The 138,112-nt window shown below is 42.0% G+C and overlaps 6 protein-coding genes across 10 annotated transcripts; 3 read left to right on the top strand and 3 right to left on the bottom strand.

Moving 5' to 3' along the window:
* The first annotated feature begins 16,585 nt into the window (after positions 1-16,585).
* LOC138978541 (uncharacterized) lies at positions 16,586-28,533 on the top strand. The gene is made up of 5 exons (XM_070351286.1): positions 16,586-16,925; positions 21,626-22,268; positions 23,573-23,751; positions 26,147-26,388; positions 27,969-28,533. Exons 1-5 carry the CDS (start codon positions 16,725-16,727, stop codon positions 28,195-28,197), a joined length of 1,494 nt encoding a protein of 497 aa, XP_070207387.1. The 5' UTR covers positions 16,586-16,724; the 3' UTR covers positions 28,198-28,533.
* A 3,167-nt stretch (positions 28,534-31,700) lies between these two features.
* Positions 31,701-41,638, bottom strand: LOC138978547 (YEATS domain-containing protein 4-like). The gene is made up of 7 exons (XM_070351294.1): positions 41,493-41,638; positions 40,866-40,985; positions 39,292-39,358; positions 37,174-37,268; positions 36,656-36,748; positions 35,762-35,849; positions 31,701-32,027 (listed from the first exon to the last, which is right to left on the bottom strand). The coding sequence occupies exons 1-7, from the start codon at positions 41,517-41,519 to the stop codon at positions 31,849-31,851; spliced, it is 669 nt and encodes a 222-aa protein (XP_070207395.1). The 5' UTR covers positions 41,520-41,638; the 3' UTR covers positions 31,701-31,848.
* Positions 41,639-41,825: 187 nt separating this feature from the next.
* LOC138978534 (exosome complex component 10-like) lies at positions 41,826-65,487 on the top strand. Of its 4 annotated transcripts, none has more exons than XM_070351277.1 (21): positions 41,826-41,959; positions 42,659-42,792; positions 43,189-43,312; positions 44,124-44,228; positions 44,915-45,071; positions 45,907-45,964; positions 49,122-49,308; positions 50,989-51,132; positions 51,646-51,836; positions 52,207-52,363; positions 52,911-53,059; positions 53,628-53,790; positions 54,171-54,297; positions 54,463-54,566; positions 54,761-54,829; positions 55,386-55,448; positions 56,227-56,323; positions 61,027-61,232; positions 61,902-62,211; positions 62,826-62,899; positions 63,363-65,487. In XM_070351277.1, the coding sequence occupies exons 1-21, from the start codon at positions 41,846-41,848 to the stop codon at positions 63,435-63,437; spliced, it is 2,808 nt and encodes a 935-aa protein (XP_070207378.1). In that variant the 5' UTR covers positions 41,826-41,845; the 3' UTR covers positions 63,438-65,487. The 4 variants fall into 4 exon arrangements, with proteins under 4 accessions (XP_070207378.1, XP_070207377.1, XP_070207380.1 ...); XM_070351276.1 differs by having other exon boundaries at positions 63,360-65,487; XM_070351279.1 differs by having other exon boundaries at positions 62,783-62,899.
* Positions 65,488-65,580: 93 nt separating this feature from the next.
* On the bottom strand, positions 65,581-84,705 carry LOC138978543 (putative oxidoreductase YteT). 2 transcript variants are annotated; one of them, XM_070351289.1, is made up of 13 exons: positions 84,560-84,705; positions 83,121-83,266; positions 82,328-82,412; positions 81,923-81,996; positions 80,832-80,891; positions 79,310-79,474; positions 76,613-76,798; positions 74,565-74,657; positions 73,882-74,010; positions 73,002-73,103; positions 72,119-72,188; positions 67,196-67,293; positions 65,581-66,998 (listed from the first exon to the last, which is right to left on the bottom strand). In XM_070351289.1, the coding sequence occupies exons 1-13, from the start codon at positions 84,579-84,581 to the stop codon at positions 66,870-66,872; spliced, it is 1,359 nt and encodes a 452-aa protein (XP_070207390.1). In that variant the 5' UTR covers positions 84,582-84,705; the 3' UTR covers positions 65,581-66,869. The 2 variants fall into 2 exon arrangements, with proteins under 2 accessions (XP_070207390.1, XP_070207389.1); XM_070351288.1 differs by lacking the exon at positions 76,613-76,798 and adding an exon at positions 76,269-76,457 and having other exon boundaries at positions 65,860-66,998.
* Positions 68,178-70,373, bottom strand: LOC138978545 (uncharacterized). The gene is made up of 2 exons (XM_070351290.1): positions 70,068-70,373; positions 68,178-69,472 (listed from the first exon to the last, which is right to left on the bottom strand). Exons 1-2 carry the CDS (start codon positions 70,234-70,236, stop codon positions 68,307-68,309), a joined length of 1,335 nt encoding a protein of 444 aa, XP_070207391.1. The 5' UTR covers positions 70,237-70,373; the 3' UTR covers positions 68,178-68,306.
* Positions 84,706-118,148: 33,443 nt separating the features above from the next.
* LOC138978539 (interferon regulatory factor 4-like) lies at positions 118,149-132,845 on the top strand. The gene is made up of 11 exons (XM_070351284.1): positions 118,149-118,766; positions 121,782-121,980; positions 122,484-122,670; positions 123,207-123,337; positions 125,080-125,149; positions 125,715-125,873; positions 126,275-126,391; positions 126,732-126,859; positions 128,988-129,154; positions 129,966-130,230; positions 130,958-132,845. The coding sequence occupies exons 1-11, from the start codon at positions 118,720-118,722 to the stop codon at positions 131,006-131,008; spliced, it is 1,521 nt and encodes a 506-aa protein (XP_070207385.1). The 5' UTR covers positions 118,149-118,719; the 3' UTR covers positions 131,009-132,845.
* The last annotated feature ends 5,267 nt before the right edge of the window (positions 132,846-138,112 follow it).

The raw sequence follows: 138,112 nt of genomic DNA, 5'->3' as shown, positions 1-138,112 counted from the left end.
CTCTTCAGACAACGAAATTGGCAAAGGGGGGCTGCCACCAAGAAAGAGACGCCGGGTGGAGTGTCCGCCTACACAGTCGGGTCAGGAGACGAGGGAGGAGGGGGAGAGGAGCGGGGGACGTGGCGGCCTAGCCAGCCAATCACGGACAGGGATGACGAGGACTTCCTGGTCACACCTAATAACCCCAGGATGAACTTCACTCCAGACCTGCCGGGTGTTGCCAATCACAGACGAGGATGATGAGGACTTCCTGGTCACGTGCAATTAACCCAAGGAAGATCAACTTTACTCAAGACCTGTAGGATCTGGCCAATCACAGACAAGGACGATGAAGACTTCTATGTCACGCCCATTTACCCCAGGAGGATGAGCTTCACTCCAGACCTGTCGGATCTGACCAATCACCGATGATGAAGACATCTAACCACAGGTTAAAGAGCTAACCGGACCTGTCCGATCTGGACGCCTACTGGCATACAAAGACTGCAGGAGAGCGGCAGGACAGCGCATGTCCCTCTTCGCCCGAGGATCCCTTAACAGATGGCCAGCACAGGCTGGTTGAGCCGGTAGCTCCAGTGCCAAGGAGGGTAAGGGGGATGAGGGACAGGCCGATGCCTTACAAAAGACTTGTAACTGTAACGTTGACATGACTGATCACCATAGAGCACTGTCTTGTGTGACTGTAACGTTGGCATGACTGATCACCATAGAGTACTGTCTTGTGACTGTAACGTTGGCATGACTCAGATCACCATAGAGCATGTCTTGTAACTGTAACGTTGGCATGACTCACAGATCACCATAGAGCACTGTCTTGTGACTGGGACGTTGACATGACTGATCACCATACAACACTGTCTTGTGACTGTGACATTGACATGACTGATCACCACAGAGCACTGTCTTGTGACTGTAACGTTGACATGACTGATCACCATACAACACTGTCTTGTGACTGTAACGTTGGCATGACTGATCACCATACAACACTGTCTTGTGACTGTAACGTTGGCATGACTGATCACCATACAACACTGTCTTGTGACTGTTACGTTGGCATGACTCAGATCACTACAGCTGTCTTGTGACTGTAACGTTGGCATAACTGATCACCATACAACACTGTCTTGTGACTGTAACATTGGCATGACTGATCACCATACAACACTGTCTTGTGACTGTGACGTTGACATGACTGATCACCATAGAGCACTGTCTTGTGAATGTAACGTTGACATGACTGATCACCATAGAGCACTGTCTTGTGACTGTGACGTTGACATGACTGATCACCATAGAGCACTGTCTTGTGACTGTAACGTTGGCATGACTGATCACCATACAACACTGTCTTGTGACTGTGACGTTGGCATGACTCAGATCACCATAGACTGGGTGGCCGAGTGGTAACGCACTTGCGCTCGGAATCGAGAGGTTGCGTGTTCAGGCCTGGGTCAGGCCGCAATTTTCTCCCCCCTTTCCTAACCTAGGTGGTGGGTTCAAGTGCTAGTCTTTCGGATGAGACGAAAAACCGAGGTCCCTTCGTGTACACTACATTGGGGTGTGCACGTTAAAGATCCCACGATTGACAAAAGGGTCTTTCCTGGCAAAATTGAAAAACCATAGCTAAAAATGTCCACCAAATACCCGTGTGACTTGGAATAAAAGGCCGTGAAAGGTGAATGCTCGCCCTAATAGGCTTGAGGTTTGCTGGCCGATGTGAATGCGTGATATATTGTGTAAAAAATTCCATCTCACACGGCAGAAATTAATATGTAAATCGCCGTGAGCTCTTGTGAGAAACGGCGATTAATAAATGTCCATCATTATTCATTATTATTATTAGAACAGTTCAGAGAGGGATCTACTGTGTACTGTTATCCATCTCTTTTTTCAACTGCTCTACCAGGAACCAATATGTCCTGGGAGTCTTTGGCACAACACTGTGGACACTTTGGCTGGACACATGGGACACTTTGGCTCAGAACTTAATTGGCCGATTGCAAGATTTTTTCCTTTCTCAGTTTGGTACACAGCAAGATAATATAATATTTATAGAACCCAGTGTTAACCTGTTGGTCATCTCAGGGTGACATGTTTTTGTGTGTTATTTTCTTCTTTAAATGAAGACCGCATCAAGCTGTTTTCTTTCAGTTTCAGTGTGGTACACAACAAGATGATATAATGTTTATTAGACCCTGTCAACCAATTGGTCATCTCAGGGTGACATTGTGTTCTTTTCTTTTTGTTATCAGTCCGTTTTCAGTGTGATGTGACCACGTGTGTAAAATCTGGAACAGTTGATAATGATGCCAAATTCACATCTCTCCTTTTGAGAGAAGACAGTCTCAGGACTGTCAGGCTATGTCACTGTCAGATGCAACACGGTCCAGCCCGCCCTCAAGCCCATCCAAACCAGCAGATATAATATTTATAACACCTTGTCAAGATGATATGGTATTTATAACACCCTGTCAAGATATATTTTTAACACCCAGTCAAGATGATAACATGTACAGTATTTATAACACCTTGCCAAGATGATATAATATCTACAACAGTCCCTGTCAAAATGATACAAGGGTGCATCTGAGTAAATATAGAGTGAAATCGATATTAAATGGAGCAGCAAGGCATTCTGTAAAAGCCCACTGTTAAAGTTTGGGAATCAATCATTAAAAGAAAATCATAAATGCCGATTTAAGTCACATCTGACAAGTTTGAAGTTTACTGCAAGTTTGGAACACCCACTTCCCCACGTTCTTGAAAACTGGTCCAAGATGAAATATATTTTAGTAATGTACATGCATACAAACTTGCTGAAAATCAAGTATTCTTCATTTATTTATTGATTATATTTTGATATATTGATAACACCCTGTCAACCTTCTGGTCATTTCAAGGTAACATTTTTCTTTTGCATTTTTTGTTTTTTTCCCCCTCTCAAAATGAAGACTTTATTAGTCTGTTTTCTCTCTGATGTGACCTGAAGTGCGTATCGTATGGGATTATCACTGTTCTTCATGCCCGGTGTGGTACTTTAAGCAAACAGTCAAGAAAGCTGTTGTTGACCTCCGTATGAGATAACGGGGTTGAAGTACGTATAAACATTTTTTAATTTCATTTCATAAGTAGGCGACTCATCATGTGTGGCATCAATAGTTGTTGCTTTATATTTTTCCCTTCCACATAAGATATGACATTGATGATTGTAGCATAGACCATGAGAATTACGACTGTATTACTTTTTGGTGATTATGAGGCCATTTTAAGCATTTCAGATCATTATGTATCATCTCTTTCAAATAAGTTCAATAACATCAAGGATTCCACCTGTAATATTCAAGTGTACTATGCTAGTGTTTTGTTTTGAAAGAATCCAATCCGCAAGTACTGTTTGGCCCATGCTATTTGCTTTGTGGTTTTCAACAGTGTACTAAAGTATTGAGAGAACACATGGGTACCGTTCAGCCCTTGGCGGTTTGCTTTGTGGTTTTAAACTGTAATAAAGTGTTCAGAAAACCCACCAGTACTGTTCAACCCATGGCTGTTTGCTTTTTCTGGTCATAGGAGGTTTGCTTTGTGGTTTTAAACTGTAATAAAGTGTTCAGAAAACCCACCAGTACTGTTCAACCCATGGCTGTTTGCTTTTTTTGGTCATAGGAGGTTTGCTTTGTGGTTTTAAACTGTAATAAAGTGTTCAGAAAACCCACCAGTACTGTTCAACCCATGGCTGTTTGCTTTTTTTGGTCATAGGAGGTTTACTTTGTGGTTTTAAACTGTAATAAAGTTTTCAGAAAACCCATAAGTACTGCATGTTCAGCCCATGGCTGTTTGCTTATTTCAGCCCTCAGCTGTTTGCTTTTCAACAGAATACTAAAGTTTTGAGAGAAACCACAAGAAGTGCTCAGCCCTTGGCTGTTTGCTTTTTAACAGAGTACTAAAGTTTTGAGAGAACCCACAAGTACTGTTCAGTCCTTACTGCTTTCTTTACGCATTTTAACAATGTACTTAAAAAAAAAGTTTAAAAAAAAGCCCATTACCATAATGTATCTAAAACGGTCCTGTAACCTATTACAATAAGTTCTAATGTAACACTACCTACCCCCCCTCCCCCTACACACACATATAGCTATCTTAAAAAAACTGTCTGAAAGATGACATACAAGAGACCTAAAAAACCCAAAAAATTAAACACAAAGATGACTTACAGGGTTTAGGGACAACAAATACAAACAAAAACAAAACAACCGGAACAACAAAAAAGAAAAACAAAAAAAACAATCACACAAAAAACAAGGTTTAGGGGATTCAATTTTGAGATGGGACCCAAGAAGAAAAACAAAAATTGGTTTACAGGAATCAGGGACCTTTAACAAACACAACAAAACCAACAAATTACACACATACAAATACAAAACGAGGTTTAGGGGATTCAACGCCAGGGACCTTAAACAGCAACAAGAAATAAAACAAAAATGGTTTACAGGAACCAGGGACCTTTAACAACAACACCACCAACAACACAACGCACACATACAAACACAAAACGAGGTTTACGGGATTCCACGCCACGCCAGGGACCTTAAACAGCAACAATAAACGAACAAAAAAACGGTTTACAGGGTTCAGGGACTTTTAACAAACACAACACACACATACACAAAAATCTACAAACACAAAACGAGGTTTACGGGATTCAACGCCACGCCAGGGACCTTAAACAGCAACAAGAAATAAAACAAAAAAACGGTTTACAGGAATCAAGGACCTTTAACAAACACAACAAAACCAACAAAGTACACACATACAAACACAAAACGAGGTTTACGGGATTCAATGCCACGCCAGGGACCTTAAACAGCAACAAGAAATAAAACAAAAAAACGGTTTACAGGAATCAAGGACCTTTAACAAACACAACAAAACCAACAAAGTACACACATACAAACACAAAACGAGGTTTACGGGATTCAATGCCACGCCAGGGACCTTAAACAGCAACAAGAAATAAAACAAAAAAACCGGTTTACAGGAATCAAGGACCTTTAACAAACACAACAAAACCAACAAAGTACACACATACAAACACAAAACAAGGTTTACGGGATTCAATGCCACGCCAGGGACCTTAAACAGCAACAAGAAATAAAACCAACAAAAAAACGGTTTACAGGAATCAAGGACTTTTAACAAACACAACAAAACCAACAAAGTACACACATACAAACACAAAACGAGGTTTACGGGATTCTTACTAATACAAACCATCTGTGGTTAGCCACTAAGTTTGTAGAGAATGCCAGATTGTTTGGTTTGTAATACTTGTGGTCGTCTCTTCAGCTGATATTGCTATTCGAGATCGATCCAATTGGTTGGTTTGTAATATGTTGATCATCTCTTCAGCTCATATTGCTATTCGAGACCGATTCAATGGGTTGGTTGGTTGGGTTGGTAATATTTGTGATTGTCTCTTCAGCTAATAATGTTATTGGAGACCGATCCAATGGGTTGGTTGGTTGGGTTGGTAATATTTGTGATTGTCTCTTCAGCTAATATTGTTATTCGAGACCGATCCAATGGGTTGGTTGGTAATATTTTTGATCGTCTCTTCAGCTAATATTGCAATTCGAGACCGATCCAATTGGTTGGTTTGTAATATGTTGATCATCTCTTCAGCTGATATTGCTATTCGAGATCGATCCAATGGGTTGGTTGGTTGGTTGGGTTGGTAATATTTGTGATTGTCTCTTCAGCTGATATTGCTATTCGAGACCGATCCGATTGGTTGATTTGTAATATGTTGATCATCTCTTCAGCTGATATTGCTATTCGAGATCGATCCAATGGGTTGGTTGGTTGGGTTGGTAATATTTGTGATTGTCTCTTCAGCTGATATTGCTATTCGAGATCGATCCAATGGGCTGGTTGGTAATATTTGTGATCATCTCTTTAGCTGATATTGCTATTCGAGACCGATCCAATGGGTTGGCTGGTAATATTTTTGATTCTTTCTTTCTTTATTTGGTGTTTAACGTCGTTTTCAACCACGAAGGTTATATCACGACGAGGAAAAGGTTGGTTGGTTGGTTTTTGGGGTTTAATGTCTCTTCAGCAGATGCTAGCTGACGAGGAAAAGGGGGGAGATGGGATAGGGGAAAGGGGGGAGATGGGATAGAGCCACTTGTTAAGTGTTTCTTACAGTCACAAGACAGTGTTTCTTTATTTGGTGTTTAACGTCGTTTTCAACCACGAAGGTTATATCACGACGAGGAAAAGGGGGGAGATGGGATAGGGGAAAGGGGGGAGATGGGATAGAGCCACTTGTTAAGTGTTTCTTGTTCACAAAAGCACAAATCAAAAAATTGCTCCAGGGGCCTGCAACGTAGCACAACTCATGACCCCACTGGGAGAATGCAAGTTTCCAGTACAAAGGACTAAACATTTCTTACATACTGCTTGACTAAAATCTTTACAAACATTAACTATATTCTATACAAGAACCACTTAACAAGGGTAAAAGGAGAAACAGAATCAGTTAGTCGCCTCGTACGACATGCGGGGTGCAGAGAAATAAGGATGTGGAAAAGAAGACTTTTGGTAAGTGAAATAAAGGTGATGGATCCAGTCAGGGAGAAATAAGACAACAAGAAAAGAATTGGAAAATTGCAGGGAATAGTGGGGAGAGTTTTCTTGGAAGGAAATATAGGTGAAAGGACTGGTAAGGCAGAAATAAGACAAAAGAAGAGAAGTAAAGGGGTGGGGTAGCTCTGTGGAAACACTCCCGCCGCGTGAAGGCGACCCCATGGGAGCAATATTTTTGATCGTCTCTTCAGCTCATATATTGCTATTCGAGACCGATGCAATTTGTTGTCTTTCTCAGTTCACGTGTCAAGCTCCAAACTTAAAATAACTTACAATCTAAGTATTCCAAAATCACATAAAACAGTCATTGGTGCTTTTCTGGCATCCTTTGAAACCTGAAAGGTCATTTAGGAGCAAGCAAGCTTTTTTCTGTATGTTTCATCTGTCTGTGTGTGTGTGTAACCCTCCACACACCAAGGCAAGTCAAAGTGATTTCAGAAGTTTGCATATCATCAGACGAACTTGAAAAGGCCCTGCAACTAAGCAGCAAGCAGCACCGAAACATGCCCAACTTGAGGTCGAGTTTCCCCATACTTCAAACTTTCCAGGTTGTCTCTCTCCACAGTTTTCACCACTTTTTAATGGAATGCTGACCTCCATGAGCCTTTGATGATTTGTTTCAGCCAAAGCAATGTTATCACCCATTAACTGTTCAGCATTCTTGAAAGTGCCTCAACAGCTTGAATGCATGAGCGTTTCTTTTCTTTTCAGGCAAGGCAAATTTAATAACCCTCAGATTGTTCACCATTTCAATGAGACTTTGATGATTTCGTTTTAGACAGAAGCCGAGACTCTTCAGACAACGAAATTGGCAAAGGGGGGCTGCCACCAAGAAAGAGACGCCGGGTGGAGTGTCCGCCTACACAGTCGGGTCAGGAGACGAGGGAGGAGGGGGAGAGGAGCGGGGGACGTGGCGGCCTAGCCAGCCAATCACGGACAGGGATGACGAGGACTTCCTGGTCACACCTATTAACCCCAGGATGAACTTCACTCCAGACCTGCCGGGTGTTGCCAATCACAGACGAGGATGATGAGGACTTCCTGGTCACGTGCAATTAACCCAAGGAAGATCAACTTTACTCAAGACCTGTAGGATCTGGCCAATCACAGACAAGGACGATGAAGACTTCTATGTCACGCCCATTTACCCCAGGAGGATGAGCTTCACTCCAGACCTGTCGGATCTGACCAATCACCGATGATGAAGACATCTAACCACAGGGTGAAGAGCTAACCGGACCTGTCCCATCTGGACGCCTACTGGCATACAAAGACTGCAGGAGAGCGGCAGGACAGCGCATGTCCCTCTTCGCCCGAGGATCCCTTAACAGATGGCCAGCACAGGCTGGTTGACCCGGTAGCTCCAGTGCCAAGGAGGGTAAGGGGGATGAGGGACAGGCCGATGCCTTACAAAAGACTTGTAACTGTAACGTTGACATGACTGATCACCATAGAGCACTGTCTTGTGACTGTAACGTTGGCATGACTCAGATCACCATAGAGCATGTCTTGTAACTGTAACGTTGGCATGACTCACAGATCACCATAGAGCACTGTCTTGTGACTGGGACGTTGACATGACTGATCACCATACAACACTGTCTTGTGACTGTGACATTGACATGACTGATCACCATAGAGCACTGTCTTGTGACTGTGACGTTGACATGACTGATCACCATAGAGCACTGTCTTGTGACTGTGACGTTGACATGACTGATCACCATAGAGCACTGTCTTGTGACTGTAACGTTGACATGACTGATCACCATACAACACTGTCTTGTGACTGTAACGTTGACATGACTGATCACCATACAACACTGTCTTGTGACTGTAACGTTGGCATGACTGATCACCATACAACACTGTCTTGTGACTGTAACGTTGGCATGACTGATCACCATACAACACTGTCTTGTGACTAACGTTGGCATGACTGATCACCATACAACACTGTCTTGTGACTGTGACGTTGGCATGACTCAGATCACCATACAACACTGTCTTGTGACTGTAACGTTGGCATGACTGATCACCATACAACACTGTCTTGTGACTGTAACATTGGCATGACTGATCACCATACAACACTGTCTTGTGACTGTGACGTTGACATGACTGATCACCATACAACACTGTCTTGTGACTGTAACGTTGGCATGACTGATCACCATACAACTCGGTCTTGTGACTGTAACATTGGCATGACTGATCACCATACAACACTGTCTTGTGACTGTAACGTTGGCATGACTGATCACCATACAACACTGTCTTGTGACTGTAACGTTGGCATGACTGATCACCATACAACACTGTCTTGTGACTGTGACGTTGGCATGACTCAGATCACCATACAACACTGTCTTGTGACTGTAACGTTGGCATGACTGATCACCATACAACACTGTCTTGTGACTGTAACATTGGCATGACTGATCACCATACAACACTGTCTTGTGACTGTAACGTTGGTATGACTGATCACCATACAACACTGTCTTGTATAAGGAGGAGGATAAGGAGGATAAGGATAAGGAGGATAAGATTTTATATAGTCCATGAGGGTAACCTCACAGAAATTCGGGCTGCTTTCTCCCTGGGGAAAGCGAGCTGCCATACAGTATACGGCGCTACCCATTTTTTTTCCTGCATGCGTGTATTCATGTTTCCAAGCCCTGAGACTTAATGCCGTGTGAGATGGAATTTTTTACACTTTATTCCGTGTCACACGGGTATTTGGTGGACATTTTTATCTATGCCTATACAATTTTGCCAGGAAAGACCCTTTTGTCAATCGTGGGATCTTTAACGTGCACACCCCAATGTAGTGTACACGAAGGGACCTCGGTTTTTCGTCTCATCCGAAAGACTAGCACTTGAACCCACCACCTAAGGTTAGGAAAGGGGGGAGAAAATTGCGGCCTGACCCAGGCCTGAACACGCAACCTCTCGCTTCCGAGCGCAAGTGCGTTACCACTCGGCCACCCAGTCCATTGTGACTGTAACGTTGGCATGACTGATCACCATACAACACTGTCTTGTGACTAACGTTGGCATGACTGATCACCATACAACACTGTCTTGTGACTGTAACGTTGGCATGACTGATCACCATACAACACTGTCTTGTGACTGTGACGTTGGCATGACTCAGATCGCCATAGAACAGTTCAGAGAGGGATCTACTGTGTACTGTTATCCATCTCTTTTTTCAACTGCTCTACCAGGAACCAATATGTCCTGGGAGTCTTTGGCACAACACTGTGGACACTTTGGCTGGACACATGGGGACACTTTGGCTCAGAACTTAATTGGCCGATTGCAAGATGTTTTCCTTTCTCAGTTTGGTACACAGCAAGATAATATAACATTTATAGGACCCAGTGTTAACCTGTTGGTCATCTCAGGGTGACATGTTTTTGTGTGTTATTTTCTTCTTTAAATGAAGACCGCATCAAGCTGTTTTCTTTCAGTTTCAGTGTGGTACACAACAAGATGATATAATGTTTATTAGACCCTGTCAACCAATTGGTCATCTCAGGGTGACATTGTGTTCTTTTCTTTTTGTTATCAGTCCGTTTTCAGTGTGATGTGACCACGTGTGTAAAATCTGGAACAGTTGATAATGATGCCAAATTCACATCTCTCCTTTTGAGAGAAGACAGTCTCAGGACTGTCAGGCTATGTCACTGTCAGATGCAACACGGTCCAGCCCGCCCTCAAGCCCATCCAAACCAGCAGATATAATATTTATAACACCTTGTCAAGATGATATGGTATTTATAACACCCTGTCAAGATAATATGATATTTTTAACACCCAGTCAAGATGATAACATGTACAGTATTTATAACACCTTGCCAAGATGATATAATATCTACAACAGTCCCTGTCAAAATGATACAAGGGTGCATCTGAGTAAATATAGAGTGAAATAGATATTAAATGGAGCAGCAAGGCATTCTGTAAAAGCCCACTGTTAAAGTTTGGGAATCAATCATTAAAAGAAAATCATAAATGCTGATTTAAGTCACATCTGACAAGTTTGAAGTTTACTGCAAGTTTGGAACACCCACTTCCCCACGTTCTTGAAAACTGGTCCAAGATGAAATATATTTTAGTAATGTACATGCATACAAACTTGCTGAAAATCAAGTATTCTTCATTTATTTATTTATTATATTTTGATATATTGATAACACCCTGTCAACCTTCTGGTCATTTCAAGGTAACATTTTTCTTTTGCATTTTTTGTTTTTTTCCCCTCTCAAAATGAAGACTTTATTAGTCTGTTTTCTCTCTGATGTGACATGAAGTGCGTATCGTATGGGATTATCACTGTTCTTCATGCCCGGTGTGGTACTTTAAGCAAACAGTCAAGAAAGCTGTTGTTGCATGACCTCGGTATGAGATAACAGGGTTGAAGTACGTATAAACATTTTTTAATTTCATTTCATAAGTAGGTGACTCATCATGTGTGGCATCAATAGTTGTTGCTTTATATTTTTCCCTTCCACATAAGTTATGACATTGATGATTGTAGCATAGACCATGACAATTACGACTGTATTACTTTTTGGTGATTATGAGGCCATTTTAAGCATTTCAGATCATTATGTATCATCTCTTTCAAATAAGTTCAATAATATCAAGGATTCCACCTGTAATATTCAAGTGTACTATGCTAGTGTTTTGTTTTGAAAGAATCCAATCCGCAAGTATACTGTTTGGCCCATGCTATTTGCTTTTCAACAGTGTACTAAAGTATTGAGAGAACACATGGGTACCGTTCAGCCCTTGGCGATTTGCTTTGTGGCAAATTTAATTACAGCGCGTCAAAAATTATGCAAACAGATTAATGTATACACCAGCAGGGGCGGACGAGGGGGGGGTTTCAGGGGTTTCCGGAAACCCCCCCCCAGCCAAAAAATTTTTTTTTAAATGGTGTTTTTTTGGGGTATTAATCAGTGACAAAATCTGCTGCCTGAAACTGGTAATGATCATCCTCAAAATGCACCAGATTGCACCATTTTGCATCCTTTTTTACAAAATTTTCCGGGGGGGCATGCCCCCGGACCCCCCTAGCAAGCTAGGCGCTTTGCGCCGTCGGCTCGGCGCTTCGCGCCTTCACACCCATATCTTCACAATATACTTTTGGAAACCCCCCCCCATAAAATGAACTGATCCGCCCCTGCACCAGTAATGCATTTACCAGTTAAGGGAGAGTAACGTTGCACACAAAAGAAAATATTAGCTGCCAAACATTGCCTCCACGCACAATGTAAGGCATGGACTTAGAACAATGGCCGCAAGAACCGAGGGAACCGTGTTTTTGACTCACTTCGGGAACCAAATCCTCTCAAATGCGTTCGTGTGCACACTATTGAAACTACAGAATATGAATCAAGTTTACTTATCACTGATATCTCTCGTCTGAAGCTGGATATATCCAAAGGCAAAGAAATATGACAGAAAAGCACTTCAAATCGGTGTCAGAGAGCAAGCGAACAACAACATAGTACGGGATGATGGCTGACAATTGCGTGAGGTCACGCTGACCAAGCGCGGTACCCCAAGAGTTCACGCGAGCGGCCTCGCTTCGCATCTCTTCAATGTATGTCTCTGTTAGCGCCTAGTATTGAGTAAACGCTGTTCCTTAACATTTAAATCAAAGTTATCAAAAAGATTTCTTAGAATTTGTTTGTTTGTTTGTGTTATTTTGTTGTTGTTGTACAGTTGTGCAACTTGTAGACATATCAAAGGGAATATTACTAGATATGCTGAGAGACAGCTAAAATGTTGCTTTCATACTCTAATTGCCACTGGAGTATCTGGATGGCCCAACCCAAAGAGAAATTTGGAAAGGTCTGCATTGCTTGACACCGAACGCCTTTCTTTTCCAGATTGCTTTGATCAGTAAATATGACTGGCTACAAGTACAATGACTTCTCACTTTGCGCTCTTTTAAGAATGTGTGTTCATTCACTCTCACTGCAATTATCGGCCGTTATAAAGGTTTAAAACAAAATTACATTCTGCAAAATGTAAATGTACTCAACTATGCAGCTCTTCGTGTAAATAGTTTTATACTTTTAACCATCTTCTCGGAGTTATTGGGTCACCCACCACCAGTAACCAATCACCCAGTACTCCGCCGCTGGACTACAGACGTTCTGATGAACCCAGTCCACATCAAGAAAGAAGAAGAAGAAGAAGAAATGAACCATAAAAATCAATCTAAAAATACAAGCGAAGGTTTTTTGTTTGTGATTAGTTTTTAAACTTTAGTTGATCTGACACTGAATCTTACACACGTAGGCTATGGAAACCCGATGTTTCATGTGGAATATGTTGAACTGAGAATATAATAAATGAGAATCCGTCAATTAATTTCACAACAAATGTTCTTTGTAATTACAGGGACCTGTATTAAAAATAAGTAAAGAATGGCACTGGATTCTGAGCTATGAATTTAATTTTTAACACACTAAAAGTTCAAGATTACCATGATTTCCTACCATGCAAGACGGTATAATTGATCTAGCCCACAGACAATGCATGGTGGTTAAAACTTAAACAGTTTTCATGCTGTGGCCACTCCGATGAATGATGGGACCATAACTCACAGTAGGATTCAAAAATCTGATGGCAGTCACTATAGCTGCCAGCATGTCTCTGCTGCCAGCGAGGAGTTAGCAATGAAAATATCTTTCTGAAGCCCGTTGGTGTACTGATAAATACTGTGCCTTACCTGTAATTGTTCCTTGAAGATTTTTCCTGTACTTACAGCCATCAATGTTTTTACACGTCTCGCACCCGCGGTCATTTCACACTGCAAATTGACGCTGTCCGCTTCAGCTGAGTGACTTTCGCTCTCTGAGCCATGGGCTAGATCGAAGTTGCCAGTGACATGCGCGAAACTGAGTCACGTGCGACAAGGCAGTTAGAACCGAGTCATGTGTGAGTTGTGGTTCGGTGTCAAAAACCACCAAAGTGTGAAGCCTCCCCCCCCCCCCCCCCCTCTTTCTCTTCTTTACATTTAGTCAAGTTTTGACTAAATGTTTTAACAATGATAGAGGGGGAATCGAGACGAAAATTGGTGTATGTGTATGTGTGTGTGTGTGTCGGTGCGTGTGTGACTGTGTGTGTGTAGAGCGATTCAGAGTAAACTACTGGACCGATGTTTATGAAATTTGACATGGGAGTTCCTGGGTATGATATCCCCAGACGTTTTTTTTTCATTTTTTCGATAAATGTCTTTTATGACGTCATAAAAGTTGAGGCGGCACTGTCACACCTTTATTTTTCAATCACTGTCACGGGCAAAGTCCCATCACGATCACAGAAAGGGAAATTTCGGCAATCACGGTCACAGAAAGGTCAAACAAGTCGCGTAAGGCGAAAATACAACATTTAGTCAAGTAGCTGTCGAACTCACAGAATGAAACTGAACGCAATGCGGCGCAGCAAGACCGTATACTCGTAGCATCGTCAGTCCACCGCGCACGGCAAAGGCAGTGAAATTGACAAGAAGAGCGGGGTATTCGTTGCGCTGAGAAGGATAGCACGCTTTTCTGTACCTCTCTTCGTTTTAACTTTCTGAGCGTGTTTTTAATCCAAACATATCATATCTATATGTTTTTGGAATCAAGAACCGACAAGGAATAAAATGAAGGTGTTTTTAAATTGATTTGGACAATTTAATTTTGATAATAATTTTTATATTTTTAATTTTCAGAGCTTGTTTTTAATCCAAATATAACATATTTATATATTTTTGGAATCAGAAAATGATAAAGAATAAGATGTACGTAAATTTGGATCGTTTTATAAAAAAAAATTTTTTTTTTACAATTTTCAGATTTTTAATGACCAAACTCACTCATGAGTTTTTAAGCCACCAAGCTGAAATGCAATACCAAACCCCGGCCTTCGTCGAAGATTACTTGACCAAAATTTCAACCAATTTGGTTGAATAATGAGAGCGTGACAGTGCCGCCTCAACTTTCACGAAACGCCGGATATGACGTCATCAAAGACATTTATCAAAAAAATGAAAAAAAAGTATGGGGATTTCATACCCAGGAACTCTCATGTCAAATTTCATAAAGATCGGTCCAGTAGTTTAGTCTGAATCGCTCTACACACACACACACAGACAGACACACACACACACACACATACACCACGACCCTCGTCTCGATTCCCCCCTCTACGTTAAAATATTTAGTCAAAACTTGACTAAATATAAAAACACCAATCACGATCACGATTTTAAACCCTCTGGGGCCCTCGTGTGTGTGTGTGTGTGTGTGTGTGTGTGTATGTGCCGCCGGTGTGTGTGTGTGTGTGTGTGTGTGTGCAAAGCATATCTCAAAAACTATTGGACGTTTTATTGGGGGTGAACATTGGTTTACACGTTTTTGAGAGCCACGTACATTTACTTGCGTGTCGTGTGTGTGTGTGTGCGTGTTGGGAAGGTGAGTATGAATCGGACGTGTCAGTCAGCTCGACTGTCATCGCTTCGCTGCTGATGTGTCATCTGGCTCAGTCAGCCTGGTTCCGTGCTTGACTGACTGCATAGTTAATCAGTCATGCTTCAGCGTTCTTGGTTCTGTTTTTATTATATTTAGTCAAGTTTAGACTAAATATTTTAACATCGAGGGGGAATCCAGACGAGGGTCGTGGTGTATGTGTGTCTGTCTGTCTGTGCGTGTGTGTGTGTGTGTGTGTGTGTGTGTGTGTGTGTGTGTGTGTAGAGCGATTCAGACTAAACTACTGGACCGATCTTTATGAAATTTGACATGAGAGTTCCTGGGTATGAAATCCCCGAACGTTTTTTTTTCATTTTTTTGATAAATGTCTTTGATGACGTCATATCCGGCTTTTCGTGAAAGTTGAGGCGGCACTGTCACGCCCTCATTTTTCAACCAAATTGCTTGAAATTTTGGTCAAGTAATCTTCGACAAAGCCCGGACTTCGGTATTGCATTTCAGCTTGGTGGCTTAAAAATTAATTAATGACTTTGGTCATTAAAAATCTGAAAATTGTAAAAAAAAAAAAAAAAATTTATAAAACGATCCAAATTTACGTTTATCTTATTCTCCATCATTTTCTGATTCCAAAAACATATAAATATGTTATATTCGGATTAAAAACAAGCTCTGAAAATTAAATATATAAAAATTATTATCAACATTTTTTTTTCGAAATCAATTTAAAAACACTTTCATCTTATTCCTTGTCGGTTCCTGATTCCAAAAATATATAGATATGATATGTTTGGATTAAAAACACGCTCAGAAAGTTAAAACGAAGAGAGGTACAGAAAAGCGTGCTATCCTTCTCAGCGCAACGAATACCCCGCTCTTCTTGTCAATTCCACGGGCACTGCCTTTGCCACGGGCGGTGGAGTGACGATGCAACGAGTATACGGGCTTGCTGCGTTGCGTTGCGTTCAGTTTCATTCTGTGAGTTCGACAGCTACTTGACTAAATATTGTATTTTCGCCTTACGCGACTTGTTGAAAACTAGGGCAAGTAATTTATGTTTCCTTATATTATTTTACTATTTTTGGCTCTTCAGTACAATGATCTCTCTACTCCAACCCCAGCCCCCCACCCCCGATCAGTTCAGTTGCCGGTTTGATTTATGCGCGCACGCCTATAGGATTACCATTTTCACGTGAAATTTAATAATTAACAGTGTTAATTACTAATTTTCATTTGGGCCTCGTTTTCGGTCACAGTAGTCGGACTCGATTCCGCACTTCACTTTCACGTGTTAATGACTAATTTTCAGTTTTGGCACTAGTGAGCCGTCATACATCTCCACACACGTTATCAGTTGAAGAAATCATGCTCTCTGAGGTCCTCCCACTTTTCGATTTGGTACGTGTCTTCTTTTCACGGCTACCAACCAAGAACAGCTAACGTAATGTGAAACCGCTTCAGAGTCGATTTGGCTGATGAGCGTTCACCATCGTTTCTTGTAAAAAGTGTCTACTTTTGGAGAAAAAAAATAGTGCATGCTTTCTAGATCTTCTGTAAATACTTACATGGTTGTTTGTCAAGATGCCAAGTTATAAGAGTCGTATCACGCAAGTTTTGATAGTTAGTTGTGGCAAGACGAGAGTGTTACTCTGTCTAACGGTTTTCAGTATTGTTTTCTTGATTCTTAGTTTCCAATTTAGTCTCGTCATATTGACAAGAAGGTGTTCAAATCGAGAGACAAGGGAAGACATGTATTTGCTACAGCAAACGGGATCATTTGAGGTAGGTGACCACCTGTGAATATAAATTTTATATTTATTTGTGGCGCCAGCGGAAGAAAAGTACATGTATTAGTATAATTATTGTGTGCCTTTTCTGTGTATTTTCTTTTCAATGTGTTCATTCTTTCTAGTTATTAACAACTCTTAGGACAGAACATTTGAAGCCGGGATACCACATAACATTATCAGGGATGAGACACTAGTATTCGGCATTCGTTCCTTGTGTATCTGACAGAGTCATAATCATTACGAATCACTGAGATTATAACGGTAGGACAAGGATAAAAAGGTAGGCCTACATGTATTTGACAAACAATTATAAAATGTTTATAAACTGTTGGGGTTTTGCTTCAACAAGTCCGACTGTGACAAACTGTTAAATCATTGCATTCCGTTGCGTATAATGAAGATGCATGGGTGGGACTGAACAATGTCATGAAACCTGAAGAACCAGACGAACCAACCTCAACCAAACTACACAACAACAAAAAGAGAGAAAAAAAAGAAAAAAAGGCCATAATCGATTCCGGATTTTCGGCATGTACCGGAAGAATCCCACCCATGTAGATGCATTCTCAAATGTGTGTAGTTTTCATGAATATACAGGCCTTACACTGACCGTATAGAATTTAACTTGGTTAAGGCCAGCTTCCAAGGTGAAAAACGACAAAAAACGTGTTCAAATCTTTCTGCCATAGCATTTCAGAAACACTGCTGATCTTTCCCATTTTTGGTTCATATATTCTTCAAGTGTGTCTGAGCGCTCAGACATAATTCAGTTAAGTGTAATAGAAAGTTTTGATGTCTAAAAAAAAAAATATATTAAATATAAAAAAACACCATGACGAAAATGTATGATAATCATTTCCCAAATAACTCTTAATGCAAGACAGATACAGACATGAAATTTTACACACTTACCACAAATTGGGCACTAAACAGTGTGCTATTTTTACAAGAGTGTATTTTGCAGAATTTAATTTTTTTTGATATTCTGAAATTATGACTTTTATGTGACTCTCATAGGGATGTTTACATGTGCTCTAATGTTCCAATAAAATAGCAAAATGTGCCTTTGTTATCAATCATGCAGCACACAAAATTTTATTTGATTTCATTAAATAGTTTTTGAGATGTGTGGGAAATAGTGACGGTATGTGTGTAAAACGCGTTTTAGAGAAAAACGAGTTTAAAGTTTAAGATAACTTTAATATGACTGTTGTGCATGAGTCAGATGAGAATGCCTATTTTTTTTTTGTTCCAATATACACTTTGGGGCAAAAGAAATGCTCATCTTATCTACTCATGGGCCCCAGCAAGGTAAAATTCCCCCCCCGATTCTCATTTTGTCCTACTGTCTCATATATGCGCGGATCTTCCTGGCAAACTTTGCGGCGTCAGATGCTTGAATCTGTGCTCCTCTGACACAATTTCTGTCAATTAGCTGGAAACACAGTCTTGCCCATTTGCCTACATCCAGTCCAAGTTTTTCAAACACAGCAAAGCGTCCACATTCTCCATCATTGAAAACAATGGGGGCATCATTTACAGCCAGTCAAATCCTCTTCTTGCCGACAAAGATAGTCTTGGGGCGGCACCGCTGCCATATCACATTGTGAAATGACTCATTTGTATTTTGTGAGCCACCATGTAGACACTTTCTAAGCAGAGAATCCTGTGACAGAGTTGTAGACACTTTCTAAGCAGAGAATCCTGTGACAGAGTTTCAAACACTGGCTGGATGGCATCAGTCACATAATCAGGAAGAGCATTCTTGTCTGGGTCTCCTTTGCCTGTTTCTTCAGTCGCCTGTGACGCCACACAGCCCAGATATCCTGCCTCATCTGGTTAATGTTTCCAACATTGTTCCTTATAGCAGCTCCATAGTGACCCTGCATGTTCATTAAAATTGCCTTTTTAGTCACCCCCCCCCCCCCCCCCCTTTTCACTGTTTTGCCATTGCCTGTTCTCATTTACAGTCTGGGCAGAGAAAAGAAAAAACAAACTGTACCAACAGTTTACAATCAATCAAACGAAATCCAGTCAGATCACTGTCACTGTCAAACTCCATTTCTTCTTCTTCTTCTTTCAATTTTGACTCGGACGCAGTCAACTTCGGCTTGCTTTCCTCAGCCGTAGGCTCAGACGAGGTGGACCGTGGAGGGGGTAGCGTGCACATCGCCACCTTCAGCTTCGCTGTCACTGCTTCTCGCTGCCGATGTGGGCTCAGTTTGCTGCTGATAAGTCCCTCTTCTGCCAGTCGGGTTCCCAGTCCGACTCTTCTTCTTGTAGGTCTTCCTTTTCTTCGTCATTCTGGTGTTTACAAATTGTTTTCCCTTCGAAACACGTGTTTTGTTTACAGTTGCTGTGAACGGAAGTGAAAAAACAAAACATGGCACAGCAGAAAGGCTTTGCCAAGCACGGTTTGAAAGCTGCTCTCTGATTGGCTGAAACCAGACCCCTCTGTTCTTTGGCATGCTTAACATCGACCAATGAAAATACGTCTTTCTAACGAGTTCGGCTGTCAAATCAAGCTTGTAGATTTGGTTTCGCTGAGCACAGTGGTCTTTGAATGAATCGTCTGCTACATTCCAAACCGAAGAAATGTACTTTCAAAGTTTATGAATATTTAATGAGCTGCCACAAGGCATTTTTTGACACACCCCTGATGCACATTTAATTAAAATAAAAATATTTAGGTTGTTTTTTGCCGCAAAATTATTGCATAGCGTGATAGTTGAGTGGTTTATGTACTTAACACAGCAAACAACCCAAATAACCAAAAATGTTAAAAAAATGTTATTTTCACCTTGGAAGCTGGCCTTAAGGTGCAATCGATGCGCAATCAACAAGATGTGCAAGGACAGCAATGGAACTGCTTGCTTCCGTGAGGGCCCCAAAGGGTTTAAAATCGTGATCGTGATTGGCGTTTTTTGACCTTTCTGTGACCGTGATTGCCGAAATTTCCATTTCTGTGATCGTGATGGGACTTTGCCCGTGATCCGTGATGACAAAAAAATCAAGTCTCGTGATCGTGATCGTCATTTGTGTTCGTGATCGTGATGGGCATTATTGCAAAGCATTTTATTTTCAACGTACATTTTTCACAGCTGTATCACTCTATGATCCTCTATTCGTCAGTCAAGGTGTTTGTGATCGTGAAAACAAAAATCAATGTAACTGTGATCGTGAAAGCTAAAATTGCCCTTCCCGTGATCGTGATGATAGGCCTACCCCCCCTTTGGGGCCCTCTACCGTGAGATTTACAACTTATAGTGTCCCTCTAAACTAGACGCGCGAAGACGCAAACGATCGAAAGTAACAAGTTAAGCCAGAACGGCTAATTAAAAAACGTGTTACCACAGATGGATTCCCTTATACACTTCAAAATCAATAATCTTATACTTGCTGTTTTGTACCTAGTGAATACTAAGAAGTGCATGTAACTACACGCTTATCATCTTGCTATTGAGATCAAAACCAAGATCCTGTTGCGGTTTGTGTTTCTACCAGCCACCTTCGAAAACATTCTGTCGGCTAGCTTATTATATATCTGTAATTTATTTGAGTTATTGCCTTGAATTAGAATTAGTTACCCTCAGCTGTTAAACTTTCGTGCGCTTAACAGATCTTCGAGGGGACGAATTTTGTTCATATATTAAAAGCGGTGTTAAAGCTGGGATGAAAGTTCCCATTCACAAATGCGGAATTCCTGATTTTGATAAAATTAAAATAAAAAGTTGTCAAGAGTTTTGACTTACGTACTTACTTATCAGCACAGTCTTTGTTAATGGACAATACTAGGCCGCCTGACGACTTTCCGAAGACGATAAACAGACTTAACGTTGAGGTTTTGTCAAATTTTATTGAAGCTAGAGCTATGAAACTATACACACGTCTAGGCTTCAACTATCTTCAGAGAAGACGCAGATGTGGTTGATATTAGTCGAATTTCAAGGTCACGGCGGAATCATGTTCGGGTCAACATATGGACAATTCTCAATTTCTTGAGAGTTTACACCTCAGTTTTTATGGTTTCATAAACTCCAGACATGATCCAAGTCTTGTTGACACAAGTCAAATTTTAAAGTCGCAACAGGGCAAGTGCGGGGCGAAATAAGGAACATTATCATTTTCTTCATCGTTTTGGAAGCAAGAGCTTTAAAACTTCACATACTCCCACGGTTTAATGTCCTCTAACATGTCCAAGTCTGGTTAACCTGCCTACAATTCAAAGGAAAGGTTTTTGTAAAAAAAAAAATAAAAAAAAAACGAATTTGTCTTCAACATTTTTCAAGGCTATTACCTTTGAAACTCTATACTCTTTCATGACTCGATTTGATGACTTCTGGACATGACTCAAGGCTGGATCATTGATCCTGGTCTTATTCCAAGGTAGATCGATCACAGTGGGGTTTACTTAATCTAAATCGACCAATGCTACTTAAATGGGCGTTCCCGCAATTGGTGTCCCCAATAAGTTCTCGTTTGACTATTTTACAAACTGGTAAATATACAATCTATTCTTGTTCTGAGCATGCACGTCTTACAGTTATTTTTGCAACTTCGGAACAGGGCAACGATAGTCTAGTGATAGTAGAACGCCTTTTTTAAGTTGTACGTTTAAAACAAACAAAAAATCATGGAGTAGATAAACACGTGTTGTGGCCAATTTATAATAATTAAAAAAAATTGTTGCAGAGAGAAAAGCCGCCCCTTCACATCGTCGGTCGAGGTGAGAACATCCGGGTAGGGGGCACAACCGAAGTGCACGTGATGAGCGCTATTGCAAGGGGAGACTATCCTGTACCGAACGCTTTCAACGTTGTTCTTATTACCTGGGCGGACAACAATGAAGATCAACATAGCTTCTTTTGCTGTTTTGCTTCTTCTCCTGAATTTAGAGACGTGCTTCAAATCCCGGCCCGAAAGCTTTTCTTTGATCAAAGGTATACAGTCTACTTGCGCTATGCCCTCTTCGCCTGTTCCGCAGAAACTCAACACCGTTATTCAAATACCACATCAGCAAATTCTGCGCTGCCCCAACTACGCTACGTAGCTTTCGCTGAAAAGTCCTGCTTGCTCAACATAACATCGTTCGCTCATGAAATCGCTGAAACTGAAAAGACGCGGGGTGGAAACTTTGCCGTCTGCCTCAAGACTGCATACGGGGAATTGGACGAGCGGAAATTGGTGGAGTGGTTTGAGTTTGCCAAGATTGTGGGAGTCTCGGTGGTCCAGGTGTTTTACCACATCGTCAACGAGAAGGCGATGACCGTGTTCCGCTACTACGAGAAAACTGGCTTCGTCGTTTTGTTACCTGTCACACCTGCTATCTTGAAAGGTAATTACATTTTAGTTTGTACTTACTGATGACCCTTTTGAAATGACAGGAACAAAAGCGTGAACGCTCTGGAACCAGTGAAAAGACAGGAGCTTTTTTTAGAACATACTACATTTTCACTGTGATAGACCTAAACAAAACTAGTTGAAAAAAAATAGTATTGAATATCACACTTTGGCCTCAATTGCCGACTCGAGAAGCAGAGAACATGAAGTGGATGTGAACCAGTTTCCCTCCATTTCAATGACAATGTATTCGATCAATTCAAAGTTCCTCTCTGGGCGAGGGATGGGTGAAAAAACAACAATTTCTGCTTATATATATATATATATATATATATATATATATATATATATATATATATATATATATACTATAACTCTGGCCTTTGTAGTATTAATTAAAGATCACTCTCTCTCTCTCTCTCTCTCTCTCTCTCTCTCTCTCTCTCTCTCTCTCTCTCTCTCTCTCTCTCTCTCTCTCTCCCTCCTCTCACTCCAAAGCTCTAGCGGGCGGGGACGTAGCTCAGTTGGTCGCTATCAGCGTGGGTTCGATCCCCACGTTCGGCGAGAGATTTATTTCTCGGTGTCAACTTTGTGCAGACTCTTTTTTGTCTCCGAACACCCCCGTGTGCACACATGCGCACGAAAAAGATCCCAAGTTCACAACGAAAATCCAGGGCTTGGAAAACACGAAGACACGCATGCATAATCTCTTGTTTCTGATTATCATGATCGTATTTCGATACTTTGACGAGACAAACCCAGTGAGTGCTGCTGTGTCGAAGAAGACAGCCACAGCGGGCTTGTTGGAGTCAAAGTATCACACCATATCTTCAGCGTACGTATTACCAATACCTGTCCCAATATAGGCCAACTGGTCTAAGAGGACGTTAAACCCAATTAGTCAGTCTCTCTAGCTGCGTCTGGAAAGAGAGAATGCTTTATGTCCTACAGGCTGAATATTTCGCCTCTTAAGGACAAGATATGGGTTATATGATTCGAGTTTTACGCCCTCGCGGCTTTTGAGGAGATACACAAGTGAATGCGTGTTTAGGTGGTATCAGCCATCTGCACTTATGGCAGAATGACCAAGATCTTTTACGTGCCACTGTGGTGACACGGGGGTGGGACATGGCTTCCGTCTTTGGGTCTGCACATAAAGTTGACCCGTGTCCGTCCCGGCCCGAATTCGAACCTGCGACCTTCCGATCACAAGTCCAGTGCTCTACCAACTGAGCTACCTGTGAAGCTGCGTCTGTGTGCGCGTATGTGATGAAATCCAAGCTGAGGTTTCCCTTGCAGGTAGCCCACCCCGTGGCTTTATGAGACCGCGTTGGGATGAGCAGGCCTGGATGGACGGTACGGTGATCTGTAACGACTGTCTTCACCGTCTGTCTCAGTATGAATTCGTGGCCATCATGGATTTTGACGAGCTCCTACTCCCCTCCCCTCCCTTCAACTCTCTGTCTGAGGTGATGCAGGTAAGTCTTTCGGTCAAGCGGGCAGGGTTCGGTATACTAGTGCGCCCATCACTATCAAAAATGTGAAAATGTCCCATTACATTTCGCTTCAGCGCATCAAAGTGCGCATAGAGATTACATACCACTGCATCAGTGTACACTTTACATCGGAGAACAGCTTTCGGAATTAAGCAAAACAAAGGCGCGCGCCAAGCCGAGTTCGTGTAATGTACTGTGATTGGCTGTTAAATACCAATCCGGTAAACTAAATTTTCTCGCTTGACACTTGAAACAAGCAGGACTCTTTTGACAATTTTTGAACTACCACATCAACAAATCCAAAAACAAAGAGACTGCCAACGTTCCAAAATTCAGAATAAAAAACGCAAGAAAGGTAGGTTGTTGGAACGTTTGTTCTTGACAAAACGATACATTCACAAATATATCGACCAGTGGCGGATTTAAAGGGGGGGGGGGCTAAAGGGGCCCGGGCCCCCCCTTCAGGGGAAAGAGAGAGAGAGAGAGAGAGAGAGAGAGAGAGAGAGAGAGAGAGAGAGAGAGAGAGAGAGAGAGAGAGAGAGAGAGAGAGAGAGAGAGATGATTAAATGACAGTTTCTGAGCTCAGGTGGCCCTAGATTGCAGCGTTTTACTTCCTTGAAAAAACTAAATTCCTGGGATCGGAATTTCCGTTCTCTGTTGCAGCTGCTTACCCATTTGGTACGTGTGCCCAATGTTGACAATTTTCTTTTCTCTGACATCAACACACACACACACACACACACACACACACACACACACCGATAACACAATAGAGCGGCTCATGCTCAGATGGTATCAAATTGCACCATTTTGCATCTTTGGACAAAAACATGCCTTATAAGCCGTCTTGGCGCTTCTTGACTTCGACTATGTCTCATGGGAATTTGGTTGAGGGGGAAAAATGTCCCATTGTCTTTTCCGCCAAGGCTGAACCCTAAAGCAGTCAGCTAGACAGTTAGTCGGCACATCGGTTGTTATAATCCGTGTGTCTGCCCCGTCTGTCTCAGTTTGAAATCGTGGTCGTCATGGACCTTGACGAGCTCACCCCCCCCACCCCCCCACCCCCCCTTCCTCCCTTGAACTCTGTCTGAGGTGATGCAGGTAAACTAGCCTCAGTCAGTCAGTACTTGAAGTTAGTCTGCACAATGGTTTGATGCGACTATTCTGCGTCGCCTGTCCCAGTATGACTTCGTGGTCATCATGGACTTAAACGAGTTACCCCACCGCCCCGCCCCCCCCCCCCTCCACTCAACTCTCTGTCTGAGATGATCATACAGGTAAATCAGTCAGTAAACACGTTGGTTTGTTACGACCTATCTAAATCGTCTGTCTCAGTATGACGTCATGGTCCTCATGGATTTGACAAGGTCCTCTTCCCCTTCCCTCGCCTCCCTTGAACAATCTGCATAAAAAGATGTACGGGGGTAGGTTACATTAATCAATCTTTCAGCACCTTTGTTTGTAACGACCTGTCAACACTGTTTTTGTCAGTTTGACTTCGTGGCGATCATGGACTTGACAAACTCCACCTCCTCTTCCTTAGGCTACATGATGCAGTAATACTCGTAACTTAGTCAGCCGAAACGAGGTTGGTGGTGGTGTGTGTGTGTCTGTGTGTGTGTGTGTGTGTGTGTGTGTGTGTGTGTGTGTGTTCTTTCTTTCTTTATTTGGTGTTTAACGTCGTTTTCAACCGTTCAAGGTTATATCGCGACGGGTAAAGGCGGGGGATGGGATAGAGCCACTTGTTAATTGTTTCTTGTTCACAAAAGCACTAATCAAAAAATTGCTCGAGGGGCTTGCAACGTGGTACAATATATGACCTTACTGGGAGAATGCAAGTTTCCAGTACAAAGGACTTAACATTTCTTACATACTGCTTGACTAAAATCTTTACAAACATTGACTATATTCTATACAAGAAACACTTAACAAGGGTAAAAGGAGAAACAGAATCCGTTAGTCGTCTCTTACGACATACTGGGGAGCATCGGGTAAATTCTTCCCCCTAACCCGCGGGGTGTGTGTGTGTATGTGGAGCGATTCTCAGAAAACGAATTGACAAATCTTCCAGATAGCAATTTTTCCAGATAATATCTCCACACGATTTTTCCCTTTATATTAACGACGATCTTTTCTTGGTCCACAGGACGCGGCTAAAAAGTTGCCAATGGCGGGTACTTTCTTCATTGACACATACATCGTTTTGCTGGTTCTTTTCTTGTTCCACAGGACGCAACTATTCTTCATTGACACATAGGCTACATCGTTTTGCTGGTTCTTTTCTTGTTCCACAGGACGCAGCTAAGAAGTTGCAATTGGCCGGTTCATTCTTCATTGACATATACATCGTTTTGCTGGTTCTTTTCTTGTTCCACAGGACGCAGCTAAGAAGTTGCCATTGGCGGGTTCTTTCTTCATTGACACGTACATCGTTTTGCTGGACTGGCCAGAAGCCGACCGCAAGTCTCCTATATTCTTCCTTCGCTACCTGGACAGATCTGTCAGTAGAAAGTTGGACAATTTTGGGCTGGGCAAGAGTTCGCCCAAAGTCATCGTCCGTCCACTGAGGATGGCGTTTGTGACCACGCATGATACCATTGTCAATAAGAGCTTTACCAAGTATGATATATATCAAGACAAAATATCTGTTCATATACTGACGTAAGAGACAAACAAGTTGTATTGAGCAGTGGAACCCCCTTTATAAGACCTACACAAATCTGAGAAAATTGGGTCTTAAAAAGGAGGGAGTCTTGAAATGGAGGTACACACGCACACACACACACGCTAGGGCCAGATTCAGGCTCTGTACGTTAAATTGCTTGTGTGTCTTTTTCATTCAGAGAATGTGCCATTGATTCAATCACATGTTTCCCCCACTATAAAGGGGGTTCCATTGTATCTAATGTTATAACGTTTGTTACTGAAGTATTCCTCCAACCCTTAATTCCTACACACACGTGCACGCACACACAGAGGCACACACACACACCCACACACCCACAGAGGCACACACACACACCCACCCACAGTGTTTCAAAAATATCCACACGGCACAGGCAGTAGGGAAGTGACTTAAGGGTAGATTCGACTCACACTTTGGTGGCTTAGAGAGCTCCCTGTGATGTCCCTCCGAATTGAAATCATTTACTCAAATTTCATGATTAGAAGCGTTGCCAGATGTACACATTCATCAGGATCAGAAGGAAAGAGCACGGTCGCAAGCTGCTACTGTATTAGCCAAATGAAATCAGGTTTCCTGTGTTGAGTCTTGAACACACACTTCATGGCAAATATAGATATGTTGAGCCTTCCTTGCATGGAATAAAGTTACTTCCTCTGAAGCTCTGGGTGACTTTGCAGTTGATGAAGCAACCATGGTGCATGTACCATTCTGTATATAAATAAACCTGTTTCCATAGAAACGTACAGTGGGACTCCCCCTTCTAAGACCCCCCCCCCCCCCCCCCCCCCCATTCCGGACTTTCGCCCTTTTAAGACCTTGCTTTTTCAGATTGTTTCTGTTCATAACCTCTGTAAAGTTACCTCAATTTCAAAAATCCCTCCATTTCAATAACTGATGTTTTAGAGGTCTTGAAAGAGTGTTAATTCCACTGCAGGGGCGGATCCAGGGGCCCCCCTAGCCTAAAAAAAAAAAAAAAATAGAAAGAGACCAAAAAAAGAAAGAGAAAACAAATTTTACATAAAGAAAGACTGATGGCTCAGATTGCTCCATTTTCCTTGTTTTGTATCAAAGTTTTCCGCGGGGGCATGCCCCCGAACCCCCTTAGGAGCCGGCCTTTGTCTTCTAAGTGACGGTTTTGGAAAGTAGTTGGGCAATTTGTTGGCTCAGGTTGCACCAGATCGGTCAATTGTCCTTGTTTAGATCTAAATTTGTCTTCTTAAATTTACTTTTTGGAAGGTGTATTACAGGACATTTCTTGGCTCAGATTGCACCAGATTGCTCCATTTTCCTTGTTTTTATCAACATTTTCCGGGAGGGGGGGGGGGGGGGGGGGGGCATGCCCTCGGAACCCTCTAGGAGGTTCGAACGTTTCGCGTCGAATTGTCCCTAAAAGAAATGTGGAAACCCCCCCTTAAAAATGATGTGATCCATCCCTGCACTGCAATTCTATTTTAAGCTCTGTGTAATGATCACCACATCCTTCTCAAACTGGTTGAATTTCTCTTTGTTCCAGGGCAAGATTACCCAAGAGAAGCTACACATTTCTACACTACCGACAGTGCAAAAAGAAATTGTGGGGCGTTTGTCCAGATATGGAAAAAGTCAGAGACAGAGCGGTTGTAAAGTTCCAATCGCAATGGGTTCAAGCTATCAACAGACTTCCCTTGCTTGAGTTAGGGTGTGGCAAAAAGTACACTGCAAGCATTGCTCAAGAGTCAAAAGAATATAGCATTGAGACATAGTAGAGGACAGCACGTTTCGCCCTGCAGTCCGGACTGACGATCTAACAGCGAACGACAAGAAGAATTTTTTTTGATGGAATGTTTTGATTTGCCTGTGTAAGTTATGAGTTTGTTAAGGGCCGGGGTGTCAACGTTTTGTCTGAGTGTGGAACCTTGAGTTTTGAAAAAAAATGGTGGAAATCTAGCGTGTGTGTGTGTGAGTTTGTGACACTTCTTAACCTCTTGAAATACCAGAAACAGTGTAATTGAAAATATCATAAGATACGTACCAAAACTATAAACCAAATTCTTAAAATAAAAATGACATTGAAAATGTATCCAGAGGTTGAGAGCAATCTACAGCTGTTGTTTCCCTTTCCACAGTATCGATTTTTGGTGTTGCTTTTAATATCTATCTGATGCATACCTCAAGGGATTATTCACCTTCACTTTCCATCCTGTGTCATGTTCCAGGACTCCCCATGGTCGCCCGTTCCAGAGGGTCCCGGGTCCCACTTTTAATGTTGAGAGGGTCCGTGGACCCCCTCTGTGGAGTTTTAGAGGGGCCCAAGACTCCATGGTCCCCAAACTCCCTGTGGTCATATAACGCATTGTTATCTCAAATAACTTTTATCATCAGAATATTTGAAGAGGACACTTCAACTTAACATTGTTAAATGGAACACACACACACTTTTCCATTTCGTTCCGGCGTGAAATCGGCATTTGTGTTTGCACTATACTTGACCGACGACCAACGTAGGAAAAGAGTACCTTCGATACGCACGATAGCGGAAATTTAGTGCGTCCCGGGACCCGCTCTTTTTATGTTTAGTGCGTCCCGGGACCCCCTCAATGAATTCCTAGTACGTGATTTTTGGCTTCTAGTGCGTATATATAGGACGCAGGGACGCGCACTAATGGGAGCCCTGTGTTCAAGACCCATAGCCTTGAAAAAGTATCTGTTTCTTCCGAATTGTTTGAGCAAAAATCGAACACAAGATATTAATCACAACCATGTTTTAGATGGTTAATTTGAAAATTTAAATAAACAACCCAAGGGACAATAACTTGGTCAGGCAAAGGTCTTGAATAAAGTAGATGTATACAGAAAAGACTGGTCATTCTGTTAAAGGCTATCCCAAACAAACAAAACAAAACTGTTATCCAGTTGCATACAGCATTTATTACAGATACAAATTATGTAAAAAATTGGCAGTATTAAAGATAAAAAAATTGTTCTCACGCACCCTGACCCTATGAAACATTCAACCACAATACAAATTAATGTATCAACAACTACAATCTCTCTCACGTGGTCATAATCACACACACATTCACAAGCACACACACACACACACAAAACCAACGCGTCTCTCACATGGTTGAGAACACACACACACACCTACACAGTTTTGCATTGCACATGCTTACAAACACATGAACAACCTCTCAGCATTGTCTCACACACACATTCACAATACAGCCAGTGTCTCTCCCACACACATCCACAATACACCCATTATATCTCCCACACACATTCACAATACACCCATCATCTCTCCCACACACATCCACAATACACCCATCGTCTCTCCCACACACATCCACAATACACCCATCGTCTCTCCCACACACATTCACAATACACCCATCGTCTCTCCCACATACATTCAAAATACACACATCGTCTCCCCCACACATTCACAATACACCAATCGTCTCTCCCACACACATTCACAATACACCCATCATCTCTCCCACACACATCCACAATACACCCATCGTCTCTCCCACACACATTCAAAATACACCCATCGTCTCTCCCACACACATTCACAATACACCCATCATCTCTCCCACACACATCCACAATACACCCATCATCTCTCCCACACACATTCACAATACACCCATCGTCTCTCCCACACACATCCACAATACACCCATCGTCTCTCCCACACACATTCACAATACACCCATCGTCTCTCCCACACACATTCACAATACACCCATCGTCTCTCCCACACACATTCACAATACACCCATTATATCTCCCACACACATTCCCAATACACCCATCTTCTCCCACACACATTCACAATACACCCATCGTCTCTCCCACACACATTCACATACACCCATCGTCTCTCCCACACACATTCACAATACACCCATCGTCTCTCCCACACACATTCACAATACACCCATCATCTCTCCCACACACATTCACAATACACCCATCGTCTCTCCCACACACATTCACAATACACCCATCGTCTCTCCCACACACATCCACAATACACCCATTTTCTCTCCCACACACATCCACAATACACCCATCATCTCTCCCACACACATCCACAAAACACCCATCGTCTCTCCCACACACATTCACATACACCCATCGTCTCTCCCACACACATTCACAATACACCCATCGTCTCTCCCACACACATTCACAATACACCCATCATCTCTCCCACACACATTCACAATACACCCATCGTCTCTCCCACACACATTCACAATACACCCATCGTCTCTCCCACACACATCCACAATACACCCATCGTCTCTCCCACACACATTCACAATACACCCATCGTCTCTCCTACACACATTCACAATACACCCATCATCTCTCCCACACACATCCACAATACACCCATCGTCTCTCCCACACACATTCACAATACACCCATCGTCTCTCCCACACACATTCACAATACACCCATCGTCTCTCCTACACACATTCACAATACACCCATCATCTCTCCCACACACATCCACAAAACACCCATCGTCTCTCCCACACACATTCACAATACACCAATCGTCTCTCCCACACACATTCACAATACACCCATCGTCTCTCCCACACACATTCACAATACACCCATCGTCTCTCCCATACACATTCACAATACACCCATCGTCTATCCCACACACATCCACAATACACCCATCGTCTCTCCCACACACATCCACAATACACCCATCGTCTCTCCCACACACATCCACAATACACCCATTATCTCTCCCACACACATTCACAATACACCCATTGTCTCTCCCACACACATTCACAATACACCCAACGTCTCCCACACACATTCACAATACACCCATCGTCTCTCCCACACACATTCACAATACACCCATCGTCTCTCCCACACACATTCACAATACACCCATCATCTCTCCCACACACATTCACAATACACCCATCGTCTCTCCCACACACATTCACAATACACCCATCGTCTCTCCCACACACATCCACAATACACCCATTTTCTCTCCCACACACATCCACAATACACCCATCATCTCTCCCACACACACAATACACCCATCATCTCTCCCACACATATTCACAATACACCCATCGTCTCTCCCACACACATCCACAATACACCCATCGTCTCTCCCACACACATTCAGAATACACCCAACGTCTCTGCCACACACATTCACAACACACCCATCTTCTCTCCCACACATTCACAATACACCCAACGTCTCTCCCACACACATTCACAATACACCCAACGTCTCTCCCACACACATTCACAATACACCCAACGTCTCTCCCACACACATTCACAATACACCCATCGTCTCTCCCACACACATTCACAATACACCCATCGTCTCTCACACACACATTCACAATACAATGTCAGCTTCAGCCCTTTCTTCAGCTTCCAGTTTAGCGATTTCAGCTTTCAACTTGGCATTTCCCTCCTTTGCCGCTTTCAAACGGTCGTTCAGCTCAGAAATTTCGTACCGGATTTTCTTCTGTGCTGCTTGTATATTGCCCAGTGTCTTCTCTTTCTTCTCTTCAACTGAAAGAGAAAGAAAGTGACATTTAGTCATGAGTGGAAAAAGATTTGACTGTGTGTGTGTGACTGGGTTTATGTGTGTTTGTGCGACCCAGAGAGAGTGAATGTGTTTGTGTGACATAGTGTGTTCTTGCTAGTGTGTGAGACTAGGAGTAATCAAACACACAAGAATATATGCGCATGGGTGGGACTGAAAAATGTCATGAATCCTGAACCGAACCAAAAAAACTAAAAAAAACTATATAAACAAGAGGCGAAGCCTTCAAGGCTCACGTAAGAAATCGACAAACAGTAAAGTAACACAAACTCAATCACTCCGTCACACATACACACACACACACACACACACACACACACACACACACACACACACACACAGAAAGAGCATAGGTGAAACTGTGCAAGAAAGCGAGACACTAGATCTAGATCTGTCTGTCTGCATGCAGCCTACTTACATGGACACGACTGCCAACTAGTCTCGGCCCGCTCAAAATAACAATCACCGAGACTTTCAGTAATTCCATCGCGTGACGTCTAACCCTCGTACGTCATAATGTGACGTCAATGTAATATGACGTCTTCAAATGTTAAAGTTTCTACCACAGACATACATACATACGCACGCACGCACAGACAGACAAAAGTTAGCATCGCATAGGCTACACTCACGTGAGCCAAAAAAACGAGAAAAAAACACACGCCATAATCGAATCCGGATTTCCAGCATATACCGTAAGAATCGCACCCATGTATGTGTCAATGACATTTGAATTTTGTCCTGTTGATTTCTGGGATTACAACATGTTAACAACCTGGTAAATCAGAAATCAAATGATCAATGACTGATAATTCCTCAAACATTATACATTCAAATGCACCCAAATAATTTGTCTAACTCGAGATCTATGCAAAACCAGCACAAACAAGAAACTTTCTTTGAGCCACTGGGGAAAGACTAAAGCAATGAGTAATTAAGAACCAAAGCAACAACATGTGTGTGACAAGACGATGCAGTAGCAGTCTCCCTGTCAAAGCAGCTGCTCTGTGGAGTTGTCTGCCGGCCTCGAGCATGAGCTACGATGTGTATTTGTAGCTCTACGTTTGATGTGTGTTGTTTAGAAAGGACATCTCAGAAAGTCTGATAAACCAAGGTCTTAAAAGGTCGGGAGTCTTAAATTGGGGGGGGTCTTAAAAGGGGGGTTCCACTCTTGCAAACCTTTGTGTTCGCATGTCAGATTTGTATAGGGCTATTTATTTAGCCTAAAGTATCACTCACTACCTTTGCCGCCAAATGTAACTCAAGTGTTTTGTACACTTGGCTACACATGCAACATATGTATGCCAAAATGAAAAACCCCACTTGAGACACTGGATCATGAATGGAGAAACTGGCAATAACTAATGAACAAATCAATAACATATGTGACCCTCCACCACGGAATGAGTCGCATGTCACCTATGCATCATTATAATATTTTCATATTTTCTTTAAAGGATTTTTTCTATTTAGTGATGAAACACGTTTTAGAAAAGAGCGATAACTTTTTGAGTTATAAGCCTGTGTTTGTGACTAAGGTGACCCTCACACTAATACCTGACACCCAGCGGACGTATATTAGGCCTAGCGCAGAACCGCCCGAGGTGACATCCGACTCATTCCGTGATGGAGGGTCACATATGTGGGAGTACTTAAATCTGCTACATACACATTTGAACCTGGCCTGACGACCACCTCTTCCTAACAACCACCTTCCTAGTACAACCACCTGCTCATTACAAGCACCCGACGAGACTTAGTGCAGAATTCATCTTTCTATAGTCCATAAACACTGTTGGTCTGTCCTTTGGCTGGTCATTATAGATAGGGTGAACTGTATTTAGCAGGCATGGGAATTGTCCACCGAAATGGTTTTTTGTTCCGCCGAAAATGCAAAAGTGTCCGCCGAAAAAATAAAGTGGGGAGGCACACAAAAAAAAGCACCGGTTACTTTGGCCTTTGCGCAAAAGCCCGCGAAAACTTTCCGTACTTTGTTCACGCACTGCTACCGCCCACCTCAGTTACTTGAGCTTTTATGTTTGAAAGTAAACCAGATTGCACAGATTGTGTTACAAGTTACATTTTTCTGTTTGTCTCAACAGATCAATTTTTTTTAACAAATTTAAACCATATAATACATGTATATATTTTTTTTCTTCAAAAAAGCAAAAATTGGTACATTTTTGTACTAAAAACTCTGATTCTAAAAACAGAATTTAATGGCAAACTTGGAGCTCAGATGACACCAGATTGCACCATCTGGGTTCTTTGGAGAAAATTTGTTCCCCCGGACCCCCCTAGTAAGGCTAGGCGCTTTGCGCCGTCGACTTGACGCTTCGCGTCTTCAGTTATACATTTTCAGCCTTTTTTAAAATTTTCAATTCCCATGCCTGATTTAGTCAATTGACTAATGTTCTGGTAAGAGTTGGTGGCCAAATATTTAAAATCAGAAGGTATGAACCAAGAAAGATGAACAATAATCCCCGGACATGAGAATTGAAAACAGTCAAAAAGGAGAAAAGCATGCAGTTTTGCCAAATCCAAAATAAGACCAAATTTAGAAGATTGCATCAGTTTTTCTTCACCATGATGTAAGAGAAAGAAGGAATCTGATTATCCTGTGATACTGGCAGCTCTGAAATTCTTTCAAATATAATTTTGTTCACCTTGTTCATTCATGAAAAAAGTACAGTCAAACCCCCCTATTAAGACATCCAGAAATGTGAGAAAATCAGGTCTTTTAAAGGAAGTAGTCTTAAAATAGAGGTAAATTTACAGAGGTTATGCAGAGAACATCTGAAACAAGAGGCGAAGCCTTCAAGGCTCACGTAAGAAATCGACAAACAGTAACACAAACTCAATCACTCCGTCACACACACACACACACACACACACACACACACACACACACACACACAGTAAGCATAGGTGACACGGTGCGAGACACTAGATCTTTCTTTCTTTCTTTATTTGGTGTTTAACGTCGTTTTCAACCATGAAGGTTATATCGCGACGGGGAAAGGGGGGAGATGGGAAGACACTAGATCTAGATCTGTCTGGCTGTAGCCTATTTACGGGGACACGACTGCCAGATGGCCAGATCGACACTGCGCTTTCGACAGCGCTTCCTCGCGCAGACACTGGAAACACGCTGTGCAGATTAACCTGTAGGAAATCTCCTTTGGTATCTTCTTTATCTATTTTTCTGGAGCTACGAAACCGAACAATGTTAAATCGTCTTCTTTGAATCGGCGAACTGCAGCTCGGTGATAACTGTATCTATACCACAATCCTTCACATGACCTGACCTAACCTTGACCCCTGACCTGGTCTACATACCACACACGACACAAACCAGTCACCTGTTTTTACCCCCCCAAACCCCCCACCACCCGTTTTCTTAGGATACACACTTTAACTACATACGTGCCGACGAAATGTTGATCATTGCTTCAATATTTTGAAGCTGTTGCTTGGATAATAACCAGGTAAAATTAGTATTTCGGTGTTTAGTCAAATGTTAAAGTTTCTATCACACACATACACACACACATACACACGCACAGACAGACAAAGTTTAGCATCGCATAGGCTACACTTACGTGAGCCAAAAATCAGGGGGGAAATCTTAAATTGTGGACTCTTTAAAGGGGGGTTCCACTGTAATACATGTAGTTATCAAGATAAAAGGAATACTTACAATCTGTCTCATGTTTGTAAGCCCCGACACAGATGGGTCTGACGTTCGATAGCATCTGCTGCATTGCACTGGTTGGGTCTTGGAACACCTGCAACAAAGACACATTTCATGTCAAGCCATTGTGAGCACATTCTAGTACAGTGGAACCCCCCTTTTAAGACCCACTAATTTAAGACTCCCTCCCTTTTAAGACCTTGGTTTATCAGACTTTCTGTTCAGAACCTCTGTAAATTTACCCCCATTTTAAGACCTGATTTCCTCAGATTTTTGGAGGTCTTAAAAAGGAGGTTCCACTGTAAAAGATGTCCTCTGAGGAACAACGTCAGCTCAAGAAAAATATAGTGATTCTAACATGTCAGAACAAAATAGAGTAGGTAGGTGGTTAACTTTTTTTTTATAAGCGCTCAAGTATAGTAAACATGTGGCCAGTTTGTTCTTTCTCCACGGTGTTTGTGTGTCCGTCAGTGATTTTTTCAGTCACATTTTTTTTTCACTTAAAAATGTAGGGTTGGCAGGAAAAAAATTAGAAGTCTCTTTACCGTAACCACACGTAAAATGACACAAGCAAATGCTTTCAAAAATGCGTCCAATAGTTTTTGAGATATGCTTTGCACACACACACAGACACACACATACCGTTACAACACAACAACTAACCAACCTGAAGAACAAACAACAAACAAACTAACATCCCACAGAATCAAAAAACAAGAACGGTAGGTAAAAAGAATGATTTTTTGCTTTTCGTAAATTTTGATTCTGAATTTTAGAATGTAAGTATTGTATCTGTTTTTGGATTTTTGCAACATCCCACAGCCTTAAACTTCTCAAGGGAACATGAGTGTTGAACGACAGTAATAAATGCAGCTTATTGAATACATGAAAAGGACTGACCAGTTCATCATAGTACTCAGCCACAAGGGACTTCTTCCCCAGCATGATGTCTGTCTCACTCTGGAACAGTTTCAGCAGGTGGTAGATGGTTACCTGCACAGGTAACAGACATAAGAATAAAAAATTGTCAAAAAAGAGGATATATATAAGGTTTGCCAAATCTGATTTAACACAAAATATAGACCAATTTCATTACTTTCCCTTAGCTGTTGTTTGTGTTGATGTTAGTGTTGCTGGTTGTTAATAATATGTGACCCTCCACCACAGAATGAGTCGCATTTAACCTTTGCATGATTTTTATATTTTTTTTACATTTTCTTAAAGAGTTTTTTTTATGCTCTATCCAGTGGTGAAAACCATTTTACAAAAGAGCAAAAACTTTTCGAGTTATAAGCATGTGACTAAGGTGATCCTCACACGGATACCTGACACTTATATCAGGCCTAGCACAAAACCCCGCGAGGTGACATCCGTTGTCAGTCTTAGTTTGAAAAGTTTTTTTGCATCACAGCACTCACAGGTCTTTCATTTGGGTCGTTGAAGTAGATCTTTATGATGACCTCAAATTCTCCCCAGCCTGTCTCTGTCACTTCATAAGGTGGTTTCATGATAACTGAAAAATAAGAGTCTCACTTTACATTTTGGGTAAACAAAGTCATACTCACACTGAACAGATGGGTGTGGTTTGTAAAACAAGGCCATAGTAATTGACTGAAGCAATACCCGTTATCAGGGCTCCCCAAACAGTGGCAGAAGGGATTAACATTCGACCATGAGTGGGTGCATTTCCTAAAGGTGCTTTTTCTGTATGCAGGGAATGCATTTAGGTGCAGTTTCTGGTGGAAAACAGATCATATTCAACCTCGTGTCTAACGCGAGACTGCCGTAAAATGCTGAGTTCAGATTCACTTCGATAACACTGAAGTACTGCTAAGCCGCTTTAATCAAAGGGACGTATTACCATGACTACCCAGCAGGAGGCTGAACAAGTGTTCAACAGCTGACAGCACAGTGATACCGTGGTGTGCTGGTCGAGTGGTCATATAGCATTGCCGCGTATTACGTTACACCATGTTGACAGCAAATCGGCCGCTTGTCGTTATAAGGGTTCATTCATTGTAACTTGCACTTGGTTTTGCATGTTTTTGTCCGACATTGGAACGTTTCTGGATCAACAAGCATTTAGAAAAAAAACGTTATTTTTCAGGGTGTAGCTAAGTATCGGATGACCTCCAACAAGATAAGATTAGAGAAAACCACCAGGCACAGCATGCCCTGTATACATGTAGGAAGTGCACGTTCAGGAAACTCACACTTTGAGTCGAATTAAAACATTTCTGCCAAACTGCGTCCCTGCGTAATGTATGCACTATGCGTCCCAGGACCTCCCTCAATTCATTTCTTGTATGGTTTTTTTGTTGAATACATTACGTATAGGACGCAGGGACACACAGTTTGCGGAGCCCTGCTCCAGACATAGCTCCCTGGAACACTGAGAAAAAACAAATGTTCTGAGATTGAATCAGTCTCACGACGAAGCTCACATGGACTGGAGCCTAATGTAGATAACTACCAATATATGGAAATATTCTGTGCAACAGAAGAAAAGGACTCAATACTCAGCCCAAGCAGTAAAAATAACTAAAATACATCAGCTCAACCCATATGCATAGCACCCGTGAACAGAATACTCAATTACCACTTGCTCCCTTTGAGTTTGACTTTGAGAATAAAATGGAAGCAACTCTTCCTCACACATTTGTTTAAAATCGTCGGCAAAGGTATTACCGTAAAATCCCTAGCATAAGCCCACCCCCCCTGTGCACAGATTTAGGGCAAAATTGGGGGGTGGGCGTTTGCTAGGGATAGACCCCTTTGCACAAAGTAAGTTTTGTGCTCAACCGTGTAATTGAGTGAATACAAACCCCGAAAGCATGTAAGTTAGGTCGTGTGAGTAGAAGTGTAGGAAAAAAGAAAAAAAAAGGGACTTTGAGGCAAAGAAGGCCAACGACAATCATGAGAGAGAGAGAGAGAGAGAGAGAGAGAGAGAGAGAGAGAGAGAGAGAGAGAGAGAGAGAGATAAGGGGGGGGGACCTGCTTCGTTATCCAGATACTGGAGGGCTTGCAATTTGAAAGACACAGTGTAAGACTGTCGCTTCGGCATTTTGCAAAAATGGCACAGAGAGATTCAAGAACCAACTTCAGGCCACCAGGAAGCTCGTCAAAGTACCGGTACGTCACTGACAGACAAAAGACGTCAGTGGAAAAGCATGACGTAATTTTAATTCACTTTGTCGGGGATGGGTGGGAGTGAGGAGAGGGGACAAAGAATAAGAAATCAAAACTTGACTAAATATAAAAAAGGAAAGAAACACGAAAAGGTAAAGAAGGGGAAAAAGATGACTTTTAGAACAGTCTGCACAAATCCTAGTGAAAGTGAGCCTATAGTCTCTTAAAAAGCAGGGTGGGCGTTTGCTAGGTAGTTACCCCTGAGTACAACTTTTGGCCAAAAGTGGGGGGTGGGCGTTTGCTAAATGGTGGGCTTATGCTAGGGATTTTACGGTAGTCACTTTCCTGTCGTGTGCAAACAAACAAACAAAATCATGGGTAAAACAAGTGTTCGCTCATTGACTAACCTCTGTTATGATTTGGGTAACTCTCATGGAGCTTAAGGTGAACTTTCTTTACGTAGGCAGACATGTCCTGGAATAAAGTAACAAAACATGTACAGAACAATTAATGCTTCTAGTTTATCTCTCTCTCTTAATTGCCCTGCAGTATATTACAGTAATGTACACAGACTGTGCTCACTGAGAAACTAGCTTCTGTATGTGTGTCAGTCTCTCTCTAGATGAGTGGACTAACAGCAACACACAAATACACACACCATGAACAATGTACACAGACTGTGCTCACTGAGAAACTAGCTTCTGTATGTGTGTCAGTCTCTCTCTAGATGAGTGGACTAACAGCAACACACAAATACACACACCATGAACAATGTGCAAACATACTGTCATCAAAGTTGCATCATACATGACTGCATGGTGAATTAATTCCTTTCTTGATACGAAAAGTAATACTACTATAGATCTAATTATAAAAAATGACACTATGACAGTTGACACTTAATTTATGACACACTTGTATAAGTTGTAGACACTAACGCTTGGCTTTATCAATACAAGCTAATATTAAGGCCAAAAAAAATAGGTGTGGTTAAGGTAACATAGCCAAAAAAAATAGGGTAGGCAATCACTTTTTTTTTAAACTTTTTTTTTCTAATGTGTACAAATTATGAACCTACTAGACAGGGAAATAAGTGTGCGACTCGAGCGCTGTCGCTTTCATTGCATTTTCTGCACTCGTTTTGTTTTTGGTTTTTTTGTTTGTTTGTTGACAAATGTAATAAAAAGTTATAGGGTCGGCCTCTAAAAATAGGGTAGGTCAGGTTACCGTAACCACACCTATTTTTTTTTTAGGCCTAATACACTAATGCTTGGCTATATTATATATATATATCTATATATATACGACTAGTGTCTGTCTGTCTGTCTGTTCGCGATGCACGGCCAAAGTTCTCGGTGGATCTTTATCAAATTTGGACACCGTATTCAGCTACACCCCGGACACAACCTCATCGATGAGATATTTCAACACGTGCTCTCAGCGCGCAGCGCTGTGCGCGCTGAACCGATTTTGTTTTTGTTTTTTGTTGTTGTTGTCGGGATCCACTACCAGTAACTCTTCCTTATCTTCTCCAGTGTTTTCAGCCGCGATTATCTCCCTTCCTCCGTGTGGCGTCAATCGATATTCCCGTTACTACGTTACTATTTTTAGAAGGTCACTGCACGTTACTATTTTTAGAAGGTCTCCAGTGTTTTGCGCGTTTATCTCCTTTACTTCGTGCAAAGCCGGGTCCCAGGCGCAGCCTGGTATTCGGCTCTACTTCTTCCCAGCGAAGCTGGTACCCGGCGAAGCGGGTAATCATTTAGTATATCATATATCAATGCAAGCTAGTAGTAATACAGTTGAACCCTCCTTTTAGTTTTAAGACCCCCCATTTAAGACTTCCTCGCTTTTAAGGCCCTGTTTTCTCAGACTTTTTGTTTCTAACCTCTATAAATTTATCCCCATTTTTCAAATTTAAGACTCCCTCCATTTCATGACCTGATTTTCTCAGATTTTAGAATGGGTGGTTCCACTGTACCTCATTGCGATACGGCTTCAGGTAGATAGTCCACTGATGTGTGTGTCCATCCTCCTCCCGTTTCTTGCCAAAGTAGCGTGCAACATTGCCGTACACAATAGGCTTGATGATTGTCAAACCCTGCAATCATAAATCATGTTGTCATCATGTGTAATTAAGCATGAAGTACATCAAATACTTATTAGTTTGTGGGATGCTGTTTGATGTCGGCAGTCAGCAAAATGGCTAAATAATAAAATAAAAGTAAATTGATGTCAGATCATAATTCCATTTTGAACAACTTCACTATAGTATAAGTATAATAAATAAACAATTAACGCATTGATAAGTATTATTTTGGCAGAGCTGCAACTGTTAGATTGTGGAGAAAGGTGATGCCAAGGACTGCCTTAAACTTCCGAAAATTGCTGAAACTTTTTGGGCCATTTCGGCCTGAGAAAAAACAACCAACAACCTTACAGTTAGACATCCTTAGGCTTAATAATAAATTAATAGTGTTGCTGCAACTACCGACTACTAGTACTAGTGCTACTGCTAGAAAACCAGCATCACCAAAATATCAACCACATACACATGTGCTGGCAAAACTAGTGGACATCAAAACAACTTGGAACAGTCAAAAATCACCTTTATTCTTTGTCCACCGTCGGCCATTTCTTCTTAAATATCTCGAATCGTTTCACAACTTGACGTTGCTGCTTCTTTTGGTTTGCGCACAACTCCACAGAATTCTCATTTGTACCTAATCTGTAAATTGTACGAATTTTTAGACGGAGTTCTGTAGTTTTAGTTTCGCACTATCCTTCATTTTCCCATGTATGCGTTTTAAAAACCCACAGGAGCAGAACATGACATATTTCATCACTTATTCTTTCCAAAATATGTCTGCATTTTGATATTTCATCATAATATCTGTCTCTTACTTTAGCTAACAATTTGTTTACGGAACTTTAGGAATTGACACTACTTCTTAGAGGAAGATGGCGTCGACTAGAGACGAAGATGTGGCCTCTTCTTCAACTGACAATGACAACAAAAACGAAAGTCCCGAGGAAATATTTCCGGGATGTTCTAGCATTACTGACTTTTCCCAGGTACGTGTCTATCGAGTGATCCGATCACATGCGCTATGACGAAACAAACATGTTTTAATCTGTGCCCAGTTCCAACTTGCACAAACCAAAACTAGCTATTATACTTATAGGCACGTGTTTCAGTCACGACGAAAAGAGAGAGAGAGAGAGAGAGAGAGAGAGAGAGAGAGAGAGAGAGAGAGAGAGAGAGAGAGAGAGAGAGGGTGGGGGACTGGGTGGGGTAGCTACAATATGTCAGATTTTTGAATTTGTGTTTCAATCACAAGAGATTCTCATTTCAGAGTATGTGTTTGGTCAGGCACAGCCCATCAGTGTTACTCCCAGTCCCAGAGGCAGAAAACAAATGGTCAGCTGGACCTGGATTGAAACTATGTACAGGTTCAAAATGCCTAAGTGTGACCAGTTTCGAAAACGAAGGCAACACAATTGATTGCTGATCAGCCATATCTATACATTTAATTTAGTTTAAATTTATAATTATACAAACCGATCACTTTGGTTTTGTGTAGGTGATGACATTCTGCGTTATTTGCATTCCCATCACTATCACCAAAGCTGTTTGGTTCTTCCTGATGAAAATGTGTGCACAATTTTGTGTTCTCTGACTCTGTCTAAAGAAAGTTGCTTAAATGTATGATACACAGAAAAGGACGTATTACTTTTAGCTGTAAAATTGTATTTCCTTTGTGCTTGTTGCAGCAAATGCTGCGAACAGTTGTGCAAGCAACCAAGACGTCCAACGATTTGCCAACAGGAGATGATTATGACTACTACTCAACCTACAACTCTGTTCGCAATGTCTTAGATCTCGAAGCTGGCAGGATCTTGCAGTTGTGAGTTACTGTATCATTGATGCTACCACTGTACCAGTTTTCCTTATTACAGAAAGCAATAGTTTTTGTGTGAGCAGCAAACAATTAAAAAAGGCCAAAATCACTTGCAAACACTAACATGTAATGTCCTAGTTAACATCTGGTTTATACAGTATAGACTCATCATAATATAGAATCATCTGTAACTGTAAGTTTTGATCAAGATGTTGACCAATTGTTAGTGTTTTCTCAGTATCAAAATGAAATGATAGAATTGGGATTTGAGTGGAAAGGAGGAAAGATCCTGGATAACAAAGACTATCAAGACCTGTTTTCCAGATTTTGTCTTAAAGAAGAGGGGAGTGGGATGGTGTCCACTGGTAAAGCTAATTTGTAAATTTGATGTTGACATTTCAGATTGCAGAATGTGATGCGTCACCAGAATGTGAAGGGAACGATCACAGGCACGGACCATGCTTTGGAGCTGGATGAGCAATTTGACGTCATCATTGATGCCAACGATCAGATCCTGGAGAGAGTGGTGAGACGACAGTATTTTTACCTTTTTCTTTTCTTTTAGTTTTACTGTTTACCACAAACTTGTTTGGCAAAAAAAGAAAAAACTTGGATTAAGATTAATGTGGTGCATGTATGTATTGTATAAACAAAAAGTAAGTCTGTAGGCAGGTTTATTTTTCTTTCGTTTTATTTGCTTATTCTCTCTCTTTTGTATAAAGCTTTTATTTATTGTGCAAACTTGATCTCCATGTGTACGGAGCACCAGGTACCCCATTAGCTGTGAACTTTTTAGGGTGGTAAAACAAAGTGTTATGGTCAGCAGAAAAAAATAGGGTTGATCGGGTTACACGAATCAACCTTGTATGTTTGCTTGCCATATGATAATGAAGATTGAACTTGTTGCTTTGTAAAGCACCAATGTTGAAAGACACCCTCGGGATAAGCCAAAACGTCTCCCTTCTCTGCATGTGGCTTTTCACGCTAGGGATAGTTTGGTAATGCTTAGATAAATGGACAACAGAACGAGTCTTATTTTAATGATTAACTAATAATAAAAATAAATCACTTTAGCGCAAATCCCGATTCCTAGCTCTAAGCGCTTTACAATTCCAATAAACACACATACACACACACACTTTATTTTTTATATTTTTGTGCTCAATCCCTCTATTTTTTTGTATTTGCTGACCTCTTTGTCTTACAGTCACTGTATGCCTTTTTGCAACATCGCCTTTTTTTCCTTTTTTTCTTTTAAATGGTGTTTGTGTGCATTTCACAGATTTTATGTTACTGATTTTATATTGTATGAAGTCTTTGTTTTCTTCTTGCGACAGGGAACATGGGTAGATGAAGCCACCGGGGTGAGGAAGAATGAGCACAAGCTGGTTGTGTCGGCCATGAATCGACCAAATCCTGCTGTGGCAAGCTGGAACAAAAAGGTATGTGCACAGACAACATAAATACTTGGATACTGGTGAAATAAAACCTCATTAGAAAATCTGAAAGACTGGTAATCTGTGTCTGATTTCTGCTAAATGAAATACAAAGCATTCATTTTAATAAATGTAAGTAAAAAGGTTTCATTTAGGACACAATTAGCCATTAGATATATATCTCTGCAATAATACAGTGGAACCCCCTTTTAAGACCTTGCTTTTTCACATTGTCTCTTCATAACCTCTGTCAGGGGGAAGAATTTACCCGATGCTCCCCAGCATGTCGTAAGAGGCGACTAACGGATTCTGTTTCTCCTTTTACCCTTGTTGAGTGTTTCTTGAATAGAATATAGTCAATGTTTGTAAAGATTTTAGTCAAGCAGTATGTAAGAAATGTTAAGTCCTTTGTACTGGAAACTTGCATTCTCCCAGTAAGGTCATATATTGTACTACGTTGCAAGCCCCTGGAGCAAATTTTTGATTAGTGCTTTTGTGAACAAGAAACAATTGACAAGTGGCTCTATCCCATCTCCCCCCTTTCCCCGTCGCGATATAACCTTCGTGGTTAAAAACGACGTTAAACACCAAATAAAGAAAGACAGAAAGACCTGATTGTCTCAGACTTGTTTGAGTCTGAAGAGAGGGTCCAACTGTACACACATTCAAAATGAGGTTTTCTTTCATTTCAGAAATCTGGCACAGGCAGTCCGTCTGCCCCGGTGCAGTTACTGACCGCCAGAAACATCCAGCGGCCACAGCTCAGCTTCAAGGATAAGATTGACAACAGCAACAAGCCTTTCGTGCCCATCATCACCAGTAAACCTCACGCTGTTCAGCCTCTGCAAGGTATAAACAGCACAAAAGCACAGTGCAGTTGGGGCCCGCGGGCGCCCAGGGCGTAGAGCACTGGACTTGTTTTCCCGGGGTCGCGGGTTCGAACTGGGCCGGGACGGACACGGGTCAATTATGCAGACCCAGAGATGGTATCCATGTCCCACCCCCGTGTCACCACAGTGGCACGTAAAAGACCTTGGTCATTTTGCAATAAGTACAGATGGCTGATACCACCTAAACACGCATACACTTGTGTATCTCATCTAAAGTTGGGATAAAACCCAGGAACATGCCCCTAATGGCTTTGACGTGAGGGCGTAAAACTTGAATTTCTCTCTCACGTCGCAATTTCTAGCATTGCATGCCGATTGCCATATTTACACTGAGTAGGTACCTCCCTTGTCCTGTGTAGTACACTGTTAGGCTGTCTGGTAGTTCTTTTCAGTCAATATTTCTGTGCTAATTAAGGAGTTTCTTGCCAGGATTGGCCACGGATATGCTCTAAAATGCAAAACATATCCGGGCCCTCTGGAAAGGGCACTGGTCCTTTGTGCCTGACAGTCAAGGCCTTCGCCACTTTACCAATCTTAGGCCCTCACAGTGTCAAGGCTTTTGGAATAAAGGCTATTGTGCCACTGTGCAGGGCCACTGGTTCTGGGGTTAACCCTCAGTCATGTCAGGAATAGATATCTATATATTTTTTATATTTAATATGGTGACGCTTGCTCCACCCAAGTGCTGTGTCACTGGTGAGGTAGAAAACAGTCGTACACATACCAATCATAGGCATTGTGAGTGAAAAGGGAGTTTCAGTAGTATATATCTGATTTATTTCGTGTTATTTCAGATAGCCTTCAGTTACCTGCCCACATCTCTTTGGAAGACACGGAGAGTCCAGATTTTGTGTAAGTTTTTAAAATTTGTTATTTGGGAAGTGATACCTATTCCTTAATGTGAGTTGATAGATTGTGTCTGTGTGCGTGCAGAAATATGTAAATACTTGCTGCTGTTCACAAGCATTTATTTGCAAAGATAATAAATTGCAAGTCTGGGTTAAAAAGTACACAGTAGAACCCCCCTTTTAAGACGTCCAAACATCCAAGAAAATCTCCGCCTGGCGTCTGGCATTATGGGGTTAGTGCTAGGACTGGTTGGTCCGGTGTCAGAATAATGTGACTGGGTGAGACATGAAGCCTGTGCTGCGACTTCTGTCTTGTGTGTGGCGCACGTTAAATGTCAAAGCAGCACCGCCCTGATATGGCCCTTCGTGGTCGGCTGGGCGTTAAGCAAACAGACAGACAAACAAACAGACAAACAAAATCTAAGAAAATGAGGTCTGTAAAGGGAGGGAGTCTTCAAGGTGGAGCTAACTCTACACATGTTATCAAGGTGGAGCTAACTCTACACATGTTATCAACGTGGAGCTAACTCTACACATGTTATCAAGGTGGAGCTAACTCTACACATGTTATCAAGGTGGAGCTAACTCTACACATGTTATCAAGGTGGAGCTAACTCTACACATGTTATCAAGGTGGAGCTAACTCTACACATGTTATCAAGGTGGAGCTAACTCTACACATGTTATCAAGGTGGAGCTAACTCTACACATGTTATCAAGGTGGAGCTAACTCTACACATGTTATCAAGGTGGAGCTAACGTTACACATGTTATCAACGTGGAGCTAACTCTACACATGTTATCAAGGTGGGGCTAACTCTACACATGTTATCAAGGTGGAGCTAACGTTACACATGTTATCAACGTGGAGCTAACTCTACACATGTTATCAAGGTGGAGCTAACTCTACACATGTTATCAACGTGGAGCTAACTCTACACATGTTATCAAGGTGGAGCTAACTCTACACATGTTATCAAGGTGGAGCTAACTCTACACATGTTATCAACGTGGAGCTAACGTTACACATGTTATCAACGTGGAGCTAACTCTACACATGTTATCAAGGTGGAGCTAACTCTACACATGTTATCAAGGTGGAGCTAACTCTACACATGTTATCAAGGTGGAGCTAACTCTACACATGTTATCAAGGTGGAGCTAACTCTACACATGTTATCAAGGTGGAGCTAACTCTACACATGTTATCAAGGTGGAGCTAACGTTACACATGTTATCAAGGTGGAGCTAACGTTACACATGTTATCAACGTGGAGCTAACGTTACACATGTTATCAACGTGGAGCTAACTCTACACATGTTATCAACGTGGAGCTAACTCTACACATGTTATCAAGGTGGAGCTAACGTTACACATGTTATCAAGGTGGAGCTAACTCTACACATGTTATCAAGGTGGAGCTAACTCTACACATGTTATCAAGGTGGAGCTAACTCTACACATGTTATCAAGGTGGAGCTAACTCTACACATGTTATCAAGGTGGAGCTAACTCTACACATGTTATCAAGGTGGAGCTAACTCTACACATGTTATCAAGGTGGAGCTAACTCTACACATGTTATCAAGGTGGAGCTAACTCTACACATGTTATCAACAGAACATCTAGAAAACAAAGGTCTTAAATAAGTTAAAAGGTGTTGGGCTCAAATTCAAAAGAGGGTTTTTACTTTTTTAGCAGTATGCTGAGGGTCAGTGTCAAACAGACCTGGGAACCCATACGATTACGCCGTACAACGAATCTCAAGGGAGATACATTTTAGTTTGTTATATCAGCAATTCGCTGTAGAGTTTTCAACCCTAAATGGCCTTAAGACAAGTTTTCCCACTCACCTTCAAATGATCGTTCCATCGATCTTTCCTTGGAGAGTAAAATCTCTGCATGTTTTCAACAGCTTCATAATATAATCTATAGAGAGAGGCATAGTTCAAATGTTCACTTTACTGTCACAATTTTAGAAGTAAAATTTAAAAAAGTCGTGTAAAAGCATGTACATGTAGTACATTCTGATCAATCTACGTGTCCGTCAAAAAAGACACTGCACACACTAACACTGCCGCGACACACGTACTAAGCTGTTTTGAAAAAGTCCAGAATGTTTGTCTGACGCTGCTCAGAACTGGCACACTTCTCCACTGTACACTCCAATTTGGAGATCATATCCAAGTCACAGACATCGCTGCACTTTGCCTGCAAGTAGCGACGTAGGGTATTGGCAGCAACACGTGCTTCTGTGGCAGTGGGCGCCATCTTTAGACGGTCACTTCAAAAACAGTGGAGCGAGATATTTCCCATAAACATTCTTTGAGGAAGAATTGAGTACACAACAAGCGAAAAGGCAAATCGTCAAAAAAGAGAAAAGCATGCCCAATCTTTTGTATGCAGTCATGTGTCCTAGAAATTGGATCTGAAGTCTTACCGACGGATTGGAATAGTGAAAACACAGCGGCGGTGGCTGTTTCGTGCACCTCCCGCTGTTTGTTCAGAGTTCGCTCATCACGCGATGTGCACTTGTGTTTGTGTATTTTTATCTTTGGAGACAATTATTGACATCAGTTCGTTGTAGCCTTGCGACTTTTAGAGACAAAACGGCTCTGGGGCAATGAAAACGTTTTGTTAAAAGAGGGGTTCGTTATGCAAATGAGTTCAAAAGGTTCGATGTAGCCGGAAAGTAACAAGTAAGAAATAGAAGGCTGTCTGCCGGGAAATCAATGGCAGTTTGTTAAAAGAGGGATTTCTTTATACCCAGGTTCGTTATAGCTGGATTCCACTGTATTTTGTATGCATGCTTGTCAAGTCTAGCAGTACGGTCAGTTGAAAATAATACCACGAGAACAAATCCTAATCTATTCTTTTTTACAAGCGCATCCCCAAACCAGTCCAGTATTTTGACACATGATCACAGTTTTTGTCGGTAAACATTGAAAGAAGAATTTGATTTAAATGAACTGGTAACTTAATTAACGGTGCGACGGACGCATGTGAAGCATGTTTGAATCATGGATGTTCAAATTCTGTGTGGAGTACGCTCATTTTTCTGAAAATACACCAAGTTTGTTTAAGAATACTCCAAGTGCAAAACAGGGGTTCCCATGTGTGGTTATAATTTGTCAACTGGCAAGGTTGGTTGTCCAATCAGGTACCCACACCCGTACAAAGAGGAGGTGGAGCAGTGGCAGCCATTGCCCCATCAGCTAGAAAGGGTCGAGCCGCAGGAGGTCAAGCCAGTTGACCTCACATCTGCCGAGTTCATTGACACCGCCCCTGACCTTGCTGAACTCTGTGACCTTTTGAAGAACGAGACAGAAATTGCAGTGGATCTGGAGGTTAGTGTTTGTTTTGAATTTGTGCTAGTGTTTGATTTTCGTTTGTTGACAATCTTTTTAAGAAATGGGCTTATGCTGTTGTATACTATTGCATGGACTTTGCAGAGCGTTTTTGTTGAGAAGATTCCAGAAGACTGGTTTGTAAGTTCACATGATGTGTTTTGGGGGGATTATTTTAATAAGTTGTCTGATGCCAAAGGTTAATCTAGTAATGGACCAATCTTAGCTGATGTACAATTAATTGCGTAAGTATGAGTTTGTTATTTGAGAAGCTTGGAGGGATTCTTAAAATGGGTTCAAATCCGGACCGGGATAGCCATGGACCAACTTTATGTGCAGAATCAGAGATGGTATCCGTGTCAGCGCTATGGCACGTAAGAGATCTCGGTCATTTTGTCAGGAGTGCAGATGGCTGATTACTCCTTCACATGCACACACCTGGGTGGTGCGACTTTCCACTGGGTGGTGCGACTTTCCACTGGGTGGTGCCACTTTCCACTGGGTGGTGCCACTTTCCACTGGGTGGTGCCACTTTCCACTGGGTGGTGCCACTTTCCACTGGGTGGAAGGGACCCCAATTTCACAGCTATGCAGACCTGTTTACCAGTACGATTTGGGCGTGTTTTGTACGCCAAATTATTATATGTACGCAAATACGCGACACACGCACAAAATACGCATAAGAACAATACTAGTCTAGAATACGTTTTCCGGTGTTGGTGTGCTGATTACGGGATGGTACAACTGATACCGGTTTCGGTCGAAGGGAGATAACCATGACAGCGAGTCTTCAGCTGTGGAAACCTTGTTCAGTTGTTGGCACAAGCGATCGTCAGGACAATCGTGGGAAAATGAAGCGGTAAAATGTGCCAGTTTCGGATGACTGTACCAAGTCTAAACAGCAGAAGCAGCAGATTTTCTTGGAGAAATATAAGAAAGAGCCAGGAATTGTGGAGTCTACTATGGGAAAAAGTCATGCACACTGCAAGTATTGTAAATCAGATTTCTCCGTTGCCCATGCTGGGAAATATGACATCGAACGACACCGCAGTTCCAAAACTCACATGGACAAGGTTGCTGCAAAGAAATCCGCTGAAAGCTGCCAAGGAATTATGAAGTTCATTCCCGCAAAGCAAATCCTGCCAGAAGAAAAGGCTGTAGTCCGTGCTGAAGCAATGTTTTCTGAGATGATTGTAAAAATGAACTTGCCACTGTCAACCGCAGATGTTATTTCACGAACTTCATCTTTTCATTATCAATCTGCTTGGAAGACACTGGTTATAATGTTATAAACTGACAGGTAAATAAAATTGTTTTATCCCTGTTGTATCGGAAGGAGTTAAATTCTGAAGGTGTTCACAAGACATGCTATTCTTACACAAACACGGTTGCACCCACGCGTACGTTTTCCCTAGCCCATATGGCTTTGCTTGCAAAGTACACCAACTTTTTGAAAAATACACTCAACTTTTTGAAAAAGTACTCTTGCCTCAGGTTTTGGGTAAACAGGTCTGGCTATGGGACAAAAAGTAATTAAAATGAAACAGGAAAGAAATGAAGCGGTTGTATTTTAAATCTATTACTTCATGATTATACACAGGGAAAGGAGTGACTATGTAATTATTCCAGATGATTTTGGTTGAATTCATGCATCAGTCATTTTTGTGTTTGTCTTTGCAGCACCATTCCTACCGGACATTCCAAGGGTTTGTGTGCCTGATGCAAGTATCAACACGCACGAGAGACTTCCTCATCGACACGCTGGCCTTGCGCTCCGACATGAGCATTCTTAATGAAGTCTTCACTGACCCCAAGATCACAAAGGTCAGTGCTCTTCTTCTTCGTCTTTGTTTACTGGCTGAAACTCCCATGTTCACTCATGTTTTTGCATGAGTATTTTTGTGTTTCTATAACCCACTGAACTCGGACATGGATTACAGGATCTTTTCCTTGCGCACTTGGTCTTGTTCTTGCGTGTACACACGTCAGCCCATGAACAAAAAGAAAATGTATGATTCAATGCTATGATGATGTTGAGCGCCACAGATCTGTCCTGGGTTTTACACCAAATGGGACCATTCTGCCACTTGAAAGCCCGCACCCCCCCAACAGATATACACAAAATAATCATCTCTAGATGGATTGCGTTTTATTGTGTTGTTGCTGTTCTCTTTACTCTACTTGACTACCTTTGAGGATGAAAGTCGCTTGTTAAGTTCAAAGCTTGTTATTCTCTCAGGTGCCAGGAGAATGGTTCCGTATAACTCTCACTTACACATGTTGTAGCATTTAGTGTGCTTACTTCCCTTTATCAGATCTGCCATTGTGTTTCAACAGGTGTTTCATGGCGCAGACTCGGACATAGATTGGCTGCAGAGAGACTTTGGCCTGTACGTGGTCAACATGTTCGACACGGGTCAAGCGGCCAGGGTTCTCAACCATGCCCGCTACTCGTTGGCTCACCTGCTGCAGGTGTACTGTCAGGTGGATGCCGACAAACAGTTCCAGCTCTCCGATTGGAGAATGAGGTGAGGGGAAGTTCAGAGCACCCCCCACCCCCCAACTCTCTTCAATGGTCTTGCTTTTTTTATTGTTTTTTTCTGTTCATAAGATTTATTTCAGATTTAAAAAGGGGTTTCTGTTGTAGTTGTACCTGATGAGAACACTTTTGTGTGTGCTCATTTCAATCTGATGTTGAGGGGGATGGGACTAGTATATTAACGATGAGGTTAGTTAGAAAATACTGATGCTTTTGTCCGATTGTAAGGGGGGGGGGGGGGAGAGAAGGAGAACTTATTTTGTTTGCTGCAAATTTGCTGAGAGAAAGTTAGCAGATGAAAATGTGCGTATGTAAACAGACTATAACGTTGTTGTTGATGAACTACAATTTCTGTTCAGGCCTCTGCATGAAAAAATGATCCGCTATGCCCAAGAGGACACCCACTACCTCCTCCACATCTACGATCGCATGCGCGGTGAGCTGATTGACCGTGGCAACGAACAGAAGAACCTGTTGCACTCCGTGTTCCAGCGCAGCAAGAACGTGTGCCTGAAGGTGAGAGATCACTGCAGTTCGGTTTACCTTGGTATTTTTGTCACAGAATTAGAATTATGATCAGAAGTGATAATATTCCAGTGATGTTTGTGTCTGTGATCTACTGTATTTAGAGACTACAAGGTTTTTCGATGTAAAAGGCGCCATCCCCACTTTCAAGGTTAAAATGAGAAAAATCTAGACAAAAGGCTCTTCCGGTGTTTTGGCTGCAAGTCAAAGGAAGTATACAGAGTGGAAATATGTTTTCTCCCCGATGTGTTGTGAGATTTCTTTCTTTATTTGGTGTGTAACGTCGTTTTCAACCACGAAGGTTATATCGCGACGGGGCGTTGCGAGATCAAAGAGTCTGCATTCTCAGAGCTGTTTAGCCTTGTGACCTCAGGTCAATGGCCAGATTTTTAGGTAGTTTTGCCCTAGTATACAGACACTAACCTTCTGAAAAAGTAAGGTCTTAAAAAGGAGGAGGTCTTAATTTGACTTTTTATGAGGGGGGGGCGACGACATTAGCAAAGAATTCAAATATTATTTTTTTCATACATTTATTGAGGTGTTCAAGAAGATGCGCTTCACACCTGACAGTCACCTGGACCTGTACATGAAGAGCAAGAAGGTGTTCAACTCTCAGCAACTACAGGCGCTGAAATCCATTTACAGCTGGAGGGACAGTGTGGCTCGGGATGAGGATGAAAGCGTGCAGTGAGTTCAGTCACTTGTTCCTAATAGATTTTGTTGGTAGCTTGATGCTAACTTTGAAGATTGATTCATTTGTGAAGGTCATTTGGGCAAAGTACTGCCTCAAATTTGTCTCTACAGAATTTTATATCAGACATCTTTCACAGTTTTAAAAGTGTGTTACAGCAGCCCCCAAATATGTATTCAATCAGGTGGATTTATGTTTTGCTGCTGATAAAAACAAATTCTCCATTTTTTTAGGAAAAATATCTATGAAAAGGCTTAGAGAACAAAAAAAATAAACAGTAGCATTACCATAATCAGTCTGATCCAAGTTCCCTGTTCTGCGATTTAGTGTAACAATAATTTCTATGTTAAAGTTGCCTGAACGGCTTCATGAGCTCATATGTACTTTCTAGTTGTAGGGTTATCGGGTTATTTTTTGACTTTGTGAAATGTACCGAGAATTCACAGGCTCTGTTTACCGTGTGTGTGACAAGTGACAGGCTAAAGTTCATCAGTGCTTAACATTCAGGTCAGAACACAGATTTTGAGCAAAACCTCTGAAAGGAACAATGATTTTTGTCTCCAGCTATGTTCTCCCAAACCACATGTTGCTCCAGATGGCCGAAATACTCCCCAGGGAGCGACAGGGAGTGTTGGCGTGTTGCAACCCCATCCCTCCCCTAGTGCGGCAGTGTCAGCATGAAGTACACAGCCTTATCATGGAGGCCAGAGAAACTACCTTGGCACCGGTGGAAATTTGCTTTTTACTTGATAGCTGACTAGAACATTTTTAGTCTTACTGCATAGTTTATCTGGGGAGCACAAGCAGTTGTGTGTACACAAAATATCAATGAGAAAGAAACCTGTTACAGTCAATTTTATCGGTGATGTTTTTCCTACGAGTTTTGCTATTTTTGCTATATAGATGTAACAGTTAATTTCATCAATAACTTTTATTCTCAAAGTTTTGCTATTTTTGTTTAAAATTTTGCTCTGCAAATAAAACAGTTAATTTCAACAGTAAGGTTTTCTCTCAAAGTTTTGCTATTTTTGTTCAAAGTTTTGCTCTGCAAATAAAACTGTTAATTTTGACAGTAAGGTTTTATCTCAAATTGTCCGTGCTGATCAGATTGAGGAGAAACGCAGCATGGAACCGTCTGCGGCACAGCATCCTCACTACCACACCTCCATCTCCACTTGCCGCCACGACCTCTCCAAGCAAACGTCACAATCCTTGGACCCTGGCGAGAGTTCAGGTATGGTGATGAGTTGTCTCTGTGGATGGAAGGGGGGCATTGCATTTTATTACCCAATCCAAGACTAATTTTGTACATGATTTGTTTTTGAAAGAATACGTTAACAGTGCCAGGGTCTGCCTGTTAATAATCAAGGCTGTGTATGACTATTTCATTTCCAAACAGATGGGATCCGCACAAAGTCCAACAGTTCTCTGTTCAGCACCCAGTCAGACATCATCCTGAAGAGAAAGCCCATCCTATCTGCGCTTTTTCCTGACAGTAGCGTGGTAAGTCTTCTCTTTCCTGTATGTGCAGCAGTTTGTTTCTACTGAGCAAAATATGTTGTTTACACTGTTTCCGATCTGCTTGCTGATGAGTTTCATGTTATGAAGTACGGAATATTTTTAGATCTGTTGAGGCTGTCTTGCTCGTATGTGTATGCCATTGCATGCTAATTACAAAAGGATGGACTTTGTTGCAGAATGCCAGAAACAAAGGGACAAGACTTGCATCCAAAATAAGAAGCCATTTCTGTGACCCATTTTCCAAGGTATTTTTCTTTTGAGATTTGAAGTTACTGTGTGTGCATGTGCAAGTTTGTATCAACTGGTTATAGGGTTGATGGTGTGTTGAATAGTGAAATGTGATGTACATCATAGGGTGCATACTCACGCAGAGTGTGTGGAGAAGTTCTTGTTAATGGCTAAATTCTTTACTCAGTTTACAGGCAGAAAACATCAGCCTAGTCTATCTTTTCTATGTTAATACTGCATAACTTCTTTTCTTTATGAAAGCTGATAAGAGTGTATCCCTAAAGGATTGGTTCACAGTTAAGCACTGAAGTACAGACTGTATCATGTTGCCGTTATATGGTAATACCAATGCTTATTTATTTTATTACTTCGTCGGCATCTTGCATGCGCAATTCATCCACTATTTTGAGATAAGTTAATCATTTGTACCATACGTCTTTGTCTATCTTCTTAAAAGACCACTGGGTCAACATACTGTAAATGTAACGTTATGTTTTGTCAATAATCAAACGTTCAAATAACCTGCAATTCTTCTTTTTCGTGGGGTTTTTTCAAATTGCTTTTGTGTTCCAGTTCCTTCCAGACGAAGCAAGAGCAGAAGGTAACAGTGTCGTGAAGCCGCCAGCAAGTGCCAAGGTTGGTGAAGACTTTGTTTTACCATTAATTATGTGCTTTGTTTTTCTTGTTATAATGGTTAAGGGTATATAAATGGAGGAGCATTTCTGAAAGTACATGTATGCACAAAAAAAGAAACCGGATGTTGTTACGTATTTGTAAATTCACTCTGACTAGAGATTCCAGCCGGTATGGTTATGGAATCAGAAAGTCAATAATCTGAGAGCAAATACAGTCAAACTCCCCTTTGTAAGACTCCCTGATTTATGACTTCCTACATTTTCTCTGAATAGCTTGTCGTTATTGTCTGTGAATTTACCACAGGCGCAAGACTCCCCAACTTGTGAGACCTGCTTTTCTCAGAGTTTTGGTGGTCTTAAGAGGGAAGTTCAAATGTAGAACATACCTGAGAAGATGATTGAATTGGCATCCTGTTTGAGCAACAACAACAAGCAGACTTTTGCCTTGCAAATATCAGTTAACTTGAATGCATAGCAAGAGAAAATGCTTAATAAGTTCTTCGTTTTGGAGATTATTGAATCAGACATGGGATTTTTACGTACACTTGAAAGCTCAATCTGAAAGGTTTTTGTTTGTGAAAATCTGCACTAAAAACTAGTTAATTTACAGCTTTTCTCAAAAGTGGTTATCCGTAAAATAATAAAAAAAATTAACTCTTTAACCAAAAATCTTCAAAACAAACAAAAAACCGAAGTTGAGAATGCTGTCTTTTGCTTTTCTACATTGAAAGTAAATCCAGTATGGCTGATAATGCAAGCACCTGATGTTCACCTAACAGGGGGAGATGTCATGGAGACTGAAGGCAAGTACAGGAATAGCACCCGGTACCAAACGCAAAAGTGACGTTGACCTCAACACATTTGCTCCGGAGTTTGGTGAGTGTGCTCTCTGTTATTTCTATCCCTAACACTTCTGTGGGTACGATGGTTCGGTGCTGAACGGGACCTCCGGATGGTACGGCACCGGACCGGACCACCCTACCGGACCGGATCGGCACCCCCGACCGGACCGGACCATTTCTTTTCTGATCAGACCCGATGGGTTCCTGTTCAGTCTATAAATGGCGGGGGTTCGTTGGCTGGGCTGACCCAACAGTCGCAGGGTTGTTGTTTTTCTCCCCCTTCGGCTGCTGGAGACGTTTCGTCTTTGGGGCAGGGGTCTTCGCGGCCTCTTGCTTCTGTGGGCGTTTCTTCACAGCCTGCTTCATCGCTTTCGGCTCTTCCCCCTCAAGCTCCCTACACTCCTGCTTTTGAGGAGTTGTCGGGAAGTGAAGAGGAGAGTGAGTCGGAGGACGATAGGGAGGAGGATCAGGGTCGCCCTGAGGTTAACACTGAAACTCTACCCTTGCCGGTTTCTGATGGAACTTCCGAAGCTATGCTTCGTACTTTCCAACAGTACATGACAGACATCACGCGGCGTCTTGACGTCACGGATGCCTCTCTTAAGCGTCTGTCGTCTAGTGTTGACACACAGGACGTGGACCCGGGGTCTGAGGACGAGAGGCAGGAGGCTCGTCCTCGCACAGCTAGAAGGACGTTTGAACAGTTTCAGGACGTCCTTCCCTGAGACGCCCTCTCGTCCTTTGAGTCCGCTTCGGCCCGGGCGCGGGAGGCTCACGCCGCGTCTGCCGGCGGCTCGTTTTATGAACGATCCGGCCGCCGGCAATTCGCGTTCCACCCTAGTCTAAGTGCCACGGTGGAAGCGGCAGCACATCGCCTGAGGAGTACAGATTCACGTGCAAACGCGACCTATGTTCCTCGGGAGGACGCGGGTTCAGTGCCATGCTTTCCTTCGGGAGGCGCACCTCCACTGTTTCCTCGTGTCCAATCTGTTTCGTCCCTCCCTTTTCCCTTTGACTCTCGAACTCTCCCTTTCCAGACTTCGAGTGTTTAGGGTGGGGCTGACGGTGATGTGTTCGTTGGGGAGGTGCCTTCGGTCAAGAAGGTGGAACTGAGCTCTGCTTCGTTCCACAATCTTGAGGCCACCGTTTCTTCCACAGTCGAGGCCCAATCACAGGCCTTGACATGGATGAGCACGCTGTCCACACTGTTGGACCCTCCCAATCGGGCAGAGTCCGATTCCACTCGGGTCCTTGACACGGTTCGAGTGGATCGGGCTTTGCATGCCGTGCGATCGTGCGTGACGTCTGCGGCAGAATTGGCCATTGGAACACTGGTCCACTTTATTGGCCCTGTTCCGTGATCATTTTCTGCCTACTTCTATAGTGCCTCCGGATATGAGGAAGAGTCTGAGGAACACGTTTCCTCAGCCTTCTTCCCTCTTTCATCCGGACACTGTTCGTTCTGTGGTGGAGTCCACACGCCAGAGGAACACTGATTCTCTGATGGTTGGCCTCGCTGCTTCGGCGACGGCGGCGGGGAGTAAGAGAAGTGCTACAGTCACCTCCAGCTCCCAGCCTCAGAAGAAGAAGAAGAAGCCAGTTTCACTGCCTCCTTCTTCCTCCTCTTAGGCGCCTGTTGCGTTCCCAAGCAAGACGAAGGGTGCTCAGACAGGTAAGGGGAAGCAGCACCACCAGGGGGGGTGGTCGCAAGCCTGCGCCTGCCCGCCAGCAGAATTTTCAGTGAGTCCCGGCCCTACGTTGACGCCCCCTCAAGTTGCCCCTCTTTCGTCCGGCGGTTCCCTTTTTTTCGGGCCCGCGGCATGTGGGGCAGACTGGTCTCCAACCAGTTTTTCTTGAGGGTGGTGTGGTCGGGGTTTTCTCTACCGCTGTCGTCACAACCTCCATTGTCCGCTCTACCTTGGACGTTCCCCCCTCCTCGAGAGCCTGCCAGATGGCAGGCTCTTCAGGACGAGGTGAACTCGTTGGTCGAGAAGAAGGCGGTCTACCCCCTTTCTCAGCCTTCTCTGGGGTTCTGCTCCCGCCTGTTCACCGTCCCCAAAAAGGACGGCCGGTTCAGGCCGGTGTTGGACCTCTCCACCTTGAACTTGTACCTTCACAGGTGCAAGTTCAAGATGGAAACCCCTTCGTCGGTCCGGTTGGCCATCCGGCCAAACGATTGGGCCATGTCTGGGACCTCCAGGATGCTTACTTCCACATCCTGGTGGCCCCGGGGTACCGACATCTGCTCCGGTTCGTTTGGGAGGGCACGGTGTTCGAGTTTCGGGCCCTCCCATTCGGCCTGTCCTTGGCCCCTCTGATTTTCAACGGGGACAACAACACCACATGCTTAGCTTACCTTCGCCACCAGGGGGGCACCAATTCTCGGTCCCTCTCCCTGTTGGCGGAGGAGATTCTGCTCTGGTGCCAGACCAATCAGGTCCGGATGTCAGTCCAGTTCGTTCCGGGGAAACTGAACGCCCTGGCCGACATTCTCAGTCGGGGCGATCAGGTTCTCTCCACAGAATGGACCATCGCTCACAACGTTCTACAGCGTCTGTGGGCAAGGTGGGACCGTCCTCTGATCGATCTGTTCGTAACTCGATTCAGCGCTCGGCTTCCCAGGTACGTCAGCCCCTTTCGAGACATGAATGCGTTCCACTTGGACGCATTCACTCTCTTGTGGAGGCTCCTCGATGCTTACGCCTATCCCCCGACATCTCTGATTCCGAGGGTGCTGGCAAAATATCTGCAGGAACGACCAAGACTGATTTTGGTCGCGCCTTACTGGCCAACAGCTCCGTGGTTTCCAGATCTTCGCGGTCTCACCCACGTAGACCCTCTACCTCTGGATCTGGACGGGGGAGGTCTGCTCCAGCCTCGATCATGCCTCCCTCATCCACGTCCAGAGAGTCTGTGCTTGACCGCATGGCTCTTGTGCGCTCCAAACTGCTTGCACTAGGATTGCACAAGAGTTCAGTAGAGTTTTCCTTGAACGCTAAGAGGCGATCAACTAATCAGCTCTACGACTTACGCTGGAGAGCTTGGGCCACCTTCGCCTTGTCCAAGGGGATAAAGCCGCTTTATCCCTCAACACAGGACTTGGCCAACTTCCTGGTGGAAGTGTATCAAAAGAAGAGTCTTTCTTCTAAGACTCTTCTTGGATACAGATCTGCCATCGCTTCCACGATTGCGGCCGCTACTGGTCGCAGAACTGAACACTTGATCAGGTCCTCCCTCATCGCTAATGTCCTTTCGGGTATTAGCAATGCAGCGGTGTCTAAACCTCGGGTTTCATTTCCCAAGGGGGATGTCTTTCTGGTCCTCAAACTCCTGCGTAGCAATGAGTTTGAACCCCTGGCAGGCATCAGTATCAAGTTGCTGATTTTTAAGACTAATTGTTCCTCATCGCTTTAGCCACTTGCCGTAGACTCAGTGGTAGTCAAGCTTTGAGTGGCCTGGACTTTGACATTGAGTTCACCACACAGCAGTGGTTGCTAGCATGGTCACGTCAGTCTAAGGTATGTTTCTTGGGTATATTTTCTTTTACGGTAGTACTGTTCGAAAATTGCCTGGGTATCTTAATCCTTGGATTTAAGTGATTTTGATTAAGGAGTTTAATACTCTACATATCACCCTCACACCACTCTGGTATTCTGTGCAAGAATAGTACTGTCGAGGTAAGTGTTATATTGACTGTAAGGCTTCTTTTTAAGCCTACTGTCTATATGATACTTACCGAGACAGTACTATTAGAGTTTCCCTCCCGCCTCCCCTCTTGATATGTTATGGGCTTTTTGAGGGTCTGCAGCTCATAAAGAAAGAGGACGCGCCACCTACATCCTGTAAGGGGGAAGCACTCGGACAGTGCTTGGGATCCACGGTGGCGCATGGTTATGGGAGATAATTGTACCCACTCAGCGTTTTGTCCAATTTTTTCGGCCTATAATAGATAATGTGCAAGAATAGTACTGTCTCGGTAAGTATCATATAGACAGTAGGCTTAAAAAGAAGCCTTACAGTTGCTCTACCTCTGTCTATCTCTCTATGCAGTGTAAGTAATCTGGTCGAGGACTTGATGGGAAAAAAGTTGGAAAAAAGCAAGCTGTGTGCTCATGCTGCTGCCCTTGTAAATTCTTCTTCTGCAGTCATTGGCTGCAACTCCCGCGTACATTCTTGTTTTGCACAAGTTGGGTTTACCTAAATGACCGTTTCTTCCCCCCTGCTGTTTCGGCACCCATGCTCTATTTTAGGGGGAACCCATGTAAAAAAGAAAACCCACCTGTGTTGTCCTTTCTTGCTCTCTCTTTTTCCTTTGATTCTTTCTGTCTTCTTTTATTCTTCCCATCTTCTCTTAACTTCTCTCTCTCTCTCTCACTCTCACTCACTCTCTCTCTCACTCTCTCTCTCTCTCACTCTCACTCACTCTCTCTCTCTCTTTCTTCTTCCTTGTATGATAACCCGGTCTTCCCTTCTTTAAGTGTTAAGGCCAGGTATGATTAACTGCACTGATCTCTATGTAACGGTATCAATGTTGCCAAGACAGACATGATATTTCACTAAATAGAAATGTTATCGGTTTCCGTTTTGGCACACTCCAATTTTTGTTCTTCTAGTTTGTTATTGTTGTTGTAAGGATGTGAGTCCCGCTTTCCGTAATGATAAGTTGAGGTCAGCATATCAGAAATATGCACTAAACATGTCATTTTATTGCATTATTTCTTCTTCATTCAACTACAGCACCACCTGCTAAATCCAAGCGTGCTGAGACAGTACCAGAGTCAGCTACCGCAACAAAGCCCTCCGCTTCTACAGAAACAGCAGCAACGACCACTCCGACCAGCAGCAGACAGAAAGTGAAAGGACTGAAGAAGAAGAAGAAGAAGGTGGTGGAGGTGGAGGTGGAGGATGAAGAGGAGGAGAATCCTTTGTCTATGCGACAGTTGGTCAGTGTGTGTGTGTTGAGTGTTTGTGTTTGTGTGTGTGTTGTTGTCGCAGTATGTGTGTGTGTGTTTTTCACAGTGTGTGTGTGTGTGTGTGTGTGTGTGTGTGTGTGTGTGTGTGTGTGTGTGTGTGTGTGTGTGTGTGTGTGTGTGTGTGTGTGTGTGTGTGTTTCACAGTGTGTGTGTGGTAGGGTGTGTGTTTGTGTGGATTTTCAGTGTGTGGGTGTGTGTGTGTTTCACAGTGTGTGTGTTTTTGTGTGTTTCACAGTGTGTGTGTGGTAGGGTGTGTGTTTGTGTGGATTTTCAGTGTGTGGGTGTGTGTGTGTGTGTGTGTGTGTGTGTTTCACAGTGTGTGTGTGGTAGGGTGTGTGTTTGTGTGGATTTTCAGTGTGTGGGTGTGTGTGTGTGTGTGTGTTTCACAGTGTGTGTGTGGTAGGGTGTGTGTTTGTGTGGATTTTCAGTGTGTGGGTGTGTGTGTGTGTGTGTGTGTGTTTCACAGTGTGTGTGTGGTAGGGTGTGTGTTTGTGTGGATTTTCAGTGTGTGTGTTTTTGTGTGTTTCACAGTGGGCATCTGTGTGTTTGTTTGTATGTCACTCTACATGTGTGTGATACTCTGGGAGCGGACGGGATTCAATAGACTGAACGTTTGTTATTCTACACTTGTGTTGTCAGATGAAGAAGAAGAAGAAAGAGAAGAAGGCAAAGAAGATTGCCTTGGCCTCAGATTCCCCACAGCCCAGTCCACAAACAGAAGTTTTGGAGCCATCACCAGACGTCACCCAGGAAAAGAAGAAGAAGAAAAAGAAGAAGGTTCAACTAATCACTGAATCACTGACAATTGAGCCAATGGAAGACGAAGATGATGACGATGCGGAAAAGAAAAAGAAGAAGAAGAAAAAGAAACAGAAAGTTGCGGAGGAAGGGGTGATGGAGAGCGTTACACCCTTTGACTACTCTACTGCAGATAAATCTGCATTCACAGGTGAGTTTGTATTTACAGTGGTGGTCAAACTAGAAATCGGACTATTGTTTCAATTATAAGGTCGTGGGTTCAAATCCCCGCCACGAAAGGTGGGTTAAGGGTGGAGATTTTTCCAATTTCCCAGGTCAACTTATGTTCAGACCTTGTGCCTTATCCCCCTTCATGTGTACACACAAGCACAAGACCAAGTGCTCACGGAAAAGATCCTGTAATCCATGTTCAGTGGGTTACAGAAACACGAAAATACCCCAAAAGCGGCATGTACCTGCCTGAATGGCGGGGTAAAAACGGTCATATACGTTAAAACCCACTCGTGCAAAAGCATGAGTGAACATGGGAGTTTCAGCCCATGAACGAAGAAGAAACTTGAAATCACACTCTTGTTTGTTGGCGTTTAATAGTGGCGTTCCTGCCTGCCCTGGTAAATTTAAAGGAAACTGAGTGAAAAGGGGGGAAGGGTACTTGTTTTTGAAATTGTTGTAGTTGTTAGGGCACAGAATGCAAGAGTGTTGTAGTTTTGTCTGTCAACATCCAAGCATTTGCTTGAGCATCTGTTGCTGTTTTCTTTCAGGCGAGAACGACACGTTGACAAATCTCTTCTTTCTTTTGACCAGGAAAAGGCTCACAGAAGCAGTATCCAGGTGTCTACAATCCACACTTCCGTGGGGGGGATAAGAAGCAAAACAAGGTAAGTATCCACTGGTATGAATTGCTTAGTTTCTATGCAGAGTCGCTTGAGTGAAAAGCATACATTCATACTTGCATTACATAACGGGTTTCGGCTGTTTCTGCACTGTCATGGTGCCTCTGCTTGAAATTGTTTTGTTCTTCTGATTTAACATGGTGTTATATCTCCCACAATTCTGAGAGGAATTGGATCACGTGAGAGCGAACGCGGAAAATTGTCATTGACAGTGTGGTTTTTGTCACGTTCAGATGTGTCTGGTGCTCTTTTTTTATGAACTGTCCTTTCAAATCTTTAATTCTCTTCAGTAACTAGCATGCTAAATTACGGAGGGATAGCCTAGCACTGATTTGACTATTAACATCTTCACAAGGGAAGAAAAATAATTTTGCCAAGTTTTATCGTAATTTTATGACATCAAGTTTCCCCTCTTAATGTTTGTGGTTTTTTCCTTTTATATTAGCAGGGGAAAAAGAAGCGCGTTGGACAGAAGCACAAAAAGAGCATGAGCTTCAAACCCGGGGCAGGTGGAAAGAAATGAGAAGAGGCTTCATCTGTGTACCTGGATAGCAGCAGTTTGACCTTCTGCATGTGAAAAGAGGCTACATTTGTGTACCTGGATAGCAGCTGTTTGACTTCTTCTGCACACGAAAAGAGGCTACATCGGTGTACCTGGATAGCAGCAGTTGACCTCTTCTGCACATGAAAATAGGCTACATCGGTGTACCTGGATAGCAGCAGTTGACCTCTTCTGCACATGAAAATAGGCTGCATCTGTGTACCTGGATAGCAGCAGTTTGTACCTCAAGATCAACTGATACAGTGGAACCCTTCTTTTAAGACCTGCCAAATATCTGAGAAAATCGCGTCTTAAACAGGAGGGAGTCTTATAATGGGGGTAATTGTACAGAGGTTATGAACAGAAAGTCAGAGAAAACAAGGTCTTAAACAGGAGGGAGTCTTATAATGGGGGTAATTATACAGAGGTTATGAACAGAAAGTCTAAGAAAACAAGGTCTTAAACAGGAGGGAGTCTTAAAATGGGGGTAATTATACAGAGGTTATGAACAGAAAGTCTGAGAAAACAAGGTCTTAAACAGGAGGGAGTCTTAAAATGGGGGTCATTATACAGAGGTTAAGAACAGAAAGCCTGAGAAAACAAGGTCTTAAACAGGAGGGAGTCTTACAATGGGTGTAATTGTACAGAGGTTAAGAACAGAAAGTCAGAGAAAACAAGGTCTTAAACAGGAGGGAGTCTTACAATGGGTGTAATTGTACAGAGGTTAAGAACAGAAAGCCTGAGAAAACAAGGTCTTAAACAGGAGGGAGTCTTACAATGGGTGTAATTGTACAGAGGTTAAGAACAGAAAGTCAGAGAAAACAAGGTCTTAAACAGGAGGGAGTCTTACAATGGGTGTAATTGTACAGAGGTTAAGAACAGAAAGTCTGAGAAAACAAGGTCTTAAACAGGAGGGAGTCTTACAATGGGTGTAATTGTACAGAGGTTAAGAACAGAAAGTCAGAGAAAACAAGGTCTTAAACAGGAGGGAGTCTTACAATGGGTGTAATTGTACAGAGGTTAAGAACAGAAAGTCAGAGAAAACAAGGTCTTAAACAGGAGGGAGTCTTACAATGGGTGTAATTGTACAGAGGTTAAGAACAGAAAGTCAGAGAAAACAAGGTCTTAAACAGGAGGGGGTCTTACAATGGGGGTAATTGTACAGAGGTAAAGAACAGAAAGTCAGAGAAAACAAGGTCTTAAACAGGAGGGAGTCTTAAAAGGGGGTTCCAATCCACTGTACAAGAATAAGAGTTTTGTGTGCTCATCTGCCGCTGATTTCACCAGTTTTTCATCTCTGTGGTTGAAATACAAGACAGTAAGTATGGGGATGGCATGGACTTCATTAATACGAAATAATAAAAGGAATACAGTGGTACCTGTGATGTGAGGCCCCTCTGATGAGTGGACACCTCCCATGATAGGACACCTTCTGGAGTCCCTTTGTCTATTATCTTGACCAAAATATACCTGTCATGACAGGCCACCTGCAGTGTGGGGACACTTTTACCTGGTCCCAAGGGCGTCCTTTAATCTTGCAGGTACATGTACCACTGTACAAGAAAGAAAGAGGAAACATGTATGGAAATATTCTTTGAAGTACACAACTTGAGCTCTGTAGATTGCTAGACTAGATTGACTGGCTGGCCTTTCTCATCTGAATGCGGTGTATGTTGTTATGGGCAGTGCGTAATTATATACAGTTGTTATTTTTTCCCCCAATTTTTGGATAGGTATGTGTGACAGTATGTGTGTGTGTATGTGAAATGGGTTGTTGAATAAAGTGAAAGGTTTTGAATGGGAAGAAACATGGTTTATTTTTGTACAGATGTGTGTGGTGCTTGCTTGTGAATATTGCACGAAAGATTACCGCCTTGAAATAGAACAATTAAATGATATTTCATGCGGTTGATTGTTTATAACATTGTACTGAATTGTTGGTGACTGATATATATGTGTTTGCTCACATTTACTTGTAAATGTTGTGTAAAGGATAACCATGACCTTAATTGTCTGGTGACTTTATGGTTTTCGTAATATCTCAATAAAATTGAAAAGAATTTTTGGTGACAGATGTTTTATTGCTCACATTTAGTGTATGTAAAAGAAAGAGAGGAAGAGTAAATGATTAGGTAATTATCTTTATTTTGGATATCAAGTCATCAAATTTACATCAATTTGCAAAGAATTGCAATGAAGCGACTGCCTTTTAAGTGGGACTGGGAAACGAACTGTAAAATTAAAGCAAAATTTGTCAGTATGAAAGAAAAACGGCACATACATACACACGCACACACACACAAAAAGCCTGCAGTTAGAGTTTTTTTGTTTAGACTGTTAACTTAAAAGCACAAATTGGGGTTACAGAAGTGTACAAATTTAACAGCTGCTTAGAGAAAGTGAAACGAATTTCTGCAAATGTTTTTATTTTCACTGTACATACATGTATTATAGGCTTCATTTTCTGCTTTGCAACATTTTCCACATCAGTTACTGGACAGTAATGGTGAAATTAAGCTGCACTTAGTCTTAGAATTTACACATTTTTTCAACAGCTAAGTGAACAAGAAGACAATCACTGAACAGCTCCAAAAAAGAAAATGGCCCAGCCTTCTTTGATCAATCAATCAATCAATCAATCAATCAATCAATCAATCAGTCACGCAGTTAATTGACAGATCCAATCAATCAGTTGCCAGTGAATTATATTATCAATCAAAAACATCCATTTCATCCATCTATCCATCAAATCATTGTTTATCAGTTTAGTTGTATCCCTATGTGTGTGCGTGCATGTTTGCGTCTCTCTCTCGATCTCTCGCTCTTGAAAATCATGCCAAAATTGTGTGTACATATGAGGCATAACATCTTTTCATCACCCTAAACAAATTATGATGCAAAATATTGTTTTACATCAGAGCTAAAGATCCTGTTAACAAATAATTTGCAATCAAGTTTGATTCATAAGGGACAATAAAAATGAAATGCTACCTGTCTTGACCATGAAGTTTTATCATGATCATTTTGTTCCTCCCATATTCAAAAGCTTTATCTTACAAAAGTAATCCGGGATTAGTCACATACACATTCATATAATTTTGAAAGTACAGGGTCAACTTTCTATCACAGGTCAGTGTGTTTTTTTTTTCACAGGGACAAATCCATTACTGAGGCAGGCACATTTGAAAGATAAATTACAAAGACAACAAAACATCTGGAGTCTTATAAGGGGGTTCTACTGTACTACCCTGGTTACCAGGCAGCCATTGGGGGATGTTCAGTGTTATGTAACTCAGAAGGTACCATCAGGGCAGCCATATTCCGTCACTGGAGGATGTTCAGTGTTATGTAACTCAGAAGGTACCATCAAGGCAGCCATATTCTGCCATTGGAGGATGTTTAGTGTTATGTGACTCAGAAGGTACCATCGGGCTTGATATGCACCACGCAGTCATCTTTCCTTGCTTTCTCCGCAGCGAACACCAGCAGATGACTGGCTAGCGTGTCGTCTGCTCCCGTCAGGACCAGGTTTTCTTTGCCAGTCTGCCACAAGCAAGCATTATATTTATAAGTTAGGTCTTGTTTACACACATTTATAACATTTGGAACATGATCAGCATTCCAAAGTTATGCAATTATCTGTTGAAGTTTATTTGTCAAAACGAAAAGTGACGTTGGTGTCACACCAGATGACTCAAACAATGATACTAAAAAAAATAATAGCCGAGGTCACCACTCACCCTGAGGGCCTGAACGAAAGAGTCGATAAGGAGATAGTCACCACCTCCATGACCTGAAAGACGTCCCATAGCTCCCTGCGACCGGCACTCCACTTCCCCTGAACACAATTCAACACCCTTTTAAGCTGGATCTTAATTGGGCAAAGTGATCGACTTGCCTACAATGCTGCATGAAGCCTTGCCACTGAATTTTCAGTAAAAAGACTTTGCAAAGGTTACTGCGGGCTCATCTAAAGACAGCTAGCCTTTACAGTACAATAATACTAGATTACATATCTCATCTTGGGAAGTTACATTGTGGTTGACAAAGACACGTGCAGTCCTTCCCTTGGGAACTCAGTTTGACTCCCCATCTCAGATCTGTGCAGTCCTTCCCTTGGGAACTCAGTTTGACTCCCCATCTCAGATCTGTGCAGTCCTTCCCTTGGGAACTCAGTTTGACTCCCCATCTCAGATCTGTGCAGGCTTTCACTTGAGATAAGACTATCCCCCCACGTGGACACATACAGAAAGTCATCGGTCTATAGCTGATTTCTGTGCGGGTCGGGAAAAGTTTGATGATTTAAATGCTTAAACAATAAAAGTCATTTATACTATCAATTTGCAAATCAATTTATAAAAAAAAATTCCAACTTTACCTAGGAAGGAGTCGAATTGTTCTCTCTTTTTTGGGGGGGGGGGGAAAGGGGGGGGGGAGGGGGAGGGGGTTGTATGCGTCTAAGTGGAGGGGTGGTCTTATTCCATGTAGATAACCTGGCCACATCTGAGATGGTGAACTGAATAGTTTACACTGGAAAGACTGTTCGTTTAATTCAATAATTTCTAGCTAGGCCCGCAGGTCTGCCTACCCTCCAAGTGAAGCTTCAGGGACAAAAGTCGAGGTTGCGCGAAGCGCAAGCGAGCCGGCTAGGGGGGTCCGGGGGCATGCCCCCCCGGAACAAATTTTTGGCCAAAAGGACACAATTGGTGCAATCTGGTGTCATTTTACCCTAACATTGCCTTCAAATCATCTTGCCAAACTTGAACATTGTCACTGTAAATGTCACTGAAAAAATGAAATTCAAACTTACAATATTTACATTTTGTACAAGGTTTGGTGGTGTCACTGCATTCATTTGGAGCTGGCCTGAAGGGACCTGTAATAGGCACTCTTCATGTCTTTGAGCTCCTTGTTGGTGTAAACTCTATCCAGAGCTTCACCGGGTCTCGACTTGGCGACAACAAGTGCTTCGAGAGTGTCTTTTGCCATGCTGCCTCTAAAATCTGTCTTGTTCTTGCGGACCACCGAGAAAATTCTCTCGCAGTGTGCTGAAGAGTGTGGAATGGTGAGGATTGACAGCATGACCATTGGCAAGTGTTGGAACATTGGCTGTCCATCTTCCTGCAGCTTGCTAACTGCACACCATGTGGCATCAACTCTGTCTGTGTCTGCGATGCACTGCCGGATGTCTGTATCTTGATACTTGGAAAATTCAAGCTGCATGTCAGTCGTCGTCACACAAGGAGCCACAAGTTTTGGGAACCGCTTGAGAAAGTAGTCCAAGGACTCAAAACTGCAGTCAACTTGTTTTGCAGGATCAACAACTTGAGCATGCTTCAGGAGCACATCAGTGAGAGGCAGTTTCTTCTTAATGTATTCGCAACTCCCTTGGAAACACTTCACCACAGTTGCATAGAACTCTGCAATTCTTGACGTTCTCAGACGGCTCTCCACTGGGCTGCTCACAAAGATCCGAGCCTGGTCGCCAATGATGAGGTCGGTGTTCTTCTTGATGTTGAGGGTAGACTTGAAGTCCACATCAAGAACATGCTTATAAAGCATGGCAGAAGGTTTCACAAACCTTCTGAGCAAGTCTCTCAACAGTCGTTCCAGTCGAGTTTTCAAGATGTGGACCTTTGGCTTGTCCGACTGCAGCTCTGTGTTGATGTCCTCAAACACGCGTATGAAATCAACAAGGAACATGCAGTACAGCTTGTTGGTTGGAGAAGTAAAGAGCTTTTTGAGATCCCCCGTCTTTTTCTTGTTTTCCGTTCCAGTCGAATTTGCTTCTTCCTCTTTGAAAAAATCATGCAAAGCATTCCACGATGTGATAACGCGTGGGAGACATTTTCCGATGCTCAGCCATCGGGTAGACACATGTTTAATGATTTTGGACTCCTCCAGTTCGTGCAGGACCTGATGGCACTTGAGAGAAGCTTGGCGCTTGCTACTTTTCTCCAGATAGTAGTAGACATCAATCATCAGCTTGCTGGGGCTGAAGGGCAGGCAACTTGCACCTGTCAACAACAACAAAAAGAGATTTAACAAGAGACAAATACATTCAGAAAACTTACAATTTACAACTGTTTACAATTGAAAGCAGTCTGCACCTGAAACAGACACAAAACAAAGAAACTTGCACCAGTCAAAAAAATAATATGACAGTAAACAAGAGACAAATAAATTCTTTGAGATGACAGTCAACAGTTGTAAGCAGGCTGCCCCTGAAACAAAACAAAAACAACAATAAAGCAGCTTGCACCTGTCAACAAAATAAAATGACACTGTGTTTGTCTTTTTATTAATTCTGTGATATGACTGTTACGAAAATTTTATAAGCAGGCTGCCCCTGAAACAAAACAAAAACAACGCCCGTCCCAAAAAAATAGTAAGAAATAAGACATTAAGTCTAAAAAGAGACAGATACATTTCTTCAAGATGAACAAGCAGGAAGGACAGGAAAAAAGTGAGAAAACAATTAACAAGTCAAATCTTCCTATAAATGTAACAAAGTTATCACACTACACATGGAGAGAGAGAGAGAGAGAGAGAGAGAGAGAGAGAGAGCGAGAGGGGGAGAGAGAGAAAGAGAGAGAAAGAGAGAGAGATTACCTTTCTCGGCAGCTATGTGAATGAGGTGACACACACACCCAGAGAGGAACAACTTTGGATGTTTTTTCAGCATGCACCCGTACACTCCAGTGTCATGCCCCACCATGACGTTTGCGTTGTCACATCCCAGGGCAATGCAGTTTTCCCATGGAACCTTGTTGGCTTTCATCTCGTCCTTGATCAGGCTGAAGATTTTCACACCTGGATTCAAACACAATATTTTCTTTTAATTTTTTGAATCTTTTTATAGCCACATTTAATTTCCATGCGCATAGACGGCCTTACCAGCACATTGCACACACGCATGTATGATGTATTGTACACACACTCATGTATGATACACTGTACACACACACATACTGTCACACTGACAGAAAGAGAGAGAGAGAGAGAGAGAGAGAGAGGGAGGGAGGGAGGGATGGAGGGAGGGAGGGAGGGAGGGAGAGAGAGAGTTGAAAGAGAGAGAGAGAGAGAGAGAGATATGACCCGCCCCTACCAAATTAAACACTTGAAAATGATTGGGCGTAAAATGCTTCACGGTCTAAAACCCAAGGGTGCCCCACTGTATCATTTATATCATTAGTATTAGTAAGAACAGAAAGGATTGGTGAAGTTGGTATGCATTAAACTAAAATATTAAAATGAGAAAGTTTATATTTTATTAACAAAAAATATAATAATGAACCTACCGGTTGCAGAGCCCTCTATTGAAGGAACCGAGAGAGCATCGGATCGAACCTCCATTGTGTCAGGGTGAACTGTCCGCACAATCAAAGGAAACAGCTTTGCACCACCTTTTTCATTACTGCCATCAGTGGAGATAGTGAATGGTAGTTGTCTCATTCTTTCCTTTAGAGATTCGGACGTTTTCTCTGCCATTTCTTTTGCAATCGCGGTCCCTTTGCTTCGCGCACATTGAAAGCTCTTCGCAATTTTTGAGTCTGGAAACATAAGTTTGACGCCTTTGCTCATTTTGTCTAATGTCGCCATCGGCAAATTCAGTTCCAGCACGAGGTCCACCATTTTAGTTTCGGCTCTTATCACGTCCATATCGTGGTTCGAAACATCACTAGCAGTTGGTCCTCTTTGGAAAAATCCAGTGATTTTACTATTGGTGTTTGTCTTTTCACGTGTTTCTTTATTCTTGATGTGATTCGGGCCTTCCACATGTCGTCGAATGTCATCAATGCCGCCAGATTTACAGCCGAATTCACTAACACAAATCGTGCACATAACCTTCGTTTCGACACTTCCTGGCTTGATACACGGGTATGTCTCCGTATATTTCTCGATGTATTTCTGCGGACGCTTCATTTTTTTCGCAGGGTCATTATCGGTTTCACACACAGCGAGATTTTCTTTCCTTTTTGACGCCATCTTTTCTTCGACCTTTTCTTCTTGCTTGCAAGAAGTTGACGCGCATGCGTATTAGCCACAAAAAGCTGCTCGGCAATAGTCGGAACCCGCCTACGTCATTTCTCAGCTGTGCCTTCGGCAATTTTCGGAAGTCATTCACCAGGCAATCTCTCTCGCTCACACTGTTGTGAGCGTGTTTGGAATTTTTTTGAGTTTCCGGGACGCATTTCGAACATCCGTATTTTCCGGAACACTTGATAAAATTTATTGATTTTCGGGACAAATACGGAAATTCCGTAACGGTAGGCAGACCTGCTAGGGGGAAGTGTCTAAAATGAGTAATTCACAATAAAGAACCCTCCATTTTATGACCGATTTTTCTCGACATTTTCATTTTTGAAGGTCGCAACTGGGAGGTTTCACTCTAACTCTAAATGTTTGTTTCAGACCTGTGGCTGATTGGTACACATACTACACAGTAAAGAGACATAGAGCTTGCTTGCTGCCGTGCGAGCCCGAGAAAAATGGCCCTTTTTCTCTTTGATGCGCTGCCTGCAAAACCCCTCCGCGCGGAGGTGTTCCCCGACACCTCGTACGTAGGGTGTACACACAGACGGCAAACTAGGTGAAGAACATTACATGCATATGTACTTGAAACTGAAGAACTAAAAATAATGTCCTTCAACTAGACTTACTTTTTCTTTGTGTCAGGAAGTCAAACACTTCAACCTTTGGAAAGTGTGAGGCATCACATGTTATTTCACCCTGAAATGTCAAACAAAGCAATATTGTACAGAGCAGTTGGAAATTAAAATACAGAACAACTTCTTCATACACCAAATGCATACATGTAAGTTTCATTTTTTTTTCTTCGTTCATGGGCTTAGAGTTAGACTCCCACGTTTACTCATGTTTTTAGCACGAATGGATTTTTATGTGTATCAATCAATCAATGAGGCTTATATCGCGCATATTCCGTGGGTACAGTTCTAGGCGCTCTGCAGTGATGCCGTGTGAGATGAAATTTTATACGGCCAGTAATTGCAGCCATTTCGGCGCATATTTACCTTTCACGGCCCGTTTTTACCCCGCCATTTAGGCAGCTTACGCCGATTTCGGGGAAGTTTCATTATTCAAACCATTTAATATTAAGGGGACTTGAACCCAACTATCTATTATCAAAACTCTAACCACATAAAAAAGGAAATAAAATGACATGTGTCAAGGTAGAGTACTCTGACTGACATTACTCCAAACATATACAGTATACATTGTACTTTCATCTGCTGAAAATAAAGCACTTTATTTGTACCCAAAAGTCATAAAATGTCAACTTCAAATTTTAGAACCACAGAAGATAATACAAAACACCATTAGATGGAGCTGTTTATTTTAAAATTCTAAGACTGAAAGGTTTTACTGGAAGTCATGAAATGTCGACTTCAAATTTTAGAACCCCAGAAGAAAATTAAAAACACAATTAAATGGACCTGATTATTTAAAAAATCTAAGACTGAACTGAGTGAAAGGTTTTCCAATAAAACTGACAAATTAAAAAAAAAAAAAAATGAAACTGACCTTAGTGCCGTATACTTTGACTTCCCTGGCACAGAGACGACTTGAAAAAGCTACCATGGTCAAGCTGGCAGTTGCACCGTTTTCAAACTGGAATGTGCTCACCTGAATAATTATACACAATATTGTGAGATGCATAGAATGAAAGAAAAAATACAGTGGAACCTTCCGTTTAAAAACACCCCTCCTGGTTTGCTACTGCTAAAATACTGTTGCAGTCCCGCGTTACGACCCCAACACATCAGGTCTTAAAAAGGAAGACTGTTTTTAATGGGGGTATTATAGAGGTTAGGCAACAAAAAAAAAATAGGCGTGGTTACGGTAACATAGCCAAAAAAAATAGGGTAGGAAGGTAGGCAATCACGTTTTTGTTTTTTACTTTTTTTTTCTAATGTGTACAAATTAAACCTACTTGACAGGAAAATAAGTGTGCGACTCGGGCGATTTCGCTTTCATTGCGTTTTCTGCTTTCGGGTTTTTTTGTTTTGTTTTGACAAATGTAATAAAAAGTTATAGGGTCGGCCCCTAAAAATAGGGTAGGTCGGGTTACCGTAACCACACCTATTTTTTTTTTTAGGCCTTATGAACAGAAAGAGAGGGAATCTTGAATTGGGTGTTCCATTGTGCTTTCTTTGGGGGTCTTCAACATTATTGGTCCCTTTTTGTCAAAGCTTTTCATTTCTCTGATCAGGTAGTAAAAACACCTTGCCTGCCAAAAATGCAAGTGCCTATCACAGGTATTGCAGATAAGACCAAAGCACTGTGACAAGGGAGGCAACAGCTGTAAATTACCTCCCTTAACTAGCAACACCTAAAATCCTCAAATTTTCTTATATTTTGGCTTGTATAACTTTTAAGATTTTTTTAAAGTCTGATTTCTCACCTGCTGTGACATGACATCGTTGTCACACTCATACACACAGCGACCGTAGGGCCCGCTTTTCAAAGCCTCCGTGACGCTCTCGATGTCGGGAACTTCTGTGATGACGCTCACTGGCCAGCTAGTGTGACCCTGAAAATTAAAACCTATCATGAGAAACAAATTGCTGTGCTTCTGATAAAATACTAAAGTATGTTTTTTTGATGAAGGCTAGATGCCCCATTCTGGAGAATCTGAGAAAAACCATGTGGCAAGCTGCAGTCTCTCTCCACTGCCAGCTGTACGGCAGAAAGGAAGACCTGGAGAAGACGGCATCATTCGTCTAGATGTCCTGGCTGACAATAAAAGAAGTGTCATCGACAAGAAAAAGAAGAAGAAGAAGATGAGGGCTTTCTGATTCAAGCAACATTTTTTTAAATCACATGAACATATGACATGTGCTGCGATTGTTTTCACTGCATTACTTCGCATTTTGTACTCACCAGGAGAAGCTGGGTATTGAATCTGGCCTAACAAAAAGCCCTCTACACAAAACAAATGTATGAATCTTCGTCTTCTTCTTCTTCACTCATGTATTTGCATGAGTGGATTTTTACGTGTATGACTGTTTTTACCCCGCCATTCAGGCAGCCATACGCCGTGTTCGGGGGGGAGTATGAATCGATACTATGGATATTATGGATTACCTGTTTGACCCTGTCCAGGTAGATTTTCTTTGCGGAGTAAGGGCACTGTGACTCGATGCTGCAATCCAGGCATCTGTCTCCAGCTCCCTGAGGCTGCAGCAACAGTATGAGATAATATTAAACATGTCCATTAAATAAAGAATTAAATATTACTTAGTGTCAGCTATTACAGTGGAACAGTTAAATATTACTCAGTGTCAGCCATTACAGTGGAACACCCCTTTTCTAAACCCCTGATTTAAGACTGCCCTTTTTGACTCACATGCGAAGCAAAAGTGAGTCTATGTACTCACCCGAGTCGTCCGTCCGTCCGTCCGTCCGTCCGTCCGTCCGTCCGTCCGTCCGTCCGGCCGGCCGGCTGGCCAGCCGGCTGGCCGTCCGGAAAACTTTAACGTTGAATATTTCTTGGACACTATTCAGTCTATCAGTACCAAATTTGGCAAGATGGTGTATGATGACAAGGCCCCAAAAAACATACATAGCATCTTGACCTTGCTTCAAGGTCAAGGTCGCAGGGGCCATAAATGTTGTCCAAAAACAGCTATTTTTCACATTTTTCACATTTTCTCTGAAGTTTTTGAGATTGAATACCTCACCTATATATGATATATAGGGCAAAGTAAGCCCCATCTTTTGATACCAGTTTGGTTTACCTTGCTTCAAGGTCAAGGTCACATGAGCTCTTCAAAGTTGGATTGTATACATATTTTGAAGTGACCTTGACCCTGAACTATGGAAGATAACTGTTTCAAACTTAAAAATTATGTGGGGCACATGTTATGCTTTCATCATGAGACACATTTGGTCCCATATGATCAAGGTCAAGGTCACTTTGACCCTTATGAAATGTGACCAAAATAAGGTAGTGAACCACTAAAAGTGACCATATCTCATGGTAGAAAGAGCCAATAAGCACCATTGTACTTCCTATATCTTGAATTAACAGCTTTGTGTTGCATGACCTTGGATGACCTTGACCTTGGGTCAAGGTCACATGTATTTTGGTAGGAAAAATGTGTAAAGCAGAAGGTCAAGCATGTGAGTCGTATGGGCTTTGCCCTTCTTGTTTGACGTTTTGTTCAGTGTGCATTTTTAAGACTCCCTCCCTTAAAAACCTGATTTTTTTCAGACTTTTGATGGTTTTAAAAAAGAGGTTCCACCGTATTACATTAGATCTTATCTATTTTGATGGAACATCATTTATGATAGATATTATCATCTACCAAAAAATGCATGACACTTCAGTAGTTGACTTAGTGACAGACAAGAACATAATAAAGTTTTAAAAAAAATCCACAGAAGTTGTCGGGACTTTCGTATTTTGTACTTTTTTCATTCTTTTGTTATTTAAAGGTACCGTCTTTCTCTTGTAAGCAAACATGTACACTGCCACAAATCTTGTACGTTTCATAAGAGCATCCTTCAACTTGGACAAACACCACAAATCTACAGCCTGACAGCTTTCTGTGCAGTGACAATTTATTGCTGAATTAATTTTGTTAGTAACGCCCTTGTCAATCTGAAAAAATCCTAATTTGAAGAATATTATAACAAAAATATACAGACACTTTTGATATCTAAAAGAACCATTAATGATTTATCCCCTTCGCTGAAGTAGTTTCTTCCGTTCAAACAACTGATTCACAAAAGCAACTACCCCCACCCACTCCCCCAAAAAGATGCACTCTGCGGAAAATTTCCCACCTTATCTTCCTTGCGAAAATGAGCCAAACTGCCAAAAGAAGACACTCGCACACACTTGCTAGAGTCCCCCATCCAATACTTGATAAGATCAACATCGTGACAGCATTTGGCCAGAAGAGAATTTGAACTCAGTTTTTCGTTTCTCCAATTTCCCCGGACGTACGAGTGAGCAAAATGAAAGAACCCAACCTACAAAACATACACACAAACACAAAAAGAAAAATATCAATTATTAACAAAACATGGAAAACAAAAATAACAAAGATTTCCCTTTGCTTGTAACAAATTGAATCTAAAAGCAGGTGAAACAGGCAAATAGGACCCCCAAAATCAACATCAGCTACCTTGTCTGACCGCCTAAAATGAGAAAGTCGGCCAAAGGATGACACCTTAGCACATCGTTGAGGTGACATCCAGTGACATATGAGATCAACGTCATGGCAACACTTTTGTAGCAGGGAGTTAGAGCTCTCACTTTCTTTGTGCCAATTCCCTCGCACAAAAGAGTGGGCGAAGTGCCAAAATCCAACCTGTGTTTAGTGAAAACAAACAGAACAATAAACTGAACTCTTCGTTTCTGTGGTGGAAATCTGAAAAGTAATATACAAGGAAAGGATTAGTGAAAAGCATCAATTTCTCAATCTAAAAAAACAAACTATAGGCAATATCCCTGAAATCTGTTTGTGTATAAACCAGGTTGTATATGATATAAAGATTTTGTCAATTAATTTTCATCACTGACGAACTGAACCTAACATCTGCACAGTTTTAATAGTTTAAGTCTTTATCATGAATTTGTTACCAAAGAAATGATTTCATCTTAAGAAATTAATAGGGCCAGGGGTGACTTCTGAGAAGGGAAATCTATCAAAACAAAAATACAGAGTTATCTCCCATATGTTTTTCGCTAATGTTTCTGATAAGACGAAAGACGAACGTGATTGTAGAATGGCCGACTTTGACAGTGATCTCCGTTGTGTTCTTCACAGTTATGATAAAGACATCGTTTTAAGGTCAAAACAAGTCGAAATTTTGAGACTGCTGTGGGAAGGAGACCGTGATATTGTTGCATCCCTCCCAACTGGTTACGAAAAAAGTCGTCCGCTTCATAGCCATTTTGTTATGATCACGTGACAAAGTTGATTATCACGTGACACTTTTGCCATATTTAGAGTTGTTTGCACAGTAAATACATCCGCGAAAGATAGCTCGCTTGAAAGTGTCTTTCCTTTCTAAATTAAAAAATTACACAACACCATGAAAAATCATTATTGACGATCGTTTATCTGCTTATATCAAATAACACATTACGAAAAGTTCTAAATGTGTAAAAAATCAATTTCCTCTCCAGAGAAGGAAAACAAAGGCATCCTGTCAGGGAAAAATGAGACCCAAAGGGAAGTAAGTCATTTTGACCTAAGTTCAGGATGTTATCATGGCTAGCCGTGGCCTCTTCCAACCAAGCAAGGTTGTCACACACCATCAAAATTTGACAAAATGAACAAAACAAATAAGTGGTGGAGGAGTAGTCTGAATTGAGTTATGGTCACAATGAACCACCCCACATATTGCACTTATCATGGCTAGCCGTGGCCTCTTCCAACCAAGCAAGGTAGCGAGGCATCTACTGAGAGGGGGCCACCTCACAAGTTTCACCTGCCAAATAATGCTACCTGCCCAGGCCATCTCTAGTTCACCACTCCCCATAGAGATTATAGGGACCACCTTCTCGATGGTGATGTTAGCTTTTGTCTCAGACCTTCCCAGGGGAGAATGAAAGGTAACTTTGTACCTGTGAGTGTCCCCTTATGTAAGCCTCACCACCACTTCTTACTCACAATCTCAACAACACAAGTTTATATCTGCATGGGTTCAAATCAAAACATTATTTTGCTTGTATGTTTTAAAATACTGAATAATCATAGTTTAATTGACCATACATTTTTAGCTGATATTTTTTGACACTGAAACATATTTTTGAAAAGAGAACTGTATATTGTTGTCAGAGTGAAAAACAAATTTAGCTTTACCAGTGTTCAATATTGGTATTAGAGTGCTCAGCATAAGACACTTTTGCAAGAGTTTCCTCCCTTGACAGGAATAACAGCAAGAAGGTTCGACGAAACAGGCCCAAAGATCAAATACAGATTGGTATTATTCATGCATTTATAACAGCTGAGACAGAATTAGCATGGTTTGAAAACATAGATGCATACTTTTTTTCTAACCACAAATCCACTCCAATAAACGGTAAAACCTGAGCCAAACTCGAATAACATAACCATTATGCAACAAAAAGGCTGCACTGTCCAAACAAAATGGAAAACGAGGTGTACTGTATGTTCCATTAAATGTAAGCACAACATTTGAGCCTATGCCACAGCAATTAGAACACAATGACATTCCTGTAAAGACTGAATGTTAATTGAATATTTCTTAAATCATATAAATGTTTCCTGTACATTTGCTGGCTACATGCAAACATTGTCAATATTCACTCTGCTCTCCTTGAAAAATGTCCAGCTCGTTTGTGAAGGAAAAAAACTTGAACAAAAATATTAACAGAAAGGAAAACTACAACCTGGAAAAAGGAAAGTTATAAATTATAAAAAATATCGGTAACAAGTTGGTAAATTAAAGGGAGACAACTTCCAACAAATGTACAAAATAAGGTAGGAAATATTTCAACTTCGTAATTTCGTTCACTGTTTCACTGATATACAACTGCAAACATTTTCTAAATAATCACTTTTTTTTCCTATGTTCTATCTTATCTTTTTTTAAATTTTTTATATCTCAGTCCTTAGCATTTAGGTAGTAATAAAAAATAACATAAAATAAAAACAAAACATTGCGTAATATGTTATTCTGCTTTTATCACTTATTCATGCTAGTATCTTTTTATTTTGATATATACATTTTCAACAGAATGGTTCTGCTAATTCTGCTTTAATAATTTTTTATGCATTTTCTTATTTTTTTTAATGTATTTATTGGTTAATTGTTTTTTATCAATTTTGTGTGTACATTTTTATACCGACCGGTTCTGTGTGCTGAATGTTGACGACCTCGCCAATTTCTCCGCTCTCGATAATCTCCCTGATCTTGTAGGCCCAGGGCATGTAGCGAAGCACGTGACATACTGCCAGCACTATCTTGTTGTCCTTGCAAACTGACACGATCTCACGACAGTCTTCCTCCGTCACCTGAAAATGTAGCCATGGTTAGCAGAGTTAGCATGGTTATATCATGAATCCTCCATTTTAACAGGCAGACAGACAGTCATACAGAACAAAGACATAAATACATACATTTAAACACACTCTGCCCCCCCTGTCTGTTTGTCTGTCTCCCTCACTCAGTCTCACACACACGCAAGCATGCACACACACGCACGCACACATACACATACACACAGACAAAAACAGACACACACACACACAGACACACACACACACACACACACACACACACACACACACACACACACACACACACACACACACACACACACACACACACACACACAGAGCAATAGTCAAGTCAATAGACGATGTTTGGAAATAACTGTCGGGTTTGTATGGGTTATTAAAATAGTGAATACTCTTGCTTTTATTGAGGCAAACTAAAATTCCCCTGTGAAAAAAAAACCCAAGAATGGTATGCTACTGGAACGACTTCAGTGAATGTAATAATTTGTTATGTATCGATTGGAGATTGGATTTCCCTTCTTTGAGTCATGTGACGTCAGAGGCCGACAAAACTTTATGATTTGGCGTTTCAGGTTGACCGAAACTTTAAAGGAACTACAAAACACAAGTACGTCATGTGTTTGATTGCATGTGTGTGTGCTGTTCAATGTCAAAACAACAACAAAGTCAGTACATGACGTGTGTTTTGTAGTTCCTTGGAAGTTTCGGTCAACCTGAAACACCCAAATATGAAGCAAATGTGTTTGATTGCATGTCAGTGTGTGTGTGCTCGTTCAATCGTCAAAACAACAACAAATTCATAGTACCTGAAAGGAATTCGATCGATACATAAATGTTATTTGCGTGTTTGACCAAAATATGACATTTTACACAGATCTCGACAGTCATTGTTCACCTCGACCGCTAGCGCGGTCTCGGAGAACAATGACTGTCGAGATCTGTGTAAAATGTCATATTTTGGTCAAACACGCAAATAACGTATATTGTCATAAATTAAACGTTCCAATAACATACTATTCTTGTTTTTTTATTCTGAATTTTGGAACGTTAGCAGTCTACCTGTTCTTGGATTTTTTTCCCATGTGAAATTATAGGCCAGTCACTAGCAAGGGGTGTGTCTAGAAACATATGGACAAGGAGCACATATGAAAAGTTTGCCTCAATAAAAGCAAGAGGATTCACTATTTCACAACCCAATGTACAGACCCGTAAGAGTTATCTCCCGAGTTTTTCCATTGTACACAGATTGCTATTAGCATAGCACCAACATACTTAACCCCAGACAGTTTTATGCTTTCACCTACAATAATAGAAACGGAAGTAACAAAAATAAACACTTCACGCAACTTACCGCCATCGGCTTTTCCAGCAAAATGTGATATCCTTTTTGTGCAAAAGCAACTGCTGGTCCCTGAACAAAAACCATATACATACAACATAAATAATAATGATTTTAATTTCTCTCAAAACATTAATACATGATTCAAACAAAGTCACTGTTCAACTATTGAAAAGTGATGAAGATTTTTTTTCTCTTTTTTTAACTCACAGAATTATGGTACCGTACTTTCCGGACTATAAGGTGCTGCCATGTATAGCGCACCCCCTACTTTTAAAAATAAAACTGAAAAAATCCTAGAATAAGGCGATGCCATGGATAAGGCGATGGTGTCGTGCATAAGGCGACAGCATGAAAGAGAAAATTTTTTTTGAAAAACATCGTACGTAGAAAAAAAACAAAAAACAACATCAATGATCAAACATGGCGACCGCTCAAAATCGGCACGAAACACTGTTTCAAACAGAAAGTCAGGGAAGAAGAACAGCGATTTGCGAACCATGGATTCGTTCAGGCCTAAGTTCGAAAGCTGCCTTTCGGTTGCTCTCCAGTCGTATCGCAAGATCGATGGCATTAATCTTGAAGGCAGCGTCATATGAAGCTCTCTTCGTTTTCGGCATTTTGACAGTGGCAAAGTCCAAGTGCAAGTTGAAGTGTCAAGAGACCGACTGTCGTGTTTCAACGCAACTATTGTTCAGGTAATTTTTTCGGCGATCAACATTGTTTGAATTGTGTTCACTTAAATGGTTGTTAGTTGCTCATTGATTTCAAGTTCACAGTGCTCGTGCACGTGAAACCTATTTTATCCGAGAATAAGGCGACGTCGTGTATAAGGCGACCCCACAATTTTAAGTGAAAAAAAAAAAATATCGCCTTATAGTCCGAAAAGTACGGTAGTCACTATGGTGACGAATCAAAACAACTTAGGACTGAGATTAGGCTTTGGTCGGGTGTTGAAGTTTCAAATGCCGAAGTGTATCAATGTGTGCTAAATATGTGTGTGTGTGTGGGTGTGTGTGTGTGTGTGTGTGTGTCTGTGTGTGTCTGTGTGTGTGTGTGTTTGTAGCATATGCGCTCACATATGTGAATGTATTTGACCTTACCTTGTGTTCTCTGTCTGGTGTGGCAATGATGACACAGTCCGCAAACTTCTCCCTCTCTGCAGCTTCTCTCCAGTCTGCACATGAGATAACACGATATAAACTTTCAAGCATCTTTTACAAATTAATTCTCTGTAGTAAATTAAAGCAAACTAATATGACTTGCAGATCCTCAAAGCTTATGGAAAATGCAGGTTAAAAAACAAATGCCTTTACACAAGTTTGAATCTATCTCTCTCTCTCTCTCGTTTCTGCTTTAAATGCGATATAAGTTCTGACAGGTATTTTAACCAGAAGCCCCTCGATCTGCAACAAAAGACAAGTGTCTATAAATAGCAAGTCAATACACTCTAGAAAAACAATGAAGTATGCTGAACTCTAACGGGGACTAACCCATACAAAACTCACCTTTGAATACAAATTCACTGGAAACTTTGTTTTCATCCTGAACTCTCTTCCTGTAGAAGTCTCGAGGGTCTGCAACTCCAACTATCTGTGTCAGAGATCAAAACATTTAGATGATTCTGTCATCTCTTAATTGCAATTACAGCAGGGTATCCAGGGATGTCCAAATCTCAACATTTGAACTCGCCAGCTGGGCAAGTAACTTTAAGAAAGTCACTAGCCCGGTAGAAATTTCGCTGGCCTGGTACATCCCACAGTTGATCTGCAGTGTTTATCTGGCTTTAAAACCCGATATTACAACCAAATGGGTCGCATTTGACCAGAATTTTCATTAGCCGGCCGGGCGAGTTGCCAGGCGATTTTTACTAGCCTGGCGGATTATTTACTCGCCCCTGGCGATCGGGCGGACAATTTGGCCATCCCTGGGTATCATTTTCAATTTTGCGTTGGACTTTTGTTGTTGTATTTATGTTGTGTGTATTTATGTATTTATGATCTTTGTTAGCTCATTTTCAGACTGGAAACTGACATTGTTCACATTATGATTCACATGTACACAAAAAAGAGTGAGAGATATAAGCAAGAGAACCAACAATTACAAACACATGACTGAAGACATTCACTGAGAATGCAAATATAAGTACACCACCAAGAGACTGGTGAATGTGGACTGAATTAATACATATCATTTTCAGTCAGCATCCCAAGATGAAGTTAAACCTTACAGCATGGGACATTTTAATCTGCCAACTCAGCTGCACAGACTTGATCACCTGACAAAAGAATGTTTTCTTACTTTGAACTGTTCGGGATAGCAGACTGCATAGTAAGCATAGCCAAACCCTCTGGCACCGGCACCAATCAGCAAGCAGGTCACCTGTTTGGCTCCATCTCCTGATCCTTGTTTTTTGTCGCCTGACATCTTTCCAAGTTTAAAAAGCTCTGCACAAATAAAACTATAACGGTCATGTTGAAATAATTAGCGTTGTAAATTCAGGAATGGTTTTCTACTGAACTATAAGCCTCTAATTTTGCAGAACCTGCTCTTGTTAGCATAACGATCTCCCAGGTCAACTTATGTGCAGACCTGCTAGTGACTTAAGCTCCTTCGTGTGTACACGCAAGCACAAGACCAAGTGCGCACGGAAAAGATCCTGTAATCCATGTCAGAGTTCGGTGGGTTATGGAAACACGAAAATACCCAGCATGCCTACTCAACGAAAGCGGAGTGAAGCTGACTATGCTCTCAGAGTATAGTTTGGGGAACCCAAATGGGCAAACAAGCTCACACATAACCAGAAAATTCTGGAACGCTGAAGAAGAAGAAGTTAGCATAACAAGTCATGTTAGATACCTTTGAAGTTACAGAATGCAGTGTACATGTAGATCGAGCAATATGCCTTTCATTTACATGGGTTTCAGAAGAAAAACATCAGCACAGGTATTTTTTCGAAGGAATTAAGGGAGACAACCCTGTCGATATTACGTATGCGTGTTCTCTACCCTAGCTTGCAGTCATTTTCCTGATCAAATGACCAAATTAATTATTTATGCTTACTTTTGGAGCTCATTCCGTCAATTAAATTCAGAAGAAATATTCTTTGATTTGATTAAAGGACTTGTATTAAAAAAAGTAAATAATGCCACTTGATTGCAGCCCTGAAAGTCCAATATATGGTGCTGGCCAGAGAGCAAACTTTACTAGCCAAACCAACAATTTGTTTCAGCAACTTTACATGCATTTGGCAAGTAGATGAACATTTCTTATTTTCTACTCGCCAGTTACATGTTTGTACTCGACATGGTGAGTAAACTACTCACCACTTTCAGAGGTCTGGATTGTGAGCTCTGAATTTACCACGCTAAAGTTCAACATCACCAGGTTAAACATATTTATATTTATATTTATAACAAACACACCCACACACACACAGATTACTTCAAGCTTCATATACATGTATGTACAAACAAGTAAAGTGATTCACACAATGAAGAACATTAACACATGAAGAAAAAATACGACCAAAGGTTCAAGAACTTGAAGTTACCAAAGTTTCACTGTATGCGATGGAAAATGTTACAACTGTGCGACAAATTCCGCACAAAGCAATCACACGATCACCATTTTCGACGTGAAAAAGTTGTCTGCTTCTCACACTTCCGGTAATAACAGAAGGGAAAACTACTCTGAAAGTTATGTGATCTTAAGGTTCATACAGTTAAGTGAATACTTACCTCTTATGAATTTAAATGACATCAATTTCTTTATTTTGCCGAAAGCTAGCTAGCGTGTCTGACAAGCAGATAATATTTATGATCCTGGAGACACCGCGAACTTCTTATACGGCTCTGTACCAGACGCATCTCATATCCGGGTTACCTTCGCGAGAAGAAAACATCCGGGTGACACGGTGGTTAGTCCACGTGGTTTTGTGACTTTTCTTCTAAAAATAACAACAGATAACAAGAAATTAGGTCTAAAGAAAAACGACAACCGAGATTGCTTAAACAATGGCAGAGTTGAATGATTGCACCCTGAACTGATTATGTGACAGTTTAGATACGAGCTACTGTTCGTGGGACAAGATATGAGCTTGAAGAATAAAAACTTATCAAGAGAAGCCGGTGTAACACGAAATTTTTACTCCACGAAAAATTTACTCCGGAGTAAATATTTCGTACGAAATTCTTACTCCGAGTACACTTTTCGTACGAGAAAAGAACTCCCCAAGGCACGAAAAAATTACTCCCTCCACGAAATTTTTACTCCCCATTTTTTTTACTTCCAGTAAAAATCTCGTACGCAAAAATGGGATGCGGGCGAAGGGATAATGCCAATAAGTGATCTCGCGCACACGAATGTCGCGCTACCCTCCTTCCACCCCTTCCACCACCAAGACTAACAGGGGACAAGGGAGTAAAAATTTCGTACACCTGGCATGGGAAGTTAAATTGCTTGTGTTTGGGTGAAGTAATTTATTCGTTATTTATTCGTCAGGGGAGTAACATTATTGTACGAAATGTTTACTCGGAACTCACCTGTCTTGGGGAGTAATTTTCTCGTGAAATGGGGGAGTGCTTTTTTCGTAAAGGGAGTAACTTTTTCGTACGAAATGTTTACTCCGGAGTAAAAATCTCGTGGGAGTAATTTTCTCGTGTTACACCGGTCACAGACTATAGAGTATACAGTCTGTGTACTCTACAGTCTCTGAGCCGGTAACAGAAAACTGAAGAACCAAAGACTAAACATCAGTGTGTTAGCCTGTATGTGTGTGTGTGTGTGGTTTGGGTGTGTATGAGAGAGAGAGAGAGAGAGAGAGAGAGAGAGAGAGAGAGAGAGAGAGAGAGCCTCGGAGAGAGACTGAGAGAGAGAGCCTGAGAGAGAGACTGAGAGAGAGAGACTGAGAGAGTGTGTGTCACGGCCGGTGTGTGGTTTGGGTGCCACAGTGAGGTATGAGAGAGTGAGATAGAGAGAGATAGAGAGAGAGAGAGAGAGAAAGAGAGAGAGTGAGATAGAGAGAGATAGAGAGAGAGAGAGAGAGAGAGAGAGAGAGACAGTCTTTTCAAGTGGTTTGTGTGACTCTCTCTGTCATATCTATATGTCACGTGTCTGAAATGAAACTCAGTGACTGAGGCTGCACTTTCTTGTACTTCAAGTTGATGATTTTTAGTCAAGTTTGGACTAAATATTTTAACCATACTGACAGGGAATCGAGACGCGGGTGGTGGTGTATATGTGTGTGTGTGTGTGTGTGTGTCAGTCATTCTGATAATCATCGGTCCACGCTATCGCTCATCAGTGTCTCTCTGACAGGATGCCGAATAATTACTACGCGGATTAAAGGGGAGTAAGCGGAGCTAACAGCCGAAATCTATCAAAACAAGAATACAGAGTTATCTCCCATATGTTTTTCGCGAATGTTTCTGACTGAAAAGACAAAAGACGAACGTGATTGTAGAATGGCCGACTTCGACAGTGATCTTCGTTCTGTTCTTCACAGTTATGATAAAGACATCGTTCTAAGGTCAAAACAAGTCGAAATTTTGAGACTGCTGCCAGTGTGGGAATGAGACCGTGATATTGTTGCATCACTCCCAACTGGTTACGGAAAAAGAATGGTCCGCTCATTTTGTTATGATCACGTGACAAAGTTGATTATCAGGTGACACTTTTGCCATATTTAGAGTTGTTTGCACAGTAAATACATCCGAGAAAGATAGCTCGCTTGAAACTGTCTTACATAACATTTCCTTTGTAATTTAAAAACTACACAACTGACACCATGAAAAATCATTATCGACGATCGCGAATCTGCTCATATCAATAACACATTACGAAAAGCTCTAAATATGTTTAAACAAAAATCAATTTCCTCTCAGTCCAGAGAAGGAAAACAAAGGCATCCTGTCAGGGATAAATGCGACCCGAAGGGAAGTAACTCATTTTGACCTGATGATTCAGGATGGTGTGTGTGTATGTATATGTGTGTCAGTGTGTGTGTGTGTGTGTGTGTGTGTGTGTAGAGATACTGAAAAGTACTTGACCGATTTTCATGAAATTTCACATGAGAGTTCCTGGGTATGATATCCCCAGATATTTTTATTTATTCAGTTTTCAATAAATGTCTTTGATGACGTCATATCCGGCTTTTTTGAGGCAGCGCGGCATCACTGTCACGCCCTCATCAGTTTTTCAATCAAATTGATTGAAATTTTGGTCAAGCAATCTTCGACGAAGTCCGGACTATAGCGGGATTAAATTTCAGCTCGGCAGCGTAAACATTAGTTAATTAGTTTGCTAATTAAAGTTGTCATTAATATCGAATTTGCACTAACAGATTTAAAAAATGATTGCATGGTATTCCCCAATTTCTCCTGAATTCAAAAATATATACATATGCCATGCTAACTCTAAAAATGTGCTCAGAATTACAGAAAATAGGTTAAGTAAGTACTGCGCGTTCGCACGCTGAGCGGAGACGAGCGTGACCCGTCTCGTTCTCTCACTGGTTTGCTTAGTCGAAACTATCTTGATATAGTCTCGGCGATGACTGTTTTATGGTGTTAATCTGTTACTTTGATGCCGACAGCGTGACTAAATGTTTTTATATCGCTTCACGCGACTTGTTTCTTTCTTTCACTGGTTAATCATTTTTGTCACCGTGAGTCACTGGTTGGCTAGTCTGTCAAAGCCGGTGTAACACGAGAAAATTACTCCCACGAGACTTTTTTACTCCGTAGTAAAGTAAATTTCGTACGAAAATTTTACTCCCTTTACAAAAACGTGACTCTACTCCCCCATAATACGAAAAAATAACTTCCTACGACAGGTGTGTTCCACGTCAACATTTCGGTCGAAAATGTTACTCCCCTGACGAATAAATAACGAATAAATTATTCCACCCTAACACGAGCAATTTACTGCCCACGCCAGGTGTACGCAACTTTTACTCCCCTGTCCCCTGTTAGTAGTTTTGGTGGTGGAAGGGGTGGAGGGAGGGTAGCGCGACATTTGTTTACGCGAGATAACATATTGGCATTATCCCTTCAGTCGCCCGCATCCCATTTTCGTGTACGAGATTTTCACTGTAAGTAAAAATTTGGAGTCAAAATTTCATGGAGGGAGTAATTTTTTCATACCTTGGGGAGTTCTTTTCTTGTACGAAAGGTGTACTCGGAGTAAGAAATTCGTACGAAATTTTTACTCTAGTGTATTTTTGTTTGTGGAGTAAAAATTTCGTGTTACACCGGTTACAAAGGCCTTCGAATTTTGGGTCAGTGTCAAGTGTCCACATTTTAGTGCAGAAAACTAGAATCATGACAAAAGACGGACACGCTAAAACATACACACGATGATCTGTCTTTCTCTCTCTCTCTCTCTCTCTCTCTCTCTCTCTGTCTCTCTCTCTCTCAGTCCCTCTCTCTGTGTCTCAGTCACACACACACACACACACACACACACACACACACACACACACACACACACACACACACACACACACCCTCTCTCTCTCTCCGTCTCCCCCTCTCTCAGTCTCTGTATGTCTCTCTCGGCTCTCTCTCACACACACACACACACACACACACACACACACACACACACACACACACACACACACACACACACACTAACAACGGTTCATTGCATTTGTCCCTTATTTACTTCTTTTCTTTAGTCACAATCGTGTCTTAGCTTTATGACATCAGCAGCGTCAAACCAGCAAATGCATTAATTGGTCGCTATGAACACACAAGGGTACAATTCATGTGGATCAGTCTTCGTTTTCTGTACAATCAAGATTTTCATTTCCAACCCGTACCGAGGAGAAAATTACTTTTTCCTCCATGTTTCATTCAGTTAAGCAAATTAAGAACACTAACAAATAAAAAATAAACGTTCTACCGTAAATATAATCAGTGTAAATTGATATTCGCATACAAGGTCACTGGTTCTTTGTGCCAACCTCAGCTGTAAAATCAAGAGGCAATGCCAATCCCAATATTTCTCATCAAAAAGCAACAGCAGAATGTATGAAAACAAACGAAATAAAATAAAACAAACAATTCAATTTCAAAAATGAATAAAATAAAATAAAATATTATGAAACAGAATAAAACACGTGTATTAAAAAAAGGTGAACTGTTTCTGTCTTAAAACAAACAGAAGAAAAGAAGAAAATACTTCCGCGATCTCAGCATTTAGTTTGTCTGGTAAAATGTTAGCTAACCTACTCATATTCACACACACACACACACACACACACACTGACACACACACACACACAAACACACACACATCCGCACACAAACACACTACCTCTTAACTTCCCAAATAGCTTTTTGTTCATCACAAATATTTGCAGCATAATCAGTCGTGAAGGTTTTAAGTGTGGATAGCAACAGACCAAGTGTAGTACAGGCTTAATGAAAATGTAGCTCATATTCAAACACTATATTGCTGTATCCACGCAGTTCCTCAGCAGTAGAAATGGAATGAAGGATAGAAGGAATAAAGCATAATGTACAATCAAATTCAGTCAGTAATTTTAATTACATTAAGGCCAAACAAAAATATATGTTGGTTTAGGGTAACGTGACGAAAAAGGGTAGTTCGGCTTTTTGTAAATTTTATTTTTTAATTTAAATTTTTTTTTATTTAGTCGATTGTAAAGGTTACTTCCCTTCGTCTCCGTATGGTTCGCAAAATGTGCCAAAAGTTGTTTGTTTTTTGAGAAATGAAAAAATAGCTTTAGGGTCGGCGGGACAAAAATAGGGTCGATCGGGTTACCCTAAACCAACATTTATTTTTATTTGGCCTAATGTTGCAAATATCGTACACTACACTGAACGTAATGACGTCAGTGTTACGGAACACTTTTGCTGTATTGGCTAACGCTTTAACAATCAGCCCATATGTCAGTTAATTAAACAAGAAAAACACTTAAAACTACACGATTGAGTAAAGGCTTACACGATCAATCTATGTCAGCGAATAAAAAAAAATGCACAAAAGGTTACTTTGAATGCAACGTCAGGGTCAGTAATTAATTACATGCACATTGTATAATACAATTTCAAAACACACTGAGAATCAGTTTGTCGCTTTACAATGGATTTCTGAGAAATTATCAGCAGACCGCAGAAAATGCTGTCAATGCTTCGTTTAAGTCTCCAAGGCAATACAATTTAAAGGAGTGCACAGAATAGTATCTTTGTACAATTGATTCACGTCAACTTTCGTTATAGGTTGTCAGGTCACCACTGATGTCACTTTAAAAGATCCAGATAACAATGAAAATGTACTCACCAAACACGAACAATAAAAACACGAATAATAAAAACACGAATAATAAAAACACGAATAATAGGACCGGTTTCGACGTATGTCTTTAACTTAAATTTACCAAACACTGGTAAAGTTAAGACATACTCCGAAACCGGTCCTATCATTTGTGTTTTTATTGTTCGTGTCTGGTGAGTACATTTTCATTGCTATCTTGTTCTTGTCACCTGCAGTCTCTTGTTCCTGTTCAGTTTATAAGATCTTTAGCAAAAACTCAGTGTTCTGCGCGTTCGCATGATACAAAAACTTTATCAGACTGCAGAAACATCGCCAATGAAACACAACATGTTAACTTAGTACAATTGATTAACGTCCGTTGTTAATCAACAACCGTGCTTGGTTGTGAGGTCGCCATTGATGTTAGGTTTCTAGGCTCTATGGTACTGTACAGTCTCTGGTTCTATTACGGAAACTGTTCAGCGTTGTTAGCATTAATTATACAGTTGATCAGGCTGCATGAACATCGTCGATGGAAGACAAATCCGTTATTATCAACAACCGTGCTTGGTTGTGAGGTCGCCATTGATGTTAGGTTTCTAGGCTCTATGTGAACTCTACGGTCTCTGGCTTTATTACGGGCGCGGGAACTGTTCAGCGATGTTAACATAATACAGTTGATCGGGCTGCATTGGCATCGTCGATGAAAGAACACCTGCAAAATTGTGCTGCCTTTGGCACAATCGTACGATCACATCTATTTGTGAAGTCAAAAGAAAGATTTACAGCGCAAATATTTCAATCTATAGTCTGGTATTACATACAATTGCTATAATAACATTGCATAAAATGTGATTCGGTCGCATTGGGTTTGTCGAGTTCAGGAGGGTACCTGCAGTTGTAATGAATGAAAGTTTGGGGTCTTTCTTTATTTGGTGTCTAACGTCGTTTTCAACCACGACGGTTATATCGCCACGGGGAAAGGGGGGAGATGGGATAGAGCCACTTGTCAATTGTTTCTTGTTCACAAAAGCACTAATCCAAAATTTGCTCCAGGGGCTTGCAACGTAGTACAATATATGACCTTACTGGGAGAATGCAAGTTTCCAGTACAAAGGACTTAACATTTCTTACACACTGCTTGACTAAAATCTTTACAAACATTGACTATATTCTATACAAGAAACACTTAACAAGGGTAAAAGGAGAAACAGAATCCGTTAGTCGCCTCTTACGACATGCTGGGGAGCATCGGGTAAATTCTTCCCCCTTAACCCGCGGGGGGATTGAGGAGGTGTAGCCAAGAGGGGGGAGGGGGTCAAATTATGATAAATACGTGCACGTACCAAAAGATCAAAATGGTAAACAAAGTGAATACTAAGTGTACGAACAGTCACGCACGACGCCCCCCCCCCCCCCCCCCTCCAAACTACCATCCCGCCCTGTCACTGTCTATGTTAAAGTAAGCTTAACTGAAATAAATTCAGTCGCGTTGTTTCATTTACATACGCATGACAACTCAAAACGAACAGTTTGGTTTACTTCGTTAGATTCAACGAAAATAATTATCACCAATAAGGGGAAAACCATGGAGTCATTAAATTCTTTCTCGAGTTGTAATTTGAAAAACACCGTTTTCTTTCAGTTCATTATGCACAATAAGTTTACACATATGTTCAGTGATCTGTGAAGTTTCCAGATGCTTCGGGGAGTATAGTCGAAATTCCCGTGTTTATCTATTACAATAGACACACCCATAGAAGGACTGCACACTCTTTTTGTCCATTAATTTTGTCGAAGAGCTGCAAGCACTGGTAAATGTGGATATAATACTGCCATTGATGGTACAACAGCAAGGATGAAAGTTGATAATGTTCCAGGTCAGGACAATCTGCCGGGAGACTATTGGTAGTTCCGACTTTTCTACACACAAAATGGTTTGAAGATCAAGAAAACCAACAGAAAATCATTTCTTCAACTAGGAATTTCTGATTTCCCGATGGGAACAGTTTCTTCCCTGCAAATGTCAGATAACCAAGGCAGTGAGCAAAAGAGATGTGTCGTTAAAATAAGTTCTCCTGTTCGGTTGCTTGCAGTAAAACAAGTGTTTGTCTTTTGAAATATAGACATTTCTTTCATGAGAATGTCCCTTTATCCGAGGTGCAAGATGACCATTCACAACAAGACAGAACAAAGTGTTAGAAACAATTCTCCGCTACAACGAAACTATGCCCTTTTGGGTTAATTTATGCTCCATGATTTACAGTTCGAATGGCAGAACTGGTCTTGCACGCAGCAGGTGCCACTGACGTAGTACAGTTGTCTTTATTACATCAAGTTTACGACGTCGCCTCAGTGCGGCAATGTGACAGAGTAACTGCAGTGCTGGACTTTGTTTTAAGATTATGGCCTTTAATCTTCATTCATAAAGGCAGACATTAACGGCTTCACGCTTTTTGGCTTTTGTTATGTCTGGTAGTTGGCTTCTCATGGTTTGTTCAAAGAGTTCGACCGTTGATCTTCGCTCATAAAGGCTCTTGCAGCTTCAGAAATCGTGCTCTTCGGCATGCATGATACCTGTGTCCAATGCATGATATGTGACCGAATTCGACAACACACTGCTTCAGGCTTTTGATGTGTTTGGTAGCTGGTTCCTCGCGGTTTGTTGCAAGATTTCAGCCGCCGGTCTCAGTTCAGAAATCGTCCTTTCCGGCGTATATGATCTTGAGATGGCAGTGTGGCATCCGGCAACACCTAGCTCCGGTCTTTTGAAGTGTTCTGTAGCTGGTACCTCATGGTACTTGTGTACACAGTATAGCGAGAGAATGAGCCGCGATGAAGGTCTTCATACAAGGAACTGCGCCCGCCCCAGAGGACTCGGGCGTCCAAGCCAAGAGTGGCTGCTGTCACGTGACTTCGTCCAAGCTCGATGGACGCTGTTGGCGCATGCCGCTCATTGGCCCGGTCACGCTGCAGTGACTTTGTCTTCAGAGCGTTGTGGAGCGCGGTTCCAGAATCTGAACTGCACACAAAATGGAATTTAGAATGTCAATGGGATTTCAATGGCACACCGCATGGTGCCAGCCATTGACCGACAGCGTCTTACATTAGATAGTAAATTACGACTTATTTTCTAACCATCACTTGTCTTTGTTTCACTCTTGTCCTTTACGCCGAAACGTATGCCGCCTAGCTCCCACCTCCACCTCCCACTTCTCTTCACCTTGGAGTGTCATCGAAAAAGTATTATCTCTACTTACAATGACACTTATTCAGTGAAAAAGTAGAAAGTGTTCCCTTCAATCAACCACCTTCCAAACGAGACGCTACTGAAGTTCTAAACACTCTCAGAATTTGGGAAGAAGGATGGAGCTGTAAAAATAAAATAAAAAAAGAATTGCTATTTCTGAATTACAATTTAGGTAACTAATTGTTAGAAATGATGAACTTACCTTGTCGGCGGGAAGATTTTGACACTTCCCTAAGATGACGTCATACCAAGTGACGTCATCGCGCCACGCGCCACCATCGCACGGGGAAGCCTGCCCTCTTGCAGCGACGAGAAAGACTGCGGATGGATCTGAGGTGACAGGACTCGCCACGCTTGCACACGCAGCTGTCGTGAAGGCAGGAACTATGACAGAGAAAACATAACCAAAGTAAGACTTTTTGGGATTGTTATTTTTCTTTCTCTTCAGAACTGAAACCATACAAGTGCGTTACTGGCTAGTTCATGAAAAGACTCAGACTTGCCCCATACTTGCAGTTCTTAAGCATCCTTCTTTATCTCCTAAATGCCTGTGTTATCGTTGTAGCTATCTATTGTTTTGTTTTTTGTTACACACCCCTCTCCCCACCCCCCTCCTCGCCTAAATCTCTCTAAAAAAAAAAAAAGAAATTCCTCCGAGGTAGGAAAAACACCCCCGTTGGTCAAAGAGAAATAACCATTCTCACTGCCACCAACTGAGAAGGTTATTTCCCTTTGACCATTAACATGTCCCTCTATAAGTCCTTGTAGAATCTTAATCCACCAATAACTCCCTAACCGTGTGTTTGACTGGTCCCAATTTTTGTAAGGACCGTCTCAGGAATGTATAGAACCTGTTCATCAAGTTTGGTGACGTTCATTCTTGAGATCTATATGCGAACACAAACACACACCCAAACAAACAAACACATCAAGCGAATCCTATACACACCCCTATACCGGGGGTGTAAAACTCCCCTGATGTAGGGCCGGTCTTGAACAGCATTAGAAGAGACGATAACCAACAACAACCAACCTGATGTAGGGCAAGATGTCGACCCTGGCAGAGCACGCTCGGAACTCCTCGTCAAAGAAGACTCCGCAGTATTCCTCCGCGCGAACGGCACCGGCACTTCCGGGCTTGCAGGCGGTGACGAGGTCTGAGGTCAAGGGACCTTTGGGCACGTGACACACGCCGCGCACGCGCCACGCCTCTAGAAACTCCGCCCCGCTGGTCACAGGGCTGCCTTCCTTGTCCTTCATGTCGTCCTTGGGATCCCCGTTGCTGTTCCCGCACAGTCCGCACAGCTTGTTCTTGTGGGCCTTGCTCACCGTCACCTGGTGCATTAACAACGATCGAAAGTGAAAAGAATATATGATCGAGGTGGTGAATTAAATCTGACGAATGGTTTATATAATCCTGAGGGGGGTAGGGATAATCCCTATTACATGAAAGGGATTGAGATAGGTCCATTTTATAGCAATACAGTCACTAGATTATAAAAAAAAACTTAAAAAAAAAACTTTTTTAAAAATCTTTGATATACAACATTATTACCAATTCTGTGCCCCATATGGCTTTTTGACCAATCAGGACGGATTCTAGGTGACCCTCTGAATGTTATAACGTTCAGGCAGGGACCCTTTTTGTTTATCACGCTAAAAATTAACAAGACAAAGTAAAAATGTAATTCAACAATATCAGCGTGATTAATTCTATTAAAGAATGACACTTCAAATGCTGTCAGATAATACTCTCTTTATCTAAAAAAAAATACCGAAAAGCGAGTTTTGTCGGTGGGTGCGTTACGGAACAGCAAGGCACCGCCCATCGTCTGAGTGTGAAATGCCGACCGCTCACTTGAAATCTAAATGATCAAAGTTCGAAAAATCAAGTGAAATTGCGTCACTCGCTTTACATCAAATGTATCTTTACGTCATTTCCGATCCGTCTGGAGTCGGTTCTAAATCTGTCGCTCTCTGTTCAACGAGAAAAAGCGAAGAAACCGAAACGCATGTTCAACATGGTTTATCTTGTGAGATTGTTGTGTGTCAAAGGCATTTGACCTGTGAATATTCATCACGTCAGGTGTGTTACTCTGATTGGCCGACTCAGGTCACGAGAATTCTTTGACTGACAGGCATAATCAGGTAGAAGCCCTCAAGTTCCCATTGCGGCTGTTCTGTCTATTCGCGGGGTCGCTTCCAAATTTCTTTTGGTCGAATTAAACGGTAATAAAACCGTTATTTCTAATATGCTGACTAGAAATAACTCATACTGTACGGAACGCGGATCGTATCAACTGATGCATCAAATTGATGCATCCAAAACCAAGAATTTGATGCATCATTTTCACATTGTGATGCATCGTTTGGATGATGCATCAGAATTTTCGGGTTTTTCCGGAAAGTGCCGGGCAAAAAGCAAAAATTGAACCGGAATACGAAGCGAAACGAACGTCGGAAAACGAAAGTTTGAGTCGAAGGTCAAGGGCGTCAAAACTTCGTGTGCACAGAAAACAAACCACAAGCAAAACAAAAAATGCCTTAAAATGCATAATGCCGTGACTTTGACTTGTTCCCTATTTAATGGTAAGTTGTACGTTTATTTTTGTTTTATCTAACCAATCTGTTTATATTCGTCAAAATGTCATTTCAAGTTTGTCCGTGCTCAGGCATTTCTTACGGAAAGACCGGAAATGAATGATCTTTCGCATGGATACAAAACCGAAAGTGATGCATCAAAATGATGCATCATTATCTAAAAGGATGCATCATTTTCGTATCGGATGCATCCGTTTTGGAAAATGATGCATCCTTTTTGAAAATGATGCATCCTTTTGTGAAAATGATGCATCAAATTGTGAAAATGATGCATCAAATCTTGGTTTTGGATGCATCAATTTGATGCATCAGTTGATACGATCCGCGTTCCGTAATACTGAAACGTCGACCGATCAAAATATGATCTATTAACCTTCATCTACTCCTGACTTATAAAAAGCAACATAATGTATCACTAACCTCCAGACGACTCCGTCCGTCCCAAGCGACCTTGACCCCTAGCTGGCGATAGGCGTTGACGATGACGCTGTTTCCGAGCCGCTGCAGTGCAAACTGAGAAGGGGTGACGTAAGGCAAGCTCACGCGCTTCCGGTTGACCCTGGCCTTCAAATTCCTGTGCAAAGTGATGACCTGGTTGCCAATGCCAACCGTGACGAGCTCCGTCCAGAATTCCTCACTCGTCCTCGGGCTGTTCCGGACCTTGACGAAGAAGGTGTTGTTGCTGCAGTCACGTGACAGGTGGTAGCGGCACGCGCCGTGCGCGTGGAACATGTGACCGTCGAAGGTGGTGTGGTAGGAGTCGCTGGTGAAGGAGCACACTGCGTCGTCTGAAAAAAAGTGTTTAGGTTTTTTTTAGTTAAAGAATAATGAAGTGTACATAATACGTAGACAAACATGTAGATGTCTTTTGTGGTTTTGAACTCCGTACGATCGCTATTCATCGGTACAATAGGGTGTTCTGAATTGAAACAATGATAATTCATACAATTTCCGTTTGTTGTTTCTCTGTCTATTGATCCAGACTGTCGTTGTAAACAACTTGCGGCCAGCATGATTGGTTAATACAACATGAACAACATTGTGCATATTCCACTTCTGAGTTCTCTCTCTCTCTCTCTCTCTCTCTCTCTCTCTCTCTCTCTCTCTCTCTCTCTCTCTCTCTCTCTCTCTCTCACTCTCTGTGTCTCAGTCTCTCTGTGTCTCAGTCTCTCTCTCTCTCTCTCTCTCTCTCTCTCTCTCTCTCTCTCTCTCTCTCTTTCCTTGAGGGTATTTCTATTTTGAGGACTAAAGCCATAACATATTTAGTAAAGAGAATGCCACTGTCACCAGAAACAACAAATACTGCAGCAGAAATAACAACAACAACGACACAATCATATCACAAGACCACCATCATCACCAAGAAGTCGTTAACAAATAAATGATAAGACAAAAAAGAAGAAATGTGGCGCAAATGAATGGAGCTTACCTGTAACACAGCGCGGACAGCATGAATCTGGCAGCAGCTTCAAGGTTTGACCCTGGACAATAGAATTACGCTTTAATTGTAAATATTGTTCTCTCAAATGAGGCTTTCCGTCTACCGATCTGGGTCATTCATGGGCGACTGAACACATTCTTGACAATCACACAATAAAGCACTGCCGAACTGATTTAATTTGTTTTTAACGTCATGAGTTGCAGAGAGAGAGAGAGAGAGAGAGAGAGAGAGAGAGAGAGAGAGAGAGAGAGAGAGAAAGAGAGAGAGAGAGAGAGAGAGAGAGAGAGAGAGAGAGAGAGAGAGAGAGAGAGAGAGAGAGAGAGAGACTCCGCGTCCCGCAACAGGTATGCCCATTAACTAATACGTTTACATGTACATGTACCACCAAATACACAACCGAGATGATAGACAAAATAAGCACACATAAACCTATTGACACACAAATAAAGCACATACAACCAAAAACAGAGACACTCAACAAACCTTTGGACAGAGGACAGATTCAGCGCATGTCTGACGAGAACAGTAGACGACTCCATTGTTACAGCGGCACTGCTGGCACCTCGCTTTGTCCGTCCAGTACTGGCCAGCCTGAATAAACAACATTATTACCAATTCAGTGCCCCATATGGCTTTTTGACCAATCAGGACGGATTCTAGGTGACCCTCTAAATGTTATAACGTTCAGGCAGGGACCCTTTTTGTTTATGAAGCTAAAAATGAACAAGACAAAGTAAAAATTTAAATCAGCAATATCAGTGTGATTTATTCTAAAGAATGACACTTCAAATGCTGTCAGATAATACTCTCTTTATCTAAAAAAAATACCGAAAAGCGAGTTTTGTCGGTGGGTGCTTTACGGAACAGCGAGGCACCGCCCACCCTCTGAGTGTGCAATGCCGACTCCCTCACTTGAAATCTAAATTATCAAAGTTCGGAAAATCAAGTGAAATTGGGTGACTCGCTTTACGTCAAATGTATCTTTACGTCATTTCCGATCCGTCTGGAGTCGGTTCTAAATCTGTCGCTCTCTGTTCAACAAGAAAAAGCGAAGCAACCGAAACGCATGTTCAACATGGTTTGTTGTGTGTCAAACGCATGTGACCTGTGAATATTCATCACGTAAGGTGTGTTACTCTGATTGGCTGACCCAGGTCACGAGAATTCTTTGACTGACAGGCATAATCAGGTAGGAGCGCTCCAGTTCCCATTGCGGCTGTTTTGTCTAATTCGCGGGGTCGCTTCGAAATTTCTTTTGGTCGAATTAAACGGTAATAAAACCGTTATTTCTAATATGCTGACTGTTAGCAAATGACTAACAGACATGTCTCACAAACGATATCAGCATTCGCCTAAAAGGCTCATGCTTGATATATTTTTTTTCGACATGTCTGTTATCATTTGCTAACAGTCAGCACATTAGAAATAACTCATATCATCATCAGCGTCATCATCAATATAACAGTCATTTCATGCATCCCTCCAAGGGGTACTACCATCACTGTCACTTCAGTCAGAATAAACAACGTCCCCGCTGTAACCGCTATCACACTCATTTCGTTAACATTGGCACTTTTATCAGTCAATAAGGTGTGTGCGTGTTTAGATGTAGGCCTAATCAGCCATCTAGCCTACACTTATGGCAGAATGACCGAGATGTTTTAGGTGCCACAGTGGTGACATGGGGGTGGGATATGGATACCGTCTCTGGGTCTGCGCAGAAAGTTGACCCGCGTCCGTCTCGGCCCGGATTCGAACCATAAAACACATACCTGATAGGTCTTGTTGTTGTACACACAGTCACGCTGCTCCTTGCACTTCGGGCAGCACGAGCCGCGCTCGAACACCTGCTCTGTGACGTCACAAGGGGGTGGGGGGCACGTCTCCCGCTGACAGTGCACCGTTCCTCCCTGCAAAACAAGGTCTAGATTCAGAATTCTTTTCTCCCCCGAAAGCGGCGTATGGCAGCCTGAATGGCGGGGTTAAAAACGGTCATACACGTAAAAACTCACTCGTGCTAAAACATGAGTGAACGTGGGAGTTTCAGCCTATGAACGAAGAAGAAGAAGAAAAGGATTCTTTTCGTTCTCACAGACGTACAAACACTCAATTGTGATGCAAAACAAGGTCACTTTCACAAAACAATGACAACATTGGCATCAATCAAACATAATTTTTTTTAACATAGAAAGTACACAGAAGAAAACATATCAGCCAATACAATTCAGCTTCTCGTTACAAAGTAAACCCGGAAGCGGAAATGACGTACCCAACACGTGCATGACGTACAAGGGTCGGGTTTGAGAATGGTGCCCTGCGAGAAGACACGCTTGGCGAAAAAACAGGAAGTGGGTAGGTTGAAGATTTTCCGTTGACCTGTAATGCAAACAGAAAATACATCATAGTTAGGAAATATGTGACAGGGCGAACTGTGCCTGTCCTGTTTCTTGCTGCCCTGTGCAATCTGATGGTGTGTGTAGTCACCGCGGAACTGGTGTGTAGTGCTGTGTTGGTGATTTCAGTAAAGTGTCCGTGAGTGATAGTCCAGTCCCTAACACATCTCATCATAACATCAAATCATCATCGATTAGAGTTCCATCTTTTTAGAACCTGGTCACAAATCGGCTGATCAGTAATCGATTTTATTTTCTCTTCGTTCCTCGAATCTGGTTACACATACAGGGAGTTATAATGCACAGTCACAAACATTCAAGTTGTTTCTCAGTCCTGCTGGTTTTGTTTCCACACGACTCGTGTAAAAACATGAGTGAACGTGGGCGTTTTAGCCCATGAACGAAGAAGAAGAAGAAGGAACTTTTGATTTGGCTTACCTTTACACTTGGGACACCTTGCTCCTTTAGGTTTGTACATGGCATCATCCGGGCAGTTCAGCACTGGGCAGGGGCGATAAGAACACATCACATGGTCACCCTGTTGAAGGGAGATAATTATGAAAGATGTGTACACAAATATTTTTAATTTCCAGTAACAAACTAGATGGATCAACCAATACGACTGTCATTCATTCAGTAATTTATTCAGTCATCAGATTATTATAGTCGCTTGCTCACTCAGTCAAGCTGGCAACAAAAATAACTTTGCTGTCGACAAACCAATTTCTACCACGCCAAGAAGTAAATATCCAGATTACCCCTGTTGGTGCTCCGAAATTTCTCCGAAATTTGTTTTGTTTAAATACGCACTTTGTTATCTAATTCCTTCGATTTATAATTGGTATGACTACATCGTCTGTTCGTACCGTGGGGAGGGAGGGGGGGAGACAGTGAAAGATGTAAGCTGGGGAGGGGGGGCTGTTATTTTGTCTTCCGTTTGCTTGTTTGAGTTTTAAGGATTACCGTCTCACCCCTTCCGGCCAGTTCGAATGGAGTTAGCGCAAGGAGACAAAACTTGTTGTTTCTTCTTGCCTTTGAAGAGTTTTGATGACGAACATAATTGTCAGCCTACCTTACATGTACACGTGACATCTGGATCGGAGCGGAGTTGAAAAGTCTCTCCGTTCAAACGGTCCACACCTTCAACGAAGCAGTCTGGAAAAAAGCAAGACTTTGTTTTAGTTTCAGAAAAGAATCATGAAAGTAGAGTGATTTTTGTATTGGATTGGGCCACGTAAAATAACCTATAACTTAAGATCTTCTCCGAAGAGTCTGCTTATAATTGTTCTATGACACTTAATTCAAATAAAATATTCTTTAAAGACTGTCTTTAATTGTGCCCGAAGTCGACTTCATAAAGTCTTTTTTTTATCAAAAATGCGGTGCTTACGCTTGGTACAGCCAGCTTTGCTAAACTTGGAGAAGTAAACTTCGCCCAATAGACGATTTTCGGTAATAACTATGTCAGGTTCGTATGGGTTGTGAAGGAGTGACTGCCATTGCTTTTTCTCTGACAAATAAATTCACACGTGCTCCTGTCCACGTGTTTCCGACACACCCCTCGCTAGTGATTGGCCCCTCCAATCTTTGTCCGACACACCCCTCGCTAGTGATTGGCCCCTCCAATCTTTGTCCGAGTAAAAGCAAGGATGTTCACTCTTTGACATCCCATACAAACGGCAGAGTTATTTTCGGAATTCGTCTATTGATTTGAGGTTTTAAACCAAAGATTAATGAAACGTGTGAGATTATTTAAGTGTGAAGATGAATATCACACGGTGGGGCTAGATCGGGACACCGTCAAAAAGCATATAGCAAACATGGTAAACGTGTGTCTCGCTGACACTGATCTGACCCAGTCCGCCCGAATCGCACTCAACACAGCTACGTAACGATTCAGTTCAGTTTTAAAACTATGCGTAACACTAACAGGAAGCAAGGCGAGGGTGTCCAATCAGATAAAGAGCTTATTTCGTCAAAGCTGTCAGCTTTGCTATTTTTAAAAGCTGGGAATATTTCGTTTAGAAAACAACCTATTTTCAAACCTAATGAAGAAACAGTACCCCCCAACCCCCACCCACCCGATCCATACAGACTATTTAAACTGACCTATAGATATTGTACCAATCTCTCCGTAATACCCCCCCCCCCCCCCCCCTCTCTGAATCTCTCTCTCTCCGGCTCCCCCACCCCTGTGTCCCACTGTTTCTCTGCACCCCTCTCTCACTGTTCCCCTCTGTCTCTAACCTCCCCCACCCCCCACCCCCGCTCTCTCTGCCCCCCCCCCCTCCAATCGCTTTCTCTGTTTTCACACATCTCTCTGTGTGTCTATCTCTCTCTGCCCACCCACCCCCTCTCTCTCTCTCTCTCTCCGCCCCCCCCCCCCATCTCTCTCTCTCTCTGTCCCCTCTTTCTCCCCCCCCTCCCTCTCTGTCTCCCCTCCTCCCTCTCTCTCTCTCTCTCTCTCTCTCTCTCTCTCTCTCTCTGGAATACTGACCAGAACAGGAGGGACAGCACTCTCCAGGCAGATGGATCGGCTCATCACAGGTCACGTGACACTTCTCAGCCGAACGCGTCACCACCCCAGCCTGAAATAGATCAAATTCGACATTCTTTTTTTTTAATTTGAAAGAAAATATGTATAGTGGTTTTGGCTCCAGAAAGCGAATGTAGTTGTACATTTAATTTTTTTTTTAATAAGATATACATTTATTGTGGTTTTGGCTCCAGAAAAAGAAGAAACCAAACCGAAAATACGAATACCATAATTCATGTGAAAGGCAGACAGACAGAGATGAAGGTGCTTGAAAAGAGATTAAGTATTGAGATTGATGGAATTGTTGTAATATATAGATCTGTGATATACCCGAGGTGCATGCCGTGGTTACTTGGAAGTTGTTTGAGGAGAGAGATTGAAGATCGAGATTGACGAGATTGTTGCATGCATCTCAGTCATTCTTTGGTAATGGTGACAATATGTGGGAAATGCAGCCAAATTTTAAAAAGTGCATTGTTAGCTCTAATTTGACTTTTCTGAAAGAACAAAGTGTACAGAATGCAAAGAAAACGAGAGTAAATCAGTACCTCTATCTGCTTGGAAGATACAAGCTCTTTTTACATTTAGTCAAGTTTTGACTAAATGTTTTAACGTAGAGGGGGAATCGAGACGAGGGTATGGTGTATGTGCGTGTGTCTGTGTGTGTGTCTGTGTGTGTGTCTGTGTGTGTGTGTAGAGCGATTCAGACTAAACTACTGGACCGATCTTTATGAAATTTGACATGAGAGTTCCTGGGTATGAAATCCCCGAACATTTTTTTCATTTTTTTGATAAATGTCTTTGATGACGTCATATCCGGCTTTTCGTGAAAGTTGAGGCGGCACTGTCACGCCCTCATTTTTCAACCAAATTGGTTGAAATTTTGGTCAAGTAATCTTCGACGAAGCCCGGGGTTCGGTATTGCATTTCAGCTTGGTGGCTTAAAAATTAATTTATGACTTTGGTCATTAAAAATCGGAAAATTGTAAAAAAAAATAAAAATTTATAAAACGATCCAAATTTACGTTTATCTTATTCTCCATCATTTGCTGATTCCAAAAACATATAAATATGTTATATTCGGATTAAAAACAAGCTCTGAAAATTAAATATATAAAAATTATTATCAAAATTTTTTTTTCGAAATCAATTTAAAAACACTTTCATCTTATTCCTTGTCGGTTCCTGATTCCAAAAACATATAGATATGATATGTTTGGATTAAAAACACGCTCAGAAAGTTAAAACAAAGAGAGGTACAGAAAAGCGTGCTATCCTTCTTAGCGCAACTACTACCCCGCTCTTCTTGTCAATTTCACTGCCTTTGCCATGAGCGGTGGACTGACGATGCTACGAGTATACGGTCTTGCTGAAAAAGGGCAGCTACTTGACTAAATATTGTATTTTCGCCTTACGCGACTTGTTACATTTAGTCAAGTTTTGACTAAATGTTTTAACATAGAGGGGGAATCGAGACGAGGGTCGTGGTGTATGTGTGTGTGTGTGTGTGTGTGTGTGTGTGTGTGTGTGTGTGTGTGTGTGTGTGTGTGTGTGTGTGTGTGTGTGTGTGTGTGTATGTGTGTGTGTGTGTGTCTGTCTGTCTGTCTGTGTGAGTGTGTGTGTAGAGCGATTCAGACTAAACTACTGGACCGATCTTTATGAAATTTTACATGAGAGTTCCTGGGAATGATATCCCCGGACGTTTTTTTCTTTTTTTTCGATAAATGTCTTTGATGACGTCATATCCGGCTTTTTGTAAAAGTTGAGGCGGCACTGTCACACCTTCATTTTTCAATCAAATTGATTGAAATTTTGGCCAAGCAATCTTCGACGAAGGTCGGACTTCGGTATTGCATTTCAGCTTGGTGGCTTAAAAATTAAATTATGACTTTGGTCATTAAAAATCTGAAAATTGTAAACGATCCAAATTTACGTTCATCTTATTCTTCATCATTTCCTGATTCCAAAAACATATAAATATGTTATATTTGGATTAAAAACAAGCTCTGAAAATTAAAAATATAAAAATTATGATCAAAATTAAATTTTGGAAATCAATTTAAAAACACTTTCATCTTATTCCTTGTCGGTTCCTGATTCCAAAAACATATAGATATGATATGTTTGGATTAAAAACACGCTCAGAAAGTTAAAACGAAGAGAGGTACAGTAAAGCGTGCTATGAAGCACAGCGCAACCGCTACCGCGCCAAACAGGCTCGTCACTTTCACTGCCTTTTGCACTAGCGGCGGACTACGTTCAGTTTCATTCTGTGAGTTCCACAGCTTGACTAAATGTAGTAATTTCGCCTTACGCGACTTGTTTTTTTAATCGTTTGTAGTGCATGCTTACTGACCTCGCAGTGAAACAACTGACACTGGTCAGAAGAATCCGTCCAGGTGGCACCGCTCGGGTATTGTGTCCCGTTGTGATTACAGCCTGAAAAAAACCCACAAGTTTATAATACTTAAGAACATCCTGTAACATTAATTTCGTAACGGACGCTAATTAATTAATGAAGCATGCCTTTTAAGTACTTCATATGTCCGGCAGTGTCGAAAAGTTCTTTTTTTTTAAGTCGTTTCAAGTTTCTGTAGTTTTTTTCTTTCATAAATGAGTTCACATTCACTCCAGATTTAGACGTGTCTGTGTATACAGAGAGGGTGGACTATCACCTTCAATTCAATTTAAGACCGTAAATAAATTCTTGATTCTGCACGGCAAAGAAATTGACGTGCACGCATTCGAAAAAAAAAGGTCTGTCAAATTCACAGCCAATAATGTCCCAGCCAATAAAGCGAAAATGCTGAACAAAGGACAAATTAAAAGGTTCAGATGTGGTTTTTGTTATCACTTCGCATTCAGCCTCACTGTGCTCATGTTCATCTTTTGGTGGATAAATTAATGAATGTGCCCATTTCCTGTCAATCTGAGCTCGAGGGCATGCACAAAAGCGAAATGGAAACATGTTTATTCATGTTACGAAAACACCCGTCAAATCAAGAAGGCACGTCATTTACATACGATTAAAGTACACAATACTAAAATAACATCTTGCGTAAAACTTTTCAGAGCATACAGGGCAGAGAGAGAGAGAGAGAGAGAGAGAGAGAGAGAGAGAGAGAGAGAGAGAGAGAGAGAGAGAGAGAGAGAGAGAGACAGAGAGATAGAGGGACAGAGACAGAGAGAGACAGAGAGAGAGAGAGAGAGAGAGAGAGAATGACAGACAGACAGACAGAGACAGGCACACAGACAGACAGACAGACAGACAGAGATAGAGAGACATACAGAGAGAGAGAGACAGAGAGAGAGAGAGAGACAGAGAGAGAGAGAGACAGAGAGAGAGAGAGACAGAGAGAGAGACAGAGAGAGAGAGAGAGAGAGAGAGAGAGAGAGAGAGAGAGAGAGAGAGAGAGAATGACAGACAGACAGACAGAGACAGGCACACAGACAGACAGACAGACAGACAGAGAGAGGGGGACAGAGAGAGACTCAGAGAGAGAGAGAGACAGACAGACAGGCAGGCAGGCAGGCAGACAGGCAAACAGACAGGTTTTTGCCTACGCCTGTGTAAAGGACATGTTGAAAGTATGAGATCATTTGACAGTTACCTTTGCAGGCCTCACAGCAACTGTCCTGGGGCTTCTCGTGCAGAATGGCGTGACAGCCATCCATGTTGCTGCAGCTATGACGTTGGCAATCCACGTTTCCGCTCTGACGTCATCACAAACATGAACATCTTGTTATTAATCAATATCAATACAGCAACTAAAAGAGTCTTAAAAGGGGGTTTATACCGTACACATTTTCAGATGGTTATCAAAGATATTTACGTATCGTAAAGAAAATGGTTTTTTTTCTTCTGTTCTGTCATCTGTCTTCTTCTTTTTTTCTGATTTTTGTGCCTGAGGAACCCGCCAGTTGTCGAAACGTCGCTCGTATTTTGTCCGTATTCTTCATTTAAACGTGAGTAGTCTTTTTATTTATCGCTCTCACGCGCAGTCACCATTGTTATTCTGAACCATAAAGGGTGAAACGACATTTGAACAGAGTTTGAGTGAATTGAATAACTCACCCGACAAAAACAGTCGATGCAAGCGTCATCGGTGATCCCCGGAATGATGATGGTCGCACCCTCTTCCTGGCACCGCTTGTCACTGCCTGCAATTTCATTTCAGTTCATTTAATTTACTATATTATCCCAATGTTGGGAAATGCGGATCGCTTCCTCCCAGTAGAAAGCTAGCAGCAACAGAGTCGTGCTACCCTACTCTCTCTCTCTCGCCTACACTTATGGTCGAATGACCGAGGTCTTTTACGTGCCACAGTGGTGACACGGGAGTGGGACATGGATACCGTCTCTGGGTCTGCACATAAAGTTGACCCGTGTCCGTCCCTGCCGGGATTCGAACCTCAGATCACAAGTCCAGTGCTCTACGCCCCTCCACTGAATGCATGCACTCTAAACTGAAGTGCCCCACAGTTGAACACACTGTGTGTAAGCATTTGTAAACACTGTGTGGAATACCACAGCAAAACCCCCATTTTAAGACCTTTTTTGTTTGTTTGTTTGTTTGCTTAACGCCCAGCCGACCACGAAGGGCCATATCAGGGCGGTGCTGCTTTGACATATAACGTGCGCCACACACAAGACAGAAGTCGCAGCACAGTCACATTATTCGGACACCGGACCAACCAGTCCTAGCACTAACCACATAATGCCAGACGCCAGGCGGAGCAGCCACTAGATTGCCAATTTTAAAGTCTTAGGTATGACCCGGCCGGGGTTCGAACCCACGACCTCCCGATCACGGGGCGGACGCCTTACCACTAGGCCAACCGTGCCTTTTAAGACCTTCATAAATCTAAGAAAATAAGGGTTTTAAAAAGGGGGGGGCGGGGGAGTCTTAAAAAAGGGGGTACATTTTTAGAGGTATTGAACAGAAAGTTTGAAAAAATGAAGTCTTAAGAGGGAGGGAGTCTTATATCGGGCCGGGGGTCTTAAAAGGGGGTTCCACTGTATCAAATTATACTTGCAAAAGCAGCACCCATTGTAAACACTATTTTGTGTTTACCATGCGACCTACATTTGTCAGTAGAGTTATAATTATTGTATGTCGCACAATGTTCACAACTGGTTAGAAAAAAGTGTGTTTACCATGCGACCTACATTTGTCAGTAGAGTTATATAGTATGTCGCACAATGTTCACAACTGGTTAGAAAAAAGTGTGTTTACCATGCGACCTACATTTGTCAGTAGAGTTATATAGTATGTCGCACAATGTTCACAACTGGTTAGAAAAAAATGTGTTCAAAAGTGGAACACTCCATGTTACAGTGTGGATCATGACGTAACGGCACTCTCTACAATAGGCCATTTTAAGAAATAACTCTGTTTGGTTTGTAAGTGGTGTGAAAGAGTGAAGTATCTTACTTTCATTGAGGCAAACTGTCCACACGTGCTCCTTGTCCACGTGTTTCAGACACACCCCTCGCTAATGACTGGCCTATAATGTCACGTGGGAAAGTTTGCCTCAATAAAAGCAAGAGTATTTACTCTTTCACAACCCATACAAACCCGACAGAGTTATTTCCGAACATCGCCTGTTAGCTCCGTGTGAGGTTCCGCGTCCCACTGAATGAATCTCAACATTTCATGAACATGCAAAACATGAATAAAACATTGTTTAAACCAAATGTTAACTTCTTTCTGTACGTATCGTGTTACACTTAGCTGGAAATGTGTGTGTGTGTGTGTGTGTGTCAGTGTGTGTGTGTGCCTTGCCTGCCTGCGTACTTTCGTTTGCGTTCGTGCGTGTGTGTGTGTGTGTGTGTGTGTGTGTGTGTGTGTGTGTGTGTGTGTGTGTGTGTGTGTGTGTGTGTGTGTGTATGTTAGTGTATGTGTGTGTGTCCGCGAAAGAGAGAGACAGAGACAGAGAGAAGAAGAACAACTGCGTGCTAGGATAGGCGCGTGAGTTTGTTTTCGAGCTCATGTGTGTGCTTGTGTAAGTGTAACAATAAAACAAAACACCTACTTACCTTCCAATAATTTGGCACGGGCGAAGAAAAGTAAAGACAGACACACGACAGCTCCAATCAGCATGATGTTTTGAAATCCCATCGTTCCAAAAGAGTGAATCCGGTAAGGAGGTTCCAAAACAGAACTCTTTTGTTGAATATCCTGGAGAAAATCAGAAACAGTGAATTTATATCCTTTGGAGTGGGCTCAGGTGGAGCAAAGTTTCAATGTCAACATCTACGCATTCACGATTTGTTGCAGAATTGCAAAGTGTTTCCGTTGTTTTCTCTGGTAAATAGTCTCAAACTTTAGTTCTTACGTTGTTTCTTGTCTTCTTGGGTGCAGTTTACGCATAGTTCGTTGCAGAATGAGAAAAGTTTCCGTTGTTGTTTCTAGCAGAATCTATTTACAGACTTCTTCCAGCTTTGTTCTTACATTGTTTTTGTCTTTTGCAGTTTATGGCTGTTTCACAAAACGTCAAATGGAGAGATATGGCGCTTTCTTCCCCTCATTGTACACATTGTAAAACACAGCGCTGCAGTAACTTGATCCCCGATCGAACAGTTGATCTGAACAAAGGCGGTGTTGTAGTTGTCTAGTTTGAGCCACTTCACAGAGCGTGCAGAAATGAATTTGATGTGAGAATAAATGTGTCTAGTCTCCGTGTCACATACTTGTTATAACTTGGAAGTCTCCTTTGTGACTGTCAAGGCCAAAATACACATACAGTTGAAATGTTTGGAAGTTGCGGGAAACAGTCTTGTGGACAGTCATTCCGCTGAGTTATGTTTCAAGAAAAAGTGTGCACATTTTCCCTTCAGCCTTTACCGGGTGCATACTGAAGAATAAACTGTCACTTTTTTTCCACATGTATCATAAACACTGGCGTGTGTTTATCGAATGCGTTTATTGCACGATGGTGCTTTGTCAACACAAGTTTTGAAATTCAATTGTTCAGCAAAACAAACCAGATTAAAAGAAAAATATTCGTGAAGTTTAGCGACGAAACACCTGTCTTGTCGTACTTGTCGAACTATTCAGGAAGATAACATTGTTCATTTCAATAATAGAAGCTCGTAAAAACATTGTTCGATGTCAGTCTCTGAAGCGTAAAACACATAAACATGTTTACTTGTCGAAATACTGTTCCTCGTCGATTCCTCAAGCGAAAAACACACGTTTTTACTTGTCGGTTTACTGTTTCATCTAAATGTTTCATGCGTAAAACACACGTTTTTACTTGTCGGTTTACTGCGTCATCTGAATGTTTCATGCGTAAAACACACGTTTTTACTTGTCGGTTTACTGTTTCATCTAAATGTTTCATGCGTAAAACACACGTTTTTACTTGTCGGTTTACTGCTTCATCTAAATGTTTCATGCGTAAAACAAAGGTTTTCTTGTCGAAATATTGTTTTATCTAATTGTCTCAATCGTAAATTACACTCGTCAAAACACTCTTTTATCTCAATGTCCGAAGTGTAAAACACACGTTTACTTGTCGAAATACGTGCACTGTTCCATCTCAGTGTCGCAAGCGTAAAACACACACAGTGTTTACTTGTCGAAATATTCTCCGTGTAACAAGCAACATCGCAGTCATTTGTTTTACATCTGGTTGACAATAAAACACAACTGTGGACTGGTCGAAGCACAAATTCTCAGATGAAGATTGAATCACAGTTGAAGCACTTATATTCAGATGAAGAAAATCACAAGTGAAACAATACGCACTGTTTGTCGTCGGGCTGCATATAAATCATGAATCTTAAAAAAGACGATTGACATAAAATTAAAATATTCGCAGTGTGTAAAAACAATGGAAATGACACTGGAGACCAGTGCTCGTCGAGAGTGTGTGTGATCCAACGCAAAGCGCTGTTGCTAGTGAAGCCTATACAGGCGAGAAAAGAGAGAGAGAGAGAGAGAGAGAGATGGAAAGGGATATTCGTGATATGTGTTCACTGATTCTAAACGAAGACGGCAGTGTCCCAATTTGACAGAAATGAACGAACAAGATTTTTTTTTAAGTGTTAAAAAAACACCCACCCGCACGTGCTTTTCAAAGGTATGTGTATGCAGAATGGGATGAGGTGCCTGCGTTTTTATTTTATTTTATTTTTGATGTGGGACGTGCGTGCGTATGTTCATTCACGGCTTGGCCAGACAGACCGACAGAGAGATGCCAGAATAAGGGGAAGGAGATGAGACACGGAGTCGTGCTCGTGCGTGCGTGTGTGTATGCGTGCGCGCGCGCGCGCGTGTATGTGTGTGTCCGTGTGTGTGTGTGATATGTGTGTTTGTGTGTGTGTTTATGTGCGTGTTTGTGTGTGTGTGGGTGTGTGTGTGTGTGTTGGCGCACGCGCGCGGATGTGTGTGTGTGTGTCTGTCTGTCTGTCTGTATCTGTGTGTGTATGTTTGTACTGCCTCGCGTACGTTCGTACGTGCGCGTGCATGCATGCGAGCCCGACTCAATATTCACTTTCAAAATTGTCACCACTCAATAATAAATCTTCGTAAAGTTGGCGATACACCCTTCCACGCCACCCCCAACCCCAACCCCCGGAGGGCAATTATTAAAACTCTCTTAAATGATTAAAGATATCCGCGAACAGACATGCAGGCTACTTCAAGGAGTCTCTATGGGTAAGATCATTGTGCTGATTACATACATATATATATATAGGTTACACACTCCGAGTTCTAAATATCGTGTATATTTTCCCTAGGGTCGATTTTCAGGGAAAATATGCACGATATTTAGGACGAGGTGTGTAAGCTTTTTATCCCATTAAAAAACACCACTTTTTGACACAAACTCTTTAGATTAGAGTAGTCCCTCTCTGGGCGAGGGCTGGTTGAAAAGAAGCTTGTTTATATTGCTTATGCCACAACCCTCGTAAAATAAAATGTGATTTGATTTGATTTGATTTGATCTCTCTCTATCTCTCTCTCTCTCTCTCTCTCTCTCTCTCTCTCTCTCTCTCTCTATATATATATATCTCTCTCTCTCCCCCCCTCTCTATCTCTCTCTCCCTCTCTCTCTCTCGCTCTCTCCCCCCTCTCTCTCTCTCTCTTTCTCCCTCTCTCTCTCTCTCTTTCTCCCTCTCTCTTTCTCTCTCTTCCTCCCCCTCTCTCTCTCTCTAACACAATAAGAATAGTATATGAAACTATAACCTTCTTACTATCTATATTATGTGCGTCTGTATTAATTTTAGTGTTTAAATATAAGGGACAGGTTGTAAGATCAGGCTTTGCCTAAAACCTCTATCCTTTGGTAATAAAGTTCAGTTTCAGTTTCAATTTCAGTTTCTCTCTTCTTCTTTTTTGTTTACATACTTGTTTAAAATTTTTTGTGAGGAAGCGTATTAATAATAGGTGTTTCATAAATCTTTTTCTTAATAAAATGGCTGTCGCTGAATTTACACGGGTACGTCCGAGTTTGCACGACATCTACCTTACCTCATCATACATTTTCTTTGTATATGTATTCTGTTGGCAGAAATAATTATTTGGTGACAATCAACATAAACTTCACACATATTTTGATCATCGTAAAGAAAAGAGTCCCCCAAGAACAAGCGATCATCAAAAAGTAAAAGAAGCCAAGGTTCATTGAACTGAGCATGAGTTGCTAAAAACCGTAACAAGCACACTTTGTTTGACAATGCATTAGAAATGAATTTAATTAATAGCTTACCCTTTTTCTGCAGATGCCCAAAATGATATTCACAAATAGGCTCGATGAAATCCAGTAGTCGTAATCTCCAATCTTGACGAATATGAAGACACTGTTCAATTCCTCGATGAAATGTGTGAACCACTAACTGAGCTTTCGCATCCTCGCAGTGGTGTGACCTATACTGGGTACATGAAGAGATGCGCCCATCTTATAAGTTTCCAAATAAAAAGTAACGGGTACGCACTCCTCCAATCAGTGCAACCAGACGACAAAATACAACACCACGCCCCCATCGCTAGACTCGCTTTTCAAAGGGGGGTAACCGATCCGTCTACTCACCGATGAAGAAGACCGGTCGGCTCCGCAACGGCGACAGGTCTGATGTAATCTTCTTCGCTTTATTGTCGTCTGATTGATTTTGTTTTTTAAGCGGCACAGAAGAAAACCGGTTAAGGCAGACAGAGCGTCGTGACGATCCGTCGGCGTCACGCTATATGTGCCTCCCACTGTCGCACACGCCCGGCTGAGGTGCTAAAGTAGAGATAATGTTTGTTTTAGATTTAACAGGGATTTAGTCAGTTGATTTATAATACAGTAATAACAGAAACAGCGATTGGGGAACGAATTCTGGCAAAGTGTTTTTATTTTTTTAAATTTTTTTTATTTGTATGTGATTGTTTGTTTTTCTAGTTTGTTAGGTTGCTTACTTGTTATTTTGTTTGTTTACTTTGTGGGGTTTACTTGTTTGTTTGTTTGTTTAGTTGTTTGTTTGTAGTTCTATGTAGTACGTTTGAAGTACATAAACGGATGGAATCGTTTACTGGTTTGGTGTTCGTTTGCATGGTTTCGGTGTGCGGTGTGTTCGTTGGTCAGCTGGCTGGTTGTCTTATTCTTAATGATTTGAAGCACCCCAGCGGTTTCCTTTTTTGTTAAGAATTTGGTTTACCAATGTTTACACTATAAAGAGCATAAGAATACATTTAAATTTCATTACAGCAATTTTGAACCACCTAAAACCCCACCACCGCCGTCCGACCATCCATGAAAATTTTGTTGTTAAATAAAAATTAAAAAGGAAATCAAATACAAAATAAATACAAAAAACCACTAAATAGCCAAAATTAAAGCCGGATGACACTATGCACGTGCTGTTTTACTTGACGTAGACAACCAACAGACACTGATACTGCAAAAAACATCTGAATTTTTTTCTCTCAAGGATTTTGGCTCAAGTGTTAATCGGAGCGTATCAGGCGGCAACAGAGGATTCTTCAGCCAGCTTTCAGTGCGCGTCAGATAATATTGACACTAAGATCCGCCATGTTGTTTTCACAACAGTCTGGACAGACACCACTAACCCGCTTGCTAGTAAGCCACCTAAAGTCAAGACCGTCGCCTCTGTTTACCCTAAGTTCTCAGCTGGAACAATTGTCTGATTTCGCCAATGTGGGATAAGCCGGACAAAATAGCAAATAGATATTTAGTAGCCGCTTCGCGTGGCGCCAGCTTAGCAGAGTTTATAGCGAATCAACACAGCATGTCCCGTGTGGGCCTATAGGTGCTAAGAAGACGTTAATTTCAATAAACGAAGCTTAGGGAAATGTATGCTCGAAGGCCTCGTGGAAGGTAGCCTTGCCCCCCCCCCCCCCCTCCTAGCAAAGAAGATAATTAGTGTTCAGAGTCTTGACTCATTTGTGTCATTGTGGGCAGATTAGGCCTTGTACCTGACCCCTCCCGTGCTGTTCACCGCTAAAATGTCTACGGGCGCGTAGTGGTGATGCGAGGAGATACATTTTTAGTTAGTATGTATGTATATCAGACAGTTCGTTCGTTACAGTCTTCTATTTAGTCTGGTTGGTAGGTAGGAAGGTGGGTAGGTCGGTCGGTAGGTAGGTTGGTAGATAAGTAGGTTTATAGATACGTAAGTGTGTAGACAGGTAGGTGTGTATAGGTAGGCAGGTGTATAGATAGGTATAGGAAAGTAGGTGGTAGGTAGGTAGGTAGCTAAGAAGCCAGGTACATGGGTAGGTCTGTAAATTAATAGGTATGAGGGTTTTGTAGGTAGGTAGCCCCTTCCCATTATCGTAAGACATACACTTTTTTTCTCGATCGGTGCTCTCGGGTACTCAAGTCGGTGATTACGGTAAACAAACCGACATGTTTGGTGCCGCTGGCTCTTATCTTTTTACATTTAGTCAAGTTATGACTAAATGTTTTAACATAGAGGGGGGAATCGAGACGAGGGTCGTGGTGTATGTGTGTGTGTGTGTGTGTGTGTGTGTGTGTGTGTCTGTGTGTGTGTCTGTCTGTGCGTGTGTGTGTGTAGAGCGATCTTTATGAAATTTGACATGAGAGTTCCTGGGAATGATATCCCCGGACATTTTTTCCTTTTTTCGATTAATACCTTTGATGACGTCATATCCGGCTTTTTGTAAAAGTTGAGGCGGCACTGTCACACCCTCATTTTTCAATCAAATTTTGGCAAAGCAATCTTCGACGAAGGCCGGAGTTTGGTATTGCATTTCAGCGTGGTGGCTTAAAAACTATTGAGTGCGTTTGGTCATTAAAAATCGGAAACTTGTAATTAAAATTATTTTTTATTAAACGACCCAAAAACAATTTCATCTTATTCTTCGTCATTTTCTGATTCCAAAAACATATAAATATGTTATATTTGGATTAAAAACAAGCTCTGAAAATTAAAAATATAAAAATTATGATCAAAATTAAATTTCCGAAATCGATTTAAAGACAATTTCGTCTTATTCCTTGTCGGTTCCTGATTCCAAAAACATATAGATATGATATGTTTGGATTAAAAACACGCTCAGAAAGTTAAAACGAAGAGAGGTACAGAAAAGCGTGCTATGCAGCACAGAGAAACCACAACAGCGCTGAACAGGCTCGTCACTTTCACTCCGTTTTGCACAAGCGGCGGACTACGGTCATTGTGACAAAATGCAGTGCGTTCAGTTTCATTCTGTGAGTTCGACTGAGCTTGACTAAATGTTGTATTTTCGCCTTACGCGACTTGTTTTCTTCTATTTTAGGCTACATAAAGAAATAATTCGGGAAAAGAAACATTCGTTTTAAAACGCATTCCCAGATTCATGACGATGTTAGCAAAAATTAAGAAAGGTAAGTTGTTGGATTTTTTTTATAGACAAAACAATACGTTGCAGTCACAATTTCAATAAATTAATTGATTCTGTGTGCATCCGGGCATTCAACGTACGTACAGCCTGATGTACAATGTGACTGTAACGTATCGTTTTGTCAATAACAAATGTTATTGTTAAAAAATAACTTTGTTTTTGGATTTATTCAATAACAAATGTTCCAACAACTTACCTTTCTTGTTTTTTGATTCTTAATTTTGGAACGTTGGCAGCTTTGTTTTTGAATTTACTGTTAGCAGAGATGCGAAGCGAGGCCGCTCGCGTGAACTCTTGGGGTACCGCGCTCGATTGTCAGCCATCATCCCGTACTACGTTGTTGTTCGCTTGCTCTCTGACACCGATTTGAAGTGCTTTTTTGTCATATTTCTTTGGATATATCTAGCTTCAGACGAGAGATATCAGTGGTAAGTAAACTTGATTCATATTCTGTAGCTTCAATAGTGTGCACACGAACGCATTTGAGAGGATTGGGTTCCCGAAGTGAGTCAAAAACACGGTTCCCTCGGTTCTTGCGGCCATTGTTCTAAGTCCATGCCTGTGGAGGCAATGTTTGGGAGCTAATATTTTCTTTTGTTCGCAACGTTACTTTCCCTTAACTGGCAAATGCATTACTGGTGTATACATTAATCTGTTTGTATAAATTTTGACGCGCTGTAATTAAATTTGATGCTTTTAAGTCTCACTCAAGTGGTTCTCGCACTTACACTGGCGTGTGGATAAAAAGTTTTTAGGGAGAAATGAGCGAAATTGCTTACTTTAGGATTCATCTTCTAATCACCAAATGATGCAATAATCTTCTTCTTGTGATTTTCTGTTTCTCTTGAGTGCAAATAATTAACAGTTTGCATGTTTTATTATCTATGATTTTCTATGAAACAGTTATAATTCTTTAAAAACACAACAATTGCCAGCTTGGCGCCAGTGGGAGGATTACTTGCCCCTGCCGTAGGCGAAGATAACGCGAGCGGGAAGACAGCGCTTCGCATCTCTTCTATCTATGTCTCTGCTGTTAGCAAAAACAATTGCCTCAGGTCACATGGTTGAATAATGACAATTTTATATAGGTACGCTGTTGGAAATCAGGCTGTACGTTTCATGCTCTGATGCACACATAATCAATTAGTTTTGCATCAAACACTTTTCTGATGACGCCATTCGTCTGATATCATGGAATGAGGCTCACTAATGGATTTGTAATCATTCGAGCAAAATCATCGCGTATTAATTAAATCGGGATGTTTAATAGTGGTTGGCCGGATGAGACGTTATCAACAGGCTTCGTTGGCATTAGCGTGTGTGAGTGTGAGTATGTGAGTGTGAGTGTGAGTGTGTCTCCGTTGTGTATGTGTGTGTGTGTGTGTGTGTGTGTGTGTGCCGTGTGTGTGTGCGTATGTGTGTGTGTGCGTGTGTATGTGTGTGTATGTGTGACGGTCTGTGTGTGTGTGTGTGTGTGTGTGTGTGTGTGTGTGTGTGTGTGTGTGTAAGCGTTCACGCGTGCGTGCGTGCGCGTTTGTGAACAGTCAAAAATGACTTTTTAAATATGTATTCCAATTTTATAAGCTTCTCAACAAATGATATGAGGTCAGGTTTCCAAACTAATACCTTGCATGTCCATTTTGGTATCTCATTCAGCCAAATAAGTATTCATTCACAGAGTGAAACACTGCAAGTGCTCACATAAGCTTACTGTACTAGTAATTCCAGCACAATACGTACATATTCCTCAGTAACATCATCAGAACCGTAATCATGAAAATAGCTTCACATAAGAGCACTACTTTAATTGTGTCTAAAGCCAATTCTGTACATTTCAATTCACCTTTTCTGCTGACGCAAAAGGCAAGGTAAAATGGTATTTCCGATAAAGTGCTGTGTGACTATAAGATTAGGCCTTAGCCGAATGAGGTGGCCTGGCTTCTTCCTACCTATTTTGACCTGGAAAATCTGACTTTATATATATACAGCACCTCATTTCACAACGGTACACCACTGGCCTTCACAAATATAACATGTGTCAGTGTCATTCTCTCTCTCTCTCTCTCTCTCTCTCTCTCTCTCTCTCTCTCTCTCTCTCTCTCTCTCTCTCTCTCTCTCTCTCTCTCTCTCTCAGTCTCTCTCTCTCAGGCTCTCTCTCTCTCCGTCAGGCTCTCTCTCTCTCAGGCTCTCTCTCTCTCTCTCAGGCTCTCTCTCTCTCTCAGGCTCTCTCTCTCTCTCAGGCTCTCTTTCTCTCAGTCTCTCTCTCTCAGTCTCTTTCTCTCTCTCTCTCTCAGGCTCTCTCTCTCTCTCTCAGGCTCTCTCTCTCAGGCTCTCTCTCTCTCAGGCTCTCTCTCTCTCTCTCTCAGGCTCTCTCTCTCTCACTGCTCTCTCTCTCTGTCTCAGGCTCTCTCTCTCTCTCAGGCTCTCTCTCTCTCCGTCTCTCAGGCTCTCTCTCTCTCTCTCTCTCTCAGGCTCTCTCTCTCTCTCTCTCTCTCTCAGGCGCTCTCTCTCTCTCTCTCAGGCTCTCTCTCTCTCTCTCTCTCTCAGGCTCTCTATCTTGCACACACACACACAAACATACTCACACACACACAACACACACATACTGAACCATACACACACACACACACACGCACACACACACACTGGCACACACACACACTGACACACACGCGAGTCAATCATTTAATTCTCATTCTGACTGACATAGGTGAAACCGAGGTAGTCCTGGCGCATCTAGCAGTCGTTCACCTACTTACCTATTCAACATATATATACAATACTGAATACAGATTTTGTAAAACGTCAGTTAATCTTAAAATACCAAAGCACATGTGGCAAAATAAATCGATAGCCGTCGACTGGCTTCACTCCTTTCTTTCAACACAACTGCTTTCGTTTTCGGCGAAACTGACAGCGCGTAGTTATTTTTACGCTATTGGGGAATCCCAGACCTGACGCTGTTTAGTGCTCGTTTTCTCGGCTGACTCGATTTGCAGTGCTATTTACGTTTCCTTAGTAAGGGCCAGTTCTCGGGTGGTTATAAAGGTGGTGTTTAGGGAGGAATTCACAGAGTGGAAGACGGTTTCTGTGAAAGTGGCTTTCTGCATTATATTATTTTCTTGACGGAAAACAGCCTATCGATTTGAAACCGAATCCGAACTACCAGCGAAATCCGAAATCTTGGGACGGTTGGAATTCTGTGCAAGCCCGTGTTGAATTTTGACTAGAATTGCTGAAAGGTTACGTATGTTGCTACTACTGACAACACCATTTACTACGCTGTGTACTTTGACATATAACTCACAGAACAGAAAGTAGTTTCGGAGTCCCAGCATATAACCACGTTTTGTCCCAAATAGACACTAGTTCTGGGGACAGAAACACCATTTTAGCAAAGCATAGTTTCGGAGGAAACAAACTAAACAGAAACTGTGTACTGACGGTATCCAGTTACACGTGAGAGCCGCTTTGTGTACCAACCAGGAGGCTTTGCGAGCCGCGTATTGAGTTACAATACCAGTGCAGCAACGAATCATGGCTGACCCCGCCATTTTGTCCCCTGGCTTCGAAAACACAGCAAGGTCAGTGAAGCCTACTACGCCATTTTTGTTTGAGGCTAAATCCCTTCGCAAGTCTGTTATGAAACTTAGCAGCTGGTAGTAAGTAGAAAAAGTAATACTGAATAGGGACAATCATATATATAAAGCCTATTGTCTCGCGGCCTTACAAAATGCTCTTTTTTTTTTTCATTTGAAAAAAAATCGGTCTGTTTTACACTATCTTCTTTCCGTGTCAGTTTCGTTTGCTCTGAACGTTAAAAATGTCACGGTACGCTTCTAACGGGAAAACAACGTAGCTGAGAGAAGGAATTGGGTCGTTGTGAGTGTGTGTGTGCCGTGTGTGTGTGTGTGTGTGTCAGTGTGTGTGTGCCGTGTGTGTGTGTGTGTGTGTCAGAGTGTGTGTGCCGTGTGTGTGTGTACGTACGTGTGTGTGTGTTTGTGTGTGTGCGTGTGTGTGTGCATGCATGTGTGTAGTGTGCGCGTGTGTGTGTGTGTGTGTACCGAGGTGTGTGAATTTCTTCATAGGCGAAGACCCAGACAAACATTTTAAATGGTATTTGAGTTTGGAAGATTATTAAAATCTGTCTTTCAATGACCCGGGGAGATGAACAAGAAAGTGGGTTTTTTAAACAATAATAAAACCATGACAATGAATACAGTATTGGTGCAAATTAATGTTAGTCGGTGCAAGCAAGTTGGCATCGCAGGTTCTAGGCTAATTGCCCCCCGGACAACCGCCCCCCGGACACTGCCCCCCGACAACTGCCCCCCGTGACAATTGCCCCCTATATAGGACAATTACCTCCCATTATTTTTTTGTGTGTTTTTATATTTAGTCAAGTTTTGACTAAATATTTTAACATCGAGGGGGAATCGAAACGAGGGTCGTGGTGTATGTGCGTGTGTCTGTCTGTCTGTCTGTCTGTCTGTGTGTGTGTGTAGAGCGATTCAGACTAAACTACTGGACCGATCTTTATGAAATTTGACATGAGAGTTCCTGGGTATGAAATCCCCGAACGTTTTTTTCATTTTTTTGATAAATGTCTTTGATGCCGTCATATCCGGCTTTTCGTGAAAGTTGAGGCGGCACTGTCACGCCCTCATTTTTCAACCAAATTGGTTGAAATTTTGGTTAAGTAATCTTCGACGAAGCCCGGACTTCGGTATTGCATTTCAGCTTGGTGGCTTAAAAATTAATTGATGACTTTGGTCATTAAAAATCTGAAAATTGTAAAAAAAAATAAAAATTTATAAAACGATCCAAATTTACGTTCATCTTATTTTCCATCATTTTCTGATTCCAAAAACATATAAATATGTTATATTCGGATTAAAAACAAGCTCTGAAAATTAAATATATAAAAATTATTATCAAAATTAAATTGTCGAAATCAATTTAAAAACACTTTCATCTTATTCCTTGTCGGTTCCTGGTTCCAAAAACATATAGATATGATATGTTTGGATTAAAAACACGCTCAGAAAGTTAAAACAAAGAGAGGTACAGAAAAGCGTGCTATCCTTCTTAACGCAACTACTACCCCGCTCTTCTTGTCAATTTCACTGCCTTTGCCATGAGCGGTGGACTGACGATGCTACGAGTATACGGTCTTGCTGAAAAATGGCATTGCGTTCAGTTTCATTCTGTGACTTCGACAGCTACTTGACTAAATATTGTATTTTCGCCTTACGCGACTTGTTTAATTATAAAGTTGTTTTTTTGTTTGTTTTTGTAGTTTGTTGTTGTTGTTATTGTTATTTTATGTTATTTTGCAGTATTGGGCGGTACGTTTGATATTTATATTACTCTGTACCTGAGTGATGCTTAGTGGTTTTCACACACACACGGGCGCGCCCGCATTCACACTCAAACAAACGCACATATGCGCGCAATCACACACATATGATACACAGAAGAAGAAGCTTCGCTTTTCCGTGTCGGAGAAAAACGCCGTTAGTTTGTTTGTTTGTTTGTTTGTTTGCTTAACGCCCAGCCGACCACGAAGGGCCATATCAGGGCGGTGCTGCTTTGACGTGACATACAACGCCGTTAGTTGCTATAGGCATTCTACGGGAACACTAGCAAACATTTCCCTGAAGAAATTCCCCCATCGGGGCTGACTGACTGAGTCAGATAACAGGTCGGCGTCAACGCATGATATTCCGGTTGAGTCAATCGAGTCAGTTTACTACCTGGAACAAAATATTAAACAGAAACTCTCTCTCCATTCGCCTCTCCCCTTCCACTCCACCCCCCCCCCCCGCCCCTCGGCCCCACCGCTATCCCACCCCTTCCCTCACAATCACCTGTCCCTCCCTATCTCTCCCTAGCTTTGCTGCTCCTTGCTTTTAGTTGTCTTTGCAAAATTACGTCAACAGTATTTTCACTAAGATTCAACATCAAAAGGATATTTCCTGTCTCTTTACCTCTCTGCTCCATTCTTTGAATGATGATGTTGAGTATTTCTTCTCGTGTGTATATATGTATGCATGCACTGTGTGTGTTTTGTTTCCTTTCCTTTGGTCGTAAGCAAACAAGTTGTTTGCTTGATGAATAGAACGCCGAAATGTCGGTATGGAAGAAACATTCTTCCTTGCGAAAACAATAATGTACACCATCTGGACACAGCAGAATGCAGGCACACCCTATAATTATAAGAAAGTGAAGATAGGGCAATCACAGGTGTGTCCTTCTGACACTGCACCCACGACAACCGCATACTTTCTCCAGGACTGCCCACTGCATAAGGATAAAAGACACAAAGTATGGCCTCCCATCCCCCCCCCCCTCCTCCTCCTCCTCCCACGCAGGGGAAGCTGTGTAGCGACCTGGCGGCTCTCAAGAGGACTGCAGCTTTCGTATGGGCCCCAGGAGCGGTCGTCTAAAGAAGCGAACGAGGAAGAAGAAGAAAAAAAAGAAGATGGCCACCTTCACAAATTCTTCTCGGCATAAGAGCATCCTTCGCTGGAACACGACATGCCCAATAAAAAACACAGCCTCATTTCCTGTACGATCTTTCTTTCTGTGTGTTACAGCAAAGCGGATCCCGGTTCGCCCCCGAACGGCAGTGGCCGGCAGCGGCGACAATGCCTGAAGCCCTGGCTGATAGAGCAGATCAACAGCGGTCAGTGCCCAGGGGTCAGCTGGGTGGACGAGAAGCAAGGCATCTTCCGCATCCCATGGAAACACCGCGGCCGTTCTGATTGGATGGAGCAAAATGGACAGCTTTACAAGGTAAGGCGTTCTTCACATGGTCAAATTTGTGTTAATTCCGTATTAATGAAACGTGTCCCTAATTGGTCAATGGTGTCACAAATGACATTGAATCTGAAATTCATAACAGTCGAACTACGGCGCCGACTTTTGGTCAGCTCCTTGGCGAATTGAATGGTCAACGATCGTAATCTTTCTTCTTCTGTTTAACCAAAACAGTCAGGACAAATTCGTATGTGTTTATAGTTTTTCAAAAATAGTCAACATAAATGTGACCAAAGAAGAAATCTGCAGTTATTTTCTGGAACTGCCAGTAAAAATCAATGAAGCAACTAGTTTTCCAATAACAGCCAAAAGCAACGTACTTGACTGGAGAACCAATCCTATGCTGTTCTTTTCCCAATAACAGCCACTAAGAACTTCACCGAATGACGACCAATGGAATTTTGGTTTATTTTCCAAAACAACCAATAGATTCCTTGTTCGACCTGATAAACCAATCAAATGCTGTGGTACTTTTGCAGGCATGGGCCATTCACACAGGCCGTTTCACGGAAGGCGGCGGAGACAAGCCTGATTGGCCCAAATGGAAGGCTCAACTTCGATGTGCCTTGAACAAGATGAAGCCGGACATTGTCTGCCTTAAAGAGGAGAGTGCGACGGACGATGTGGACGATCCGTACCGTGTGTACACGTTCGTCAGAAGGCAAGGTAAGAAACATTTGGGAAGTTGAGTGTCTTTAACTGTTACGCCGGCTTGACAGTTGAATATTTTCAGATTGTTTTATATCTTTTTATCGTGTGTGTTTGTTGTGTTGTTGTTGTTGTTGTTGTTGTTGTTGTTGTTGTTGTTGTTGTTGTTGTTGTTTTGTTTGGTGGTTTTTTTTAACACTAGTGCACTCTAAACAAAAGTGTTCCACTCCTGAACACCCTTTCTGTAACCACTTCTGAACACCCTTTTAGTAGAACACTTTTGGAACACTTTTGGAACACATAAAGTGTTATGTACACAAAAAGTGTTCTAAAATTTAGAGTGTGTACTTGCAGATAGATCGACGGAGAAAGAGACAGAGACACAGAGAGACATGGAATAGACAGACAAGTGCGCACGCACTCGCACATATCATTTACAAGTGCTTATTTCAGACGTACAAACTACCCTTCTCACACTAACCTTCCCTTTTAAAAACAAATCTGTTTTACGCTTGAGAAAACACGGTTCACTGTTGTGGAATTCTCTACCACAGGCGTTGACTCAGCAAGTCCACCTCAGCAGCAGTACGCGCAAATGCCGCAGGCAGCGTACAGCGAAGATTCCAGCACCTGTGGCAGTCCCCCTCCCTTCTACCTGTCACCTCATCCTCCAAACGTGCTACAGGTACAATTACCATGTTGATTTGACTTTATTACACCCCCTTTGCTGGGTGTTTGTGGTAGTGTGTGTGTGTGTGTGTGTGTGTGTGTGTGTGTGTGTGTGTGTGTGTGTGTGTGTGTGTGTATATATGTGTGTCCCACGGTGCGTGTGTGTGTGTGTCCCACGGTGTGTGTGTGTGTGTGTGTGTCCCACGGTGTGTGTGTGTGTGTGTGTGTGTGTGTGTGTGTGTGTGTGTGTGTGTGTGTGTGTGTGTGTTTTGTGGTCCCTCTATACGCACTCAGATCTCTGATGTTTTGGAGCCGATTGAGCTGACATTTGGTGTGTAGCTTGGTACAGTGGACTGTATAGTAGGCAAAACACGAAAGGAAAGAAAACCTTCAACAAAAGATGGGATACGCCGAAGACACTTTGTACTATCTATTGTATAATGTATGCTTGAGTTATAGTGAATCTAAACTAAGTAAGATAATCCCACTGTTTGTAGGGGAAGGGCTCCTAATATGGAACTGCTCGTCAAGTTAATTGTGACGACCTCTTGTTCTGACAAACTAACGGCGCTAGAGCGCTCAAAACAAATTAATTCTCTGTATTCAACCTCTCTGGATAACTTGCACATGTCAAAGCAGTTGCAGAAACACAAACCTCAAAACGTTAGGATTGTTCTATTTTTTTTCACTTTTGGCAGCGTTCACTCTAAATTTGCCGTCTAAAACGGACTCGTTTCTGTCCACAGCCAAAGCTGTGATTACACAAAAATTGCTACATATGACAGTTAAGACCGTATTATTACATTTTAGAAGTGTTGACCCGAGTTTCTACTGCAAACAAAAATAAAAGCAAAATCTCAAAGTACGTGTGTGTTGCCTAATATGGACCACCTTCAACAAATCGAAGAAAATAAAAGTAAAGGTTAAACAGCTTTTTATTAGTTCATTCGTATACAACAAAAAGAAGTTTGAGTTTTTTTAAATTTTGAACAAGACTACTTATGAAGAAGACCAAAACACAACATCAACGGAAAACTAGAAACAACTGAAGAACTAGGATGCAACAAGGGGGAGGAGAAGAGAACAGCTAATCCGTACAACGCGAGCAGACGGCAGCGAAGTTTTCAGTTTGGGTGAATGGCATTTTTGCTTGTCTCGTCATGAAGCGAATTTTTCAACCTCAGTTATAAACGACTACATGAATGTTAGTGCCATGGGTTGTACATCAATACTTCAGAGGGGAAGTGGGGTATTTAGTGTGGAGTTACGAGATAAGAAAAGCCGAATGCGAAAATGTGTGTCAGTCAGCAACTGGCACACAAAAACGGCTGTTCCGTTTTACTCCCCTGTTTGTACTACATCTTTCGACTTTGGGCATTTTGTGGTGTTTAGGGACAGAAAATAATTGGTTTAGTCCTGTTTCATCGGGAAGTTAGCAGAAAAGGGTATGCTATCGACATTTGTAAAGCTAAAAAACATTCCCGTTTTCGAATTTCCAGTTGTCAGTGTATGCTGTTGTCGACTCAGTGAAACATAGTCGGGTACAGATGGTTAAACCGGAACCATGCGTCTTTGTTATTGCCAATATGCTTCTGGATATTGGCAAAAATGGCCGACTTCCGTAGCATTATGCTTTGATGATCGGAAGAGACCATCCAACCACAGCCCCCGAATTCCCCCACGTGTCCATCAGAATAGCTATAGATATGAAGGCATCCTTCACTTTTCAAATCTCTAAGTAGTCGGTTTTGGTTGCAGGCAAACATCCCAAGCGTTGTCACAGAAACCGACGGTGCCGCCGCGCCAGTTCAAGATCAAGTTTACGACGGTATGTTGCTGAACAAGTGTTTGCTTGTTTGTTTGTTTCCTTCGTTCTTTCTTTATTTCTGCCTTTCTGTTTTTCTTTCTTTCTTTCTTTCTTTCTTTTTTTCTTTCTTACTTTCTGTTGGCGTATTCTTCTTTTTTTAACTGTAAATCAACCGTACAGTTTTTGTGAGGGCATATACACCCCTTAGAAAAAGCCAAAACTTCATTCATTGCAGGCGTCCTTTCTTCGCAGGGACCTCCTGGTAAAGCAACACACAAAGCGGACAAAAGGTGTCCTTTGGTGTAGTTGTCCACACCGTCGCAGGGGCCTCCCATTACAAATGTACCTGTACAATTAACCGCTCTGTTGAGACCCTGCTTTCTCGGGATTTCTTATCCACGCCTCTGTCAATTTAGCTCCATTTCCAGACTCCCTCTCCCATGCTTGGAGGGGGCGGGGGCTTAGGCCGGGGGTTGTCTGCAGCAGTGCTGACGGGCAAGATCGCTTTGTTCTGTGTAAACTCTTTGTTTTTAGCTCCTGTGTGTTGCCACACCCCACAGTTGGTCATTTCTCTGTTTGTGGACAGATCCAGTGGTGAGCAGCCTTGGGTCATCCCTTGGACAACTGAAGACAGAGGACCTCGTGCAGGACAAGATCGAAATAAACTACTCTCAATATCTGACCGGCGGGAACTCTATGGAAAGCAACATGAGCCTGACCAGCCCCCCTCAGTCCATGGAGACAGGTGTGAAAACATTCCCTCGTCACTGGTTACAGTGTTGACAACCACGTGGACAACTGCTTTTGTATCATCAGTTGTAATAATTATGTCTGTTTGAATAAACACAAGAAAAAGATAAGCAAGAATTTAATTCGCTATGTAGCATGCACTCTTTGCACACACATTACACTGACAGTTAATCTACATAAAAAAGTCAATAAGGTTATTTATAAATATGTACGTGTCTCTATAGCTCTGTCAGCTTGCGTGCCTGCGTCAGCTTCTGTTTACGTTTGTCTGTCTTCTCTTTAAGCTTTATTCTGATATAGAAACCAAGAAACACACAGAGACGAGAATTAACGGATTGACGTGCGAACGCTGTGTCAATGTATGTATTTTAACATGTCTGCATTCGGTCTATGCAGATTCTTTGAAGGATTCTCTGAAAGACGCAGGGTACCACCAGCTGGCTCAGCTCGTCAGGTCCGAGTCGGAACTACACGTGAAAACGGTACCTGGCAGTGCTCAGCCGTTTATCAATCGTGAGTCCATCTGCCAGCCAAACTCTGTCTCTCCGTCTCTCTGTCTGTCTGTCTGTCTGTCTGTCTGTCTCTCTGACTCTTTCTCCTGCGACCCCCCCCCCCTCCCTGCCACACCTGCTCCACCGACCCTACCCCACGCATCCAGCGGCACATCATGCCCAGTCGAATCAGTGCTGTGTGTGTGTGTGTGTGTGTGTGTGTGTGTGTGTGTGTGGGTGTGTGGGTGTGTGTGTGTGTGTGTGTGTGATCTCTCTCTCTATCCTTCTGAAATAATGTTCCATCATTTCTCTCTCTCTCTATCTCATACATTTTAATGTTTTCTCTTTTTTGTGCTGTGCAGCTCACGAGATGGCGCTGATGATCAGGTGTCGCAAAGATCTCATTGCGCAACCGCAGACAGTGTGGAAACCTCAGGGCTGCAGAGTGTACCACGGAGACTCTATACCTCATTCCTTCTGGGTAAAAGAGGTGCGTAATTAGCACTTGCATTGGGTTCCTGAGAATGTTTTCATTTTCATTGTTTTGTTATCTGTACATGTTACACTGATGCCTTGTATAATTCAGGCTTAGAGTCCAACGTGCATGCGCAGCTGCTAGAAATCCAAAAACAGACTGCCAACGTTCCACATTTTTGAATAAAAAACCCAAAGGTTTGTTATTGAAACGTTTAATCAAATATGGAGAAAAAAACGTTCACTGATCCCAGCGGTATTTTAAGTGGACAGATATAGACAGATAAACACTTATAATACAGAAACTAAACTTATTTGACAAATTGTCCAGAAACTCGCTCAGCAGACGCAAGCGAGACCATAACATTATAAAAACATTGTCTTTGTTTTGTTATAAATTAAACGATCCAATAACATTCTTGTTTTGTTGTTGTTTTATTTGTGTATCCTACATGCTAGTACATACACTCTTCAAAAAAAGTTAAGGATCGGTTGAAAAAACGGATCTAATTATAAAAATTTGCCAAAAAATTAAACATCGACATAATAATTAAAATATTAATGTGTTTGAATTAACAAATGAACAATGAGTCTTGACCTAGAATTTTGTTTGGCAGGCAGAGTTATTTCCCTTTGTGGGACTTATCAAAAGCTTCTGCATTTTGGAAGAAAAAGGGTGTTTTTTTTATAGCCCCATGAAATTTGCGGAACGCATGCCAGGGCAAAAGGTTGTGATGCACGTGCTACAACAGGGTCCTGGCTATGAACATCGCTCACCAGCTTGTGTTTAAAGGTTGACACGCTGACACAATTATGCACAGTAGCAACATGCCCCCACGAAGAAAACTGAGCGATTTGGATAGAGGAAGGGCAATAGGATGGCTACAAGACGGTGTTGCTGCCAGGCAAGTGGCCCAGAGGCTTGCAGTGGCTCCCTCTGACATAATCAGACTAAAACAGAGATTCCACGCAACTGGAAGAGTGCAGGAGCGACAACGTTCTGGTCGGCCCAGAGTCACCACACAAAGAGAGGATCGCTTCATTCAGAGGCAGGCCATGCAACAAAGAATGGCTACGGCAAACAACATTAGGCAACGCCTACAAGCTACCGCCAACGCTGTTGTTAGTGGTCAGACGATCCGAAACCGCTTGCACAACTTTGGCTTGCGTGCAAGGCGTCCAGTCCGAGGAACAATCCTGACTGCTAATCACCGAGCAGCTCGCTGAGCCTGGTGCACTCAACATGTGAGGTGGCAACGTCAGCAGTGGGCTCAGGTGTTGTTTACAGATGAGTCCCGCTTTTGCTTGGAACCTGCTGATGGTCGCATCCGAGTGTGGAGGCGTCGCGGAGAGCGCTTCGCAGAAGGCGCTGTTCTTGAACGACAGCATTTGGGCGGAGGCTCTGTGATGGTCTGGGGAGGGATCAGCACACGTCTAAGGACACCTCTGTACCATGTAGTGGGCAACTTGACCGGTGTCCGCTACCAGAATGAGATCCTGCAACCCCTGGTCGTTCCAGCCCTCCAAGCAATCGGCCCTCGTGCGATTCTTCAGGATGACAACGCACCTCCCCATCGCTCTGCAGCTGTAAACACTTTCATCCAGCAGGCCAGGGTCAACAGGATGCTGTGGCCAGCCAACAGCCCGGACCTGAACCCCATAGAGCACATGTATGTGGGACGAGCTTTGTCGTCGGGTACAGCAACATCACCCTCCTCCTGCCAATCTGGGTCAACTGCTGCAATGGCTCCAGCAGGAGTGGAATGGAGTTCCCAGAGCATTCATGTACAACCTGATCCACTCCATGCGCCAACGATGTGTTGAATGCCTGGCACACAACGGAGGGCACTCGCGTTATTGACACTGATTCGCATTGTTGTGAATTCCATTTTTGAGGGTTGTCCCGTTTGACACACTCTAGCTAAATTGTCGCTGCCGCGTTCGATCTTTGCTTTGTTTGTCATTACTCCTTGGTTGTTTAATTATATATTGTAAAAAAAAAGGAGAAAAAAAGAATTCGGTCTTGTCTGTTTTGTGTGGCGTGCTTGTAAAAACGTGATCCTTAACATTTTTTGAAGAGTGAATGGTATATAATACTTATAAAGGACTAGGCAGTCGCCTTCACTTTCCTTGTCCGTTTTCAGCTGTTTGGTGACATCCAGGCAGAGCAGGTGTCCATCCCCGATGTGACTGGTCAGCTGGAACAGAGTCACAAGGACTCGCTGGACTACCTCAAGCTGCTCAAGGCCCTGCAGTTTGGCATCAGCATCTTCATCCACCAGAACGACATCTACATCCTGCGCAGATGCCAGTAAGTGATGTCGTTATAAACGATGTTCGGAAATAACTGTCGGGTTTGTATATGGATTGTGAAAGAGTGAATATCTTTGTTTTTAGTGCGACAAACAATCTACAGGTACTCCTTGTCCACGTGTGTCAGACACGCCCCTCACCAGTGACTGGCCTGTGTCCACGTGTGTCAGACACACCCCTCACCAGTGACTGGCCTGTGTCCACGTGTGTCAGACACGCCCCTCACCAGTGACTGGCCTGTGTCCACGTGTGTCAGACACGCCCCTCACCAGTGACTGGCCTGTGTCCACGTGTGTCAGACACACCCCTCACCAGTGACTGGCCTGTGTCCACGTGTGTCAGACACGCCCCTCACCAGTGACTGGCCTGTGTCCACGTGTGTCAGACACACCCTCACCAGTGACTGGCCTGTGTCCACGTGTGTCAGACACACCCTCACCAGTGACTGGCCTGGGGATTGTTTGCCTCACGAAAAGCAAGGGTATCAACTCGTTCACAACCCATGCAAATCCGACAGAGTTACTAAGTTTCCGGAATTCGTCTATTGTCTACAAAATTGCACATTAAAAACTTACTTGCTCTCGTCGCCTTTTTGGAAGCGTTCCCTGGGGAATTTTAACTGAGGAAGACCAAGTTTAGTGCATTGATTATACCGTGACTAGAGCGGTATTGCGCTCGGTGTGTTCTCGGCAAACCAAAACGATGTCTTTTGAATTGTTAACAGTCACATTAGATATTCAGATCAGTTTGAACTTTTGTTAGATTGGCCACCAGAAAGACACTCACTCTTTGCGACTCTGTCCACGCAGGGCCTGTATTTTCACCGCCCCAGCCAACAAGAAAGTGAAAGTGACCATGAAAGTGGAACGGAACGCACAGCCAGTCAAGGTCTTTGACTTCGACAACGACTTCCTGCCTGCCCTGCGCTTGTACAAGCAAGGTCAAGGCCCGCAGCCTTCACCCCTGGTCGTCATCGCCATTGGGCAACCTCTCCGCTTTGATGACGACCCATACGGAAGTCTGCTTCTCTCTGTGACGGTGTGCCACTCCCTGGCCAGTCTAATGCTCCAGGATGTATGTAATTAAAGAGATCATATATATATATATATGTTTTTAAAGGCCTTAAGATCGCTTTTTGTTTGTTTATCTATATCTGTTTGTCTGTGTGTTGGTTGGTGTCCGTTTTTGTTGATGATGATGATGAAGAAGATGATGAAGAAGAAGAAGATGATGATGACGACGACGACGACGACGATGACGATGATGATGATGATGAGGATACACCCGATGCATACATATGTGCATGCCCTTAAGGCCACGCAGAATACGGTATGCTGTGGCGTCAAGGGCCTCCTGGTGTATCCTGGGTATATTCTGTGGGGGCCTGTGGGCGTGAGCATGATCATGGGAAAATGGCCAATCAGAATCTGAATCTTTGCGAATATCACGGCATCTTACAAAGCGCATTTCGGCACTTTGGCAACATCCTTCCCAAATATCTATCCTCGGTACTGCAAAGCTCTGAAAAGCTCTTCAAACTACAAAAATACGAAAAGAATTCCTTTGAATACCAAGCCCCTTCTGTAAAAAAAATCTCTGCCCGCTGACATCCGCAGTTGCTCTTCTTGGATATCCCATGCTACGCCGTATTGCCCTATGGCTGCCCTGGAATACCTATCCTGTACGCCTTGTGCCTAGGGTAGAATTATGTATACAACAGGTGGATGATGATGCATCCGATGATGATGATGATAATTATGATGTGAAATGTCCACTCACTGCATATTCCATGTCATTTCAGAACGTACCTGATGAAAGCGTGGCTGTCACGCAAGCCAATCTGTCGTCCTAAGGTGCCACAGTCAGCCCTGCAAACCAACACTAACGACACTGCGATCGAAGAGCTTTCGCTTCAACAACCCATGCACACTGTTTATCCCAGGGGCAACACCTAAATTGTTTGTGTGTTTTCTACACAGCGAAACAGCCCATGCATACTGCTTATCTCAGGGGCAAAACCTAAATTGTGTGCACGGTGTGTTTTCTACACAGCTTCAACAGCCCATACACACGGCTTATCTCAGGGGCAAAGCCTAAATTGTGTGTGTGTTTTCTACACAGCTTCAACAGCCCATACACACGGCTTATCCCAGGGACAAAGCCGGAAATGTGTGTGTGTTTCCTACACAGCGAAACAGGCAGTCTTCTGACTGTTTTTTTACTGTCCTTGTTCACTACTCCCGCCATATGATGTCGTTTTCCTTTGCTATCATTTTTTAGTGTATTTTTTTATGAATCATGCGCGTTTTTCCTGTTCAGTTTATAAAATATGCTTTTGGGGGTGCAAGTTTTGTGCTAAACATACAGGCAGTGCTCATTAATAAAAATAGATCGCCATTCAAGACTCAAATACTAAAACATTTTAATACCCGTATAAAAACAAGAATAAATGCCTTCTTGTGCCAGGCGGTTTAAAAACAAAAACAGAAATCTAATTCACAAAAGTTCTGAATTGCACTATAAACATCAAGACTTTTTGAGAAATCACTCACTGAAACATACGCAGCACGCCCGCGTGTTTACACACACTCACACACACACAGAAAACACACACACACACACACACACACACACACTGACACACACACACACATACACAGAAAACACACACACACACACACACACACACACACACACACACACACACACACACACACACACACACACACTGTATAATTATACAGTAATACTGTCGTTTCAAATACTTTGCAACACATGTAACCCAAACAAAACATGTTTCCGTACCCCTTCTCTTATTAAAACACAGCTTCGGCCCTTGATGATTTTAAACAACCAAATTTCTTGTGTAACATTTTAAACTGGCTTCGCATGCGATTATTCACTGGCATAGTTAATACACTTTTAAGCTGTACATGTTAATTGTTTTTACTGTCGAGTTAAGGTACAGTATTAAACACAGTTTTAAAGAAATTTTTATGGGGGACATTTTGCCCAAAAGCCTCTTTTGATTGGATTACTCTCAACCCCCAGCTGTAAATGTTTTCAGGTATACAACATACAGTTCACTGTACCTTGGTATTATGTCAATTCTTTTTGCTTTTTAATCAGATATGATAAAAAATATGTCAATCTAGATCAGGCTTAGACTCGGAAAGATGCCGGCAACATGACTGATGAGCGACTCGGTGACGTATAGCGAGAGATGCGGTTCGTAGACCTGTGTAACGAGATTCTGTCGAAGTAATTCGATGTTAACCCTGCAGACATTTGTTTTGCCACAATTAAACCACATTAATTTTTGTTGTTAGCTGTTTGTTTCCATGTGGATGTGTTATGTGCAATTAAACGGGTACGGACACACGTTTTACACATGTGTTACATGAGTTGCAAAGTATTTGAAACGACGGTATTACTGTAAATACAGTGGTGTGTGTGTGTGTATGTTTGTGTGTGTGTGTGTGTGTGTGTGTGTGTGTGTGTGTGTGTGTGTGTGTGTGTGTGTGTGTGTGTGTGTACCATTTGGACCAGCCATGAGTGTTGGAACATTGTACGCGGGGTATCTTGACAGGCACGTTTTGGAAGAAATAATAATGAAAGTGACAGCAAAAGGTGTTTTTTTTCAAGCGAGGTGTCCGCAATCTGCATGAAAAAATATAGCTCTTCATTTATCTACAGCGCTCGATCTTTTCTCCTCGGTATTTTGTTTGTGTGTGTGTGTGTGTGTGTGTGTGTGTGTGTGTGTGTGTGTGTGTGTGTGTGTGTGTGTGTGTGTGTGTGTGTTTGTGTGGGTGGAAAACATTATTAGAGATGGGATGGTTCATAAGCAAAACTGAATGTCAACGAGGTTGTTAACTTAGAACCACTGGATGCAGCAGTCGAATTATTTACGGATATACTAATGACTGCTGCCAAGCACTGTATGCCTGTAAAAAAACAGTTGTGATGAATGAACGAGATGCCCCATGGATAACCGAGGGAATTAAAAAGTTGATAAGGAAAAAACAAATAATACGCAGTTTGGCTAAACGTTTAGATTCTATGTGGTGTTGGGCGTTATTTAGACGCATTCGAAACATTTTAGTAGACAAAATTCGTAAAAGAAAAGAAGAATATAATATTGAATTGGACGATAGAATAATTTCTCAAACACATTTTGGTAACAAAGATTGGTGGAAGTTAGTAAATAATTTCATGACCAAGAAAGGCCTATCACAGTCAGAAATTCCACCAATTGACAATAACGGAATTATTTGTTATTCTGATGAGAAGAAAGCAGAAGTATTTAATACATTTTTTGTTAACCAATCCTGTGTTGATGATGAAGATGATCATTTTCCAACCCGGTCAGAGCACCCAGGATCCGCTCCTCCACTTATCATTACTACTGACATGGTTTCTGGAATTATTAAATCCCTTGACCAAAACAAGGCAGTTGGTCCCGATCTTGTTCATAACAAGATTCTTAAAGCAGCCGTAGACGTTGTCTCTGATCCACTTTCAAAACTGTTTAGTAGATCATTAGCCGAAGGTAGATTTCCAAAGGCTTGGAAAGTGGCACATGTTACGCCAGTTTACAAGAAAGGCGAGAAGTCATTATGCACAAATTATCGCCCAATATCCTTATTAAGCTGTATCAGTAAAGTAATGGAAAAATGTATTCAAACTCATATGTTTATGTATTTGACAGATCATAATTTATTGACAGTATCTCAGTCCGGCTTTATTCCAGGTGACTCAACAGGCATGAAAATTCTCCGTATTTTCCGTATTTTCCGTATTTTTGAAAAAAATAAACCGTATTTTTTTTTAATTTCCGTATTTTTCCTTTTTTTTTTTTTTTTTTTTAAATTTTTTTTTTTTTTTTTTAAATTTTTTTTTTTTTTTTTTTCCTAGTCACAGTTATAGTAAAATAGTTTTGGGGCCATGTTTGAATCCAATTTTAAGGCTCAGATAGCCCCAGATTGCACCAAATTGCACCCTTGAAAAAAAAAATTTCCGGGGGAGCATGCCCCCGGACCCCCCTAGAAGTCTTGGCGCTTCGCGCCTGCGAAACTTGGCGCTACGCGCCTGCAAAACTTGGTGCTACGCGCCTTCGAATTTTTTTTTCAGTATTTTTGTTTTTTTCAGTTTTCATGCCTGCTCAACTGTTTTTCAACTTCTTGGTATATATGACGATTTGTGTCAATCTTTCAACAAGCAATGTACATCACAAGCAATATTTTTTTATATTTCCAAAGCGTTCGATAGAGTATGGCATCGTGGTCTGATTTATAAATTATACGCAATAGGTATAACAGATATTTTATTAGAATGGATTAAAGATTATTTGTCTGAGAGAACTCAAGCTGTAGTTATAAAAGGTTGCATGTCAAATTACCGCTGTGTTCATTCCGGTGTCCCTCAAGGGTCACTCTTGGGGCCACTTCAATCAATCAATCAATCAATGACGCTTATATCGCGCATATTCCGTGGGTACAGTTCTAGGCGCTCTGCAGTGATGCCGTGTGAGATGAAATTTTATACGGCCAGTAGATTGCAGCCATTTCGGCGCATATTTACCTTTCACGGCCTATTATTCCAAGTCACACGGGTATAGGTAGACAATTATTAACTGTGCCTAAGCAATTTTGCCAGGAAAGACCCTTTTGTCAATCGTGGGATCTTTAACGTGCACACCCAATGTAGTGTACACTTCTGTTTCTTGTTTATATTAATGACATTGTTGTTGATATTAAATCAATAATTAAATTATTTGCCGACGACACGAGTATGTACGTGTCCCTCGATAATACACTTGAACGCACTGAAATTTTGAATTCTGATGTACATCAGATAATGCAATGGGCACAAAATTGGAAAGTTAATTTTAATCAGTCCAAAACTGAATTATTGACTGTCTCTACTAGAAGACAACCGGAAACATTTCCGCTAAAATTTGGCAAAGAGATATTAATTGAAACCACTGTTCATAAAGATTTGGGCGTGTATCTGCAAAATGACTGTAAATGGAATCATCATGTACACTCTATAGTTGTTAAAGTTCGTATTTTAGTTGCATGTTTTCGTTCCTATAAATACCGACTCAGTCGCAAGGCACTAGAAATTATGTATAAGGCTTTTATTCTTCCTCATTTTGACTATGCGGATGTAATATGGGATAATTGCAATGCAATGTTGGCAGTTGAACTTGAAAAAATGTACCTAGATGCTATTAGAACTATTATTGGAGCTGTTCGTGGCACAAGCCATCAAAAACTGTACAATGAGTCAGGTTTTACAACACTGCAAGAACGGCGCAGAAGACATACATTTATCGTTTATTTTAAATTAGTTAATGGTCTAGCGCCAGTGTATTTACTTGATTACTTACCATCTCTCATTTCAGCAGTAAATCCGTACCACCGACGCAAAGAAACAAACGATTTCAATTGGTTATTTTAAAAGATTTTTGTCCAGAGATGACCCTCTTAGCTCAGTGGTTGGCGCTGCGACAGTTGAACAACAGTTTTTATTTGTCGAAAAGGTTTACTTTCCTTAAATGAGCAAAGCTGAAATCAACGTAAAAGACATTTACGTTGCGTGTACGCCCGCACCTCGTCCTACGTTCCCTGGATCAACAAGTGTCTCACCAGCAACGGGGACGACTGCAAGGGCGTTGATGGCGGCAACGGTGGAGATGGAGGTGGTGGTAGGGGAGGAAATGGTGGTGGTAATGGCCCGAAGGGGGGGTGGTGATGGTGGTGATGGTGAAACCACACCTGCCTTTGATTATTAACACCGTTAATGTACACAGTGCTTTGACAGTACATTTTGATTGAAATAAAAACACATTTTCCTTGAAGCGCTTTCTCAGTGTCTGCAGTGCTTTGTTACGGTAGTCTGTATGACAAACAAACAAGCAAGCAAGGTAAACAAACTGACTACATGATGACCAAAACAAAATCCCACCCTCTCAAAATCTAATAACTCCCATACGTGCTCTGCTAATTACTTTAGATTTGGTGTACTTGAGCTATTGGATGATAATTTCACAAAGTTTCAGGCTTTTTAACAACAACTTTCAAATTCGGAGATTGCCTCAACAGTAGGACGTTTGACACTGAGCAGTAGGCACACTCATCCGACTTGAACCCTCCAGACTTCATGTAATTGCTGTTTCAACTTACATATTATCCCAGGATACTTTTTGGATGCAAGGCTCTTCAGAAAAAACAGCAGTCAAAAATCTGGAGGGCTAAATTGGGGTTAGTGTGGTCACCACTCGGTGCCAAACCTCGTACTTTTGAGTCAATCCCAGAATTTGGATTACATTTTCGAAAGAGCATACAAGTTAGAACATTAAACAAACAAACTTGAATCTTTGTGAACGTATCATCCCATATCTCTAGCCAATGCAAACCAAAATTAAATACGCTGAACACATTTAGGAATTAGCATTTTAGTGGATGACAATTTGTGAAGCTAACCAACCAAACAACCAACCAAAATCCAGCAAACTCATCATTCACTCACGCACTCACTAACACACTCACTCACACACTCACTCACACATTCACACATTCACTCACTAACACACTCACTTACACACTCACTCACTAACACACTCACTAACACACTCACTAACACACTCACTAACACACTCACTAACACACTCACACAGTCGTTCACTTTATTTCTCGCACCAACTCACTGACACACTCACTCACTCACTCACTCACTCACTCACTCACTCACTCACTAACTCACTAACTTACTAACAAACCAACATCCTGCAAACTAACCACTCACTCACTTACACACTCGTTCAATTTATGTCTTACTCACTCACTCACTCACTCACTCACTCACTCACTCACTCACTCACTCACTCACTCACTCACTCACTCACCAACGAACAAAACAACTAATTAACTATAACTTACTAACTAACTAACTATCAAACAAACTAACTAACTAACTAACTAATTAACTAACTAGCTAACTAACGAACTAACGAACTTACCAACCAGCCAACTAACTGACTAACTTACTCTGCTTAACAATTTAACATTTAATTTACCGACTAGATCCGGAAGCCAAGAGAATCTAACGAAATAATGTTACCAAAGAAGAAGAAAATCCACCCTGCGCAGGAAACATATAGAGGCTGTTGAAACTGTGTGTGTGCCCACGTTGTAGGATGCTCTCAACGCACGCAGAAGCCAAGAATGTTCTATGATAGTTTGACTGATGGCTTACACGAAATAAGAGGAGAGGGGGGGGGGGGGGGGAGGAGGGGGGTGCCCCGGGGCCCCGGTAGAAAAGTAGGATGATATGGCCGTGAAAAGTAGGATATGCGCCGAAATGGTTGCGATCTGCTGGTCGATGTGAATGCGTGATGTATTGTGTAAAACAATTCCATCTCACACGGCATAAATAGATCCCTGCGCCTTGAGTCCGAGTCTGGAGATACGCGCGCGATACTTCATAGTAATAATAGATCAGTGGATAGAGCACTGAACTATCATGCACGGGTTACGAGTTCGAATCCGGGCGAAAACGGACACGGATCAAATGATTATGTGCAGACTCAGAGACGATGTCCATGTCCCACTGTGGTATGTTTAAGAAGTGCAGGTGGCTATTTACACTTAAGCACAAAAACACCCAGAGTTCCCAGCGACAGAAGTTGTCCTTTTAAGGGAAGTGTCCTTTTACCAGAGGGGCCACACATTGCAGGTACCACTGTAATTTCCTGATGCTTGAAGAAGAATTATTGCATATCGTTAAAATTTGCTTTTTCTTGAAGTCAACAGCTGAAAACTGAAGAAAATCTTTTTTTAAGTGTAAGGCTAGCAACAACGTTATGGAGCTCTGTCACTGAACTGAACCTTTTTTTCTGAGGTTTTGTGTGTTTTTAGATGGTGCTCCTGGGAAATGAGAACATGTAGAACAC

This window comes from Littorina saxatilis, linkage group LG10 (genome assembly GCF_037325665.1).
Source record: "Littorina saxatilis isolate snail1 linkage group LG10, US_GU_Lsax_2.0, whole genome shotgun sequence".
NCBI lineage: Eukaryota > Metazoa > Mollusca > Gastropoda > Littorinimorpha > Littorinidae > Littorina > Littorina saxatilis.
Note: the sequence above shows the minus strand (reverse complement) of the source record. Positions and strands in the feature narration are given on the sequence as shown.

Excerpts from the sequence above, each read along its gene's own strand:
- LOC138978541 (XM_070351286.1), top strand. The coding sequence starts at position 16,725 with ATGCCAAGTTATAAGAGTCGTATCACGCAAGTTTTGATAGTTAGTTGT. Across the intron at positions 16,926-21,625 it reads AGCAAACGGGATCATTTGAG|AGAGAAAAGCCGCCCCTTCA; the intron begins GTAGGTGACCAC and ends AAATTGTTGCAG. Across the intron at positions 22,269-23,572 it reads CACACCTGCTATCTTGAAAG|GTAGCCCACCCCGTGGCTTT; the intron begins GTAATTACATTT and ends TTTCCCTTGCAG.
- LOC138978547 (XM_070351294.1), bottom strand. The coding sequence starts at position 41,519 with ATGGCCGACGGTGGACAAAGAATAAAG. Across the intron at positions 39,359-40,865 it reads TGAAGCCGTATCGCAATGAG|GACATGTCTGCCTACGTAAA; the intron begins GTACAGTGGAAC and ends ACTTTATTCCAG. Across the intron at positions 32,028-35,761 it reads TTACAAACATGAGACAGATT|TTGAAGAGAAGAAAGAGAAG; the intron begins GTAAGTATTCCT and ends TTTCTCTTTCAG.
- LOC138978534 (XM_070351276.1), top strand. The coding sequence starts at position 41,846 with ATGGCGTCGACTAGAGACGAAGATGTGGCCTCTTCTTCAACTGACAAT. Across the intron at positions 53,060-53,627 it reads GATGAGGATGAAAGCGTGCA|CTATGTTCTCCCAAACCACA; the intron begins GTGAGTTCAGTC and ends TTTTGTCTCCAG. Across the intron at positions 53,791-54,170 it reads GAGAAACTACCTTGGCACCG|ATTGAGGAGAAACGCAGCAT; the intron begins GTGGAAATTTGC and ends CGTGCTGATCAG.
- LOC138978545 (XM_070351290.1), bottom strand. The coding sequence starts at position 70,236 with ATGAAAGCCAACAAGGTTCCATGGGAAAACTGCATTGCCCTGGGATGT. Across the intron at positions 69,473-70,067 it reads TCACATAGCTGCCGAGAAAG|GTGCAAGTTGCCTGCCCTTC; the intron begins GTAATCTCTCTC and ends TGTTGTTGACAG.
- LOC138978543 (XM_070351288.1), bottom strand. The coding sequence starts at position 84,581 with ATGTCATTTAAATTCATAAGAG. Across the intron at positions 82,413-83,120 it reads GCTATCCCGAACAGTTCAAA|ATAGTTGGAGTTGCAGACCC; the intron begins GTAAGAAAACAT and ends TCTCTGACACAG. Across the intron at positions 81,997-82,327 it reads CAGTGAATTTGTATTCAAAG|ACTGGAGAGAAGCTGCAGAG; the intron begins GTGAGTTTTGTA and ends TCTCATGTGCAG.
- LOC138978539 (XM_070351284.1), top strand. The coding sequence starts at position 118,720 with ATGGCTGACCCCGCCATTTTGTCCCCTGGCTTCGAAAACACAGCAAG. Across the intron at positions 118,767-121,781 it reads GGCTTCGAAAACACAGCAAG|CAAAGCGGATCCCGGTTCGC; the intron begins GTCAGTGAAGCC and ends TGTGTGTTACAG. Across the intron at positions 123,338-125,079 it reads ATCCTCCAAACGTGCTACAG|GCAAACATCCCAAGCGTTGT; the intron begins GTACAATTACCA and ends TTTTGGTTGCAG.